This window comes from Ptychodera flava, chromosome 10 (genome assembly GCF_041260155.1).
Source record: "Ptychodera flava strain L36383 chromosome 10, AS_Pfla_20210202, whole genome shotgun sequence".
Lineage (NCBI taxonomy): Eukaryota > Metazoa > Hemichordata > Enteropneusta > Ptychoderidae > Ptychodera > Ptychodera flava.
This window is the reverse complement of record NC_091937.1, coordinates 13,206,502-13,350,680: the sequence shown is the minus strand read 5'-3', so window position 1 is coordinate 13,350,680 and position 144,179 is coordinate 13,206,502. Positions and strand designations below refer to the sequence as shown.

Below are 144,179 nucleotides of genomic sequence, written 5' to 3'. Positions count from 1 at the left end.
TCCGCATTCAGGTGATGCATACGTCATATGGTGTTATTTAAATGTTTACCTTTTGGCAATATTTCATTTCTCGTTGGTGTCTCTAATAGGACTTAAAAAAATGATTCGCAGTTGTTGGAGTGATATATTTCACTAGACAGACTCTGTCTGGCCTTGCAGTACCGCAATAACTTCTGACGCTTAAACGCAGCGCGTCTAATTCTATGTACAAGTCCGAGAGGAGTGATATACATCTACGATTGTAAAAACCCTAGCCATGATGAGATCATTTTCCACCAATTCTGTAGCTTGTAACTGATAGGGCAATGACACAGTGGATGTAAACAAGCTGGAGAAGCTTCCTGATGAGCGTGTTAACAACTCATGCGCCCTCGACGCGTGTATATCAACACTCGCTTCTAATTAGTCTTGCCTTTTGCAACCCATGAGGTGATACGGCATACAGGGCTCCACGCGACTGTTTGTTTTTCTCGTTACTCGTCTAAAAATAGCCCAAAGATCATCAAATTTTACTCAACACCTATAGATGTATAACCTTTAGCATGCAGACACAGACATACAGTCATACTCGTGGATAACAAGCAAAATAATGATGATTATATGTGGTAGGTGCCTATAAGCTATTACTGCTTTCGGCTTCTGCGTGAGGCGTTGATTATCGCATAGTCGTCACTGCATGTTGCAAGTATTCTAGAATCAATGTCATTATCCGGGCCCGTCCAACGTCTCCAGTTTGTAGTATGATACTGTCGCTAGGCAACTGTCGTGAAGTTTACTAATCGTGGATGGTCGCTGTCAAGTACGCATCTCTTCTCTTCACCGAGTGTTCCTAATGTGCTCCAATGACACAGACGTTGCAGAAATACGATAACCCCTGATGCATTACCGAGATGCGATTGAGACATCCAGATTCTGAAGTCATTTACGACCTCCTGTCTATATAGTATTTCGGAAAGATCTTTTCTCTAGGCCATGATAGGTGGAAATACTCGTTTTCACACACTCCAATTTTCTACATTGTCTCATTTCCGTGCTAATTTTAATAGGTCTCCAGACCTTCAAGGTGAGCAAGTTGCAAGCAGCACAACTACAAGGAATTTTATGTAACAATGTTTTGATATGATCCTTTGCAAAATGTAAGAAGTAACGGCTTTCTGGGGAGAGTTTTCGAATGACTTGGGTGTGGCGATTGCACATATATTCCCCGTTAGGCTCGCCATGCAAAGATAAGCTTCAAGTTGCAATCAGTGCATGTTCCAGTTGAATGGAATACCTCTTGGACTGCCAAGAGTGCGTCTCTATATTTAAAGCATTTGGAATGTCTTGAGATTCAAATTCGCCATTCATTTTTCAGAATCTCTTCGACGTCGAGTTGTATAGTTTCACCAAGACACAAAAAGCAAGGTATTGCGTCGGTCATTTCGAGCCGTTCCAACATGAATGCAAACGTATAGGACAATAAATCGATTTCGTCGCCATACGACGCAATCAAAGCCTTATGTTGTCGCAAGCCACAGCAATTTCATCCACCGGGTTTCATCAACCCGGAACAGGTGTCCGCTAACACTTCCCGTCATTTACAATTCGTTAACTCACCGTAGTGCCGGAAGATCTCGTTTCCGTGATTACAAGGAACTGATTTTCATCCGCAGTTCATGCGCCCATATAATACCACTGAGCGCTTTTTTCATCATATGATCTGAAGCCATCTAAATCTCCAAGAAATCATATAGAATGAACCAATGGTAGTATTTGTCTCTCACTGCAGTAATCGTAAAGTAACATTCGAGAGAAGAACGAGGTCAACCATATAACCATGCAGAGAATGAAGGGAGGGGAAAGCAAATATTGACCTCCATAAACGGAACTGGAAATTCATTGACAGGAATATTGAGCAACACCTGCCATCGACTTAATCTACAGACTGACGCGCTGAAGTGTACTATGTCCGCGCTAAAGCTGAATTTAGATTGAGAATTGCCACCTACACACATGAGTCGCCCCCACGGATTTGAGATTGCGAATTGCGATGTAGGTGCCCATATGTACGGTGTCGCTCCTCAAATTTGACAGTGATGTATGATGCCATCACCGCTAATGCCCTGTGAACGACAACGTCTTATGACTCGAAAAATCATAAAATAGCCATTAACTGTCAGACACGAAGTGGTTTCAGTCAATCAGCCCATTGGTTTACTGTGTAAATGGTAACTGCAAAGACAGACTATTTTTTGCTTTGTTTATCTTAAATATATATTATTTTCTTTTAGTTATGAATTGCTGGAGAGATCTTTGGTATTGCAACGCATTTTGAATTCCGCTGTATTTTGGAATTAGATTTACTTTAACGGTCGCTATATATTGCGACCAGACTACATGCTGTAAAAATCTCTTTTTTGGCGGGAACACTGTGCTCTGCGATAAAAAAAAAATTATTAGCCCGCGTTCGCTCATCGTCCCCTCTGAGTTTGAAATATCCGCTATTCTGATGTCACGTTAATAACACACTTATTTTTTCTCATAATTCCATGGCAGACATTCCGTACATCTATCTAATCATAAGATAGGCTAATATTAGTGAACAAATTGTTGCAATATTGTATAAAAATCGGCAAAAAAATATAGCCAAAATCAGTGGTTGTTGCGGCCGCGCGCGCGTGGGACTAAAACCGTTACTCATAACTTGCACCTATGTCGCATGACGTAAAAGAAGTCGCTAGCCGTTGCTAAAATTTGAAGGGATCATGTTTTCGCCAGAGAGATAATGACAATAAAATTAAGAAGACATCAGGAAAAAAAGTCAATTTACGCAGGCAATACTCTTTTTCGGAGATAAACGGAGTAGAATATATTGTGTTACTAAGGTTGTCAGCTGTGATAAAAGACACCCACCGGAGCATGCAAACGCATGTGACACCAATGATGGAGTTTTATAGAATGATGTTAATCGTAACCAATTTAAGGAGCCATTTTCCTGTGTGATGGGGTTTAGACTAAGACTTATGTATAATGCGTGTTTTCAATAACTGAGCAGATGCAGACGCCCAGACAGTTGTGTGTTTTCAGAAAGAAATATGTCGGAACGAATAGCAGGATTGGCGGCCGGTAAATGACTGCGTTTATATTGTACAGCGCAATGAATTACAATTGTTGCATGGCTGTGAAGTACATTACAATGTGTATGAAAGAAGCCGTGCAATGGTTCTGTTGAAACACTACGGCTTGCATTAGTGAGAGCATATTATACACAATAATGCGGAATCGCTATAATGCAAATTGAATAAACAGTATCTTTCCAGGCCAATAGAAACAACCTGTCGAGTCTCCTTTTTACACCACTAAGGACATTCTACAGAGTGCTTCTAAAAATACACAGCGTGGAGGACGATCTGTACCCAACAAATGTGTGTCACGTTTGTCGGTCTGTCTATCTTTCTGTCTCTGTCTCTCTCCTTCTCTCTCTCTCTCTCTCTCTCTCTCTCTCTCTCTCTCTCTCTCTCTCTCTCTCTCTCTCTCTCTCTCTCGCGTGACATCAGTCATTTTTCTGTTCCTCGAAAACAACTAAAGTAATCTTAAGCCTCAGAACATTTGCGGGTCGGTTTATGGGCACCATTAAAGCTGAGCTACACACTCCTTATGGTAGTATACCAGCGCTTGTTTGAGGTTCCTTTGGTAATGAGTTGATGCGACCACACCCCTTTTAGTACAAATGATTTAATACAAATGATGGGCCCAGTACTTCCAATCTGGCCATTTTACAATATAAATCCATTTTCCCTATTTCTGCATGCTCTGGTTATTGCATTTAAACAAACTCCATATCAAACCTGATAGTTATTAGTCCCATTCATTGTATTTTTTATTGTGATGCACTGCATCAACCGAATCGAAATGTGATAGTGTGATCTTATCTCACGTTATCATCGCCTGCTTGGTCGTATTGCCGCGAGTGAGAGTGCGGGCCGTATCACAGAAGCGAAGACGTGTGACGTGGACTGCATCCTCACCAGTATACGTTCCAACCAAGCGGCGATACCATGAGATAGGCTATTTATCACATGTGAATGACCGTACCTTAATGAAGCTTATCCAAAGTTAAAATAAACTTTGATTTTGTCCAAAATTTGATTGGACTATGTTTTGCATACTCTTACGCTACGCTGGGCGCATTAATTAAGTGATGTTTACAATAGCTGATCGCAGTCATTCAGCGTTTGTGTGACCGTACCAAGATATGTCCATGCGTCCACAAGTGTTTCATAATAATAATGATAATAACAATTTTTTATTGCCATATGCATTAAAATGCAATGGAAATTGATTTTTCACTTTAGCATATAATGAAAGAATAAAAAATATCATAAAAATCTAATAAAAAATCAAAAGCATAACGTTTAAATACAAAGACTAAAAATAGGAAATGAGAAACAAACAAATTGCATTTGATTTAAAATACGAACTGATGATGGATAAAAGACTCTTGCGTAAGCATTCAGATTTTGTTGAAATGCATCGATAACGCCGCCCAGAAGGTAAATGTTCACAATATTTATGGGCTGGATGATTGCCTTCATTAATGATAGATTTGGTTTTCTGAATAATCCTGGAACGAGAAATTGGTGGTAATGAAGGTAGATCTGACACAATGCTTTTATGTGCAGAGCTAACCACTTTTACTAGTGAACGCAACTCGGCAGTGGTGATATTTCTAAACCAGACTGTTATAGTATATGTTGAAATACTCTCAATAACCGTACTGCAAACGCTAATCAAAATGACACGACTCATGCCAAATTTCTTCAGGCGTCTAAGAAAGTACAGAGGTGTTGAGCTTTCTTAATCAAAGACTCTGCATTTGTCTGCCAAGACATGGTATTAGAGAGTTGCATTCCCCGATATTTAAAAAACACAAACTTCAACATCGCTTTGAATAACAATATTTAATAGGAATAATTGGCTGACTAACTTTCCTAAAACCGATGAGTTCTTTTGTTTTACTTACATTGAGTTCAAGATCATTTATATCACACCATTCCACTAAGTCAACGCCACGACATTTAGTGAAGTTTAGTTCTTCGATCATGAGGAGATTGGCCGGCACAAACCATGTAGGTAGACTAATCCCCTGAGAGCAGAAAAATTCCGCATTACCGAATTAACGGCTTATGACTCCCCAGAGAGTAAATAAACTACCGATCAAGCAGAACAAAAGATCACAATGTTTATGAATATGACATCGCCCGTGATATTTGTAGAGCAATCATCGATTGACAGTCAGTTCACACCTCAAGTAAGGTATCTTTTCATATGGAAATGATTTCGAACCTACAGCGTTTGTGCCGGGTAATCTTGGCATGATGGAATCAGTTAACCCTTCTGGTGGTCAACGTCACCGAGTTCAAGAATACTATAATTGTAAGTCTTGAAATAATTATGTTGAACTCATGCCACAATAAGAGTCAATGTGACTATACAGGGGAAAGTACATTGCAAAAGTTTGGATCGCCATTGGCATAATCTGATAACTTTCGCAAGTTGTACTCCAGGCTCAAAAAGTGATGTCTCTCTAGTGTTAAGCGTGTATTAAATCAATATTGTTTTGTATTTTTCTTTGGCTAGGAAATAAAGTGACATTTAAATCGTGTTTACGTTTCAACGTACTCAATACAAAGAAACCAATTTGATCGTCAACGATCTGCAGAGCTCAGATAAAGGGGCTCCCGCTCCTCGTGCAACCTGGCCGGTGACTGGCTATCGGCAGTATCGTACTGGTACAGAGCTCAAAATAAAGTTTGTGTCTGCAACAAAATAAAATATTAGCTTATGTCTGGAATACCAGCCCCGATTTTCCCGGAACTTCAAAATATCCAGCTTGGATTCAGATATAGTTAACTCAGCAGGGAATTCTTTGTTCTGTTGTGAAACTTGGCCACCCTCTTGAAATGAGTTCGGGTACACAAAAGAGTTAATGACGAGAACAGGCTGAGAAGATAATTCATGTTCTTACGTCAGAGGAGACACTGATACGGTCACGAACACGCAATAAATGTGTAATAAATTAACGATGTAACTTGCATCACAGCCGTATTAGAAGACAATAGTCAAACTTTACCCCACTCGACACCTCTCTAATCAGGACACCTCTTTATTATTAAGGACAGATTTATCAAGCCTAAAGTTACTTTGAATAGAATTTCACCTGTCTATTAAGGACACCACTATAGTAAGGACATTTTTCCATTCCTGAAGGTGTCCTTAATGGACAGGTTTCACTGTATATATATATATATATATATATATATATATATATATATATATATATATATATATATATATATATATTATATGTATATGTATTGTATATGTATATATTATATGTATATGTATGTGTGTGTATATATATGTACATACATATATATATATTAGATAGATAGATATAGATATAGATATAGATATATAGATATATATATATATATATAGAGACAAAGACGAAGAAACAAGACAGACGGATAGGCAGAAGACAGACAGCGGTAGACATTGACACAGAGAGAGGCAGACGACACACAGACAGAAAGAGACAGCAAGACAGAGACAGACAGACATATATAGACAGAGCACGAGAGAGACGAAGAGATGAGCTTTAAGGAGGACGGTTAGTTGGAAAGACAGACACACCGTATAGGTAATGGCAGAGATATAAAGAGAGCACGATGTTGAAAGTTTGGAGATTCAGCAGAGAGAACTTAAAGACAAACCCAAGAGGCAAGACTGAAAACCACTGGACAAATATGAACATGCAGTGCAATTATATGACAGAACTCCTGGCCGGTGAGTGCAAGCGCGCCGTACTCGTGGTATTTGCACGAGTGCTGAGGTGTATTCGGCGGCAGTCCTTCCACGAGCGAAGTCGGCGAGTGAAAGGACAGCCGAATACACCGCAGCACGAGTGCAAATACAGCTCTTATCATATACCTACATTCACGTGCCTGTGTAAAGCTATGGGAGGAAGCGCCCTCAGATCCGTGCATTTTTTTTAGGTATCACGGCCCGGTGCCCAAATATGGGCAATCGCGTGCAGTTCTGAACTACCTCGATTCTGGTTACTACGCGCGTTGCTATCCGCAAACGTTCCATTCGTATACAAAGCCAGCGCGAGATTAGGAAAACGTCTGCTCGCTCAGATCGTAGCTTTGCGCGTGGAGACAGTGAAGCCGCGCAGGTGACATCGGCTTTTATTTCTTAAAATTCTAGTGAAATACTGTGTATACTAAGTGCGTGCCTGTTTAGTATAAATTGCAAGAAACTGACATCTCGCTTTTGTCCTTCTTACACCTCGATTTCAACCTGGATCTCTGTCGGTCACGTACGGATGTTGCTTTGCGCGTTCTAGAATTCTGCATGTAAACAAATGACGTCATTATGTATGTCAGTCTGCGACGGGAAGCGGCCATCGTATTTATGAAAAACTGACACAAAGGCGATGAAGTTTTGATATCACACGCATTTTTATCTCCTAAACAATGTTGAATATTATGTAAACTACATATTTATCATTGCATAAGGTATATGATAAAACCTTTACGGCCCTGATACGGCTTTTGCGGCCCTTGGTTGTACGGCGTAAGGGCCCTCGCACGCTCGGGCCCTTCCGCCGTACGACCTCGGGCCGCAAAAGCCGTATCAGGGCCGTAAAGATTAGTACGGCGTGCGCACACTCACAGGCCATGGAGTTCTGTTATTATTACATATGTTCTGTTATTTATTTCCATCATTTATCGAGAGAATCGACGATTAGTCGAGCGTACTACTTGTCTGTCAAAGCTTCAGGCCGACCCTGCGGAGTTATATAACATTCACATCACTGTAATGAGGCATCGAATCAGCTTTCACTTTTCATTGGTCAACGCCGCCACACCCTCTATTTTGATTGGCTAAACTATTGTTTACTTGTTTATCACGGATGACGTAAGAGGAACGTCGAAGGGCTCGAACTCTGCTTGCGATCATTCACACGTACACATACGTAGCAACAGAAATTTTGACAAGTTCAATATACCATCAATATACTTGTTTGATATAATCTACAATATCATTGGCTTGCCTTTCACTTCATTTAGAAAATGATCGTAACATGATTTATTTTTACCTCAATGACTTACATATCCTGTACTTCGAATAGATGTGCTGTAGTTGACTACACTTTTTGTTCCTCAACGTTGGAAAGCCATCCTGTCTTTTATGTACGATCATTGGTTCTGCGTGAGTGAAATGCATTTCAAGAGATATGCTGATATACCAACACCGTTATACATTATATTTTGAAGAGGATAGAAATCGAGTGCCACATGATTATTTTCTTTGTTTTCATTATAATTAACGGAGGGGACTTGGACACGTCCGAACAAAAAACAAATAAACAGATAAACAGAGACAGACGAACAAAGACAGGGACGAATGGGACTGTTTTAGAAGCTCAGTAGCCCGCATAATAATTTGTTATCCTTATTTCCTTTAAATATGGTGATCGGGCTAGTGCAGTTTTAGACGCATTAAGGTCATAACTTTCAAGTTCATTGAAATCATCACGCGATGCCGTCATTGTTTCTAAAAGTACACCAGTTAACACCAGACTATATTGAACCAATGTTGTGCTACAGAATATTTGATTATGATTGTGTGCAAATAACATGCAAATTGATTCAGCAAGTGAGAATATTAGTGATGAATAATACGGTGTTCATAAAAAAGCAACCCGGACACCTGTGCATCTATCAGCTGGTACACAGGACATTTTATGGTGTTTTAAGTAACATGCAGTGCGTTCAGATAGCAACGATACATTATTTCAAGAGAAGGCAATATCGTAAACCCTAAAAATACACGTGATTGTTCATATTGTGTCATAAAACGGTGACATTATTTGCCTATGTTTACACACCATTGCTGTGGACAATTATGATAAATAAGTGGCACGGACATCTATTTCGGATGATGTCACAAGTAGAGGATAAAGTATCAAGAAGGAGTAAATAACCAGTATTTACCCGTACCACCCGTGCCCGTGATTTTATGGTTCACAACAGTATGTAGCAGGCATGTGTCCTTTTTCAATCGGTATTTCTACCTAAGTTCCGGTAGCCATTGCTATCAATCCACAATTTGCAATTCATCAGTGACGATAAAGATGTCCACGAAACGTGCGCATGCCCGCTTCTTTAGCGCAATGGTCAGCATTGGGTTATTATAATACTGCCACGTGTTTTACACACATTTCAAAATAACTTCTCAATGCCACCTATTGTATAGAATTGTCTATCTCTGACAATAAGTCACGCAACTCTGCCCAACATGTCATCCCAACTTCATCCCAGTTTTTAACGAGTAACGAACTGTTATTTTGCATATTAATTAATCTAACCTTCCTAAATACAGAACATAGAGACAAAATTTTTGGAACCTTACGTTTTAACCACAGTTTAATATTTTAATTAGATGTTACATTTTGCTAAGTGACACCCATTATAAATTCTACATTACCAAATTGGCAGAATGTATAATTGCATAACACTATCGTACGTGCGGTCCTGAATATTGCAGTGTACTTTTAGCTAGTTTCATTACGATGTACCCTGACCCATTCAAGGGTAAATTTCTGTATATTTTTATCTGCTCAAAATATCAAAATATTTATCAATTGATATTGAGCAAAAATTCCAATTTGCCAGATGCTATTTGCTGTTATAAGTATCTCATCCGAACCAAGGGCACAACACCACACGGTTCATTTATTGCGATAACAAGTGTACAGAAAAGAAGACAGCTTGAAGATCCATATATTTCAAGCAAGTTTCAACTGCCTATAATGTCGTAAAGGTGCGTTCTTCTTTCACGACAACTTGGTTGCAAGTGCTTACGAGAGCACTGGTACTTAACGAGACTTGATAAAAACCGCTTCGTACACAGGGCGTTGAAGCGTGACACCTATTATGGATAAGAGTCAGAGATGTTGCAAATATTGAGGGGGTACTCGTAGTGACACAGATTGCATCAAATAAGTTTATTAAGAGGGTATTCGAAGAGGTAAAGATGGTCTAGCGTCGTACAGCAACATACAACCCGAAAAACATTCTGCCTGAAAAGGTGTTATGAAATAGACATCTGGACATTAGTGAAGTTACAGTATCCGCATCGTCAATGCGTACCTGTCAATCAACACAAATTGAGCCAAAATCGCGCCTACGATCGCATTTAACACATGACACAGGATGACAAATATAGAACTAGAGAGCAGGTACAGTCGAAATGAGGTAATTTACAATGCTATCCTAAACCAGATAACCCATTGTGTCGTTTATTTGAATGTAAGATCAAAATGTCAGAAGGTATCGAAGGAGGGAGCAGATTCCTTGAAAACAAACTCAACTGACGAAGATTGATAGTCAGTGAATTACCTCAATTTGCATTTTGCACACTTCACTTGCTGTCTGGTCGTTCATACCTACTTAGTCGTCTTAAGTTGACTCTGATACACTTTCTCCAGAAGTGAGATAAGAGTAAGGTCGAGCGCAGATATGTGCATAATCATGGAGGTAGTAGTCTCTACTACCTCCATGGCATAATTCTTACAGGATGATACCTCAACCGCAAGGTCTGGGAAATGGAAAATAAGACATCGATATACTGTTCTAAGCATTGGTACCTTTTAAATCTCTTTGCAAGACCAATGAACCACTCAAGTAATATTTGACATATTACTAGCCGTACTAGCACGGGTTTAAAGGTCAGCAATAGATGATGCTAAACTTCGTGAATACAGTCATCATGGTATTAAAAAGGTCTGAAAGATTTGCATTATGCAGGCTAATGAACTTTTCACAGCGGTAATGTCTTTGGATGGTCGATGCTAATGAACCCTGACGACAATTTTTTTGTATGGATTCGGAAAACAATCTACCGACTGCGCCTGGGATAAGATAGTATAACCTGTATTCATTGAATTACGAGCTGAATTATCGGTTATTTCGAGAAAAGCGCAACGTATTTTCTGATTTAATATTTCCCTTCAAGCAATACCAACACAAGAGATATTGATAAAAATCGCACTATAAAATGTTTTGTAAAACGCGTATTAATACATCTCACGTCATAGCTTACGCTGGAGCAATAGACCATGTTCCGAACAGCGCGAGACATTCCGAGATATCGCGAGAATATGTGGTTCGCAGTGGACGTGTTCTCGCAACACAGGACAAACTGCGTAAAACAGGACAAGTCGCTAATTACGTTAAACACTGCATAAAATATATGAAGTTGCAATCTTTGCTCAGTTCTGCACTTTTCTAGTTCCATACAAAGTTTGACTTGTATTACTAAGCTGGAATCCTGTTTCTACGGGCATGTATTAAAGTCTCGCGAGATCTCGCAATCAGCGGAAAATCGTCTATTAAACTCAACTATGACTGAGATCTCGAGATCAACTAGTTACTCAACAATTTTAGCTAGCTTTGAAAACGATGACGTCAGTTAAGTTTTCGATTTTATACATCCTCAAGTGCAAGAAAACGTAATGGTTAAATCCACAGAACGAGGTGTCCAACGATGCACACAGGTTAACGTAAACGTCGGACACATCAATGCAGATACACGTATTTCTCCGACGTAGTGGAGAAAAATAAGATCCGGCTACCAGTTCCATCGGACTTGGTAACCAAAGATAAAGGGTAGTATAAGGCTGACAAAACAAACTGATTGCCTGGTTTTATCGGTTCCGTTCAAATCATCCCAAGTTGACTATTTGTCCAATAATAATTCAAGAAACAGGTGCCCTGTTCTAATTCAGAGCATGGCCCCTCTAACACATTGAGGCAATATGCTGAGAGATAAGGCTATTTTTGAAGGCGTTCAAAAGAAGAAGAAGAAAAATCCTCACGAAATAAAAGGAAATACAAAGGAAATTAAATTAAACTCATTGCAATAAAGTAAGCACAACAATTAACTGGCATTTTTGTGAGTCACATTACTTTGGGTTACAACAATTGATCTCTAATTTGTTGCCTGCGTTTGATAAAGGCATTATGTCATATCCGTACAAAGCTCTAAGAAACGACCTTTAGCTATTGTAACTTGAGATCCTCGAGCAATTCAAACTAAAAAAACCCCATCAGTTTGAATTTAATGTTCAGATAACTCAAAGCATATGCATTGCTATCATTAATGCCGTCATTTATATAAATGTTCAAATGCGACCAGCGATATTCCGGACTGACCTCATCTTGACTATACCGACGCGTTTGCAAACTCAGCCGTGCGCGACATTTTATGGCGATATTACGACAACACGGCATGAACAAAAGCGATAGCACATTGTGTGTAAATTGAAATACATTGTACATTGCTGCGCACAAATTCGCAGGCACCTCGGGTATCCGTTATGCGACAGTGACTTGTTCTATGATAAAGTTTAATTATCGTGCAGTCAGTGTAACGCTCGGTAGATTTTCTAGTATCGATTTCTCATCGGCACGAGTGTCTTGTTTCTGTCCTAAGGGCATAACATAAGTCTCAATATCCAACATGTAAAGATACAGCCTCCATCGATGCATTAAGCGCATAATCTTGTGGGAAGGGGTCGAAGGTATAGGCAAACTTGTCGGAGTTTTAACAATAAACGCGATGTTAATGACATTCTCTTGATCAAGTATCATTGCGACATTCATTAGTGGGACCATATCAAACCCTGAGACTCAGAATGCTCATGACCACAGCAACTTATCAAGCTTTCTATTGTACCTGTATCACCCCTTAATAAGTTGATAGAACGTACATATCACAGGTAACTCTATCTAAGCAAAGTCAGTGTTACAGCATGTCGTCTGTTCATCCGTGGATCAAAACTGGTCAATGAGAGCATGATATCTCATCGATAAAATGTTTACAGAAGCTGAGTACATTACATTATACTTCTTATCATTGCTGATTTCCAACCTTAAGACCTAAAGATAAGTAACTAATGCAGCCCAGTTGTCAATCTACGGGCTGTTTCATGCGCTAAGCAATCGTATTACCGCCCTGCAGAAATGCATTGAACAATATACTTTATCTGCATAGACAAGCAAATCGCTTTTCATATATATATATATATATATATATATATATATATATAATATATATATATATATATATATATATATATATATATATATATACCTGTGCCCTATAGAGGCAGATAGATAACACTGTTCCTTTATAAGGATCATTCACTATAGAGATAGCGTCTCTATTCTCTTCGATATATTGTTCATAATGTGCCGTGCTCTAGGCTCTCCCTTCCAGCTCGCAAGCAGCGGAGTTCATATCCTGAGTACATGGCTATTAAACTGCCCTAGCCCCAAGTGGGAAACAGAAAATGTCTATTTCAACATTGCCACCTGGCGGTTCATCATGTTGTTTGTGGCCGGAGGCAGTTTTAGAAGATACGCTAGTTATATCTGATCAGGGCCCTATGGGTACTGGCAAACATGTGAAGAATTGTACCCAATTGACTATGACCGTTACAACAGGATGAACAGGTACTATTTTTCCGACTACGCCACCAAGTTTGTATTTCAGTCAAAGAAGTTAAATCGCTACTGACAGATACAAACATACCCAGAAATAATTAACCATTTATGCTTTTGTATATCACCCCTGATGGAGGTCACATCCCCGACAAGCCAGACTTATTCATCACGTAAACTGGTTTTACATGGGAGCATTTTGACGGCCGTATCATCCGGCGGTTCAATGTAACCTAAATTTTCTGTTTTTGTTGATTGCACGACATGCACACACTACAATGAATACATTCCCTGACGTTTTCAAAAGGATCGTTACATTTAGTCCCTTGGTCTCATTGTTATCTCATTGTTATAATTCGGAATTTTTTGCTATATTGTATCTTTAAGTTTTGGCTGTCTCAAGAGAGATGTGACGTTGTTTTATAGGTTATATTTTTCTTAATGTCTATACTATATCAAGGGTGACAATACACTAAGTTTTAATAATGTGTCGACAAATCAGAGAGACTCTTACTCAGTTATGTCCCAATGATCAGCATTTCTTATGCCAGAAAGTGAAGTTTTGTCCCAGTAAATGTAAGCTTGGAATAGTAATTTTAAGAGAGCAACTGTGCAGCGATTTCGCTCACAAGGAATATTATGTTCAGCCATGCAAATATTGATTCGATTGATCATAAAATTTAACCGATAAAAATCTAAAACTCTAACTGTAATGATAAGTGCCGTAAGAAAGTGTACACATCTGTTACATATCCTGGAGCCAATAATTGATTGAACGATATAACATTTATCAAAAACTTGACAGCCTGGCTTCCTCTTTAAAGTCGTTCTATATAAGAGAGACGAGGAATGGAGAGGGCGCTCTATATAATTGAGTGTTGAAGTTGTATAATGATGCAGATTAAAAGGTACAACCTTTTCTTTCACGTAAGGGCTCTTGGGACGAGGAACGTCATGAATTTTATCAACTGTTAGGGGATCGCTGCTCACCCAGTAATAGTTTCATCCAAACGATTGTGATATTTCAGTTTCAGTACGTGCAAGAACGCCTAAATCACGATGAGCTGCAAGTATATGATATTTGTGACCTGAAAGTATCTTGAAAAATTTTATTTTTATTTAGATATTTTTAATCTTTCAAATTTTAATGATAGCGTTAGAACAGACAAGAAATGAAACAAAAAATTACATACTTTTCAGTTCATTTAAATTTACCGGCATTTTTAAAAACTTGACATATTACTAAGAAAACTGAGAAAACCATGTCACGGTGGAGGAAATTTAGTTCTACATGTTCAAGTTAATGACACCATATTGTGTCACTATGTGAAGATTCAAGTAGGTATACGCTCCAATTGCACCATCTGATCTCATGATGGTGGCAATATTTTGGTGTGGCATCCGTTTATTCTATTTACACTCAAACATGAACTCCCATCGAGTCGTGTATACCACTTGCATACACATCATCCAGTAATTATAAATGTAAAACATTGTTCTTGTCATAAAGTTATTTCATGGACAATAATGCTCATTGGCCTTTAGAGACCAAAATTTCATATCCAAGCAACCTTACCCGCAAACTGTCAATGCATCATTGCTCAAACGATTATTAGTACTATCTTTCACATGATGCAGCTCATATATTTAGACGAATGGTGGGTAAAGTAACATTTTGATATGACAACAACACTAAAATAGCGAGTTACAAAATATTGAACATATGACTTGGTCTGCTAGTCGCTGATAGAGTATACACTACAAAAATGTCGAAAGCTAGCAGTCACTTAGTTGTGTGTAATATTGACACAAAGTTTGTACCAAAATAACAGTACAGTAATCGTTAATACCAATGTTTCGCTACCATAGCATCAATTACAAAGAATCGAAGCATGAAACAGTGAATTAGATGCTAACATTGAGGAACATTCCTCTGAAAAGATTCAAGCTGGCAGGCTATTTGGCGAATGACATCTTTGCTCTATCAGGCTGCACAGCAAAGAGACATCCTATGGCATGCACCTGCCAAGAAAATATGGCACAGCAAGTACCTCAACGATCCGATGTGAGGAAATATATCCTGTAGGTTTTTTGTTCACCGTGACCTGTATAGACAAGCTGGAGACACACAATTATGCTTTGTACGTATACGTAGGGCAAAGGTTGCAGTGAAATATTGTGCTTAATAATAAATGTTTGTTGGAGCTGTATGTGGTAAGTAGAAACACCACTTCCCGTTAGGGGTGAATGATTTGATATTTTCTTAACGATGGTGTCCAGGGCACTCATACATCACTCTGGCATGTGACGTTTACGATTCTGTAATTGTTTGCCTGTGTTTATCGCAGCTGTATCTATAAAGGAGCCATTCTCAGTGCATTATTACGGTCTGGAACGAGTTTTTCACATCGTAAGTACCTGGGATCTCAGAGACAACTTACGAGGAAAGAGAGTGTTTTGCGAAGTAAAAGCGCAATGATCTAGTACCACATTGCACAGCAGAAAGGAATTGCTTCATTACATAATAAATATTCTCTTTTCAATTCCTGATCACAACAATATTTTGCAGCGCGTAGAGTTCACGCATTATCGACCCCCAACACTCTAAATGTAAGTTTCCTGAATACTACGCAAGTTTTTCAGTTGAAAAAGAAACACTAGTACAAAAATGATAATGGAACATTAACACCGAGATATTGTTTTAATAAGAATTGACCATATGCCTCAAGACAAACTCTCCTATACTATGTTGCTATGATCAATTTCGTCCACCTGTGCGACCCCTAATGGATAATCACTGTACATGGAACACAAACATGGGAAATGACGACTCGTTTCATTGCAATATAAAATGGTACAAAATCTGTAAACACTGTCTTTAGTCGACTATAAAAACTTTAATTGCCCCTCGTTTCAGTTTTGGACATAAATGCTGGTAGGGCCAAATTGATTGTCTAATGATAAAAATATAAGATAACAATCCGTTAAAGAGCCCCATTTTGTAGCCAATTTGTGTAGCTTTTTTGTGTAAATCGTTCACGAAACCACAAATTGCTATAAAAATGTGCATTTTCTCTTTAATCTCGGAACATAAAACTAAATCGATAAAATCATAAAAAAATAAATAAACGAAAGTAACCTTCGCACATCTCAGTGTGTCTGTTCATACGACGTTGTTTCTCCGGTCTTATTTGATGCGCCTAATTCTATATTCTATCAAATTTCTAGGCATGATCTGTATCACATTGTAGTGAACACTCTTCAGCAGACTGCACATGATTTTACATTGGAAAAGCGTCCTATTTTCATAAGGTTCAAAACGACACTTTGCATCGATGATGGAACACGAAACCTTATTAAGCTACCCATTATCCAGATGTTACACTCTTGATGAGTATTTGATTGCTCTTAAAGTTGTTACTGCAGCTTATCTGTACTGGACTAGAAACGAAAAGAAATGACAATGTTGCCCTTAAAGTCCCTTTATCTGTAATTTTAATGCGTTCTCCGTCGCTTTTGTTCTCTTCGTAAAAACAGTTTCTTGTTCTACTTGACACATCATGTCGAAATGTCTAGTATTTGCACCACAGCCTGCAAGCGTGGGATGACCCATGCAATTGGTGACAATCGAATTTTAGCCTTGTCTGGCATCACTTCATAACAGAAGCCGCTTTGAGATTTGTTCGGGTACGACAAAAAGTGAATTCCCCAGCGATAGACCTTATATTGCTATCCACCCTAGGTACATTTCTCCACACCCAGTTGTCCTTTGCTGTAGTTAAAAAGGTCACGCAAAACGTAAACGCTGAGAACTGGGATGCAGAAAATCCTTTAAAGGACCAGTCTGTCTTGTAGTTTTATATAATCCAGGAGTATTTGCATTAATGCTATTTCGTCACATACAAACCCATATCTGGTAGTTTGTGATGGCACGTTTTCACTTTTCCAACTTCACAGAAAACACCACTTTCATGCCGAGGTCTCTGTATGCGACAAATATGTTAAAAAGTAGTAGAACTGTACATTCTAGAATTCTACATGCAACACGTGGTATATTTTAATTCTTCATAGATATATTTTATATAAATGGGCCAGAATATGCAAAGCGTGTATGCGTATTCCTCCGGTGATTTTACTGTTTATGTTAGAGATTAATCAGAAAAGCAAGATGTTCGGTAAAATATTTGATGCTATTACTCCAATGTACAAGAGTCCTGTAAAATGTTGAAGCATACTTTGCCTCCCTTCCAACAATAATGTTTAACTCATTTCTTTCTATGTCATCAATATGGTGAAATCTGCTCAAAGATCAGTTGGAATTTATCGATACATTAATGTAGGCGGCTGACACAATCATATTAACGCTAAGTGTAATATTATTAGTCGGGCGCTACAACATAACCGTACATTTTATTCTGGAGAGAGGAAACCAATAATAGTGTGTGTAGTTCGGAAAAAAGAATGCATCAAGTTGTTAGTGATCAGAACGATGCATTTCAGTAGTTTCTGACAGGGTGGAATATGTAACTTGGTAAACAAATTGTACTTTGGGCTGGGAAGAAAGAGTCCCAAGTGAACTGAGAGCGACGTCATTATTTCGCTAACACTGATGTGATTTTGAAGGCACCTCCTTCAGCTGCCACCACTCAAGGTGAGAAAGTTGGCCTAAAATGCGCACGAGAATGATTTTCTATTGAAGAGATAATAGCTCCCCTCCCTGGCGTATTGCTGTAGACAGGCCAAAAAAACGCATTCCTCGTTATAAGCATTGAAGTCCATGTGCAAAAGGCAGCTGTACAGCTTAGGTTCGAGTTCGAACTACTGGTGTACATCTCCGTCTAGAGCAAGATATTTATCATTTCACCCAGCGACTTCAGATAACGTTGAAAAGGTTCAGGGTTATCTTGTTAGAAACATTGATATTAAAAGCATACACATAGCCTTTTATCTTTTGGCCTTTAAAATGAAAATCTAATATAATAGAAGGGAAGTAATTTTTGCGATACTGCAACGGAAATAAATGCAACGCGAAACAATAAATTATTTACGATGGTATCTTCTGATTAAGGCCATCATACTGACAGGCAAACTCGTTCATTATTGAAAGCTTGATTTTGAATCGAATTCACGATTGCAGTGTTAGCGTACAGTTCGACTAATGTTTATTGACATGCATCTAAGTTTCCGAAGAAGATGGGCGCGTTTCAGTGCCCGCATAACGTTTAATCAAGAGTATGTGCTCATTACTATGATTGTGTTAACTTTCGAACATGCTTTTGAAAACTACGAGTATCATGTTATTCGTTTCGTTGACTCAGACATACTTTTACAACATTGCTCTATCAGCTCCAGCAGTGCCCTTCTTACTCTGACGCCCCAGCGTAGCATCTATTTTTCATACGCATTTCGAAGGATATAATTTGCCTCTTGGATTGTAAGAGTTCTTGCCATAATGGTTTCAGTATCGAGAGTTTTTTGTAGCTTCAAATTGGCACATGTGAGCTGCAGTAGCCCAACGACAGTCGTGCCCAGAGGAGTCAACCAGAGACAGTATACACGAGACGCTTCTATATGCCTCCATGCGTATATATCAACATTAACTATCTTTTAATTACGTCTTGCCCCTTGCAACCATGGGACGATACGACACACAGACCTTCACTCACCTACAATTTACACAACGTCTATATATCAAAAAACTTTTAGCATGCAGACATTGACATAAAAGTAAACTCATGGATAACACTTTAAGCAAAATGACGACCATTTGATGTCGTCAGGTGCCAACAAGATATTATCCGTTTTATGATTCTATGGTTCTTGTCGTATGTTCGTCCTAAGGTGTTCATCATTGCATGTTCGCCTCAACGTGTTGCAAATATCATGGAATCCTTGTCAGTACCCGGGTCCGTTAAAACGTCTCCACCGTGCAATAGGACGTTGTCGCTAAGCAACTGTCGCGAAGTCAAGGGATATTACGATCAAAGGAACCCAGGATGGTCGAGTTTACTATATCTCTTGTCTTTACCGATAATGTCTAATGTCTTCCCGTGACATAAATATTGTAGAAATGCGATAACCGCGGGTGCATTACTGAGATACGATTGAGACATCCGGATTCTGAAGGTTTTTACGTCTGTGCCTCCAGAGTATTTTGAAAAAGCCTCATTTTTATCTCATGTACATTTTTTCTGTGTCTTATTTCCAGTGGAATGGGTGTCTCCATACCTTTTCCGCGTAAGCAATTTGCAAGTGGGACGAATAGAAAAAGATTTTACTGAAGAATGCCTTTATATGATCGTGGGGTACAGTTGTTGCATATGCAGATTGTCATATTGCCTGTGAAAGTGGACGCTTTATCCAGATAAGCCTCATGTTGCAGCCTTAGTTTAAATGGACGTTCCAGTTGCATGGGGTATACCATATTGCCCGGTAAAAGCACCTTCAATAGAGCATATTTGAATGACAAGAAAATAATATTTTCTGTTCTGTCAAAATCCCATCGAGCTGTAACGTTCCAAGCAGGCATAAAAATCAGGGGTCTGGTAACTCATGTCGCTGTTTCCTAGGAAACAGAAAATATCATCAAGTGATTTCGATCGTCATTTGGTGCAATCAAAGGGCGGTCGTTGTCGCAAGCCGAAGCAATTTCATCTCCCAGGTTTCAACAATTCGGACCGGGTGTCCGCTTATGCGTCCCATCATGTTTAATTGGTTACTCACCGTAAGCAAAAACGTCGCGTTTGCCGGGTTAAAATAACTAATTTTCGTTTTCAATTTCGTCGCTAATGTAATTTATACGTACGTTTTCTCATTGTATCATCTGAAGCCATCTAAATGTAGTAGAAGTATAGTATGAATCAAGGGTCTCGTTTGTCTCTTACTGTCTGATCCAGCTGCTTTACTCGTAAACTCGTAAACTAACATCACGCTATGGTTCGGCAAATCACGTGCAGGGGAGGCAAGGGTAAAGAAAACATTGATCTCCATAAACGGAACTACAATTCCTTGACAGGAGTATTGAACAAAACCCGTCGTTGAATTTATCTGAGTAATCTCGCGTTGCAGTTCATTAGGTCCGCGAAAGTTGAATTTAGATTAAAAATTGACACCTACATACACACATAAGTCGTCCTTACGGACAAACCTTTTCAGATATCGTTTGCCTATTGCAATGTAGGTGACGATATGCACGGTGTTGCTCTCCAAACTTGACAGTGGCGTAGAATGTCACCCCCATCGCCACTAATGCCTTGTAAACGACAACCTGTTGTGACTCGGAAATTCTAGAATAGCCGTGAAACACGAAATGGATGGCAATCAATAAGCTATTTTTTACATTGTAAGGAATAAGTACTAATTAAGATAGACTAAGGTTATTGACGGTTAAATATTAAGTTTGCTTTGTTTCTCCTAAAGTAATAGATAATTATAATTTTGAATTCCACTAAATTAGACATTTTTTCTGGACATGATCTTTAAATTGTGACCAAATTGTACAAAATATTGTAACACTTGGGGGAACACTGTTCTATGCGATAAACATTTTACAAGCCTGTGTTCGCACATAGCAACCTCCCAGCTGTTTAAGGTAACAACGGGCTGCAATGCCGCGTTAGTAACAAGCGCTATTTTTCTGCCCATGTCATGGCCGGCATAACATGCAAGCCTTTGATCAATCGACTCACAAGACAATATTACTGAACAAATTATTTCAAAATTGCACGAAAAATGGGACGAAGGTAAAGACAATATCATCAAATTAATGCCTGTTGCTGTCGCTATTGAAAATGTTCCTCAAAATTTGCTCCTATGTGTTCTCATGACTTCAAAACAGTCGCTCACTGTTGCTAAGATTGAAAGGGACCATAACTGTTTTCGCCAGAGAGATAATAAAAATAAAATTAAGAAGACATCAGGAAAAATCAATTTACGCAGGCCATAATGGCTAATATTGTGTTGCGAAGGTTGCTGACTGTCATAAAAGACACTCACCGAAGCATACAAATGTATGTGACACCAACGGTAAGGCCGTATTGAACGTTGTTTGTCAACTTTAGGGTTCGTTTCTTGTGTAATGTATTTTAGCCTGAAATATGGGTCAACTCACAAGCGTGTTTCCAATAATAACAAAGATGCAGACATGTATTCAGAAAGAAATGTATCCTAACAAAAGCAGCATCGGGGACCATTAAATGTGTGTCTTATAAAGCGCATTAAATCACAATTATTACAAGGCTGTGAAGTACATTATGACATGAGGCTCTCACAAAATATAAAAGAAGCTGTTTGCTGACAATGTTTTGGTTGAAATACTGGAGATTACGACAATGTTCAAATTAATATATAGTGTCCTTTACAATCAATAGATACGACAACTTAGGGATATTCTATAATACGCTTCTCAAAATGAACAGCGTCGAAGATGATTTAAACTAAACAAATGTCTATCATGTTCTCTCTCTCTCTCTCTCTCTCTCTCTCTCTCTCTCTCTCTCTCTCTCTCTCTCTCTCTCTCTCTCTCTCTCAATATCTGGGGATATTATATGAAAGGAAGGGATTCCTGGAAAAATAAAATTGATGGGGATTGATGGTCTACAATCAACATAATTTTTCGCGCAACTTGCTTGATATGCATTTTGCATACCTTTGCTGCCTGGTCATTCATGTCTACTTCTCCATCTTTCGTTCACATGGAAAGTTAATACTGACTGACTCATTTTATCCAAAATGAGACAAAAGCCAGTTCAAGCATTCATATGTGCATTATATATATAGGATGAAATTTAAACCACTTTGTCTTGGAAATGGCAAATAAGGCCTCGGTGACCTACACTCATTATTAGTGCCAGTCATATTCTCTTTGCAAGACCAATGTATCGTTGCATCATTCGCACTGACCCTTGGTAATCATATGAAGAACATTCTGCACATTGCCCAAACACCCGCGAAACCAGTTATGGTTCCATGTTTACTAGACAAAGTGTGTTTACGTCCTTCTTATAACTTCAATCCCATTACTTGCCTATTTGGTACTTGTTTTTGACATTGCGAAAGCAACAGAGAGACTTGCAAAGTAACCGGTCCGGGAATATTTGGCACGGTATTGACGTACTAACAAGGGATATGGGGTCAGCAACGGGAAGTGGGCACACCACTTCATGTATAGAGATATTGTGGATTACTAGAAAGCTGCCAGTAGGTTATTTCCGGTCTACTTAAAAACTTTCATTTGAATTTAATATTCAGACAATTCTGAGTATATGAATTGCTTCATATATAAACTGTTCGTCATCAATCTAAATGTTAAAACGTGATAAGCAGCTGGGCGATTTTCCAGGTCGATCTCACCATCTCATTTGAACTTTATTAATCCGTTTGCAAATTCACCCATGCACAGCATTTCTGGGGGATGTTACGAGTAGATGAACAAAAGCGATTGTACTTGTGTGTAAAACGAAATACATTGTCGCATACAAATTCATGGTCGCGTGGCAGTTAGGCGACCGTGGCTTGTACAATAAGAAAGTTTAATTAACGACATGAAGCTAGTGTAACGCCCGATGGATTTTCAAGCTACAGTATCTGTCTTTTAATCTAGACAAGTTACCTGTTTCTGTCCTTGAATTTTTTCACCATAATAATAACGTTAACGACGTTCTCTCGATCAAACATCAGTGCTATATGCAAGGGACGGACTGTATATTAAAGAGGGTGTCTTTAAGGACCTCTTGATTAAGTATCTCTTTATTTAAGAATATATTTGTAAACAAGGTCAACACTTATATTATCTCCTCTGTTCATCGGTATATCAAATTGGGTTAATGCAAGTATGTTATGTTGCTGATAAAATGTTTACAGAAGCTAAGTGCGTTGTACTTTGCTACTAATACGTAGTGATATACTATTTGTTATTAAGGCAATAATGCAGTTTTCGTCCATGAAGGAAAAAAAGACATGCAATTTTGTTATTTCAGAAAAACGGACCCAACAAACATGTATCAATCTTTGCGCTTATTTGTTTGTGTGTGTGTGTCTGAGAGAGAAAAAGAGAGCGAGAGCGAGCGAGCGAGCGAGAGAGAGAGAGAGAGAGAGAGAGAGAGAGAGAGAGAGAGAGAGAAAGAGATCCGTATTGAGGATTATTAATCATGAGAGAAGTAGACAGCCTCATACTTTATATATTTTTCACAACGTAAAGTGCTGTCTTGTAAAAGGGCACTTTCCTTGCAGTTTGTATGCAGTGAAGCGCATATCCTGAGCAAATGACAATTAACTTGCCATAGCCTCGAGTAGTAAACAGTAAATGTCCATTTAAATGTTGCCATCTGGAAGTTTAACACTTTGTTTTTTCGGCCAGGGGCAGTTTTAGAAGACAGGCGAGTTATCTGATCAGGAGACTCATGGGTACAGCATTACAAAGGGAGAAGTATACCTAGAGGAGCATGACAGTTATAACTGAATGACAACTTGAAAGCACTTTTCTTCGCCACTAAGTATGTACTGTTCTAGACTATTTAGAAGTTTCGTCGTCCCTGACAGATATAAACGTTACTAGGAACGATTAACTATTCATGTGTTTGTCGATCAACTCTGATGAAGGTCACTTCGCCGACAAGCTAAATTCATTTATCATTTACAATGGTTCTGCATGGGAGCGTTTTGACGGTCGTATCATTGGACGGTTCAATGTACCCTACGTGTTTTGTTTTTGCACTGCGTTGAAGAACGACACAAGCACGTAAGCTCGCATTCACTAGCCCTTTCTAAACGAGAATTTATAATGCGGATATTTGATTAATTATAACTGTTTTGAAAGAGATATCATAACTATTTTTAATGAGGGAGGTTTTTCTTTAAGCTTCTATAATATCAAGGGTAACCTTTTACTAGTTATAAAAATGTGACAATTCATAAAATAAGATGCGTTGTGTAAACTTTCATAGGTTAGCTTTTGTCCTGGTAAATGTACGACGTGAATGGACGTTTTCAGGAAGGAACAGTGTTGTGATTTTGCTGGCGATGATAATTGTATAGTCGTGCAAGTACCTGTTATTCTTGATCATAAAAGTTAACCGACCGTACACATGTCTAGAACTAACGGTAATGATAAAGACTGTAGGAGAATGTACACATCTGTTAAATATCCAGGGATCAATAAAAGAACGATATGACATTTATCAAAAACTTGACAACCTGTCTTCCACTTCAAAAAGCCGCCCAATATAAGAGAGACTATAGGTATGAAGAGGGCGCTCTCTCTTTAATTGAGAGCTTTCACTTAATTGCCTATGTTGCATATGTAGGGTAAAATGCGTGATCGTTATTTATATAGGCAATTGGGACGATGAACTCCATGACTATTGTCCATGTACATGTTAAATGTCATTTATTTTCACAATAGCGGAGAGCTGGGCGGGATCTAAGTAATACTTTTTATCGAACAGTTGTAATTGAACGATCTGAGCCAAACTCTCTTGAATTTTTATGACATGAAAATCTTAATTTTTTACAGATAATCTTTCAATCGCAGTCCCATTCAGTTTTGCAAGATTTCTGTGTCAGAAAAATAGTACCAAATCATAATGTACAGAACAGTTATAAGTTCCACAGTGACAAACTCGATATAAAAACGACAAACAGCAAAGCATAGATAGACAGCAAACAAGTACCGGTACACTCAATTAAGTCAAAGCTGCAGAGAAAAAATATATGCACCTCTGGTAAAGACAACCAAAAAGTAATATCAGGTGTTAGGGAAGGAAGTCTTTTGCGCAATAAATTTGCGTTGAGCTATTGCCAGTGGACTATAGAAATAAATTCCATAGCCATATTTCACAATAGTATCAATTCTACATCGGTAGCGCAACGCAACATCGAACCTTCTAAGTGACGCGTTGCCGGCTCGAACCAGTCTTTTTATCGGAAAACCAAACATCAGCATAAAAATACTACAACACTATCAACGAGACATTGTTTCCGTTGAAACTGTATATGTGCAACAAATAATAATATTTTGATAAAATCAATTTTGGTGATCTATCTTACAAAGAACACATTACATAGGTTCTATAATGACATATACACACGAAAAAAACGATATGATCATTTCATTACATTGTAATTAAACGCAGTAATGTACCTCCTCGCGGACCATTGTGGACGAAAAGAAACTTGGCAAAAACATAATGCACGGGGAAAGCCGAGTACAATTATCATGATCGAGTACACAGTTTGCTGTCCATTGTGGTCGCGGAGGTTGTACATTTTTGATATTGTTTTATAGTTTTTGACAATGCCAGAGATTTTTTGTTGTAGAAAACATCTTGGGCCTCAAAACTCGATATTCGGATATGTTATCAGTAATTATGACGCCAGAAAATTATAGATAAGAGTCAAAGATGTTACAAATATCGAGGGGGCGCTCGAAATGGCAAAGATGGCATTGTGTGGTACAGCAACTTATACAAACCGACAAACTTTCTGCCTGAAAAAGTGTTGTGGAGAAGGACTTCTTGATATTTAGTGAAGTTACAGTACCCGTACCGTCAATACATACTGTCCATGTGCAAATTGAGCCAAAATCGCCTACGACTGCAGTTATGAAAACGGCACACGATAACAAATATGGTGCGAGAGAGCAGCTACAGTCGAAATGAGACAATTTAAAATGCTATTCTAAACCGGATAAACCAATCTGTGGTTTATTTTAATGAACGGTGAAAATGTCGGAAGGTATAGGGAGCAGAGTCCTTGAAATAAAACCCTATCGAGGAATATTGATAGTCACGAAACTACCTTAATTTGCATTTTTCACACTTCACTTGTTGTCTGGTCGTTCATACCTACTTAGTCGTCTCATGTTAAGAGTAGAAAGTTCAAATTCATGCACTTTATCAAGAAGTGAGATAAGAGTAAATACGAGCGCACAGATGAGAAAAATGCATACAGGATGAAACCTCAACAATAGAGGCTCGGAAATGGAAAATAAGACATCGATATGCTACTCTAATTATCAGTGCCTTTCAAAAATATTTTTCAAGAACAGTGGACCTTTCCAGAATATTTCGCATATTACTGGCCGTATTAGCATGGGTTTGAAGGTCAGCAACAGAGTGTGCTCTACTTTTTGGATACAGTTATCATGGTGTTAAAAAGGTCTCAAAGATGTACATAATAAATGCTAATTTTTCACTCAGTGTGTTTTGATAGTTGATGCTAATAAGCCTTTGACAACATTTTGTTGTATCAGGTTGCTTAAAGTAGAGAAAGACATTAGAGACATTTCAAACATTAGAGACATTTCAAATCGGCCTCACTGATAACACGTTCAAGACGCGCTACACTAATCACATGAAGTCGTTCCGCAACGAGAGATACAAAAACGACACCAAGTTATCAAAATATGTATGGAACTTAAGAAATAAGGGACAAGACTTTGACATTTCATGGTCAATCATTGATAAAGCATTGAGCTACTCTAACATGAACAAGCGATGTAATCTTTGCATATCAGAAAAGCTGCATATTATCAATGCTGACAAATCTACACTGTTAAACAAACGCTCTGAGTTGGTTTCAAAATGTCGCCACCAAAACAAATATTATTTATCGAATTTTAACACTACCTACAAATAGAATGGTTCGTCCCGATCATATATGTAAGAGTGTCGAGCTAGTAATCCTTTCACTCTATCTGAGGATTGCAAGATGCATGAAACTTAAGTAATAGATTTCATTACTTTGTACTTGAAGTAATCTGTTTAGTTATATTATATATATAAATATATAGTATCAATAGGACGTGAGCAGTTGAGTGTGTATCAATCAAGTTTATATATATATATATATATATATATATATATATATATATATATATATATATATATATATATATATATCATCTGTTTAATAACAGAGGCAGAGATATAACACCTTAGTATGTTTCTTTATAAGAATCATTCACTATAATGACATAGCGTCTCTATTCTATTTGATATATTGTTCATAATGTGGCGTGTTCTAAGGCATTCACTTGCAGCTTGCAAGCGTTGAAGTTCATATCCTGAGTAAATGGCTATTAAACTGACATAGCCCCAAGTAGAAAACAGAAAATGTCTATTTCAATATTGCCACCTGGCGGTTCTTCACGTTGTTTGTGGCCGGGGGCAGTTTTAGAAGATACGCTAGTTATATCTGATGAGGGGCCATCTGGGTACTGGCAAACATGGGGAGAATTGTACCCAAGGGACTATGATGATAACAATAGGATGAACAGGTACTACTTTTCCGACTTTGCCACCAAGTTTGTATTTTAGACGAAGAAGTTAAGTCGTTGCTGACAGATGTAAACATACCCATGAGCTATTAATCATTTATGAGTTTGTCGCTCACCTCTGATGGGGGTCACTTCCCCGACATGCCGAACTCATTCATCGTTTACAATCGTTTTGCATGGGTGCATTTTGACGGCCTTATCATTCGGCGGTTCAATGTAACCGACGTTTTCTGTTTTTGTTGATGAACGACATACACACGCTTCAATTAATGCATTCCCTGACATTTTCAAAGCAAGAGTAACACTTAGTCTCACTGTCCCATTGTTATAATTCGGACATATTGTGCGATATTGTATATTTAAGTTTTGGCTGTCTATAAAAGAGATGTGACGTTGTTACGTAGGTTATATATTATATTATACTAGATCCAGGATGACCACACACTAAGTTTTAATAATATGTCGATAAATCAGAGAGTCTCTTCTCAGGCATATCCCCATGATCGGCATTTTTCGCCAGAATGTGAACGTTTGTCCAAGTTAATGGAAGCCTGGAATAGTCGTTTTAAGGATGCAACCATGTGGCGATTTTGCTCGCAATAAATATTATGTTCAGTCGTGCAAATATTGGTTCGATTGATCATAAAAGTTAACCGATAAAAATCTAGAACTCTAATTGTAAAGATATGGGCGGTGAGAAATTGTACACATCTGTTACATATCCTGGAGCCAATAATTGATTGAACGACATAACATTTATCAAAAACTTGACAGCCAGACTTCGACTTCAAAGTCGTTCTATATGAGAGAGACGAGGAATGGAGAGGGCGCTCTATATTATTGACCGTTGAAGTTGTATAATTATGCACATTGAAAGGTACAACCGTTTGTTGCATGTTAGGGTTCTTGGGACGAGAAACTCCATGATTTTTATCATTTTTTTGACAAAGCAGAGCGCTTAGGGGAATCGCTTGCTCATCCAGTTATATTTTTGTCAGAACGATTGCAAATATGATATTTTTGACCTGATAGTATCTTGAAAATTTTAATTTTAATTTAGATATGTTTTTAATCGTACAAAGTTCAAGTTCATTATGGCATTTTTAAAAACTTGATATATTACGAAGAAAACGGAGTGAAGGAAATTAAGTTTCTCATGTTCAAGTTGATGACACCGTATTGTGTCACTCTGTGAAGATTCAAATAGTTATACGCTCCAAGTGCACTGTCTGATACCATGATTGTGGTAATATTTTGGCGTGGCACCTGTTTATTTTATTTACACTCAAACATGAATTCCCATCGAGTCGTGTATACCACTTACATACTAATCCTCCAGTAAGTACTGCTGTAAATCATTGTTCTTGTCATAAAGTCAATTCATAAAAAATAATGACAAAAGTTGTTGCTCACTGGATTTTAGAGACTAACATTACACATCAAAGCAACCTAACCCACGGACAGTCAATGCATCATTGCTCCAACAATTATTAGTACTATCTGTCACGTGACGCATCTCATATATTTAGACGAATGGTGGGCAAAGTAACGTTTTGACATTACAACCCTACTAAAATAGCGAGTAACAAAATATGGCACACTTGTTAAAAATGACTAGGTCTTTATACACAGTACGCTTTAAAATATTTATACACTATACCCTACAAAAATGTCGAGAGCTAGCAGTCCCTTGGTTGTGTTTAATACTGACACAAAGATTGTACCAAAATAACAGCAAGGTAATTGTTAATACCAATGTTTCGCTATCATAGCATCAATTACAAAGAATCGAAGCAAGCTACAGGGAATCAGATGCCATCATTGAGGAAACTTCCTCCGACAAGATTCAAGCTGGCAGGCTATCTCGAGCATTACACGTTTGCTTTATCAGGTTGCGTAGCAAAGTGAAATCCTATGGTGTACACCTGCCAAGAAAACGTGACACGGCAAATACCTCAACGATCCGATGAGAAAATATGCCGTTTAGATTTTTGTTCACGATATACACAGTGACCTGTATAGATAAGAAGGAGACACCCAATTATAATTTGTACGTATATATACGTATGGCAAGAGTTTCAGTAAAATATTGCTGAATAATAAATGTTTGTTGGAGCTGAAGGTGGTTAGTAGAAACTACACTTCCAGCTGGGGTGAATGATTCAGTATTTCCCTTCACGGTGGTACTCATGGCGCTCATACATCACTATGGCATGTGACGTTTACGATTCTGTAATTGTTTGCTTGTGTTTATCGCAGCTGTATCTATAAATGCGCCAACTTACAGGAAATAGAGTGTTTTGCGAAGTAAAAGCGCAATGATGATCCAGTACCACATTGTACAGCAGAAAGGAATTCCCTCGTTACATTATAAATCCTCTGATCACAACGATATTTTGAAGCGCAGAGAGTTCACACAATATCGATTCCAACACTCTAAATGTAAGTTTCTTGAAGGCTACGAAAGATTTTCCATTTGAAAAAGAAACAGTACAAAAATAATAATGGAAAATTAACACCAATATTGTTTCAATAAGAATTGAGCATATGCCTCAAGACAAACTCTCCTAGAGTATGTGTTGCTATGATCAATTTCGTTGATCTATGCGAACCCCTCATGGACAATCACTTTACATAGAACACAAACAAAGATAATGATGGCTCTTTTCATTGTATTGTAAAATGGTACAAAATACGTAAACACTCAGAGTCTCTTTAGTCGACTATAATCGACTATAAAATTTTTAATTGCCCCTCGTTTTAGTTTTGAATATAAATGCTGGTACGGCCAAATTGATTTTCGAATGATAAAGATATAAGATAACAATCCTATTTTGTAGCCCATTTATCTAGCTTTTTGTGTCAACCTTAAACGAAACCACGGAGTGCTATACAAATGTGCATTTTCTTTTTAATCTCGGAACATAAAACTAAATCGATAGAATCATAAAAAAATGAACGAAAGTAACCTTCGCACATCGAAGTGTGTCTGTTCACACGACGCATTTTCTCCAGGCTTATTTGATGAGCCTAATTCTATCAATTTTCTAGGCATGAGCTCTATCACATTATAGTGAACACTCTTCGGCATACTGCACATGATTCTACATTTGAAAAGCGTCCTACCTTAACAAGGTACCTAGCGACACTTTGCATCGATGATGAAACACAAAACCTTATTACGCTACCTATAATCCTGACGTTACACTAACAGTATTTGATTGCTTCTAAAGTTGTTACTGCAGCTTATCCCTACTGGAATAGAAACGAAGAGAAGTGATAATGTTGCCCTTAAGGCCCCGTTAGCGGTAATTTTAATGCGTTCTCCGTTGCTGTTGTTCTCTTAATAAAACAGTTTTATGTTCTACTAGATACGTCATGTCGAAATGGCTCGTGTTTTCAACACAGCCTACACGCGTGTGATGACCTATGCAATTGGTGACAATTAAATTTTAGCCCTGACCAGCATCACTTCATAGCAGAAGACACTTTTTCATTCAGGTTTAACAAAAATGTGTAGTAAGCAGCGGTAGACCTTTATTGCCATCCGCCGAAGAACATTCTCCACATTCAGTTTTCCTATGCTCTAGTTATAAAGGTCACGCAACAATTTAAACGCCGATAACTAAGATGCAGACAATTCTTTAAAGGATCAGTCCGACTTGTAGTTTTTTATAATCCACAAGTACTTGCTGTAATGCGATTTTGTCACATACCAGTCACTCTCATTGTTTGTGATGGCACGTTTTCGCTTTTCTGTCTCCACTAAAAACAGGGCCTCCATGCCGAGGTCTTTGTATGTGACAAATTTGTTAAAAAGGTATAACTGTAGATTTAAGAATAGTACATGCAACACGTGGTATATTTTAATTGTTCGTTGATATGTTTTACAGAGATGGGCAGGAATATCAAAAATCGTATATGCGTATTCCTTCGGTGATTGAACTGTTAATGATATAGCTTAATCAGAAAAGCAATATATTTGGCAAAATATTGGAGAACTATTTGTATTACAGTTATAGTACACTATGGTCCACCCGTCATAGTACTGCAACGTGCAAGAGTCCTCTATGATGTTGAAGCATACTTTACCTTCCTTCCAATAATGATATTAAGCCCATTTCTGTCATCATTATGGTAAAATCTGCTAAAAGATCGGTTGAAATTTCTAGATACCTTAATGTAGGCGGCCGACGTGATCATATTACCGCGAAATCTAATGTTAGTCGGAAGCGTACAACGTAACCGAACATTTTGTTCTGGAGAGAGGTATAATTGTGTGTGTAGTTCTGACAAAAGAATGCATCAAGTTGCTTGTGAATCAGAATGATGCATAGCTGTATCAGTAGTTTCTGACTGGGTGAAATATGTAACATGATAAAGAAATCGTACTTTGGGCTGGGAACAAAAAGCCTCAAGTGAAGTGAGAGCAACATCATTATACTCGCTAACATTTAATTGGCGTGATTATGAAGGCACCTCCTTCAGCTGTCACAACTCTCCAGGTGATAAAATTGACCTGTGATGCGCTCGAGAATGGTTTTCTATAGAAGAAATAATAGCTCTCCTCCCTGGCGTATTGTTGTGAACACTAAGCCCACAGGCTTGAAAACGTATTACTTGTTATTAGCATTGAAGTCCATGTGCAAAAGCCAGCTGTACAGCTTAGGTTCGAGTTTAAACTACTGGTGTATATCTCGATCTAGAGCAAGCTATTTATCATTTCGTCTAGCGACTTCGGATAATGTTTACAAGATGTAGGGTTATCTTGTTAGAAACATTGATATTAAAAGCATACACATAGCCTATCATCTTTTGGCCTTTAAAATGAAAATCTAATATAGAAGGCAAGTCATTTTTGCGATAGTACAACGGAAATAAATGCAACGCAAAACAATAAATTATTTACGATGGTATCTATCTGATTAAGGTCATCATACTGACAGGCAAACTCGTTCATTATTGAAAGCTTGATTTTGATGCGAATTCATGATTGCAGTGTTAGCATACATTTCGACTAATGTTTATCAATTAATTCTGAGAAGAAGGTGGGCGCGTTTCAGTGCCCGCATAACGTTCACTCAAAATGTGTGCACATCTTCTACGATGTTTGTCGTATGATCGTCGTAAGGTATTCATCGTTGCATATTCGCCTCAACGTGTTGCAAATATCATAAGATCCATGTCATTACCGCGGCCCATCAAACGACTCCACATTGCAATAGGATGTTGTCGCTAGGCAACTGTCGAGGAGTGAGGAGACTCAATATTGCGATCAAAGGAAGTCCGGATGGTCGCTTTTACTATATCTCTTCTCCTCGCCGATGTCTAATGTCGTCCTATGCTATAGACATTGCAGAAATGCGATAACCATTGATGCATTGCTGAGATGCCATTTAGACATCAAGATTGTATAGCCTTTACGTCTGTCTTTCCAGAGTATTATGAAAAACCCTCGCGGTGTTGTGTCATGTTAAGTGAAAACACAGCTCCTGTTTTCTTCAATGTCTTATTTCTTGTACAGGGGGGTCTCGAGACCTTATCTGCGTAAATAAATCGCAAGTGGCACGACTTCAAGATATTTTACTGAACAGTGCTTTGATATGATCGTTAGTAGATGCATTAAATTAAGTAAAGGACTTCCGGGTAGAAGTTTCGGATGACTGTCGTGAGGTATAGTCGTTGCATGTGCAGATTGTCATATTACCTGTGAAAGTCGACGCTCTATCAAGATAAGCTTGATGTTGGAGGGCGAGTTTGAATACATTGTCCGGATGCATAGAGTATACCGCTGAGCATGATAAAAGCACTGTCTATACAGAAGTATTTGAATGACTAGAAAATAATATCTTCTGCATTTTCAGAATATAGTCGAGACTTAAAATTTCACACAGGCCTAAAAAGCAGGGGTCTGGTAACTCACGTCCCTGTTTCAATGGAAACGGAAACTACATCGGTTGCGAAATTGATTTCAGTCATCAGTAATTCAATCAAAGCAAGCCACAGCAATTTCAACTCCCAGGTTTAAACAATTCGGACCAGGTATCGGCTTATATCCTTACCATCAGGTTCAATTGGTTTCTTACGGTAACCGAAAAAGTCGTGTTTCCCTGGCTAAAAGAAGAAATTTTCGCCCGCAATTATGTCGCTAATATAATTTCAACGTTCAAGCGTTTTTCTCATCATATCATCTGAAGCCATCTAAATCTCCTAGAAATATAGTATGGATCAAGGGTCGTGTTTGTCTATGACTGTCTGATCTAGCTGCTGTACTCGTAGACTAACGTTACGCTCTGCCGGAGAAAAGAGCGGTTCACTATATAAGGTGCATGGGAGGAAGGGAAAAGCAAATATTGGCTTCCATAAACGGAACTACCGTTTCTTGACAGGAGTATTAAGAAACAACACCTGTCATTGAATTTATCTAAGGATCTCGCGTTGCAGTTCATTAGCCCCGCGAAAGCTGAATTTGGATTGAATATTGACACCTACACATGAGTCGTCCTAACGGACAAATATTTTTAGATTATGAATTGCAATGTAAGTGTCGATATGCAAGCTGTTGCTCCCCAAACTTGACAGTGTCATAGAATGTCATCCCCATCGCCCTCAGTGTAATGTAAACGACACTCTGCTCTCACTAGAAATTCCTAAGATAGATGTGAGACACGAAATGGATGGCAGTCTATGAGCCCATTTTAACTGTATAGATAGCTAAGGTTATTGACGGTTATTTATTAATTTTGCTTTATTTCTCTCAAAGTAATATATATTAAAATTTTGAATTCGTCTAAATTAGGATAAAGTTTTTTGGGACACGATCTATAAATTGTGACCAAATTGTACAAAATATGGTAACTTTTGGAGGAAAACACTGTTCTATGCGATAACATTTTACAAGCCTGCGTTTGCACAGCGCAACCTTCCCTTGGCTTGAGGTATCAACGGGTTGAAATGCCGCATTAGTAACAAATGCTTTTTTTCTCACCATATCATGACGGCATAATATGAATGCGTTTGATCAATCGACTCATAAGACAATATTACTGAACAAATTATTTCAAAATTTTACGTAGCGACAAAGGAAAAATTGTCAAATTAATGCCTGTTACAGTCGCGTGTGAAAAAGTTTCTCAATTGAAATTGGCTAATATGTCTTCATGACGTCAAAAATGTCGCTCACCGTTGCTAAAATTGAAAGGGATCATTAATGTTTCCGCCAGAGAGATAATGAAAATACAACGAAGAAGACATCATGAAAAATCGATTTACGCAGGCCATAATTGGTAATATTGTGTTACGAAGATTGGCAACTGTTATAAAACACACTCAATGAAGCATACAAATGTGTGTGTTATCAATGGTAAGGCCTTATTGAACGTTGATAATCGCCACCAACGTAAGGGTTCGTTTCTTGTGTAATTGCTTTTACCCTGAAATGTGAGTCTAATGAAAAGCGTGATTCTTATGATAACAAAGACACAGACATTTGTGTGTTTTCAGAAATAAATTTGTCCTAACAAACCAGGATGGGCGACCAGCAAATTTGTGTATTATAAAGCGCATTAAATCACAATTATTACAAGACTGTGAAGTACGTTATGACATGAGGCTCTCACATGATATAAAAGAAGCCGTTCGCTGACAATGTATTTATTGAAATACTGAAGATTACGACAATGCCCAAATTAATAGATAGTTTCCTTTACAATCAAAAGAAACGACAACTGAGGGATATGCTATAACACGCTTCTCAAAATGAACAGCATGGAAGATGATTTAAACTAAACAAATATCTGTGATGTTCTCTCTTTGTCTCTCTGTCTATATCTCTCTGTCTCTCTCTGTCTCTCTCGCAAAATAAGGTACCTTTTGTGAGCAATCAAAGTGTCATTTCTTAATCTTATGAATGTTGCACATACTGCAATACCTGTAATATTATATTATAAATTGGCATCAAAAACAATATATAATGATATGGGAGGAAGATGTGGCATCTCAATGGTTTACACATTTATGATGATATTTTAGACGAACTCTTATATGTAATAACAGAGGCTAGCATTCTCCTTGATTTCATGAAATAATCGTCATATGATTCATTTTTACAAATTTAAGTGCTGCTATGGACTAATCCCATTGTTTGAATCAAAGCGATACGTTTACAGGTTTACCATACTGTAGTTGTAAATACACAGAGTCTTTAATTTCAACGTCGCTCTGACGCCCTCATATTTTGCGAGGTAAAATTGATGATGATTTTGTGCGAAAAGTATGCAATTTATTCAGCAGTTGAGAGCAGTGCCCCTGAAATTTGGCGTCCATAAAACCTGATCGGACACTTGAGCATTTTATCAGCTGTTTGGCAAAGACCTATGGTGTTTGTTTGCATAGGTTATGTGCATTGGGTTAAGATGGAAATGATATGTTGAAAAAGGGCAATTTCAAGAACTTTAAAAATACATGAGATTGTTCAGATTGCGCCACCAAATCGTTATATTATTTGCCTATAATGTTTATGCACCATAGCTATAGATGATTATGAGAAATAAGTGGTATGAACATTTCTGGATAAGCAGGGGATAAAACGTCAAGTGGGAGTTAAATGGCGAGTAGTTCCCGAGCCACTGGTGTCACAGCAGACTGCAGGAGGCATTGTTTCGTACGATCGATATTTGTACCTGAGTTTCGGATGCTATTACTATTAACATTTGCAATTAATCAGTGTCGAGAAAGGTGTCTTTCACACGTGCCTGGCATTTAAAAGCAAATAAAACGTGTCAGCTTCTATTAGAGCATCAGACAATATTAGTTTATTATTATACTGCCATTTGTTACACACAAGTAAAAATAACTATTCAATAGCACTTATTGTACAGAAATGTCTATCGCATAACAACATGTCACGTAACTCGGCTTAATATACTGTTCAAATCTAACAAAAGCATTCTACACCTTGTATTTTAAGGTTGCAAGACAAGAAATTGACCATTTTAAACTAACAATTCTCAAGTGTTCAATAAGCTCGGAACCCTCGTAATTGTATATTTTCAGAGAGCCTAGATATAGGGGAACATTTTGGTTACCATAGTGTCACCATTATTTACATAATTAACACGTGACAGGTAATTTGCATAACCTTCCAAAAATCGTTTTCCCTATGTTTTGTTTCAATGCTTTGAGATATGTGGCTGAAATTTTTGTGAGTTCAAGCTGTCCTACGGGTCTTTAAAAGCGTGTCTCAGAATTTTTTTAAACCTTCTTAAACAGTTGTTATGCCTGAAAAACTTCCAGAGCAGTGAATTTTACCATAGTTGATTTCTTTAAAATTGTGCTCCAAAAAATCTAAGCAAGATATAAAGAATCTGAGACACACTTTAGAAGGGTGTTGTGACAGCTTGCATTCCAGCAAGTTTGAGTCAGATATTTTGAAGTATTGAGACAAAACATAGGAAAAACCGATTTTTGAAAGGTTATGCAAATTACCTTGTCACGTAATAGTTATGAAAATAATGGTAACACTATGGTTACCAAAATGTTCCCGTGTATCTAGGCTTTCAGAAAATGTATATATTACGGGGGTTCTGAGCTTAGATTAAAAAGGTCACATTTCTTGTCTTGGAACCTTAACACGTTTTGCTATTTTCATCACATTACACCGTTTTTATATCGTATATCATAACGTTATGTCGATTACGCCCTGTTATATTTTTAAAATATGATCGGTATTAGGGTGTACACTGACCAAACCAATAGTAAGTTTCTGTAATATTTATAGAGGAAATACATGGTAGCTCTTGATATTGAGCAAAAGCCAATATATTAGATGATATTCGCTTTTATAATTCGATATATTCATGTACGTACAAGAACATAGAACCAACGGCTCAACATTTCAGGGTTCATTCTATTGCGGTACCTAGTCTACAGACTAGAATGTGTAAGATCTATTACCATCAAGCATTTCAACTCCCTCTAACGTCGCAAAACTTTTCTTCGCCTTTCATGACTACTTGAATGCAAGTGCCTCACAACACAGTGCGCGTGTTACGAAAGCACTTGACACTTGAAAAATGCCCGTCAAAAGATGACACTTATCGATAAGAATAAAAGATGTAGCAAATATGAAGGGAACCATTCAACTCCTCGAAGTGATAAAGATGACATCGAGTCGTACAGGAATATGCAATTCAACAAACTTCCTGCCTGGACATGTGTTGTGAAAAGGACTCCTAGATATTTAGTGACGTTACATTATCTGTACCGTCAATCTGTAGATGCCACTCAACACTACGCGGCCGCAATTATTGATTTAGGCACATGATAATAAATATCCAAAGAGAGGACTCTAACAGTAAAAAAGCGGCAATTTACGATGTGATTTTAAACCAGATAATCCATTTCATCTTTTTTCCTGTGTAAATCTAAAATATCTCTAGGTATTATATTTAAGGAAATAGGAATTCGTAGAAAATAAACAACACTGGTGGTCAAAACGTCAACATAAATTTTTGCTTAACTCCCTTTTTTTGTATTTTGCATACCTCACTTGCTGCCTGGTCATTCATGCCTTCATCTCAGTCTTTTGTCCAGATAGCAAGTTTATAGTGACACATTTTATCCAAATTGAGACAAAAGATTATTCAAGAATTCATATGTACATATGTAGGATGAAATCTAAACCACTTGGTCTTGGAAATGGCAAATAAGGCCTCGGTACCCTTCACTCATTATTAGTGCCAGTAACATTCTCTTTGCAAACCAATGTATCGTTGCATCATTCGCACTGGCCCCTGGTAATCATATGGAGAACACTTTGCACATTGCCCTAACACCCCCTCCCCCGAGACCAGTTATGGTTTAATTTTTCCTATGTTTGCAGCCTTCTAATAAATTTACACTATTACTTGCTCATGTGGCTTTTGTTCGGGACTTTGCGAGAGCAACGGAGAATATTTGGCACACGTACCAGCAAAGGATTGAGTGTCAGCAACGGGGAGGGGGGCACACTACTTCGTGTATAGAAATATTGTGGGTTACTAGATCACTACCGGTTGGTTGTTGTTTCCGGTCTATGCTGTGGTACAAAAATGATATAATAATGCCAGAAATTTGTTGTGTAGGCATTTACCTTAAACTTGTTGTGACTACGTAAGAAATATTCACACAATGTCATGCTAATGAACATTTCAGTACCTTTTTGTGTCAGGCCTGAAAACAATCTACAAGACAAGTTATGCACCAGATATTATGCCATATTGTCACATCGTGTAATAGAAAGATAGGAGATTTAATGATAGACATCGTAATAGTAAAACCCGAATTGATATATCTCACGGCCGACGAAGAAGAAATGGAATGCATCGATGACTTACATCTCGAGACTGACTAGAAACTTTACACGTAATATAAATAAAGGTTGTTACTGGAAACGATGTTGCCAGGTAGGCTGAGGAGTTTACACAACCTCAATTGCAAGCAATCGTGATGGCAAAATTATCTGAACATGGCGTCAAATAATGCATTCTGGTCGAAAAAATTGTTCGCAAACACGGGAAATGTAAAGAGTATTTTGTCCGACGCATTGCAGAGAAATTAGTTCAGGTTATTGGTTTCCTTGGACGAGGTAACATGGGTAAAGGACTATATACGACAGACAAATTCCCCAACTGCTCCTGTTCCATTCAATGGCTGACTTGGTGTCCAGATCGAGTCATGTGATAAGTAAAGAAATAGCTGTCGACTGACAGGTACAATGGCATTGCGCTTTGGGGACAGATATTCAAACTCAATTTTTTACAATTTTTTCTAATCTGCCACATGATGGGGCTCATTTTTAAATCTCTTTTAAAGCGTCTTAGTTTTTTTAGACTCGAAAATTGTATTTTCCGGAGAGAGTTAACACAGGGATGGCGACCATTTTGGATCATTTCAAAAATCGGGAAATGCCTGGTAATTTGTTACTCTAGTCCCAAACTGAACGATGTCCCTGATTTGTATTCTTTATTTGGTAAGAGCGCGATTGGAAGTTTCATTGAGGAAAACATTAGCAAATATTTAAGTCTTTCCCTCTCGAGGCGAGCACTACCTTGAAAGCACGGTCCCTACATCGTTTTGCGGGATATTACTTAGTTTACTTAGGTTAGGTTTACTTAGGTTAGGTACTGGGCGCAGGCCTCTCGGCCTCTATGTCCAGATCCGGTTGGTAGTACATAAGTCCTGGTGCTCCAACTGTATGAAGTTTTTCCTTGTAATTGTACTTAATTCCCTGAGTAGTCCAGAACTTGTCCAGGCGCTGTTCAAACGAGTTGACAGATGGTGCAGTTACAACATAATCTGGTAGAGAATTCCATATGGTAACAATCCGGTTTGTGAAGGAAAATTTTCTGATGTCAAGTCGGCAAAAATGCTTTTGTAGTTTCTGAGAGTGTCCTCTTGTTCTAACCTGTCTATCTCTTATCAGGAAATTTGATACAGCTTCATCATAATGTCCATTCAGAATTTTGAAGGTTTCAATCATGTCACCTCTATCTCTCCTATAGGCAAGAGTTGGTAAGCCAATTTTAGCAAGCCTTTCACTATATGTGAGTCCTTTCAAGGCTGGTATTTGCCGAGTTGCTCTCCGCTGTACATTTTCAATTACATCAATGTCTTTCTCTTTATAGGGATGCCACACAGAGCTGCAATATTCCAGATGTGGACGAACTAAAGCTTTGTATAGAAATAAAAAGTTCTCAGTGTCTAGATACACATAGGTCCTTCGGATAATTCCCATAATCTTGTTGGCTTTGTTAATTTTCTCTTGAATATGTTTTTCAAAGGATAAATCTGAGTCAATAAAAACGCCAATGTCTTTTTCACTTTCTACATTTTCAAGTACTCCCACTGTGAAAGACTTCCATTCACTATTACTCTCTGAGTTCTATTCTGTAGAAATGATCTGATCCATTGCAATGTATGATCTGGCACTCCATAACTTTGTATTTTTCCCAGCAGTCTCTGGTGTGGCACCTTGTCAAATGCCTTTGCAAAATCCATGTAAATTACGTCAACATAACCTCCGTCATCTAGTATTTTTGTCCAGTTGTCAAGAACTTTAAGCAGCTGAAGTGAAGTTGAGCGGCCACTGATAAAACCAAACTGCTTGTTGGAGAACAACTGATTGCATTTGAAGTAATCCATTAAGTTGTCTCTGATAATTGATTCCATTAATTTACATATTATACTTGTTAGGCTGACTGGTCTATAGTTCCCTGGTTTACTTTTCTTCCCTTTCTTGAAAATAGCTGTCACATTTGCTTGTTTCCATTGGCTGGGTAACTGACCTGTCCTGAGTGATGTCTGAAAAATCATAGCAAGTGGTACACAGATAATATCAGCCAGTTCATACAAAACCTTTGGGTGAAGCATATCTGGTCCAGGTGATTTTGATGTGTTCAAATTCTTCACCTTCTTGGCAATCAGGTTAGATGTAATAATAATGCTCTCGTGTGGAGTTATCGTGGCAACTGGTGGTATCCTAGGCATAGCATCATCAGTTTCAGTAGTAAAGACACTGGAGAAAAATTTTGACAAGACTTCAGCCTTTTCATTGTCCGACTTAGTAAGCTCTATGTGGTCTGCATCAGTGTGCATCTCGAGGTCTGGTATACCTTGCTTTATCTTAGTTTTACTGTTCACATACTTCCAGAATTTTTTTGGATTTGATTTTGCTTGCCGCGCTATATCCTTTTCCATGTCTCTGCGTAGCCTTCTTGTCCTACTTCTCACTTGATTCCTTACTCTAGTGTATTCTAGATACTTATTTTCATCTCTTGTTTCCATGTACCTCTGCCAACATCTATGTTTTTTTCTGACTAATGCAGCGGTATTCTTGTCAATATCAGAATTATGCTTATTACTTGAGCTCTTGGGTTTCCATACTGGTATAAACTTTTCAGTAGACTCTTGTATTTTGTTGCAAAATTTTGTCCATTGCATTTCAACATCTTGGGAACAATTTTGGAATTCAACCTCCCAGTTAATATTAATATCATTTTTCATAGCTTCATAATTTCCTTTTTTGTAGTTGTACCGAGTGTTCTTTTTCTTCCCTATATCAATGTAATTGTTCAGTGTAAATTTCAGCACAGCATGATCACTTTTACCCAGTGGTGACTGCACATCAATGTCTCCGATCATGTCTTCATCATTAGTTAAAACAAGATCAAGAATGTGTGGTGTACATCCAAGGCGGGTACGCGTCGCTTGGGTTACATGCTGATATAAAAAACCATCTCGGATAGATTCGATAAATGCATTTGATTGTGAGCAGACGGAAGTGCCAGTTGTCCAGTTGATAGCAGGATAATTAAAGTCTCCCATGATGAGAATATGGCTATGGTTACAGTCATTTATACTTCTTAGAAGATTATGCAATAACATATTGTTTTCAGATGAGCTGTTTGGACTTCTGTAAATGCATCCTATGAGTAGCTTGTCCTCTCCCGTGAGGCGGATTTCTACCCATGTAGATTCTTGAAAATCTTTTGTAGATATGCTGTGTGATAATACATTTGGAAGGAAGCGTTTTAAAGAAGGAAGAAAATGGTGCTGAATTACTTAAATATGAAACGGAAATTGATTAAACTCACTACAATAAAGTAAGTTCAACAATTGACTGGCTGTTTTCTAATCCCATTACTGCACTTAAGGGTACAACACAACGATTGATCAATAATTTGTTGTCTGTGTTGGGTAAAGATATGATTTAATATCCATAAAAAACTTAAAACATTCATTTGAATTTCATATTCAGATAATTCTGAGTATATGAATTGCTTCATATATAAACTTTTCGTCATCAATCTCAATGTTCAAACGCGATAAGCAGCTGGGCGATTTTCCAGGTCGATCTCATCTGAGCTTTATTGAAGCGTTTGCAAACTCACCCATGCACAGCATTTCTGGGGATGTTACGAGAAGATGCACAAGAGCAATTGCACTTGTGTATAGAGTGAAATACATTGTCGCATACAAATTCATGGTCGCCAGGTATGGCGGTTAGGCGACCTTGGCTCGTACAATAAGAAAGTTTAATTAACGACATGATGCCAGTGTAACGCTTGATGTATTTTCAAGCTAAAATTTCTGTCTGCTCATTTACATAAGTTACCTGTTTCTGTCCTACGGGCACAACAGAGGTCTCAATGTAAACATAGTTTGCATCGATGTATTAAGGACATAGTCTACTGGAAATGCGTCGAGCTTACAAGCAAACTTGTTGAATTCTTAACCATTATAATAACGTAACGACATTTTGTTGATCAGTGCTACATGCAAGATATATCTGTATTGAGGATTATTAATCATGAGAGAAATAGATCGCGTCCGAACTTAATATATTTTTCACAACATGAAGTGCTGTCAAACATGTATGCATGTGTGTGTTTGTGTGTGTGTGTGTGTGTGTGAGAGAGAGAGAGAGAGAGAGAGAGAGAGAGAGAGAGAGAGAGAGAGAGAGAGAGAGAGAGAGAGAGAGAGAGAGATGCGTACAGAGGATTATTGATCCCGAGAGAAGTCTTTAGCGTCCAACTTTATATATTCTTCACAGCGTCACAACGTGAAGTGCTGGCTGATAAAAAGGGAACTTTCCTCGCTATTTGTATGCAGTGAAGCTCATATCCTGAGCAAATGACAATTAACTTGCCATAGCCCCGAGTGGTAGACAGTAAATGCCCGTTTCAATATTACCATCTGGTAGTTTATCACTTTGCTTTTGGCCAGGGGCAGTAGAAGGAGATAGGCGAGTTATCTGATCAGGAGACCCATGGGTTCAGTATTACAAGGGAGGAAGTATACCCAGAGGAGCATGACAGTTATAACTGAATGAAAAGGCACTTTTCTTCTACTTCGCCACTAAGTTTACACTGTTCTGGACGAATTCGATGTTTCATTGTCCCTGACAAATATAAGGAACAATTAAATATTCATGCATTTGTCGATCACCTCTGATGAAGGTCACTTCACCAGCAAGCCGAACTCATTCATCATTTACAATGGTTTTGCATGGGAGCATTTTGATGGCCGTGTCATTCGACGGTTCAATGTACCCTTCGTGTTCTATTTTTGTTGATGCACCTGCGTTGAAGGACGACACACGCACGTAAGCACGCACTCATTATCCCCTTCAAACAAGCTTTTATAATGCGGATATTTTGATAACTTTTAAATGTTTTAAAATGGATATTATAACTGTATTAAAATGGTATGTGTTTCCGTTAAGCTTATATAATATCAAGAGTAAGCATGTACTAATCATGAAAGATGCGATAATTCATGAAATGGAATGCGTATTCTTTCACAGGTTTGCTTTTGTCCTGATAAATGTACGACGTCAAAGGACGTTTTAAAGAAGCAACACTTTGGTGATTTCGCTCGCAACGATAACTATATAGTCGTGCAAGTATCATTGCTGATTTCCAACCTTAACACCTTACGATAAGTAACTAATACAGCCTAGTTGTCACACACCAGACTGTTTCATGCGCTAAGCAATCATATTACCGCCATGCAGAAATGCATTGAGCTCTATACTTTATCTGCATAGAGAAGTCAATGTTACATGCTGTAAGCCCCTCCCTTCCAGCTAACAAGCAGTGGAGTTCATATCCTGAGTAAATGGCTATTAAAATGGCATAGCCCCAAGGGGGAAACAGAAAATGTCTATATCAATATTGCCACCTGGCGGTTCATCATCTTGTTTGTGGTCGGGGTAGTTTTAGAAGATATTCTATATATTCTATATATTCTATATTCTATATATTCTATATCTGATCAGGGGCCTTGTGGGTACTGGCAACACAGAGGCAGAATTGTACCCAGGGGACCATGACGGTCACAAGAGGATGAAAAGGTACCATTTTTCCAACTCAGCCACCAAGTCTAGACGAAGAAGTGTTGTTGTTGTCAACATATATAAACATACACAGGAACTATTAATCATTTATGATTTTGTAGATCACCTCTGGTGGAGGTAATTTCCCCGACACGCCAGACTCATTCATCATTTACACCTGTTTTGCATGGGAGCATTTTGACGGCAGTATCATTCGGCGGTTCAATGTGACCCAAATGTTCTGTTTTTATTGATGAACGGCATGCACACGCTACAATTAATGCATTCACTGACGTTTAGAAAACGATCATTAAACTTAGTTCCACGGTCCGATTGTTATAATTTGGAATTTGTTGCTATATTGTATATTTAATTTTTGACTTTCTTAACAGAGATGTTACGTTTTTCTTTAGGTTATATTTTTCTTCATGTCTATACTACATCAAGGGGATCATACACTTAGTTTTAATAATGTGTCGATAAATCAGAGTGGTTTATACCCAGGTATGTCACCATGATCAGCATTTGTATTTCAGAATGTGAACTTTTGTCCCAGTAAATGTAGTTTTAAGGAAGCAACCGTGTGGCTTCTTTGGTCGCAACGAATATTATGTTCAGTCGTGCAAATATTGGTTCGATTGATCATAAAAGTTAACCGATCAAATCTAGAACTCTAACTATAATGATAAGGGCGGTAAGAAAGTTTGCACATCTGTTATATATCCTGGAGCCAATAATTGATTGAACGATGTACATTTATCAAAACCTTGACAGCCTGGCTTCCTCTTTAAAGTCGTTCTATATAAGAGAGATGGGGAATGGAGAGGGAACGCTATATAATTGAGAGTTGAAGTTGTATAATTATGCACATTAAAAGGAGCAACCGTTTCTTTCATGTTGGGGCTCTTGGGACGAGGAACTTCAGGATTTTTATAATTTTTTCATCTAGCAGAGCGCTTAGATGGTTCGCCGGTCATACAGTTATACTTTCGTCCGAATAATTGTTATAATTCAGTTTGAGATCACGTGCAAGAACGCCGAAAGGGCAATGAGCTGCAAGTATATGATATTTTTTACCTGAAAATATCCTGGAAAATTCAATTTTCATTTCTATATTATTTTTAATCGTACAAATTTAATGATATTGCATTTTAATGATACTGATAAAATAGACAAAAAATGAAACAAGAAATTACATATTTTTCAGTTCATTCAAAGTTACCGGTATTTTCAAGAACTTGACATATCACAAAGAAAACTAAGAATACAAATGTCCAAGTGGAGAAAATTTACTTCTACATGTTGATAACACCATATTGTGTCACTTTATGGAGATTCAAATACGTATACGCACCAAGTGAACTGTCTGATCTCATGATGGTGGCAGTATTTTGGTGTAGCACCCGTTTATTCTGTTTACACTCAAACATGCATTCCCATCGAGTCGTGTATATCACTTGCATACACATCCTCCAGTAAGTACAGCTATAAAGTATTGTTCTGGTCATAAAGTCAATTCATGGAAAATAATGCCAAAATAATGCTTATTGGCCTTTAGAGACCAACATGATCACATCCAATCAACTAATTACCCTCAGACTGTCAATGCATCATTGCTCCAACGATTATTAGTACTATCTTTCACATGATGCAGTTCATATATTTAGACGAATGGTGGGCAAAGTAACATTTTGATATTACAACAACACTAAAATAGCGAGTAACAAAATATTGAACACTTGTTAAATATTACGTTGTCTGCTAGTCGCTGATAGAGTATACACTACAAAAATGTCGAAAGCTAGCAGTCACTTAGTTGTGTGTAATATTGACACAAAGTTTGTACCGAAATAACAGCACAGTATTAAACCATAAATACAAATGTGTCGCTACCATAGCATCAATTACAAAGAATCTAAGCAAGCTACAGTACATCAGATGCCATCATTGAGGAAACTTCCTCCGACAAGATTCAGGCTGGCAGGCTATCTGGAGAATGACAAGTTTGCTTTATCAGGTTGCGTTACAAAGTGACATTCTATGGCATGCACCTGCCAAGAAAACGATCCGATGAGAAAAGAGGTTTTTGTTCACAATATACTCTGTGACCTATATAGACAAGGAGACACAGAATTATAATTAGTACGTATACTTATGACAAAGGTTTAGTGAAATATTGTGCTTAATAATAAATGTTTGTTGGAGCTGTAGGTGGTTAGTAGAAACTGCACTGCCAGCTAGGCTGAATGATTCAGTACTTCCCTTCACGGTGGTATCCATGGCGCTCATACATCACTCTTGCTTGTGTCGTTTACGATGATGCAATTGTTTGCTCGTGTTTATCGCAGCTGTATCTATAACAGCGCCATTAGCAGTGCACTATTACCGCCTGGAATGGAGCATGTCACATCATAAGTACCTGGGATCTCACAGCCAATTTACGAGGAAAGAGAGTATTTTGCGAAGTAAAAGCACAATGATGATCTAGTACCACATTGTACAGCAGAAAGAAATTCCCTCAGTACTTTATAAATCTCCTCTTTACAATTCATGATCACAACAATATTTTGCAGTGTAGAGAGTTCACGCAATATCGACTCCCAACACTCTAAAAGTTAGTTTCCGGGATGGTACGAAAGATTTTTCATTTGAAAAAGAAGCATTAGTACAAAAATAATAATGGAATATTAGCATCAAGATATTGTTTCAAAAAGATTTGAGCATATACCTCAAGACAAACTCTCCTAGAGTGTATGGTGATATGATCAATTCGTTGACCTATGCGACCCCTCACGGATATTCATTGTATATGGAACACAAATAAGGGAAATGATGGCTCGTTCCATTGAATTGTAAAATGGTATGGTATCTGTCAACACTCTTAAAAATTCTAATTGCCTCTCGTTTAATTTTTTGCATGCAATTGCCGGTACGGCGAGATTGATTGTCGAAAGATATAAATATATGATAACAAACCGTTAAAGAGCCCAATTTTGTAGCCAATTTGTGAAGCTTTTTTGTGTAAACCGAAACCGTAGAGAGCTAAAGAGAGCTAGAATCATAAAAAAAATAAATGAAAAAATTAACCTTCGCGCATCGCAGTGTGTCTGTTCACACGACATATTTTCTCTGGGCTTATTTGATGAGCCTTATTTCATATTCTATCAAATTTCTAGGCATGAGCTCTATCACATTATAGTGAACACTCTTCAGTAGAATGCACATGATTCTACTTTTGAAAAACGTTCTACTTTTACAAGGTACCAAGTGATACTTTGCATCGATGATGAAACACGAAACCTTATTAAGTTACCTATTATCCTGATGTTACACTCTTTACGAGTATTTGATTGCTCCTAAAGTTGTTACTGCAGCTTATCTCCACTGGATTAGAAATGAAGAGAAGTGATAATGTTGCCCTTAAAGCCCCTTTATCTGTAATTTTAACGCGTCCTCCCTTGTTGTTGTACTATTAAAAACAGTTTCATGTTGTACTGGACACATCATGTCGAAATATCTAGTTTTTCAACATAGCCTGCGCGCGTGTGATGACCTATGCAATTGGTGACGATTGAATTTTAGCTATGATCAACATCACTTCATAGACGAAGACGCTTTTTCCTTCAGGTTTGACAAAAAAGTGTAGTAAGTAGCGGTAGACCTTTATTGCCGTCCGCCCTAAGAACATTCTTCACACCCAGTTGTCCTATGCTCTAGTTATAAAGGTCACGCAACAACTTAAACGCCGATAACTAAGATGCAGAAAATCCTTTAAAGGATCGGTCTGTCTCGTAGTTTTCTATAATCCACAAGTATTTGCTGTAAAGCGATTTTGTCGCATACAATCCGATATCAGATTGTTTGTGATGGCACGTCTTCGCTTTTCCGACTTCACTTAGAACACGAGGTCTTTGTATGTGACGAATATGTTTAAAAGGTAGAACTGTAGTTTTAAGAATAGTACATGTAACACGTGGTACATTTTAATTGTTCGTCGATATATTTTACATATCCAAAAGCATGTATGCGTATTACTTCGGTGATTTACTGTTAATGATCGAGATTAAATCAGAAAAGCATTATGTTTGGCAAAATATTAGAGACTTCCGAACTATTTGTATTACAATAATACACTTGTCAACCCGTCATTGTACTGCAACGTAAAAGAGATATGTAATGTTGAAGCATACTTTACCTTCCTTCCAAAAATAATGTTCAGTCCATTTCTTTCTATGTTATCATTATGGTGAAATCTGCTAAAAGACAATTTGAAATTTATAGTAGACGGCCGACACGATCATATTACCGCGAAATCTAATGTTAGTCGGGGCCATACAACATAACCGTACATTTTGTTCCAGAGAGAGGAAACCAATAATGCATCATGTTGTTAGTGAATCATAACGATGCATAGCAGTGTCAGTAGTTTCTGACTTGGTGAAATATGTAACTGGGTAACGAAATCGTACTTTGGGCTAGAAACAAAAAGTCTCAAGTTAACTGAAAGCAACAACATTATACTCGCTAACACTTAATTGGTGTGCTTTTGAAGGCACCTCCTTCAGCTGCCACCACTCTCCAGGTGAGAAAGTTGATCAATGTTGCGCGCGAGAATGATTTTCTATAGAAAAGATAATAGCTCTCCTCCCTGGCGTATTGTTGCAAACACTGAGCCCACAGGCTGAAAAACGCATTACTTGTTATCAGCATTGAAGTCCATGTGCAAATAAAGGCATCTGTACTGATTAAGTTCGAGTTCAAACTACTGGTACACATCTCCACCTAGAGCAAACTATTTCGTATTTTATCCAGCGACTTCAGATAAATTGAAAAGATATAGGGTTACCTTATTAGAAACATTGATATTAAAAGCATAAACACAGCCTTTCATCTTTTGGCCTTTAAAATGAAAACCTAATATACAAGACAAATAATTTTTGCGATAATATAACGGAAATAAATGCAACGCGAAACAATAAATTATTTACGATGGTATCTGTCTGATTAAGGTCATCATACAGACAGGCAAACTCGTTCATTATTGAAAGCTTGATTTTGGTGGGAATTCACGATGCAGTGTTAGCGTACACTTCAACTAATGTTTACTGGCATGCACCTGAGTTTCAGAAGAAGATGGTCACATTTCAGTGCCCACAAAACGTTCAATCAAGAGTATGTATGTGCTCATTATTACAGTTTTATTAATTTGTGAACATGGTCTTGAACAATAACGTGTATCATGTTGTTCGTTCCATTTAATCATACATACTTTATCTTACTGTGCAGCCTTGGAGCGGGTAAACACAATGTGTTGGTTAGGTACAAGTATATTGGTTTCAGTGGTAAAACGTCCCTACGCAACCAAAGTCAAGTATTTATGGCACTTTTACATTTTTTGAATCTAGTTTACACGACCATGGTGAGTATGTGATTCTCTGTGTAATTGACAGAATTTATACTTCATCCTGAACAGTGAACTGGAGATGCAAATCGAGATATGCTTCTGGTTGTCTTATTTAATGGTTTTTGGCTTCAGTGACATATCTAGTTTTCCGACAAATAGGGTCCTTTAACACCAGTACCAACATTAAAGTACATATGATTATAAGAACAAGACTTAGTCAAAGTCCACAAAAGTAGTGCTGCGGCGTAAAACAAAGAAACCAAGTATCTTTTGGTACATAAATAAATAAACAAACAAATAAACAGACAAACAAAATAAATAAATAAATAAATAAATAAATAAAACAATAGTAGTATATTTTTATCAATTTCAAGGTCCTATTTAATATTTATTGCGTCATTTGGTAGGATTAATCAATGACGTGTCACATCACTTTTCTTGCTGCGTTCACTTTTTCACTAATACTGCTGTCATGTGATATACGTCAGACTGTGTCCTTTCAGTGTTTACCATGTGGCTTCATTTCACTTCTAGTTGTCGTTCCTGAAAAGGGAAAAACAATATAACGATAAACTGTAAGTGGCATCTTTCACAAGATTGCCCTATTGGCTCCCGCAGTGCCCTTCTTACTCTGACGCTCCAACGTAGCATATATTTTATACGCATTTCGAAGGAAATAATTTACCTCTTAGTATGTAAGAGTCCTTGCCATAATGCTTTCAATATTGACACGTTTTTGTCGCTTATAATTGGCAGATGTGAGCTGCAGTAGCCCAACGGTAGTCGTGCCCACAGTAGTCAACCATAGACAGTATACACGAGATGCTTCTATACGCCTCCACGCGTATATATCAACATTAATTCTCTTTTAATTACGTCTTGCTCTTGCAACCCATGGGGCGATACGGCATACAGACCTTCACTCACCTACAATTTACACGTCTATATATCAAAAATCGTTAAGCATGCAGACATTGACATACAAGTATACTCGTGGATAACACTCTAGGCAAAATGACGATCATTTGATGTCGTAAGGTGTCAACAAGATATCATCCGTTTTAGACTTCAATGGTTCTTGTCGTATGTTCGTCCTAAGGTGGTCATCATTGCATATTCACCTCAACATGTTGCATATATCATGGAATCCATGTCATTACCCGGGTCCGTTAAAACGTCTCCACCCTGCAGTTGTCGCTAAGCAACTGTCGCGTAGTCAAAAGACTCAATATTACGATCAAAGGAACCCAGGATGGTTGAGTTTACTATATCTCTTGTCTTCACCGATAATGTCTAATGTCTTCTTTTGACATAAATATTGTAGAAATGCGATAACCGTGGGTGCATTACTGAGATGCGATTGAGAAATCCAGATTCTGAAGTCTTTTACGTCTGTCCCTCATGAGTATTTTGAAAAACCCTCGTTTTTTTTCTCATGTCCATTTTTTTCTGTCTTATTTCCAGTGGAATGGGTGTCTTTATACCTTTTCTGCGTAAGCAATTTGCAAGTGGCACGAATACAAATACAATTTACTGAACAATGCCTTTATATTATCATTTGTAGATGTAAAAATAAGTAACGGTCTTTCGAGTACAGTTTTGGAATGACTGTCGTTGGATACAGTTGTTGCATATGCAGATGGTCATATTGCCTATGAAAGGCGACGCTTTATCCAGATAAGCTTCATGTTACAGCCTGAGTTTAAATGGACGTTCCAGTTGCATGGGGTATACCACAGTGCCTGGTAAAAGCACCTTCTATACAGCATATTTGACAAGAAAATAATATTTTCTGTATTGTCAAAATCCCATTGAGCTGTAACGTTCCACGCAGGCATAAACATCAGGGGTCTGGTAACTCATGTCGCTGTTTCCTAGGAAACAGAAAATACCATCAATTGATTTCGATCGTCATTTGGTGCAATCAAAGGGCGGTCGTTGTCGCCAGCCACAGCAATTTCATTTCCCAGATTTCAACAATTCGGACCGGGTGTCCGCTTATGCGTCCCATCATGTTTAATTGGTTACTCACCGTAAACTAAAAAGTCGCGTTTGCCTGGTTAAAATAACTAATCTTCGTCCTCAATTTCGTTGCTGATGTAATTCCTACGCGCGTTTTCTCATTGTATCATTTGAAGCAATCTTAATCTCCTAGAAATATAGTAAGGATTAAGGGTCGTGTTTGTCTCTTACTGTCTGATCTAGCTGCTTTACTCGTAAACTTACATTACGCTATGGTGGAGAAAAAAGCGGTTCAGCAAATCACGTGCAGGGGAGGAAGGGTAAAGCAAATATTGATCTCCATAAACGAAACTACAAATTCCTTGACAGGAGTATTAAACAACACATGTTGTTGAATTTATCTTAGGTCCCCGAAAGTGGAATTTAGATTAAAAATTGACACACATACACACATAAGTCGTCCTAACAGACAAACCTTTTCACATTGCCAATTGCAATGTACTTGACGATATGCACGGTGTCGCTCTCCAAACATGACAGTGTCATATAATGTCATCCCTATCACCACCAATGTCATGTAAACAACCACCTGTTGTGACTCGGATATCCTAGAATAGCCGTGAAACACGAAGTGGATGACAATCAATAAGCCAAGTTATACATTGCAAAGGGATAAGTATTAATTAAGATAGACTAAGGTTATTGACGGTTATATATTAATTTTGCTTTGTTTCTCCTGAAGTAACTATATAGCTAATATAATTTTGAATTCCACTAAATTATAATTAAGTTTTGGGACATGATCTATTAATTGTGTCCAAGTTGTACAAAATATTGTAACACTTGGCGGGAAGCCTGTTCTATGCCTGTGTTCGCACAGCGCAACCTCCCCGCTGTTCCAGGTATCAACAGGCGGCAATGCCGCGTTAGTAACAAACGCTATTTTTCTCACATGTCATGGCCGGCATAATATGCATGCCTTTGATTAATCGACTCATAAGACAATATTACTGAACAAATTATTTCAAATTGCACGAAATAGCGACGAAGGAAAAAAGGCAAATAGTCGCGCGTGAAAATGTTTCTCAAAATTTGCTCCTATGCTCTCATGACTCCAAAAAAGTCGCCCACCGTTGCTAATATTGAAAGGGATCAAAAATGTTTTGGCCAGAGAGATAATGTAAAAAAATGAAGAAGACATTATGAAAAATCGATTTACGCAGGCCATAATGAGTAATATTGTGCTACGAAGGTTGACGACTGTCATAAAAGACACCCACCGAAGAATACAAATGTATGTGAAACCAATGCTAAGGCCTTATTGAACGTTGTTTGCAAACTTAAGGGTTCGTTTCTTGTGTAATGGCTTTTAGCCTTAAAATGTGGATTCAGTGACAAGCGTGTTTCCAATGATAACAAAGATACAGATAATTGTGTGATTTTAGAAAGAAATGTGTCCTAACAAAAGCTGGATGGGCGACCTGTAAATGTGTGTCCTATAAAGTGCATTAATCACAATTATTACAAGGCTGTGAAGAACATTATGACATGAGGCTCTCAGAAGATATGAAAGAAGCCGTTCGCTTACAATGTTTTGTTGAAATACTGAAGAATACGAAAATGCGCAAATTAATATATAGGTTCCTTTCAAATCAAGAAATGACAACTGAGGTATTTTCTGCAACACGCTTCTCAAAATGAACAGTGTGGAAGATGATTTTAACTAAACAAATGTCTGTCATATCCCCACTCTCCCCCCCCTCTCTCTCTCTCTCTCTCCTCCCTCTCTCTCCTCTCTCTCTCTCTCTCTCTCTCTCTCTCTCTCTCTCTCTCTCCCCCCTCTCTCTCTCTCTCTCAAAATGAGGTACCTTTTATATTGCAAGTGTTGACTTTTTGAGCCAATGGAAGAGCCATAACTTAATCTTATCAATGTTGCACATACCGTAATAATGTGATAGATTGACATCGAATAACAGTATATCATGATGTTGGAGAAAGATTTAGTATCTATAAATGGTAGGGAGTGGAGATTTACCCGAGCGGTTCTCTCTGTGGCCTCTCCGCTAGGCGACTGATGCCGTATGTTGTGGGTTCGAACCCGAAAACTAGCCGTATATTCATGACGATATTTTAGACGAACTATAATATCTAATAACAGAGGCTTGCATTCTCCTTGATTTCCTGAAATAATCGTCATATGATTTATTTGTACTAATCTATGTGCTGTGAAGGACAAATCCCACAGTTTTAATCAAAATGAAACGTTTACAGGGTTACCATACTGTAGTTTTAGATACATAGTCTTAAATTTCAACTTCGCTCTGACGCCCTCATAGTGCAAGTAGTACAACATTACAGAAGATTGAATCAATATATTGCGAGGAAAAATTGATGATGATTTTATGCAAAAATTATGCAAATTTATTCAGCAGTTGAGAGCAGTCCCGGTAAAATCTGGCGTCCATGAAAAGCAGATCTGACACGCTAGCATTTTATCAGTTGTTACACAAACACATTATGGTGTTTGTTAAGAAAGGTAATTGCATTAGGTTTAGATGGGAACGATATGTTCAAAAAAGGCAATTTCGAAAACTTTAAAAATACATGAGATTGTTAAGATTGCGCCACCAAATCGTTACATTATTTGCCTATGATTTTTACGCACCATTGCTAGACATAATTATGATAACTAACAGGTGAACATTTTTGGAGATTAAGCGTCAAGTGGGAGTAGATGGCGAGTTCTTCCCGAGTCACCGGTGTCACAGCAGATTGCAGGAGGCATGTGTTTCGTACGATCGATATTTGTACCTGAGTTTCGAAGGCCATTACTATTAACGCGCCATTTGCAATTCATCAGTGTCGAGAAAGGTGTCTTTCACACGTGCCTGGCATTTCAGAGCAATTCAACAAAACGTGTCACCCTTTTTTAGAGCAATAGACACTATAAGGTTATTATTATACTGCCATTTGTTACACAATTTAAAATAACTATTCAATGGCACTTATTGTGCAGAAATGTCTATCGTGTAAGAATTGGTCACGCAACTCGGCTTAGCATATTGCTCAAACTTAACAAAAAACATTCTACACCTTGTATTTTAACACGTTTTGCTATTTTCACCTCATTACACCTTTTTTATATAGCATATTATGACATTATGTCCAGTAAGGCCTGAATGTTCCATGGTGTATGTTTTTAAACTAAAATCGGTATTAGGGTGTACATTGACCGAACCAATGGTAAGTCCCTCTAACATTTAAAGGAAATATATAGTACCTCTTGATATTGAGTAGAAAGCCAATTTACTAGATGATATTCGCATTTATAATTCAATCTTTTCATGTACGTTCAAAAACATAGAACCAACGGCTCAACATTACAGGGTTCATTCTATTGCCGTACCTAGTCTGCAGACTAGAAGGTATAAGATCTGTTACCATCAAGCATTTCAACTGCCTTTAACGTCGCAAAACTGTTCTTCGTCCTTTATTACGATTGTTTGAATTCAAGTGCCTGAAAACACAGCGCGTGTGTTACGAGAGCACTCGGCGACACTTGACAAAATAACCGTCAGAAGATGACACTTACAGATAAGAGTAAAAGATGTAGCAAATATATAGGGAATCGTTCAACTCCTTTCCATCGCTATTGGAAGTGATAAAGATGACATCGAGTCGTATAGGAATATGCTATTCAACAAACTTCCTGCCTGAAAATATGTTGTGAAAAAGGACTCCTAGATATTCAGTGAAATTGCAGTATCGGATTCCGAACTTTCGGTGGCACATGATAATAAATGTCGAAAGAAAGAACTCTAACAGTCAAATAGAGGCAATTTACAATGTTATCTTGAGCCAGTTAATCCATTCCACCTTTTATTCTGTGTAAAGTTAACATATCTTGATGTATTATATTAAAGGAGGGAGGAATTCGTAGAAAATAAACAAAATTCATGTTCATTAAACAAGTTGTGTTTGTAATCTTCTAATAAATTTACTCTATTACTTGCCCGTGTGGTTTTTGTTTGGGACATTGCGAGAGCAACAGAGATCAACATAGACTTATTGCAAAGAAACCGCTCAGGGAATATTTGGCAAGGTATTGTCGTACTAACAAGAGATCGAGGGTCAGCAACGGGAAGAGGGCACACTAATTCATGTATAGAAATATTGTGGGTTACTAGAAAACGGCCAGTAAGTTTTTCCTGTCTACTAAAAACCATTCATTTGAATCTTATATTCAGATAATTTTGAGTATATGAATTGCTTCATATATAAACTTTTCGTCATTAATCTAAATGTTCAAACGCGATAAGCAGCTGGGCGATTTTCCAGGTCGATCTCACCATCTCATCTGAGCTTTATTGATGCGTTTGCAAACTCACCCATGCACAGCATTTCTGGGAATGTTACGAGTAGATGAACAAAAGCGATTGCACTTGTCGCATACAGATTCATGGTCGCTTCGTGTGGCGGTTAGGCGACCGTGGCTTGTACAATAAGAAAGTTTAATTAACGACATGAAGCTAGTGTAACGCCTGATTGATTTTCAAGTTACAGAATCTGTCTTTTAATCTAGACAAGTTACCTGCTTCTGTCCTTGAATTGTTAACCATAATAATAACATTAACGACGTTTTCTCGATCAAACACAAGTGCTATATGCAAGGGAGACACTGTATATTAAACAGGGCGTCTTTAAGGACCTTTTTGTAAACAAGATCAACACTTATATAAACTCCTCTTTTCATCGATGTATAATATTGTGTTACTTTACTACTAATACGTACTGATATACTATCTTTTGATAAGGAACTAATGCAGTTTTCGTCCATGAACACAAAACGACATGCAATTTTGTTGATTAATTTCGACAAACGGACCAAACAAACATGTGAGAATCTTTGTGCTTGTTTGTGTGTGTGTGTGTGTATGTGTCTGAGAGAGAGAGAGAGAGAGAGAGAGAGAGAGAGAGAGAGAGAGAGAGAGAGAGAGAGAGAGAGAGAGAGAGAGAGAGAGATCCGTATTGAGGATGATTAATCATGAAAGAAGTAGATAGCGTCCGAACTTTATATATATTTCACAACGTGAAGTGCTGTCTTGTAAAAGGGCACTTTCCTTGCAATTTGTATGCAGTGAAGCGCATATCCTGAGCAAATGACAATTAACTTGCCATAGCCTCGAGTAGTAAACAGTAAATGTCCCTTTCAATGTTGCCATCTGGTAGTTTATCACTTTGTTTTTTTTTTGCCAGGGGCAGTTTTAGAAGACAGGCGAGTTATCTGATCAGGAGACGCATGGGTACAGCATTACAAAGGGAGAAGTATACCTAGAGGAGCATGACAGTTATAACTGAATGACAAAGCACTTTTCTTTGACTTCGCCACTGAGAATGTACTGCTCTAGACTATTTAGAAGTTTCATCGTCCCTGACAGATATAAACGTTACTAGGAACGATTAACTATTCATGTGTTTGTCGATCAACTCTGATGAAGGTCACTTCGCGCCGACAAGCTAAATTCATTTATAATTTACAATGGTTCTGCATGGGAGCGTTTTGACGGTCGTATCATTTGACGGTTCAATGTACCCTACGTTTTTTTTTCCATTGCGTTGAAGAACGACACAAGGACGTAAGCTCTCATTCTGGCATTCACTAGCTCCTTATGAACGAGAATTTATAATGCGAATGTGGATTATTTATAACTGGTTTGAAAGATATACCATAACTCTTTTTAAAGAGGTAGATTTTTCTTCAAGCTTCTATAATATCAAGGATAAACTTGTACTAGTTTTAAAAATGTGACAATTCATGAAATAAGATGCGTTGTGTACACTTTCACAGGTTAGCTTTTGTCCTGGTGAATGTACGACGTGAATGGACGTTTTCAGGAAGGAACAGTGTTGTGATTTTGCTGGCGATGATAATTGTATAGTCGTGCAAGTACCTGTTATTCTTGATCATAAAAGTTAACCGACCGTACACATGTCTAGAACTAACGGTAATGATAAAGACTGTAGGAGAATGTACACATCTGTTAAATATCCAGGGATCAATAAAAGAACGATATGACATTTATCAAAAACTTGACAACCTGTCTTCCACTTCAAAAAGCTGCCCAATACAAGAGAGACTATAGGTATGAAGAGGGCGCTCTCTCTATAAGTGAGAGCTTTCTCTTAATTGCCTATGTTGCAAATGTAGCGTAAAATGTGCAATCGTTAATTTTATATATAAGGCTCTGTGGACGACGAAATCCATGATTATTGTCCATGTTGAACTGTTAAATGTCATTTATTTTCACATAGCAAATGGCCAGGTGGGGTGGCTGATCCTGATAATACTTTCGTCCGAACAGTAGTGATAGTGCAATCTGAGGCCCATCTCTCTTGAATTTTTCTGACCTAAAAATCCTAATTTTTTACAGATAGTCTTTCAATCGCAATCCCATTCAGATTTGCAAGACAATAGTACCGAGTCACAATCTACAAAACAGTTATGAGTTCCACAGTTAACATGATTGGAACTACTTTGGTATAATTGGATCTTCATATTTTTCAAATTTCTCAAAAATGTTAGGTGCCCTAACAATATTACAAATTACTTATACAAACAAATGTGTAACATAAAAAGAAAAGCAGATGATTTACATTTGTAGATGAAATTGACATAACTTCACAATCCAATTATCCCAAATTAGTTCTTATTGTGTTAGTGACAAACTCGATATAATAAACACGAGCAGCAAAGTACAGCTAGACAACAGACAAGTATCGGTACACTCAATGAAGTCAAAGCCGTAGAGGAAAAATGTATGCACCTCCGGTAAAAACAACCGAGAAGTAGTGACAGGTGTTTTGACAATAATTAGCGCATTCTGCCTTTCATGTATATATTTACTTCCTTCGGTACCTAAATACATTTTTTTCATGAAGCAATTGTTTCAAAAACCATTTCACGTCCAAGGTACTCGACCAAAAGGCACTCACTGCCCTATATTCCTCAGAGGATCGTTATTATTAATAGTGTGTTGCATGATGCTGGTCATATTTTTGACAAGGGTTAGTTACTTGATGTTTCAAGATATGGCTAGACTGATTTCAGGTGAATTATCCAATGCTTGCAGTTGTTCGGTTGTTAGTAACATAAACTTAATGAAGTGTAGACGTATAAGCAAGGAAACGTTCATAAACAGATTTAAAGTATGCCATAGTGAAATGGATGCTAAATTGGTGGAATCTCCCTTTAAGTAAGAGTCAGACCTTTCGGATAACAGGCAAACATCATGTTCGTTTAATGTGTCAAAATATATATGACAAAGTGTTATCCCATGACAACTGTAAAAAATATTGCACAGCAAGCGCCTCAATGATCTGATGAGAAGAAAGATAAAAATTATTGCGTGTCGTCGGAAAACACCTTTTTGTTCACATTATAGATAGTCTGTGACCTGCATAGACAAGTAGACTGTATTTCATGTTTTGTACGTAAACCAACGAGGAAAGTAACGTTGAAATATTAAGCTGACTTAAAACAAGTGTTTTGGGAACTGTAGATAGTTAGTAAAAACTGCATTTCAAGCCATGATTGGATAATTTGATATTTCCCCGGCCAATGGTATCCATGATACACACCCGTCACTGAAACACGTATTTGCAGATTCAATTATTTTATGTATGGGCTTATCGCCGCTAATTCTATATGTGCGCTTTTCGCGATGAATCAGCGTCGACATCATAATCCGTCATGTGATGACGTACTGTACCTTTGATCTCAGAGTTAGCTTTCTTGTGAAGGGAGGGTCTTTTTACGCAATACGTTTGTGTTGAACTATTGCCAGAGGACTACAGAAATAAATTTCATAGCCACATTTGGAATAGTATCAATTATACATCGGTAGCGCAACGCAACATCGGACCTTCTAAGTGACGAGTTGCCGGCTAGAACCAGTCTTTTTTATCGGAAAACAAAACATCAGCATAAAAGATACTTCAACACTATCAAGGAGACATTGTTTCATTGAAACTGTACATTTTCAACAAGTAATGGCATTTTGCTATAATCAATTTTGGTGATCTACCTTACTAAGAAGACATTATACAAGATTCTATTAATGACATACACACACGGAAAAGCGATATCGATATGATCATAACATTACATCGTATTTTAACGCAGTAATGTACCTCCTCCCGGACCATTGTGGACGAAAAGAAACTTGGCAAAAACATAATGCACGAGGAAAAGCCGATTACATTATCATGATCGAGTGCAAAGTTTGCTGACCATTTTGGTCGGGGAGGTTGTACATTTGTTTTGGCAATGACAGAATGTTTAGTTGTAAGAGATACCTTAGGCCTCAAAACTCGATATTCGGATATGTTATCAGTTATAATGACGTCAAGAAATTATAGATACGAGCCAAAGACATTACAAATATTGAGGCGGTACTTGAAATGGCAAAGATAGCATTACGTCATACAGTAACTTATACAATCCGACAAACTTTCTGCCTGAAAAAAGTGTTGTGGAGAAGGAGTTCTAGATGTTTAGTGAAGTTACAGTATCCGTACCGTCAATGCATACTGTCTATCTGCAAAATACGCCAAAATCGCCTATGAATGCAATTATTACAAAGGCACGCGATAACAAATATGGAACGAGAGAGCATGTACAGTCGAAATGAGGCAATTTAAACTGCTATCTATCGCTACCTAGGATCATTCACTATAAGTAAAGGAGATAGCGTCTCTGTTCTATTTGATATATTGTTCATAATGTTACATGCTGTAAGGCGCTCCCTTCCGACATGCAAGCAGTGAAGTTCCTGCGTAAATGACTATTAAACTGCCATAGCCCCAAGTGGGGAACAGAACATGTCTATTTCAATATTGCCACCTGGCGGTTTATCATGTTGTGTATAGCCGGTGGCAGGTTTAGAAGATACGCTAGTTATAGCCGATCAGGGGCCTCGTGGGTACTGTCAACACAGAGGCAGAATTGTACCCAAGGGACTATTACTGTTATAACAGGATGAAAAAGAACTATTTTTCCGACTACTCCATCTAGTCTGTATTTTAGACGAAGAAGTTTCGTCGTTGCTGACTGATATAAACATAACCAGGAACAATTAATCATTTACGCTTTTGTCGATCACCTCTGATGGAAGTCACTTCCCCGACAAGCCAGACTCATTCATCATTTACACTGGTTTGGCATGGGAGCATTTTGACGGCAGTATCATTCGGCGGTTCAATGTAACCCACATTTTCTTTTTTTGTTGATTGAACGACATGCACATACTACAATGAATGCATTCACTGACGTTTTCAAAAAGAGCGTAACACTTATTCTCACTGTTCCGTTTTTATAATTCGGATGTTTTTTGCTATATTGTATATTTAAGTTTTGGCCGTCTTAAAAGAGATGTGACGTTGCTATATAGGTTATATTTTTTCTTCTTGTCTGTACTATATCAAGGGTGACCAAACACTTAGTTTTAATAATGTGTCGATAAATCAGAGAGATTCGTAGTCAGATATGTCCCGATGATCAGCATTTCTTATGCCAGAATGTGAGCTTTTGTCCCAGTAAATGCAAGCCTGGAATAGTCGTATTAAGGAAGAAACCGTGTGGCAATTTCGCTCGAAAGAAATATTATGTCCAGTCGTGCAAATATTGGTTCGATTGATCATAAACTTTAACCGATAAAAATCTAGAACTCTAACTGCAATGATAAGGGCGGTAAGAAAGTGTACACATATGTTATATATCCTGGAGCCAATAACTGATTGAACGAGATAACATTTATCAAAAACTTGACAGCCAGGCTTCCTCTTCAAAGTCGTTCTATATAAGAGAGACGAGGAATGGAGAGGGCGCTCTATATAATTGAGAGTTGAAGTTGTGTAATTATGTACATTAAAAGAAACAACCGTTTCTTTCACGTAAGGGCTCTTGGGACGAGGTGCATCATGATTTTTATCATTTTTTTCCCTTGTCAGAGCGCTTAGCGGGATTGGCCCTCCTCCAGTTAAACTTTCGTTCGACAAATTGTGATATTTCAGTTTTCAGCACGTGCAAGAAAGCCGAAAGGGCAATGAGCTGCCAGTATATGATATTTATGACCTGAAAATATCCTGAAAGTTTCAATTTTCATCTCGATATTCTTTTTAATCGTTCAAATTTAATGATATTGAATTTTAATGATAGTGATAGAATAGACAAGAAATTAAACAAGAAATTACACAATGTTTTCAATTCATTCAAATTTACCGGCATTTTCAAAAACTTGACATATCACAAAGAAAACTGAGAATACAATATCCTAGTGGAGGAAATTTAGTTCTACCTGTTCAAGTTGATGACACCATATTGTGTCACTCTAGTATTGAAATACGTATTCGTACCAAGCTAACTGTCTGATCTCATGATGGTGGCAATATTTTGGTGTGGCACCCGTTTATTCTATTCACACTCAAACATGCATTCCCATCGAGTCGTGTATACCACTTGCATACACAACGTTACCCACGGACAGTCAATGCATCATTGCTCCAAAGATTATTTGTACTATCTGTCACATGATGCAGCTCATATATTTAGACGAATGGTGGGCAAAGTAACGTTTTGATATTACAATCACACTAAAAAAGCGAGTAACAAAATATTGATTGAATATAACTAGGTCTGCTAGTCTCTGATACACTACAACAATGACGAGAGCTAGCAGTCACTTAGTTGTGTGCGATATTGACACAAAGTTTGTACGGAAATAACAGCACGGCAACCGTTAAACCAATGTTTCGATATCATAACATCAATTACAAAGAATCTAAGCATGAAACAGTGAATTAGATGCTAACATTGAGGAAAATTCCTCCACCGAGATCCAGGCTGGCAGGCTATCTGGCGAATGCCATGTTTGCCTTATCAGGCTGAACAGCAAAGTGACATCCTATGGCATGCACCTGCCAAGAAAATATGGCACAGCAAATACCTCAATGATCCGATGTAAGAAAAGATATCATTTAGGTTTTTATTCACAATATACACCGTGACCTGTACAGACAAGAAGGAGACACACAATTATGCTTTGTACGTAAACGTAGGGAAAGGTTTCAGTGAAATATTACGCTTAATATATGTTTGTTGGAGCTGTAGGTGGTTAGTAGAAATTACACTTCCAGCTTGGGTGAATAATTCAGTATTTCCCTTCACGGTGGTGTCCACGGCACTCATACATCACTCTGGCGTGTGACGTTTACGATTCTGTTATTGTTTGCTTGTTTTTATCGCAGCTGTATCTATAAATGCGCCATTTGCAGTGCATTATTGCCGTCTGGAACGAGTCTGTCATATCGTAAGTACATGGGAGCTCAGCGTCAGCTTACGAGGAAAGAGAGTGCTTTGCGAAGTAGCACATTACCCAGCTGAAAGAAATTCCCTCTTAGAATTATAAATCTCCCCTTTACAATTCATGGTCACAACAACATTTTGTAGTATGAAGTACACGCAATATCGACCCCAACACTGTAAATGTAAGTTTCCTGAATGGTAAAAAAGTTTTCATTTGTAAAAGAAACATTACTAAAAAAATAATAATGGAACATTAACACCGAGATATTGTTTCAATAAGAATTGAGCATATGCCTCAAGACAAACTCTCCTAGAGTGTGTGTTGCTATGATGAATTTCGTTTACCTGTGCGACCCCTAACGGATAATCACTGTACATGGAACACAAACATGGGAAATGATGGCTCGTTTCATTGCATTATAAAATGGTACAGAAACTGTAAACACTCTCTTCAGTTGACTATAAAAATTTTGATTGCCTCTCGTTTCATTTTTTGCATACAAATGCTGTTACGGCCAGATTGATTGTCGAATGATATAAATATACGATAACAATCCGTTCAAGAGCGCAATTTTGTAGCCAATTTGTGTAGCTTTTTTGTGTAAAACGGAACAGCAGAGTGCTGTAAAAATGTGCATTTTATTTTTAATCTAGGAACATAGAATTAATCGATAGAATCATAAAAAATAAATGAAAGAAAGTAACCTTCGCACATCTCAGTGTGTCTGTTCGCACGACGCATTTTCTCCGGGCTTATTTGATGGGCCTAATTCTATATTCTATCAAATATCTAGGCATGATCAAGGCTGTATCATATTATAAAAAAGTCCTATTTTTACCAGGTACGAATGTCGCTTTACACCAAACCTTATTAAGCTACCTACTATCCTGACGTTACTATCTTTACGAGTATTTGATTGTTCCTAAAGTTGTTACTGCAGCTTATCTCTACTAGACTAGAAACGAAGACAATTGATAATGTTGCCCTTAAAGCCCTTTAAGCGGTAATGTTAATGCATTCTCCGTTACTGTTGTTCTCTTCGTAAAAACCGTTTCTTTTTCTACTCAACGCATCATGTCGAGATGTCTACTATTTTCAACATAGCCTGTATGCATGTGATGACCTATGCAATTGGTGACAATTAAATTTTAGCCCTGACTAGCATCACTTTATAGCAGAAGACGCTTTAAGATTCGTTTGACAAAAAGAGTAGTAAGCAGTGGTAGACCGTTATTACCATCCACGCTGACGACATTTCTCCACACCCAGTTGTCCTATGCGCTAGTTAAAATCACATGCAAAAAACTTCGATAACTAGGATACAAAAGTCCTTTAAAGCATGCGTCTGTCTTGCAGTTTTATATAATCCACAAGTATTTGCATCAATGCAATTTAAAAATTAGAGCATTACTGTAGATTTAAGAATAGCACATGCAACACGTGTTATATTTGAATTGTTTATCGATGTATATTTTAGACTAAAATATGCAAAGCGTGCAAGCGTATTCATTTTACTGTTAACGTTAGAATTTAAATCATAAAACCAATGTGTGTGGCAAAATATTTGAGGCTTCCGAACTATTTGTATGACATTAATACGCTTGTCCACCCGTCATATTACTCCAACGTACTAGATCTCTGTAGTGTGTAATGTTGAAGCATACTTTACCTTCCTTCCAACAATAATGTTCAGCCCATTCCTTTCTTTGTCGTCATTATTGTGAAATCTGCTAAAAGATCAGTTGAAATATACAGATACAGTAATGTAGGTGGCTGACACGATCATATTAACGCCAAATCTAATATTAGTCGGGGGCGTACAACATAGCCGTAGGTTTTGGTCTGGAGAGAGGAAACCAATAATGGTGTGTGTAGTTCGGAAAAAAAGAAAGCATCAAGTTGTTAGTGATTCAGAACGATGCACTGCACAGTGCCAGTAGTATCTGACTGGGTGAAAATATGTAACTTGGTAAAGAAATCGTACTTTGGGCTTGGAACAAGTCTTAAGTGAACTGAAAGCAACATCATTATTGTCGCTAATACTAAATTGATGTGATTTTGAAGGCACCTCCTTCAGCTGCCACCACTCTCCAGGTGAGAAAGTTGACCTATGATGCGCGCGAGAATGATTTTCTATAGAAGGGATAATAGCTTCCCTCCCTGGCGTATTGTTGTAGACACTAAGCCCACAGGCTGAAAAACGCATTACTCGTTATTAGCATTGAAGTCCATGTGCAAAAGGCAGCTGTACAGCTTAGGTTCGAGTTCGAACTACTGGTGAACATCTCCACCTAGGGCAAGCTATTTATCATTTCATCTAGCGACTTCAGATAACGTTTAAAAGATTTATCCTGTTAGAAACATAGACATCAAAAACACACACAGCGCTTTTCATACTTTGGCATTTAAAATGAAAACCTTATATAAAAGGCATGTCATTTTTGCGAAAGCATAACGGAAATAAATGCAAGGCGAAACAATAAATTATTTAAAATGGTATCTGTCTGATTAAGGTCATCATACTGACAGGCAAATTCTGTCATTATTGAAAGCTTGATTTTGATGCGAATTCATGATTGCAGTGTTAGCGTACACTTCGACTAACGTTTATTGGCATGCATCTGAGTTTCAGAAGAACTTGGGCACGTTTCAGTGCCCGCATAACGTTTATTCAAGAGTATGTGCTAATTGTTTTAATTGTATTAACTTTCGAACATTCTTTTGAAAACAACGTGTATCAGCTCATGTTATTCGTTTCGTTTACGCAGACATACTTTATCTTTACTGTGCAGCCTTGGAACGGGTAAACACGATGTGTTCGTTCGGTACAAGAAACTTGGTTTAAATCGTAAAATTTTGTCAAGCAGCCAAAGTCAAGTACATTTTTTTCTAATCTACTTCACACGACCATATAAGTATATGTGATTTTATGTGTAATTTACAGGATAAATACTTCATTGAGCACCCCCAGAACTGTGAACTTGAGATGCAAATCCAGATATACTACCTACTAGGCCTGTCATTTACTTAACGGCTTTTGACTCCAGTGACATATTAGTTTTCCGACAAATAGGGTCATTCTTCATCACCAACAACACATAATTGCAAGACTCAAAGTCACACAAACAACTGCTGCAGCATAAAAGAAATAAAGGACACTACATAAATAAATAGATAAACAAGTATATAAATAAAGAAGGGAAGAAAGAGAAATAAAGAAAAGAAAGTAAGAAGGAAGGAAGAAAGAAAGAAAGAAGCAATAGCGAGATGTATTTTTCAAGTTCAAGATCCTATTGGATATCTTCTTTCGTTATTTGGCAGAAATAATCAATAACATGTTTCACTTTTGTTGCTGCTTTCACTTTTCTAATACTTTCATGTGTTATACGTCGGACCGTATGCTTTCAACGTTTACCTTTTGGCTTCATTTCACTTCTAGTTGTCTTTCCTCAAAAAGCTAAAAACAATGATAAAAAAATCTGCCACTATCATTTTTCACAACATCGCTTTATCAGCTCTGAGTACCCTTCTTACTGTGGCGCTCCAACGTTGCATATATCATTTTTCATACGCATTCTGAAGCAAACAAGCTAACCCTAAGATTGTAAAACTCTTTTGACATAGTAATTTCAATTTCGACCAGCTTTTATAGCTTGAAATTGGCCGACGTGAGCTGAAATAGCCGCCCAAAGGCAGTCTGGCCCAGGGGAGTCAACGATAAACTTTCAGATGCCATCGAATATAGACAGTAAACGCGTGACGCTTCTACTTTCTCTGTCTCGACGCGTATATTTCAACACAAACGCCCTATTAATTACGTCTTGACTCTTGCAACTTCGCTAATCTCCATTTTACACAGCATATATTAATTAATAGCGTTTAGCATACAGACATATAAGCATACTCGTGGATAACACTTTAAGCAAAATGACGATGATTTGATGTCGTCAAGTGCCAACAAGCTATTGTCTGATTTAGTCTTCTATGGTTATTGTCGTATGTTCGTCTTAAGGTGTTCATCGTTGCACAACATTCGCCTCAGCGTGTTGCAAATATCATAGATTCCGTGTCATTACCCGGGCCCGTAAAAAACGTCTCTACTCTGCAGTCTTATGTTGTCGCTAGGCAACTGTCGCGTAGTCAAGAGACTCTGAATATTAGATCAAAGGAACACGGATTGTAGCGCTTACTATATGACTTCCCCTCACCGATGTCTTATGTCTTCTCGCGACGTACATTGCAGAAATACGATAACAGTTGATGCATTACTGAAATGCGATTGAGACATCCAGATTCGAAAGCCTTTACGTCTGTCCCTCCAGAGTATTTTTAAAAACCCTTTCTAGTGGAATGGGTGTCTCCATACCTTTCTTGTATAAGCAATTTGCAAGTGGCAATACTACAGACACATTTTACTGAACAATGTTTTGATATGATTATTTGTAGATATAAAAAATAAGTAAAGGACTTCCGGACACAGTTTTCGAATGACTGTCGTGAGGTACAGTCGTTGCATATGCAGATTATGATATTGCCTGTGAAAGCCGACGCTTTATCATGAAAAAGGTTCATGTCGCAGCCTGGGTTTAAATGAACATTCCATTTGCACAGGGTGTACCGCAGTGCTTGATAAAAGCACTGTCTACACAGCAGTGTTTGAATGACCAGAAAACTATACTTTCTGCGTTGTCAAAATTCCCCGAGCTTTAACGTTTCACACAGGCATAAAAAGCAGGGGTCTGATAACTCGCGTCGCTGTTTCCACGAATGGAAAGTAGGCTTCAATCGTCATTCGACGCAATCAAAGTACGGTAGTTGTCGCAAGCCACAGCAATTTCATCTCCCAGGTTTCAACAATTCTGACCAGGTGTCTGCTTACGCTTCCCGTCATGTCCAATTGGTTACTCACGACGAGCAAAAAATCGCGTTTCTTGGTTTAAAAGAATACATTTGCGTCCGCAATTTCGTCGCCAATGTAATTTCAACGTACGTTTTCTCATCGTATTATCTGAAGCCATCTAAGTCTCCTAGAAATATAGTATGGATCAAGGGTCGTATCTGTCTATGACTGTCTGATCAAGCTGCTATACTAGTAAAGTAACATTATGTTATGGTGGAGAGAAAAATGATTCAACCATATCACGTGCAGGGGAGTGAGGTGAAAGCATACATTGGTCGCCATAAACGGAATTGGAAATTCCTTCTATTAAACAACACCCGCCATAGAGTTTATCTAAGGAATCTCGCTTTGCAGTTCATTAGGTCCGCCAAATTTGAATTTAGATTGAATATGACACCTACACATGAGTTGTCTTAACAGACAAACGTTTTGAGATTTCGAAAAGCAACGCACGTGCCGATATGCACGGTGTCGCTCCAAAGACTTGACAGTGTCGTAGAATGTCATCCCATCGCCGCCAATGCCTTGTAAACGACAGCCTGTTGTGACTCGGAAATCTTAAAATAGCTGTGAGACACAAAATAGATGGCAGTCAATGAGCCCATTTTTACTGTGTAAAGAGATAACTGCTTATTAAGATACACTAAGGTTATCGACGCAGATATTATAATTTGAATTCCACTAAATTAGAATTTTTTGGAACATGATCTATAAATTGTGAACAAATTGTACGAAATATGGTATTTTTTTGCGGGAACACTGTTCTATGCGATACAATTTTACAAGCCTGCGTTCGCGCAGCGCAACTTCCCCTCTGTTTGAGGAATCAACTGGCTGCAATGCCGCGTTAGTAACAAATGTTATTATTCTTACCATCATGCCATGGTCGGTTTAAGATGCACGCCTTTGATCAATTGAATCGTAAGACGATATTACTTAACACATTATTTTAAATTGCCCGAAATAGTGACGAAGGAAATAAAACACTATCGTCATATTTAAGCCTTCTGCCGTCTCGTGTGAAAATGATTATCAAAATGATATGTTTTCTTGACGTCAAAAAAGTCTCCCACCGTTGCTAACATTGAAAGGGATCACAAATGTTTTCGCCAGAGAGATAATGAAAATAAAATTAAGAAGACATCAGGAAAAATCGATTTACGCAGGCTATAGTGGGTAATATTGTGTTACGCAGGTTGTCGACTGTCATAAAAGACACTCACCGAAGCACACAAATGTATGTGACAGCAATGATAAGGTCTTATTGAACGTTGTTAATCGCCACCAACGTATGATATCGTTTCTTGTGTACGGGTTTCAGCCTGAAATGCGGGTCTTGTGAGAAGCGTGTTTCCAACGATAAAATAGATATTACTGACATTTGTGTGTTTTCAGAAAGAAATGTGCGCCAACAAAAGCAGGATGGGCGATCATAAATGATTGTAAATGTGTATATTATAAAGCGCATTAAATCACAATTATTACGAGGCTGTGAAGTACATTGTGCCATTGGGCTCTCATAAGATATAAAAGAAGTCGTTAGGTGACAGTATAGTTGTTGAAATACACATGATTACGACAATGACCAAATGAATATATTTTTACGTCCAATCAATGGAAACGACAACGAGGGATATTCTACATCATGCTTCTCAAAATGAACTGTGTAGAAGATTATCTGTAGCAAACGAATGTCATTCATTCTCTCTCTCTCTCTCTCTCTCTCTCTCTCTCTCTCTCTTCTCTCTCTCTCTCTCTTCTCTCTCTCTCTCTCTCTCTCTCTCTCTCTCTCTCTCTCTCTCTCTCTCCCAATTTTGCTATTTTAATCATATTACAACGTATTTGTCATATCATATTATACTAATATGTCGGCCACGGCCTGAATATTCCATGGAGTATGTTTTTTTAAATATTACGGTGTGCACTGACCGAACCGATGGTAAGTTTCTGTAACAGTTTGCGGTACATGGTATCTCTTGATATTGAGCAGCAAGCCAGTTTACCTGATGATATTCGCTTTTATGATTCGATCTTTTAATGTACGTTTAGCAACAAAAAACACGCGACCCGACATTACACGGTTCATTCTATTGTGGTATCTAGTCTACAGACTGGAGGGTATAAGATCTATAAGCATCAGAGCATTTCATCTCCCTCTAACGTCGCAAAACTGTTTTTCTTCTTCTACGGCAACTTGACAGCAAGTGCCTCGCAACACTCAACGACAAAGAAAACCAGCTCCGTGCGATGCGCGTTGAAGGATGACACTTATAGACAAGAGTCAAAGATGTAGCGAATATTTGGGGAACCATTCAACTCCTTTCCGTCGCTACTTGAAGTGACAGAGATGACATAGGGTCGTACGGGAATGTACAATCTAGCAAACTTTCTGTCTTAAAAGGTGTTGGAGGACTTCCAGACATTGCAGTTACAGTATCCATCGTTATCGGCAAAGTAAAGGTGTCCTCAACACAAATTGAGCCAAAATCGCCTGCGACCGCAATCATTGAATTAAGGCACTTAGTAATAAATATCGAAAGCTTACAATCGAAAAGAGGCAATTTATAATGTAATCCTTAACCAGATAACCCATTTCATTATTATTTTTGTACACTTCAGTCAAAATATCCGGAGGTATTATATTAAGGAAGGAGGAGATTCCTGGAAAATAAACAATATTGGTGAGGATTGATCGTCAAAAAGTCAACATAATTTTTCGCTTAACTCCCTTGATTTGCATTTTGCATACCTCACTTGCTGCCTGATCATTCATGCCTACTTCTCCGTCTTTCGTTCGCATAGAAAGTTAACAGTGACTCATTTTATCCAAATTGAGACAAAAATCGGTTCAAGCATACATATGTGCATAATATATGTAGGATGAAATCTAAACCACTTGGTCTTGGAAATGGCAAATAAGGCCTTGGTACCGTACACTATTATTAGTGCCAGTCACATTCTCTTTGCAAAACCAATGTATCGTCGCGTCATTTGCACTGACCCTTGGTTATCATATGAAGAACACTCTGTACATTCCCCACATCACTGAAACCAGTTATGGTTTCATGTTTACTACACAAAGTGTGTTTACAACCTTCTAATAAATTGAATCTCATTAATTGCCTATGTAGTACTTGTTTGGGAAATTTGGAGAGCAATAGAGAGTTACCTTGCAAAGAAACCGTTGCGGGAATATTTGACATGATATGATCATACAAGCAATCATGGTGCCATGGGCACACTACTTCCTGTATAGAGATATTGTCAGTTACTAGAACACTGCTTGGTTTTGTCCAGTCTCTACTGAGGTACAGAAATGACATAATGCCAGAAATTTGTTGTGGAGGGATTATCTCAGCTACTTACCCTTACTATGTTGTGAATTCGTAATATTTGCATAATGTCATGCTAACGAACCTTTCACTACTTTTTGTGTCAGGCCTGAAAGAATCTACAGACTAATAGTCATGGTATATTTTTTTTAGTTTTAGGCCGAGTGTATTTTGAGAAAAAACGTCGACATATTCTTTAGTTCTATATTGTCACATCGTGCGATACAAAAATAGAAGATTTAATGTTAGAAACCGCAATCATTATAGTAAAAAGCGTATAGTAATATATCGCTGCCAGCGCAGAAGCAATGAAGTGCATCCATAACTTGCATCCCGAGGCTGACTAGAAGCTTAATCACATATAAAGGCCGTTTCCATAAACGATGTTGCCAATTAAGCTGACGGGTTTACACTACCTCAAGTGGAAACAATTTGTGGTGGCAAAATTATCGAACATGGAGTCTAATGGTGTATTCCGGTCGGCAAAAATTGTGACAAAACAGTTGAAATATAAAAGGGATATTTCCTCCAATGTTGTAGTGCGGAGAAATTTGTTCCGATTATTGGTTCCCTCGGACTGGGATTAGCGGGCCTTTTCCGAGTCCCATTACTTCACGATACATCACAACAATTGATCTCCCTTATTTGCTGTCTGTTTTGGATAAACGTATTACTCATTTGAATTTATTATTCGGATAATTCTGAGCATACGCATAGCTCGATATCTTAATCTCAATGTTCAAACGCGAAGCAGCTTGGCGATTGTCCAGGTCGATCTCACCTGAGCTATTTGGATCGTTTGCAAACTCACCCAGGCACAATATCTCTGGCGATATTACGAGAAGATGAACTAAAGCGATTGCCGAGTGCGTAAATCGAAATACATTGTAGCATACAAATTCACGGTCGCCTAGTTTATCGGTTAGGCGACCATGGCTCGTACAATTAAAAAGCTTAATTAACAACATGAAGCCAGTGTAACGCCTGATGGATTTTCAAGCTACAGTATCTGTCTTTTAATCTAGACAAGTTACCTGTTTCTGTCCTTAGGGCATGACAAAAGTTTCAATGTAAACACATAGTCTGCATTGATGCATTATGCGCATAATATATTAGGAAGGGATCGGACTTATGGCCAAACTTGTTGAATTTTTAACAATAGTAAAGCGTCATTCTCGTGAGCAAGCATCAATGCTACATGCAAGGGACTGCATATTTAAGACGATCTCTTTATTAGAGGATCTCGTTATTATGGATCTCTTTGTAAAAAGGGCCAAGAGTTATATTAGCTCGTCTGTTCCTTGATGAATCAATTGGGGTTAATACGAGTATGGTATTTCGCTGATAAATTGTTTACTGAAACTAACCGTGTTGTACTTTACTGCTAATAAAGATATACTACCTTTTCATAAGGAACTAATGCATTTTTTGTCAATTACCAAAACAAACATGCAATTTTGCTGATTATTTGGAAGATACCTCCTCAACAAATATCAATATTCCACCTGGTAGTTTATCACTTTGTTTTTTGTTTGTTTTTTTTCTTTGCCAGGGGCAGTTTTAAAAGGTAGGCAAGTTATCTGATCAGAAGACCCATGGGTACAGCATTACAAAGGAAGAAGTATACCCAGAGGAGCTTGACAGTTATAACTTAATGAAAAGGCTCTTTTTTCGACCTCGCCACTAAGTTAATACTGTTCTAGACGAATTCGAAGTTTCATCGTTCCTGACAAATATAAGGAACAATTAACTATTCATGTGTTTGTCGATCACCTCTGATGAAGGTCGCTTCACCGACAAGCTGAACTCATTCATCATTTATACTGGTTTTGCATGGGAGCATTTTGATGGCCGTGTCATTTGATGGTTCAATGTACCCTACGTGTTGATGCACCTGCGTTGAAGGACGATACACACACGTAAGCACGCATTCACGGGCCCTTTAAAACGAGATTTTATAATGCGGATATTTTGACAAATTGTAACGGGTTAAAAAGATATATTATAAGTGTTTTTAGGAGGTAGGTACTTTCTGCAAGCTTACATAACATCAAATTTAAGCGCGTACTGATTATTACAAATGCGATAATTCATGAAATAAGATGCGGTGCGTATACTTCGACATGTTAGCTTTTGTCCTGGTAAACGTACGATGTGAATGGACGTTTTAAGCAAGCAACAGCGTCGTGATTTCGCTTGCAAGGATAATTCTATAGTCGTGCAAGTACTTTTTCGGTATCTAATGTTCTTTTATTGCAGTAATTTCAAATAATGAAGTTTACCATCTCTAGCAAAGTAATAGTACGTTCACAGTAAAATATGCTAGATATGAATTTACATATATTAATGGTTCAAGAAGTTGGAGAATTTCACCCCATTTTTTCCATGTTTTTACATGTTATTCTTGATCATAAAAGTTAATCGACCGTATACATTTCTAGAACGTTAAAGATAATGATAAAGACTACAAGCGAATGTGCACAGCTGTTGAATATCCAGGGGCCAATGATAAAACGAGCGATATGACATTTATCAAAAATTCCACAGCCTGTCTTCAAATTCAAAAAAAGCCAATACAAGAGCGACTATAGGTACGAAGAGGGCGCTCTCCATAATTGATAGCTTTCTCTTAATGGCCCATGTTGCATATGTTGGATAAAAGGCACAATCATTAGTTTTATATATAGGTGCTAGGGACGGTGAACTTAATAACTATTGTCCATGATGAACTGTTAACTGTCATTTATTTTCACATAACAGAGCGCTAAGCGGGAGGGTTGCTCTTGTTCGTAGGTCTACTTTCGTCCGAAAATTTGTGATAGTGTGATCTTAGCCTTATTCTTTAGAATTTTTAACCTAAAATATCCTCACAATTTTGAAGGTAGTACAATTTTGTAGGATACTACAGTACAATTCTGTAAGATACTTGTACGTATACTTCCTCCAGTGACTAAACCAATTTTCTAATAAAGTAAAGTCATTTGAACAATGCTAAAGCTGCAGATCGTGGGCCATAAAGACCAGAATTTCACGGCTTAAGTATTTAACCTACGTACGTGGCCACTTTACAGTCGATTGTTGATTTTTGTAACTGCATTGAAAGCAAAGTATTCCCACGAGGATTGTTAATACTATGTGTCACATGATGCGGCTCATACTTTTAACCAAGGGTTTGTAACTCGGCGTTTCAAGAGTAGCATGAATGGCCTTGCATCAAATAGCACGAAATCAATTTATCACACAACACTAAAAGAAACGACATTTGTTCGCACGGGAAATATGACAAAGTCTGCGAGTCACTTATCGAGTCCACAAGACTTATTTCAGATGAATTTTCCAAAAACTTGCATTTGTTTAACTTTTGGCAATATTAACCTTAAGTGAAGAAATATCCGGCCTTAAAATGGCCTTTAAAAAAAAGGTTAAAAGTATGCCAAGGTTAAATTATGCACATTGATGGAATCTCCTTTATCGGAGTCAGGTATTTCGGGTAACTGGCGAATATCATGTTCGTTCTATCAAAATGTATATGCCAAAGTGAAATCCTATGACAACTTTAAAGAAAATATAGCACAGCAAGCGCTTCAATGATCTGATGAGAAGAAAGATAATTTTTCTGCGAGTCATAGGAAAACGCCTCTTTGTTCACATAATACTCTGTGACCTGCATAGACAAATAGGCTACATTTCATCATGTTTTGTACATATACAAATGAGTAATTTCGAAAGTATCATTGAAATATTGAGCTGGATTATGACAAACGTTTGTTGGAGCTGTAGGTTGTTAGTAGAAACTACATTACCAACCGTGTGTGGATAATTTGATATTCCTCACGCTGATGGTATCCACGGTGCACATCCGTCACGCCAATATGTTATTTTCACGATTTGATTAATGTATCCCCGGGCTTATTGCAACAAATTCTATATGTGCACTTTTCGCAATGAATCAGCGTCGAGATAATAATGTGACACGCCATATCGTAATGTACCTTTGATCTCAGAGTTAGCTTGAAAGGACAGATAGTATTTTGCACAATAAGTGTGCGTTGAGCTGTTGCCATGGTGGATGATATAAATAAATTCCATCGCCGCATTCCACAATGGTATCAATTCTACATCGGTAGTGTGATGCAACATGTGACCTTGTGAGTGAAGGTGTGCCGACTAGAACCAGTGTTTTTCATCAGAAAACCAAACACCAGTATACAAAATAATACAACACTATCAGCGAGACATTGTTTCCATTGGAACTGTACATGTTCAACAAACGATACCATTTTACTGTAATCAATTTCTCTGATCTATCATACAAAGAATACATTATACAAGGTTCTGTTAGTGACATATATACGCGGAACAAGAAACGACCGTTTCATTGAACTGCACTACATTTGCGCAGCAACGTACCCCGTCCCGGACTATTATAGACGAAATAAAACTTGGTAAAACATTGCGTACAAGGCAAAGCCGAGCACATTATGGAGTGCAACGTTTGCTGAGTCCGTTATGGGCCGGGAGGGGTACATTATTGCTATTTTTTACAGTTCTGGCAATGCCAGTGAATTTGTATATGTAGAAAACACCTTTGACGTCAACACTCGATAATCGGATATATTATCAGTAATAATCTTGGGGATGACGTCACAAAATTCACTGGTATTGACAAAGCTATAGTAGAATACAAAATAACAAAGAATCACTGAAAACCCACGGTAATCTACTGCATAATATTCTATTTTTACATATGACGCTTTGCATCGATGTTGAAACACGCTAAACCGATCCTTACCATAACTTTATAATGGTTTTACTTTTAAATTGGAATTTTAAACAGCCGCTGTTTCATTGCTCGCAGAGAAGTACACGCTTGTCGCAACTAGACAAGGAGACGATGAGGAGTTATAAAAATGCCCATAAAGGTCAATGAGCCGTACTTTCGTGTATTTCCTTGTGCGTTTCTTCTCTATGTGAATACAGCTTCTTGGTCTACTCCGAAAAAATATTGCATTGCTGAATGTTTAAGAGATTGAATTTTTCAACACTGCCTACATGTGTGTAATGACCTATATATATTGCTGAAAACGGTTTGTCATTGAGTACCAACATCAGTTAATCGCAGTGTAGACGATTTAAATATTTGTTCAACTTTACAAAGAGCTCAGTGTGCAACGGAGCAATAACTTCAATTCAAAAATTATGCCCACAATATCTCCACTAAATTCCTCCACACCCAATCATAAGGGGAAGGCTCACGTGATAACGTCACGCTTAGAAGCGGGTTGCAGATGATTACTCGAAGATGTATTTGTCTGAGAATTGACAAAATCCGCGGATAATCGTTTTAATATTACTTTGTCTCGTATTGCTCACGATGCGTTTTTTTGTGTTGACACTGATATAGCTTTTCCAACCTAAACAAACAACAGTTCTTCTGCACGCAGATGTGAAGAATAGTGATACAGGATTAGTACATTCACCGCGTGATATGTTGGTTATTATCTATGGGCACATTGTATCTGAATTGGCCAGAGTATGTCGAAAAGCCCAGCGTTTAGCTACAAAAAATGGATTAGTGAACACAGTGTGTGTGAGTTCTTCAGGTGAAAATCACATACTATTATCGTAGTATGTACTTCGAAAGTGAAAGACTTGAAACGTTTGCTCAAACTTTCCTCAATGGAACTTACAACCATTATCAAGAGTAAAAATGAAGGGCCTCCTTGCAAAGTTTTGCACTAAAGGAACAAATTACCAAAAATTTACCAATGTTTGTTATTCAAAATGGCCGCCATCCATGTGTAAGGTCAAAGCGGAAAAATTACATTTTCGAAAACCTAAGAAGGTAAAAAGTGCTCTTACTGATATAGCTTTGAAATGAGTATCCACTCGTGCTAGACCAGAAGGAGAGTTGGAATAAACTGAGGGTACGAATGTTTGTCTCCAAGGAGCAAAATATGGTCAAGGGCTAGGGACTTTACTTTTAGACTTAATGCGTTAAGCAAAATATTTTCGACCTCCTCACTGTAGATATGACATCAAGACACTTCTCAATCCGTTGTACTGCAATTACGCCTCTAATAAGATTTTGCAGTGTCATTGACTTAATCTTTTAAAACGTGTTCGACGCGTTTCCGTCCATGCCTATCAGTTTGACTGCAAAAAAGGTGATTATCACAATTCCCGTGGTAACTATTGGTGGCAATAATTCAATCATAATGCCGAGAAATTTGAGATCATTCAGAAGAAAACAACATTACGTATGTTTTATTCTTGATAGAGGTAACCGATAATGGGTGCTTTACAATATTGGGCAAGGACTGCATATCAGGTTGATACGGAGTCAGAACTGTTCCTAGCACAGCACCACATGACTAGTTTCGTGCGAATAAAATATGTCACTGGAGAAAACCGTACCTTGAAGTGGTTTGAGAACAACGTGTCTCAAGAGAATTTAGAACAACATCGATCCTATTTTTTCAAGTGAGAATGAACCCTTTTTGTTAACACTTGAAAGATATGATTTGTAATGCTCAGTAGCCAATGCTCTCAACATATAAAGCAAGTTGACCCACGATGCTTTTAAGAGAGTACTTTGTTACACGAGATAATAAATAGCGCCTCTCACTGATGTACATTTGGGACGAGGAGCCCTCAGGGAAGAAAGCACTTTAGTCGTCGTTAACATTCAAGTCCACGTGTAAATGACAGTTACGCAGCTTAGCCTCCAGTGCGAGCTGTACATGTCTCTTCATGCACTGATACTCAAGGCCGACTGTTCATCATTGGGTCTAATGACCTCGGGATAGTTTCAACAGCAAGATGGGTTATCTTGCTAGCGGAAACGGAGAAATTAAAATTATACACGGAGCCTTTCATCTTTTGGCCATTAAAATGAAAACAACATCTTTTAAGGCCATTCATTTTTGCGATTACCTCATAGGAATGAATGCTACATGAAACAATGAATTATTTATTATCGTATATCGTGTGCATCTGACCTTAATGTCATCACTCTGTCAAGGCAAATTCGTTTATTATTAAAAAGTTTGGTTTTGGATGAGAAACTCCGATAGCGGAGTCCTCATCCAGTGCCAGTGATGCTTTTCTGTATGCATCTAAGATTTTGAATAACGTGGACACGTTCAGCTGCCCTTTAATGGAGAATGTGCTCATTGTTGATTCAATCCTCAAAGAAGGCTTTGTGAGGACATAGAATTGTCTACGTGATTTTATTTCGTTCTTTCTCTTTCTGCAATTCGTTTCACCATGAATCGTTATACGTGCAACTATCTTACTGGTAAACACAGTGGATTCGTTCTGCATACTGTCAATGATATAAACATAACAAAACGTCATGATGTACCCATATTTAAACATGTCGACAATTCTTGTTTTTAATTTCAAGTCAATTCCAAGTCAAAGAGGCATGTGAACGCGGCCTAGCGTGAGTTTGATTCTAATTCAGGTAAGCCTTAATAATAAAAATTACGCATCAATATATCCTAAGTATCCCGGTGGCCGAGAACAGAATAAAATGCAGCTAGTGAGGGGCATCAATGAGTGATGTCGTACTAAACCGGACTACACTTACTACATGCCATAGTTTGTTTAAGCCAAGCAGGGTTGTGTATTCTTGTTGTGTATATCGCCCTATGACTACAGTTTCAGTTTTGGAACGAGGCTAATGATCGAAACACCAAATCAAATTTTACACGCACACTGTCAATCAGTTATTCTGAACTAGGATGAATTGGTGATGAAAAGTTGAAATGTAATTTTGTGCGGTAAATTTACCTTACATTCCAAATACTATACTTTAAGATCATCTTAATACCAATAGCTTTTCATGATTTAATTACTAGAAGTGATAATCAAACTGAATATTACTTCCAGAGGGAGTCAACGACTTACGTGTATGTTTTAACTGTTCTATCATCCCCTCTTCACATGAATGTTTCAACGTTTGATTGCTGGTATATTATAGTGTCTATCACGGAAATTTCGACACCAAGAGGCCATGCTTGACTTACTTTTGTTTGATGATTCTATATCCGAACGTTGTCGCATGGGGGCGCACAAAGATAACTATCACTGTGACACTGCAATACTATTTTTCCTATGGCGCGAATAGTAAGCAAAGTAAAATATATTTGATTCAAGTCGTGTTACCCGTAAGATTATTTTAATTCACAAACCGAACTAATGCCGTGTATCCTAATGAGAAATTTAAATAAAAGGAGTGAATGTGCTGTTGCAAAAAATGCCAACCTTTGGACTGAAAACAAAACACCTTCTCATGTCTTTTCTAGCACAATTGTATCATAATCATCATGTACACAAAGCACAGGTAACCATGAACCATTCAAAAGGTGAGGGTTAATCAATTTAGTGTTTTTATTTTTATCAAATTAAAACATTGCAATTCGCTGTTTTACTTCTACAGCTTTGTTTTAGATTGGTTCTCAAACAGTCCGCGAAAAACGAATCAATGAGAAATCACGCGTCTTCAAAAATCTGCTTTTCGTAGTCCATTGTTGAATACAGAGGAAAATGTCAAGCATCATTGTTTTGCTAAAGAGTTCTTAGGACTTTGCACCGCACCTGAAATAAAATAACATAATAAGAGTTTATAATGTACATGACAACTTAAAAAAGTAAAAATGTAAGTGTCCAACTTTAACAAGATAACTTTCTCTCGACACATTCTACAGTGCACATTTCCAATCACGTTTATAATGTGAAATACCTTTCATCTTGGATATTTCTGAAAGGACCGTGGGTGATGAAGGAATGCTTGCCGTTTTTTATACTTCTCTTCTTTCGGGACAAGTTACAACCCTGCAACAAATTACATTCAAGAAATAAAAGGACTGAATAAATTATTTCAGAGTATAATCTCTACTGTCTTTATGTTTATTTTTACAATAATCACGGTAACTCACTCCATGTGAAGAATTTTTGACAATTATTGCATTTCCCCTTTGGAACTTTTCAATCCGCAAATAATGGTTTGTTTTGTATGACGTTTATCACCACTCACCTGATCACATCTTGTTCCGTCTTGACTCTTCTTGCAAATGACGGCTGCGCAGTGGATATAGAGATCAACATCATCATCCGGACCAACGCCCTCTCTGTTCACGGCATCATAAGCATTCCATGCAAAATGCTTCTCAAGGTCATTCAGAGGCGACACTTCATATTCTGTCATGCTGTCGTCCAGGCAACTGCCAAGAGGAAAAACAACAAACAAAAAACAACAAAAAAAAACATTTCGAATATGCAGACAGTTCATCGTCTTCAACATTATCAGTGTATCGTGCAGTTTTGTAGTTCGAGGATATAACTGTCAAGATATCTATGTAACTAGATCAATAAATATTTGACAGAGATTATTACGTGTGCACTTTCCATTAAATACCAGCTATAAATATTTATACTCACCAGGTTTGCTTCATGAATATGCTTTACGAAAGGCGGTAACTGTTCCTTGATAGGTAATTTTTTAACATTGTGATATCGATCCATCCATCCATCCATCCATCCATCCATCCATCTATCTATCTATCTATCTATCTATCTATCTATCTATCTATCTATCTATCTATCTATCTATCTATCTATCTATCTATCTATCTATCTATCTATCTATCTATCTATCTATGGATCTATCGATCTATCTATCTATCTATCTATCTATCTATCTATCTATCTATCTATCTATCTATCTATCTATCTATCTATCTATCTATCTATCTATCTATCTATCTATCTATCTATCTATCTATCTATCTATCTATCTATGTATCTTTCTATCTATCTATCTATCTATCTATCTATCTATCTATCTATCTATCTATCTATCTATCTATCTATCTATCTATCTATCTATCTATCTATCTATCTATCTATCTATCTATCTATCTAGCTAGCTAGCTAGCTAGCTAGCTAGCTATTATTCATGTATCCGTATCAAACTCGAACTTGGATGACAAATGCACGCAATAATCAATGCAATCTTTAAACACATACTGTTGTGTTCAGTTGTGTCTTCAAATTATTTTAGATGTAAGTTATAGCGAGTTTAGTGAATGCGGTTCAATTTCATAATTACCCATCAGAGATCATCGGATATCGCGTGATCTGAGCATGGGGATCTTGACTTTCTGATGCAAAACAGTCTTCCAGAAATAGTTCCAGAGAATCATCACCACTGACGACAGCTATGCCAAAGTAAATATGAATACCATTGCAGATCTGTATCGGGAAGTCCTTGGCAGGATCCAAGAGTGTGTCGAAGTTGTCATCTTTGTAGAGAGACCCCTCCACACTGAAGGTACCAACCCAGCGAAGGGAATTCTAGGAGAACTTGAAATAAGAATGTTACGGTTAAATTTTCCGATGAAAACAATAAGTTTTAAGGCATAACCTGTTCGCATGAGTTAATAATATCACACCAACAGATAACAATTGACACGCTCTTTATTGATGGTTACATTTAAATATTTTAACTCTATTCATTTGCTAGTTCTCTTAACGGTAATATCTAATTTCTAGCAATTCAGAGAGACAGAGGAAGGCAGACAGACAGACAGACAGACATGCAGGAAGGCATGCAGGTTTGGTTTGGGTAACAGCAACACAGACAGACAGACAGACAGACATGCAAGAAGGCATGCTGGTTTGGTTTGGGTAACGGCAACTCAGCTGGCTCTCATTATCATTTTAGGTCATTTTTTGTTTACACCATAACTACTTAAAACAGTTCTTGACTTCATATCGAGCTATCAAGCGAATTGAAAAGCATTAAAAGCAAAATGAAAAAGCGACGTTTGCGACATCCTCGGGACTGTTTGAAGGGTCTTTTTTAGGATCACAGTCAACACGTTAGGTTAATAAATTTAACAGAATGGTTAGCCATCGAACAAATAAATGAGAATCAAAGATAATGTAAAAAATATACTCACCATGGGTTTGCAACAACATGCATGGGAGCCACATCATATTTAGTTGGATAAGAACATGTCATTTCGAGTACGTCTTGCCCTCGGTCCGAGTAAACAACATTGTCGTACACTATGGTCTTATTATCTGGGCGATCCTAAGAGTTGAAAAAATATTTACAACAGTAAAGTTAGCATAACTGACGTTGTTAAAAGTATTCTGATTTTTCAGCATTAAAGACTGCCACAACTTTCGAGTTAAGGTAGCTACATACCTTATAGACACTTTCAGATTTTTATTTTTTTCTCAGTTATAGAAGTCCCAAACCCAATGAAAACATGTTTTCTAAAAATCCTATACTTGAAAATCTGAACGTACACAGTAAACAATTATTATTTGCATAATAGTCACATGAAAAACGTTTTGCTGAACCTTCCAAAAATCATGTTTACCTCCCTTTAGCAGTCACGCTGCGATTTATTCTCCGAGTCTCCATTCAAACTATATGGCACGATAATTACAATTCCTTGAAAAGCACCTTAACACCTTTAACAGTGCATGACAAAAACATAGGCATATAAAGGAAACCCCATACACGGATTTGAAGGTTATTACTAAGGCTTGTCAATGCACAAATATCAACTTGAAATCGTGCAGCGTGTTCGCTAAAGGGAGGAAAATCTGATTTTTGGACGGTTCAGCTAAACGCTTGGGATGTGACATTTATGCAAATGTAATGACTGTGTACTGTGCATGGTCGGATGTCACAATATCATGGCTTTGAGAAAATATATAGTTTATGGGTTTTGGAACTTCCATAACTGAGAAAAAAATGAAAATCTGAAAGTGTCTACGAGGTATCTAGCTATTGTTTAATGGTAGTGGAAAACAATGGATGTTCGGAGGCATTGATGGTTGAGATTGAAAAGCTATGGTTTTCGTGACAACACATTCTCTTTTTCACGATTAATATATCACTTAGAGGTCGCAGCCACCACAATATTCTATCACTTCTATGTATCACATATCTTGGACTTATACGTCTCATCAAAGTCTAGCTATAAGGGTTTTCATCAATTTATAAGACGTGCATCTTTTATAACAAAAATTATACATACCGACGACGACGTACAACATTCATATAAATATGTCTGAAATATAAATACGCCTTCAGGATCCTCTGCGCCAGTACAATTGTCATCTCTCAAGTGGAAGTCCTCAGCCTCGGCGTCTTCAAGATGCAGCAACTCAAGTAGCCATTGTTTTGAAACTGTAAGTTTCATGTGATCTTCTCCACAGTAGATGGCATTTATTTCTATCAAGAAGAATAATGACACTATACTCTCCATTCTTTTCACTGGTAACTATAGCAGCAAAGGTCAATGAATACATCTCACCATAGTTTCTTTTGCTTTCAGAATCATACCTCTAATGCCCATCGGACACTTAACTTTACCCTACAACTGAAATAAACACAACGTTTGGGCTGGAAACATTCAGGGATTCATCCTGGTATGGTTACAGCAACTTTACAGACGTGAAGGGCATTCAGTGTGAGGTATATTGACACAAAATAAAAACAGTATCTTAAGAATTCAAGACAAAAATTGACCTTTTTAAGCTCACAATTCTCTAGTGGTTAATAAGCTCAGAACCCCGTTAATTATATACCTTCGGAAAGCCTAGATATAGCACAGGCGACCCAATAAGTATACTGAGTTTTTCACACTGTTTTCTCTACCATTTTCTCTTTTTTCGTCATGCTCTGAATGATCGGAATAAATAAAATAAATGGTTTATATAACCTAACCTAGCCTCTGTAACTCTTTATCTATTTTAAACTCCATTACAAGGACGTATATCTCTCATACACACATGCTGTAATTAATTAGTCAACACAACTAATTATGCTAATCCGTGGACTTATCAGGGATTTTACGGGTTGGTCAACATCGCGAAAAATAGAAATGGTTACCTTTTTCATTAACATCACTATCTTTCCGATGTTGACCAACCTCTGATAAGTTCCACGGATTAGCATAATTTGTTGTGTTGACTAATTAATTACAGCATGTGTGTATGAGAGATATACGTCCTTGTAATCGAGTGTAAAATAAATAAGAGTCACAGAGGCTAGGTTAGGTTATATAAACCACGTTCCCTCGGTGTATAAACCATTCATTTTATTTATTCCAAACATTCAGAGCATGAAGAAGGAAGAGAAAGTGATAGAGAAAACAGTGTGAAAAACTCAGTAATAGTTAATGGGTCGCCTGTGCATTGGTTGCACCTGTGGTTACCAAAATCTGTCCCTATATCTAGGCTTTCAGAAAATGTATAATGTACGGGGCTTCTGAGCTTATTAACCATCAGAGAATTGTTAGATTGAAGAGGTCAATTTCTTGTCTTTGAATCTTAAGCTGCCTTTGTAACAATTTTATCAGCAGTCACAGATCATTACAATCATTAAATGTCGAAACTTTATGCAGTTCAGCAAGCAAAATTTATATAGTACCATACTTACGAGATCTTATAGAGACTCTAACATAAGGTAAATGTAAAGTAATGTACAAAACGACTGTCACTTACTGAACTGCAAAATAGCATACAACACGATGCTCACTACTGTAATAGCAGAAACTTCATATATTGTCACATTTCCCTCAATATTTATGTGCCATAGTTCACAGCTAATGCTGTCTGAAACGTGTTGAAATACTCATTATCTGACTTGTCAAAACGGTATATCTAGTAAATACTTGACCATTGAGTTAAGTTCGAACAAATAAGAAATAATTCCAACTGATATATTTTCTTTATTGAAGGGAAGAGATAATGACACTGCGGTCGGTATATGAACAAAACGATAGATGGTATCTGAAAATAATGTGATATTTTAATTTCATGGTTTGAAGTTGATTGGACTTCTTGATTAAAGGTAATATTGGCATGGAAACGGAGAGATTTCCAAACATTTGCCAAAGTATTAATGTTGTTTAAGGTAGGAATATGTAAACTTTGTCTAAATCAAGACTGAAAAACAGCAAAGGATAGAATGAGAGATATTCGAAATTGCAATATTTTCAGTTTTAACTTCAGTGAGTAAAAATATATTTACAACTGAAACCCAATACGGTGAAGATTTCATGTATTCCACAGGATTTTAAAGTAGTCCACATGAACAAGATACGTGAATTTCAAGAGTACGAAAAAAGGTCCCTAAGGCGCATTCCATCTTAATGGTTTACATTCGTTGTTGGCATCAATATCATAACTGACCTGAATCGTCACAATCAGCTTCATCGCTCAGATCCCAGCAGTGATAATGTCCGTCACATACCAGATAATTAGGAATGCACTTGCCATTAGTACAGTTGAACTCACAGGCTGTAAAAATGCATGATATAAAGTACTCGTTGACCTATATTGTTGCCGACTACTTGGAGGCATAAAATGTACTTCATCACAGTAACAAACATTTCTATGAGTGAAGAAGATCAACCGATAATTCTTTAAAGGGCTTGAATTCGAGTGCCTTATTTACCGATTGAATAGACCCCTTGATGGTAAAGAAAAAGAGTGATTTTCATTGAGACTCTCGGTTGTTACAGTGAACAGTGTGGCATGGCTAAAGGTAGAACCTGTAATATATACATACACAGGAAGTTGTTACGTAAGTAACTTATTCTAGCATTATCATTATAAATGTTCACACATCTAGCTGCCGTTGATACAAATATTATGAATACAAACGGAATAGATCAATTAAAACTTATCGTTGTGTATTTTCCGAGTTTTGTGCTTTACATTAATGTGCGTGTGTTACGGGATTGTACTCTTTTGCGAGCTTTGTTTAATCTTTAGCTTAATGTGAAGCTGTTTGTAATCCAATATTTGTTTGTGTACCATTTTTAATTTACAAGGCCGCATTACAATTTGCTAACGGCAGTATAAAGTAGAAGGTAATAATTTTGAAAGAACTTCAGGGGATTTGACCTTTTTTGAGCATTGTCAAAGGAATACATGTTATTATCATCTACCATCTAGCAGTTAGACTATGGGGAAAACGCTGCTTGGGAGGGATACGTCAAATTACTACACAACTGTGAGAGGCACAACTCTGGTTACTACGAGCGATGCTATCCACAAACATCCAATTCTCGAAATCGGGTGATACTTATATTGAAATCAAATGTAAGCTATATGTCTGCTATTTTTTGAAAGATGAGAAAGTGAACTGAAATAATGTAAATCAGATCATTGAGGTAGGAAGAGAAATGATCGGATCGAGTGCGATCATGCTATGCTACATGAGTCAAGCCGTCACATGTACCTTGGTCTTAAGGCGTAAAAGCCCTCGCGCGTTCCGACCCTTCCAGTCGTACAACCTTGGTCTACAAAACTGGTATCAGATTTGTAAAGAATTTTCTTTATCATCTAAGAATGTGGACTTTGTGTACGCTATTTGCCCAGGAACCGATGAACAGCCGGTAACAAAATGCAGCAGAGACATATTATTGGATAACTGGTTGATTGGCGGGTAGGTTTGTTGCATACCACTGTAACTGCTCAAATTTAAGACTGTCGCCTACTGATAAAGGTATTATATGGTAAACCTGCCCTTTTGGATTACTCACTTGTATGGCACAACGTTTGCACTTGTTCACAACCTTTATGGACATTGTATTGCTGTAAACGATCAAATTCATACGATCAAATAAATGGATGTGATAACGAGTGATACTTACGGCAATTCAGTTCGTCGCTTGCATCGCCACAATCGTTGAAATCATTGCAGACCAGAGGTCTTGGAATACAGTGATTGTTTGAACACTCGAAGTAGTCGTCATCATTGCAATCTGAGAGAACCATGAGAAAATTTTACTTTCCTACACTGTCTTGTGTTCATCCTCAGATTTCTGTTTCATCAAACTAAAATTATTGGTCGATGATACTCCCTATATTGGCAGGATGTATTGAATCTTGTGTCATCTCGCCAAAGTGGTGACAATCAGAAAGAAAATGAGTACATGGAAATGGACTAATGGAAATGGACAAATCGAAATAAACAAAATTAAGAAATATCTAGAAAACGACCACTAATGCCTTGATTTGAAAAGTGGGCCTCTGTAAAGTTCAACGCAATTAAATATACATTTAAAGCTTCGCATTTGCACGACAAAATGCGAATTTGTGTTATATTGATGCCTCACATGAAGCGGGCGAATGAATTCTTGGATAACTCAGTGTTAGACGTGTCAACCCAGGTATTACTATGCTTTCTATCTAAATGCTGGCACATACCGCAGTCCTCCTCATCAGAATATTCTCCACAATCATTGTAGCCGTCACATTTGTACTGTCTTGGGATGAAATATCCGTTATCACATTCATACAGGTCACCAGCTGAGTCTACAAAATAATCGTTAGTGAAACGAGCTTAAATATGTATTATTGAGAGTTTATTTAAGTGATGACAAGTAGACTTTTGTTGTCATTTAGTAAACTGATATTTCTTTATACCACATTATTTGAATTAATTTCATATCTTGCATGACACAAAGCTTTATGAACGTTTTCTACCTTCTGTACTTTCACATTTCATATGGAACTAGACATCGAATTTAAAATCATTGAATCAAAGTTCACAAACTAATTAACCGACGTCATCGAACCAAATGGGGTAAAATCTCGCAAATAGGGCAAAGTCCCGTTCAGAATATTGTAAACGGTGCCGATTAAAAATAGATAATTGTCTCAGGAATGTAGATATTACCAAACACGACCAATGGTGTCTTTCACAAATGTTGGAGCATACAGGTAACATTAAAATAAAACATAGATACCGCTTTGGCGCTTTGAGTGATAGTGTTGTTCTGCAAATCAAACTTTGCACAAACGGATGTTACGTCACTTACTTGAACAGTTCTTTTCGTCACTTCTATCACGGCAATGTCGATGACCATCACATCGGAAGAATGATGCGATACATTCCCCGTCATCACATTTGAAGAGGGATTCATCGGAACAATCCTCTGATTATATTTGGAGAGATAAAAATGACAATACTGGATCAAAATCAAATAAAAATGGCAAATTAAATGTACACAGCACACAAAACTTGTATTTACGAATCTGCTGGAAGCTAGATTTCGTTATTTCTAAAGAAATTCATCTTTTCTAGAGAAACATCTCTCTCTCTCTCTCTCTCTCTCTCTCTCTCTCTCTCTCTCTCTCTCTCTCTCTCTCTCTCTCCGATTATATCTATTCCTACATGAGACAAATATTTAAAATAACCCAAACTTACCACTCTCACAACCAATCTTGTCACTCAAGTCTTTGCAACCGATATATCTTCCGCACCCATATCTGTAGGCGCAAACACCGTTTTGGCAGAGGAAGAAGCTTAACCTGTCACACTCTTTTAAAAGAGAAAAAAATCACATTTGAAAGTTAAAGGGAATGTTAATATAACTCCCGTGAGGAAATATGATGGGAACGGAAAATAGCTGCGATGATGAACTTTTCTAAAAGACTTTTGGGCCGAATCATGATACAAAAGGAAAGCTGATGTGTACATCTCGGCCAATATAACGCCTAAAATGGCATCGTTTGGGTGAGACCAAATTGCAATGTAATAAACTTAAAGAACCTTTCAACGTTCGTTAGCCTCATTGATGAATAATTACCCGACACCATACAAGGGATAATCATAATAGCGGTGTAACAAATTTTAATCCCAGAGAGTAAAATGTCAAAAGAGTTAAAATGTGGACCTCCTGAGAAGATATTAAAATTGGAGAGGTGACCGATTCAAGGTAACTATACAATCAGGTTCAGGACACTAAAGTTGATATATAAAGTAAAGGAAGGTCACCTATAAGTGACTAGACAAGTGGAAGTACCAAGATGCAGCGTGAGCATGCTTGCGGCCACTTCTTCGGGATACACCGAAAACGTCAAACTTTAGCCATTATAATACATGGAGATATTTTTAGCTATTAATTAATAACCACATCTTATCTTACGCTGCGTTGATGTTCTTCCACTGGTCTGGTCACTTTTAATTGACCTTCCCTTGCTTTATATATCAACTTTAGTGTCCTGAACCTAACAATGTAGTGCCCTTGTGTCGTCTCTAGTCGTTTAATGATTTTTGTTCGAAGAAAGTCAGTGTACACTTTATACTATTCACAAAATGTTTACATGAATGAGAGCACTAAGTCGCTAAAACCTCTTGCTGCTAATGCCTTTGCTTTGTTGCATTGTTTGCAAAATATTCAGTCATTAAAGATAATCGGAGTTGCAGTGATGTCCATTACATGGTTCATAATTTTACCGTTCTGGTTATTACTTCCTTATAACATAGTGCATACTTGCACTTTTTGTCAATGGCCAGGAATAGAAATCAATACTAAACTAGGTTAAGCTCTGTGGAAAGCACAAAGTAAGATAATTATATTTCCAAAGTTATATTCATCACTGATGCAAAAATTACTTTCTAAAGAAGTCAAATATGATAATATTTTTTTTAAATGAGGTAAACCTACTGCATCCTATTTCGTCACTGCTGTCGCGACAATCAGGATAGCCATCACATCTATAGTCACTTCGTATGCATATACCATCACCACATTGAAACTGGGTGGCATTACATGCTGCAACATGTACACAGTTTAAGTCAGCATTAAAAAAACTGCAGTTTTATTTCACTATCGTTCGTAATACCATGTATTCAAAGGATTCCATTACGTTATCGCTTTCCCTCAGACAAAGCCAGCGGCTACATTGAACGACGCTGTCTTCCCTTGCTTTACCAATGCATTGTCAATCATAAGTTACAGAATAAGTCTGTCGCGTGCACCAAACAATGCGTCAAATAAGGGATTGTTGTTACTTGTGATCAGGATGGTATAGGTGTCCAATACCGGTGTTCGGATGAAATAGCTCACTGTTAAATATCTTGCCTCGTGAAACTTACGTAGCTCCATTACACCTCCATAATGTTCATTCACATGCAACTCGCAATTTGTGAAACCCTTTCACAGTTCAGCGCTTCTTGTACATTTAGCTTGTCGTATAAATAATATTTTCACTCCGTTTCAGATATAGACAGAGCTAACATAACGACGGGAAGACATTGGCCAAAAATAATCATAAAATATATACATCTACATAAAGGTACACTCACGTCCGCTGCAGTTACGTTCATCACTTGCATCTCCGCAATGATCATATCCGTCACACAAAGTTTGAAGAGGGCGACAAAATCCGTTGTCACACGCAAAATTATTACCATTGCATTCTGTTATTTAAGGGTGAAAAGAAATTAACAAAAACATTATCATGCACATTAATCAAATGTTAATTTCGTTTCCTTGTGGGAAATAACACCGTTTGCAAATTGACTTTTTGAAGTAAGAACCCGACTTTTGTCACGGTTTTAAGAAACAAGGCTACCACAGGACTATATCAATATTATAAAGCATTATGGTAGAAGTGAAATATTGTCAAGTTTACCACAATATATTGTTAAAACCGTAATCGCAAGCTCAATTGTAAGACGCTCATTATAAATAGAACGTTTCGACCACAAGTTTTACGCAAAGGCAACGCATCGCGAATTCTTGCAGGGACGTCATCGATTTTTGGGACTACTCGAAAAGTAAGAATAAATTCTCACTGTCACAATTTGCGGGTAAAAAGCTGTCTCTACGTAAACTCCACTGTGTCGTCTATACGTGCTCAAATCAACAACGTCACTACAGTAATTTGTTTTGATTCATGTACACAATGATTATCACTTAAAACTTGAAGACGAAATTTTACCATGACAGAGCTAATTCCTCTATGATTGTTTAACTGAAATCAGCAAGTTGTTTTACTCACTCACCACAATCACTTTCGTCGGAATTATCTCCACAGTTATCCTTACCATCGCATACATAATGCTTATTTAGGCAAACGCCATTGCGACATTGGAAACGATAATCGTCTGTACAATCTGTGAACATGAGAGTTTACAGTGACGTGCATGACTGATTTAGTGAACAGTTGGAATATACATAACATCCAACACTTCACTCGGGAAAAAAGTTATCGTCACCACCCTATGGAAATTCAATCATTCAATCAAATTTTGCAACATTAACTCTGTCCTCATTTTTGTTTCATTTACATATTCATCATGTCTTTTTTCCACATTAAAACCATTTCAGTAATATTCATATAATATGAATACATCTGCCTACCTCCACAACCAATTTCATCACTTCCATCGTTACAATCAGGGTAGCCGTTGCACCTGTACCAGACGGACCATATGCATTCGCCACTTTCACATTGATATCCACCGGTACACTCTTCATACACTAAAATATTGGAGGGGGCATTTAATCACATTGGTTAAGGCAAGCACCGTACACGACAGATACATACCATAAAAATATAACATAATTTCGATGTGGAATTGATTTCACATACCACATGTATTTCCACCTTTGGTTTCATCACTCCAGTCACCGCAGTCATCTGTCGTATCACATACTTCAAAGCCGTGGATACAAGCTCCGTTTGAACATTCAAATTCCTGGATTCCATCACAGGCTTCAAAGAAAAATATTGACAACAACATTTATCTTGAGTACGTGACTAAATCTTCGGTTAACCATGATTCATGACGGTGTACGTCTGAGCATAATTTACAAATAATGTCCAATAATAGTAAATTTCTGTTATCAGAATACTCACAGCAATTGCGCCCGCCTCTGGCTTCATCACTCCAGTCGCCACAATCGTTGTTCTTGTTGCAAATATCACCATCTTCAATACAGAGGCCATTGTCACATAGATGGTCATTGAGTCCTTCACAAGCTTCTGCATGTTCGAAACATAATATATTATAGGTGGATCAGTCAGAGATATAACTTCTGTTCTATTGAAAGCAAATCACACATTACAAATGTGTGGGACAAGAGTATTGGCTATCCATAAATGTTATAGCTATAACTTGTTAAAGAACTAGGCTTGAGTAGGCTAAAGAGGAATGTAGTACTTAAATCTGTACAGCGTGATAAAACAATTTACCACGGAGTTTGGAAATGCCGCTCGAGAAACATTTTCCTGTTGATGTGCACAGTTTCTACTCACCACACCAGTGTTCGTCACTTGTGTCTGTGGCGCCACAATCAACCTTCCCATCACACCGTAGCATCGTTGAAATGCATCTACCATGTTCACACTCAAGAGCTGTGCACTTTTCACCTATTCCACATATATTAATATGTAAACAAATTTTATTACGGCGGTTTTGTTTCTCCTTTAGATTTGTTATGTTATAATTTGGCCGTCTAAGATACTACCTATCAGCGAATTTTACTTTACAAATAGCTGCCATTAACATCTCGATTAAGATTTATATGTCCTCAGAGAGAGAGAGAGAGAGAGAGAGAGAGAGAGAGAGAGAGAGAGAGAGAGAGAGAGAGAGAGAGAGAGAGAGAGAGAGAGAGAGTCTAAGAGAGAGAGAGAGAGAGAGACAGACAGACAGACAGACAGACAGAGACAGACAGACAGACAGACAGACAGACAGACAGACGACAACCAGAAACAGACGGACAGACAGACTTTACACAGACTCTACATTCATCTGTTGAAGACAAGTAGTAATTTTCATCAGTTTATAAAACTATCTAAAGTAATTTCTATTCAGTATAAATACTTCCGCATCTTTCTCCTGAAGCATTCGTGCTTTCAACAGTGGAAGTAAGAATAACATTTTGGAGATTCTTGTTAGGTAAACAGGAGTTGATGTTTCACTCAATCTCGAAGAGAGTCAAAAATTTATGCCTTACCGCAATAAAGTTCATCTTCTGAGTAATAGCACTGATCAATACCATCACACACTAAACTTTCATATAAACATTGACCTCCGCACCAAAACGCTCCCGGCTGGCTACAATCTGAAAATCATGCATTATATACAGAAAAATGCAGAGAAACTAACCCACAAAAGCTTACTTAGAGAATACGTTAAACATCAATGCTGAGTTTTGATGTCGCTCTGTTAGAGGGGAACAATCAGTCACATGGCCGCACACTAAAGGTAGTAAACGTCTACATTTCGGCAGTCCTGAATGCAATAAGCTAACACCATTTGTGATCTCGGATTATACAAAGAAATAAAGTTCCATGCATTAGCTGACGTTTTCAGAATGGATTGCGTATCCTACAACGTTTCTACAGTTCCATCAGGTGTAGGTACAATTTTTTCGCAAGATATCATTCATACTTTTTGTACCAGATTAGTGAAAAGTGGTTACCCCAACTCCCTTGACATTTGGGACTACGCATCGATCGGACGGCAATTGAGTATTAGGCTGTAACTCTTTCATTTTAACAGGAATATCCTATCGTCGACAACCACTTACCACAGTGTTTCTCATCACTGAAATCTTGGCAATCACCATAACGATCGCAAACAGAACCCTTATCGACGCACTCCCCATTGTCGCATATGAAGTGCACGACTGCATTGCAAGCTAGTGAGTAGATGTTGAAAAATTCACAGATTTAAAGTAATATCGTATTTATGTCTCTTAATGTCTTCGTCCGCAAAACATTAATTATGTTAAAGTTATGGCACAACAATAATTGCTGATAACCATGATTATTTGTCATTTCAGTGACTGTTACCCTCCTTTCAAAATTTTGTATAGTGTTTTTTGGCCAGGAATATCTTTATGTTTGACGTGTAAAAGGCGCGACACGTGCACTTTTGAAAATCGGAAGAACCTCATTTTATGTAACTTGCTTAGATATGTCAGCGGCTCGCTATAGTCATGTCTTCAACATATATGAAAGTGGACATCTTAATGTGCACATCCAAGATTGCCATGATAATGTGAAGTTAAAAAAAAGACATGTTCTCATGATGATAAAATACTTAATAACGAATCAGGTGTACATACGGCAACCGATTTCATCACTGTTGTCGCCACAATCATCTTCGCCATCGCATTGGTAATCCAAGGGTACAAAATATCCATTTGAACATCCGAATAATTTCTCCCCTGATTCTTCAAAAATAAGCGAAGATAAAATCAGCACAACATGTTCTCACGAACATATGTATTTTGAAACAAATAAAATGGGTATCGTAATTAACTCAAAACTATCACTGGCAGGAGTACCTGAACAATTCTTCTCATCACTTCTATCTGGGCAATGTCTGTGTCCATCACATCGAAAAATGGCTGCAATGCATTCTCCGTCGTCACACAGGAAAAGGGATTCGTCGTTGCAATCTGGGAAAAACAAATTTCAAATCTTTAATAATAGCAATTGTTTTACTTTACTTTTACTAAGAATTGATAAACTAAAGCACAAAAGAAAAGACGCCTACAAAAACAGAACCACTAAATACTACAAATGATATCACAAAACAGCAGAATAAAATCATATATGCCATACAATGGCAAACCATGCCAAGCAATTAAACACAATATATAACAATACAGCAGAGTACAGTATTGTGACCCAACCTATCGCAGAGGGAAGCAGTGTAATCTAATGTACTGTACTGCTACACTATGTAATGTTATGCAACACAGCACAATATATCAAAATTTAGCACAAGCAAAAGCAATGCAATGCATTGAGATAACATATACGGACACTAAATCACAAAAATAATAGCATACATTGACTAAAGTAACAGCATGATTTCAGCCACCGAATATAATATATAACCAGAACTAAGAATTAAAATTACTGGTTAAGGTGTATGTCATTATTAATTCACATGCATGGAAATAGTATAAGTCCTTTAACACATGTCCAGTTATAGGGAAGTTCATCTTAACAAGTTCTAGGAAAACTTGCCTAACTTACCACTATTACAACCAATCTTGTCGCTTGCGTCAGAACATCCATCACCAGGATAGATATAACTATCACAACGATCGTACACGGTACTGCAAACACCATTGTCGCAAAGGAACTGATTTTCTCCAGCGCACTCTATGCAAATATAATAAATCATTATTTGCCCTCTAATATTTTTTCGTGATTGCGTTATTTGTTTGTTTTTTCCTTACACTATATTTATCATAGAACTTTGGTGCGATTATAATCATGTTGCTTGCACGATCAAATGGTGACAATCTAAGAGAACAGGAATACAATAGGAAGAACCAAGTGGAACTCATTTGTGCACATTAGCATACTCCTGGAATAAAAAAAATATATATAATATTGTGTACAGCTCTTGTAAATATGTTTACATATCATTAAATGTGGCAATTTTGTAAGACTTTGATAATGCCTGTTACACTGTAAAACTTCATAAAGAGCAAGTTAAACCTCTGTACCATTCTGTCGTCACCTAATGCTACAAATTAACAAAGTCTACATCCTTTATGAAGTGTTGAAGGAACATGAATCTTAAAATGTCGATTTGAAAAGTTAAAAGATATATTTCAGAAAAATATAAAAACATCAATTGGTATTGAATATAAATAATGCAGGCATTGATCCGGTACCTCGGTCCTATAGCAGTACACCAATATTAAGTAAACAAGTGTTGTTAAAAGGTTATGACACTGATTAATACATCTCGTCATACCTCAGGGTGTTTGATCAGCAGGAAAACGTATACAACAAGGGAAATATCATAGTAAGCAGACTTACACAACTCCAAAGGGGATGTCTTCTCTTAAGACATTCCACAAACCTGCCAAAGTCCTTTTCAAGAGATTCTGAATCTGAGTTCTTGTAATTGCCACTATGTGGTTGCAAACGTAGAATGAAATAATCCTTTTTGCAGAATTTGACTGAAAGTTGAACGCGTATTATGCAATGAGCCTCTCTTCCGGGCTGATACTTATATGTTCAATGAGCTCGCCGTTGGCTAAATGCCTGAATACCTCTGCTTACAACTTACAACTACTGAATACGGTGACCATTACGTTCCATAACTCATACTTACTGCAGCCTATTTCATCGCTATGATCGGTGCAGTCTGTGAAACCATCACATCGATATTCATTGAAAACGCACCTGCCATTATTACATCTGAACTCATCGGGATTGCAGGCTATATAAATAAAATTCCGAGTTATTGTGGTCATGTGATTTGTCATACAGAACGCTTCACTGTTCATCTTAAAGAGTCACGTGTTTACAACAGAAATGCTCCACTCTGACTACCTGTAGCATTTACTTATAATGGAAATTTTCATAGTTACTCATGTAGACGGTTCATTTTGAAACGCTTTACAAAGAGAGCACACATATATAAACACCTGATTGACAATATCTAAAGTCTCTTAATTGTGTCTAAAATCACTTCAGCGCTCTTAAGCACCTGTCCCTTTAAGCATTGCTCATCATGTTTTTGTGGGTTAACGGTATCTTATGGCAAAGTTCCCCTTTTAATCCCACGTGACAGCATTAAGTGGAAGTGTTAAAGCTTTGTCGATATTTTCTCTCCATTGAAAGCTCGAATGTTGTGTTAAATAAATAACGACTCTTAAATTATGATATGATCATGGGTATCAATGGGCGCAACAGCATATAGCATACAGCAAAGAGTAAGTATGTGCTTCAATACATGTGTCATTCAGAATTGTGATATTAACAAAATGGCCTCGACTGCAAATATCCATGAATGAATTATTTAGATATTATTAACGGGAGCGTACGAAAGCCGACTTAGACTTGATGCGATTTAACAACAAAGACCATGCCAAAGTACATCTTCAATAATGCGCATAATCAGATATTAAGAATTATACCAACATCTTAAACATCGATTATATAGAAGTAGACGAAAGTTCAATTATTAGGAAGAGCTGTTGAAACAAGTGCTCCAATCTCTGTGAAATCTAGGTGGCATAACTCACATCCACAATTATTTTCGTCACTTGCATCACCACAGTGATCGTAACCATCACACACCACTTGGTTAGGAACACAAAATCCATTATCACAAACGAAATTGCTTCCTGTGCATTCTGTAAAATAATGAATTTGAAAAGCGTTCAGACTTCGAATACCTTATTTATTATGCATTTCCCTAACTGCAACAACATGCACTCTATATATAATACAGTTAACAGAATAACGATTTCTAGTATTAAGACCTATTAGGATTTGTGGTAATCATACATCCCAAAGTACTTGTGTTATGCGTTACGAACACCAATTGCTCATTAGTTTTGTTGTCACAAACCTATCAGCAATGCTATAATTTTAACGGTTGGAATTTACTTCTTCTAGCATGAGTAACTCCTTTTTTCATTTTCCTATACACAAACAAACCAGGCAATATATTATTTTATCCTGATTCAATTAAGAATCCTGAGATTACATAAGCGAGACTTTTCGAGAAGGTAAAATGCCGAAATACCTTTAATTTTTGGGTGATATGTTGATAGAATTTGTTGTTCTTATTAATCTTTTCCTCTGAATTATATTTTGTTTTGAGCTATTAATGAAACGATGTTTCTATCTCCTAATTTTTACCATAAACTTCAAAAGAACTTACTACAATTTATTTCGTCTGAGGCATCGCCACAATTATCGTTACCGTCGCATACGTTATGTCTGTATATGCAGACACCATTACCACATCGAAATTGAGAGGGGTAGCAGTCTGAAAAGTAATGATATCACAAATAAATGTATGTATGTATGTATGTATGTATGTATGTATGTATGTATGTATGTATGTATGTATGTATGTATGTATGTATGTATTTGTGTATGTATGTATGTATGTATGTATGTATGTATGTATGTATGTATGTATGTATGTATGTATGTATGTATGTATGTATGTATGTATGTATGTATGTATGTATGTATGTATGTATGTATGTATGTATGTATGTATGTATTTGTGTATGTATGTGTGTGTGTGTATGTATGTATGTATGTATGTATGTATGTATGTATGTATGTATGTATGTATGTATGTATGTATGTATGATTATATATGTATGTATGTATGTATGTATGTATGTATGTATGTATGTATGTATGTATGTATGTATGTATGTATGTATGTATGTATGTATGTATGTATGTATGTATGTATGTATGTATGTATGTATGTATGTATGTATGTATGTATGTATGTATGTATGTATGTATGTATGTATGTATGTATGTATGTATGTATGTATGTATGTATGTATGTATGTATGTATGTATGTATGTGTGTATGTATTGTATGTATGTATGTATGTATGTATGTGTGTGTGTGTTTGTATGTATGTATGTATGTATGTATGTATGTATGATTATATGTATGTATGTATGTATGTATGTATGTATGTATGTATGTATGTATGTATGTATGTATGTATGTATGTATGTATGTATGTATGTATGTATGTATGTATGTATGTATGTATGTATGTATGTATGTATGTATGTATGTATGTATGTATGTATGTATCTATCTATCTATCTATCTATCTATCTATCTATCTATCTATCTATCTATCTATCTATCTATCTATCTACCTATCTATCTATCTATCTATCTATCTATCTATCTATCTATCTATCTATGTAACTATGTATGTATCTATCTATGGATGTATCTATGTGTATCCATGTAACTCATATGTGCATATATATGTATCTATGCATATATTTATGTTGTTACGTGTGAGAAAAAGAACGAAATGCGAAGTAAGTAATTTGCTTTTAGAAGGAATTTATTACGAAAACAAAACTGATCGCTAAGTTCAGGGATTAAATAGAAACTGTAAAAGTGTACGGGCTTCTTATCTTATCTGGGATGGCACAAAACTCCAGTCTCAGAGTTGTTTCGGTCAGTTGGATGAATAAACAATCATTTGGTTTGCAGGCTTGAAGTTGCACAAAGTTCACAGTATAAATCCAGCGTGACATTGAAGGTCTTGAAAGGTCTTATGATTAATACTACTAGAGTTTCCAAAGTCTTGAAGTAACACGCAAGAGACACGATCCAGAATGTCTGGCAGAAAAGCTAGGCGGTCGCTTTTTTATACTTAAATGGTTATGTAAGAGAATATAAGACAATCTAGGACTTCTATTGATATGCTAATTACTGCTCTAAAAATATCTTCACTTTCACGACCAAATGAGTTTCTAGAAGGTTCCAAACATGACTTATTGAAATCAAGGTAGTGAGGTCGCGAAGGACAGTGACCTTGAGAATGTTCTTGACTAATAAATCTCAGGTCATGAGTGTGGGGAAAATGACGTACATAACAATGTATGTAGGTAGGTAGGTTGGTTGGTAGATATGTATTTAGGTAGGTTGGTTGGTAGGTAGGTAGGTAGGTAGGTAGGTAGGTAGGTAGGTAGGTATCTGCTTATTCATCTTTTTATGTTAGTATATATGTGTTGATGTATGTATCACATTTTGTGAATATTATTATAAAAATATAGAGAAACAGGAACAACAATAGTGAATGTTTGTTATCCTGAAAAAGTCGTTAAACTCCACGCAGAAACGCATGAAACCTGACTTAAAGACACCTTTGGCGATCACTGGGATCGCGTTTGTTCTAGTACGTAAGAGGATTATGGAGGTGTGATAGCCTTTTATTTTCCATTGAAATTGTAATCTAGTAAATTAATTTTCTCTTGAGACAATGCAGCGCCAACACAGGCCTTTAAGACCCTTTACTTACTCAGTACCCTTCGTAATTTTTCAAAAAGCAAGGGAAAGACTATAGTTTAATTATCCTCCCTACTCCCTTTCTCATTTAGATAGCAGAAAGGTTGAAAACTACCTTCGCTGGTTGTTTATGTAAAGAATTGAATGTTTCTTTTGACATATATCGATTTTGAAACGTTATGGGCATTGCTTACCGCAGTTTTCTTCATCCGAAATGTCGCCGTCCCCGCAATCAAAATAACTATTGCATAAATACCGATCATGTAAACAAACGCCGTTGTTGCATTGGAATTTCTCATTAGATTCCATACAGTCTTTCAGTATGAAGGGAGAAGGAAAACGAAAGGACCATAGGTTAGCAAGTGACATGGAATAGGTAAGACTACCTTGATAAATAAATGACACGGAAAGTAAATTTTTCATACTAATAATCAATAGAGTTATATCATTTAAAAACTTCTAAGGTAGACACGTCTGTTTCTCAAATGATCAGTGACAGCATTCGCAAAGGTAATTCGGTATGGATTTGCAGGATTACATGAAATCTGTCACTTTTGTTCAATCTAAATTGGTGTAGCATACCAACAGGTAAAACCTTCCCATTCCGGACACCTGGTACCAGCACGGATTAATGCTTAAAGATGACCATGTTGTTGCTATCATTTTTTATTCGTTTCCTTGACCCGGGAAATCATATTATTAGTCTTGAATCATACTTATCATCGAAGGAGAATCGATGTCTTAACGACTCCGATCAAAATAAAATTCCTGAGTGAACGCAGTTTATGCTCGGATACAAACTTCACATATGTAGCTGACGAAAACTCACTGTACCTTTGTGCTCTATAATAAGTGACAGTGTAATCGCCACATAATGGTTTGGCCATACATAATGAAATTGATAGGTATAAAAGATATATTTACTGATATAAAAATAACTGACTAATATCATTATACATGATGTTATGAACAAGTTAAATTCGATTTTATGAATGACTACAAAACCTTACTTTCACATCCTATTTCATCACTCCTGTCATGACATTCTGGGTGGCCATCACATCGAGATCCATACCACCATAAGCACTCTCCACTGTCGCACTGAAATCCATCCCAACAGTCTTCGTAATCTAATGCACATAAATATTTTCAAAAACCACGACGAAAAGACAAAAATCAAAAATTAAGGGTAATGCCATTTTATACACCATTGAGTACTAAGTAGTTTGTGTATTCAGAAAGAAAGAAGAGTTTTCTTCTTCCAAACTTTCTTAGAGACATTGCTTTGGGAAATATCAAGCTTCCGTGTTACACCCGTGGCCACTTTAGTGTTGATCAAGCCTGTCTGGTACAAGCAGAAATTCTGTCTGCAGAAGGGTGATAAAACGGTTACTTTACCCTGTATCAGTGGTGATAATGATCCTACTATCGGTACCCCATGGACACGCCGATTAGCCTGAAATTAGGGAGTGATTGTAAAATACACTGTATACAAATGATGTTGACCACAGCATTTGCCCTATCAGTACTCAGTATCTGCTAAAATTAATGTGTTTCAAATGTAGTCAGTGTTAGAGAACATCACACATTTTGTGTCGATTTCAATATTGCAGTGAATGAATACCAACGATACTATAGCGTGTATCGCAAGTGTCGTGTTCAGACTTTGTTCAGACACGGGAATTGAGAAAATGCCACTTTGAAATTGTTAGCGATTAAATTACAGACATCGCCCGTCTTGAATGCAACACTTTCGAAATAAACATTCACTTGCACTAAGCTATGTTTCTTTCCTAAAAACCGTGAATAAAACTCCAATTTCACTTGGTACGAGAGAAAAGGTAAGAGTAAAGTACAGTCGGTGTAGTGTTTTACATGTAAATGTATTCACATGTGTGTAACCATGAACGACACTTTTCTCATCCCGGTTGAAGGGAACTTGTCCTGATACATGTACATCTCTTCCAAACTTTTCTGGCTCCCTCCACGCTTATCTTAAAACGCTTGCTTGTTTCTTTGTAAGCTCCTCATGGTACCTCGCTAGGTGCCGGATTGCCACCACAATCTCTTATATTTTGAACAATCAAGCTTGCTACGTCCTCACTGAAGGATTTGCCCCTATGATATTCGCGACCGTTGTTATTGATGTTCATTGTCGGAGTGCAGACTTACAGCGTGTCTGCTACAGTGCAGTGTTGTGATCGATTTGAATTGGGCAGGCGAGACATTTTAGTAGAACGTTATCTCAATCCTAACAGTGGGGTGCCGATAGTGAACCTTACATTTATTACACCGATCACCACTTTGTTTCGTTTATACAAACAGAATTTCTGCTTGTACCAGACAGGCTTAATCAACACTAAAGTGGCCACGGGTGTACATACGTTAATGTGTATCGACAAGGCGAGACCCGCAAGAAGTAAATTATTTATTTAGACTGAAGCATCATCATTTTTTATTGCAAGGTGGATAATATCATGGAAATTAGAAACAAACACGCCTGTACATGACTTTGAAACGGCGCCTTCCCAAGTTAAAAGTACCAGCTTAGCTTACCGTAAAAATCGACCTACCTCTGCTCTATCGTCAGCAAGCTAACCAAAAATTGTACTTACCTTAATCTATCGAGCAAATACATCAAATCTTACAAGTTGTAGGACCTATCTCTTATACTGTCGCTTACATCCCTGCCTCTAGGTGCTTATTTCTTTCAATATTCTCAGCGTATGAAGTACAAATGTTTTCTGACCAATTCTCCTTACTTACGCAGTAACAAAGGGAACAAGCTTCAAATTTTTACCTGACTGCCGAATCACTGCAAAATTCGCAACGGACTGACATATGCTTATTAAGGGTTAAAGTAATACGCACTTTGACCATATCTTGAAATCTGGTATGTGACGTTAAAGTTTATATGATAGGATAATCTCTTACCTTATAAAAGTCGTTCGTATGGTTAAAGACAATAACGTTGACGCAACAATAATAGTTTACGCTCTGCTTTAAAAGAATTAACAGACAAAATTTGCTTGTCTTACACCGGACTAGCCCACCAGTCGCTAAGCGTATTTTGTTTTCAACGTTTGAATAAACTTTAGATTTGTTTAACTTATTTAGTCATTCCCTGTCTCCTACTCATCTGTTTCTGTACGTTCCGAATATAGTTCTAGCCAGATAACGTGATCGATTGACTTAGTGTAGATTTGTGCTCACCACGCGATCACGAGGCCATTTCGTACGCTGTCACACCACTAACGTAAAATGAAATAAAGGCAAATTTTGCTGAAAATAATGTATCCATTTAATTACGACATAATTAAGCCTACATACGTGGAGCAAGAGTTACACGGTTACCTATAATGAGTTCATAGATTCTCAGAAAAGCTACTTTTTCAAATCTTTTTACTATGACAAGAAGTTTGTAACCATTTAGTTCAAGGTGTTGAAATTAAAGAAATACATTCACTCACTGCATGTATTGCCACCTTTGCCTTCATCACTCCAATCACCGCAATCATTAAAAGTGTCACAGACGTAGTCATCCTGGATGCAAGCTCCATTTGCACAGAGGAATTCATAATCTCCGCTACAGGCTATGTAGGGAAAAAGAAGTGAAATGTTGGTTGATGTACTGTGCTGTCAGAATTCATAATCACCTATCATTTTACGATAAACCAAGTAACAGGAAACTATCCTCTATATATACTTTACTATCTCGTGAAATGCAGTGAAACTTACGATAAAATCATAGAAACCGTTTTGTTCACAAGCAGTGTTTTTTAACGACGTGCTGAGGACTATAAAAAGATACTTTATGTATTCGGATCACTTACATATGCGAATGTGGCTACATCGAAAATCAATGCTTCTTCTGAATATAGTCTAATGAAATGATGATGAATCATGCAAACAGTACTAGCTGCAGTATTGGTAGAATCTTGTAACTCACAGCAATTATTTCCTCCCCGTGATTCATCACTCCAGTCTCCACACTCGTTATAAGTGTTGCACTCATAATAGTGTGGAATGCATACGCCATTATCGCAGAGAAATTCGCTGCCAGAGTTACAAGAACCTTAAAAGTTGAAAAGCAAACATTAATTGATGTTGAGTAAATAAGTGATGGTTGGCAAAGTTATAAAATTACACACATCCCAACAATATGGAACACTATTATCGTCTATGGATAATATTTACATTTTAGACGGGCAGCAGAAAAGTAAAAATGCAATGAATGGATTACTTGTTATTTAATATTTTATGTCAATGACAATATAATGCGTTTGAAACTTTAGAAAGAGTGAACAAGCATGCACAGTCTACGATTTAATTTTGCATCATCGTTCAAAGAATGAGGTAAAGACTTTTAGCTTACCACACCATTGTTCATCACTTGGATCGTCATTATAACAGTCAAAGTTGCCATTGCAATGCAGATCTGACGTAATACATCTCCCCGTGTGGCATTCAAAGCCTTTGCATTTGTCGCCTTAAATGGAACAATTAATAAATCATGGGAAATCAATATTTGCCTGTGAAATTACAGATATTAAATTTATTTAGATCGTTCAACAAAACAAACTTGGCATTTGCTTTCTATTTGTTTATCGTAAAGAGAAACTAGAGATGTATTAGTCTCCTTGTTACATTCAAACAAATTATGTTAATCAAGACAGACATGTACATTAATGAAGTCACAATAGACAAAACGAATTTGTATAAAAGATGGCGATATGTTTGACCAGAAAATCACAATATATGTACGGAACATACATCTGCATGATAGTTGTCAGTAAATATTACAAACTCACCACAATGGAATTCATCTCTGTAGCAATGAGAGATACCATCACAGAGAAGATTTTCAGGAACACACTCAGAGCCACACCAATAGCTACCTGGTAGGCTGCAATCTGAGTGAAACACGAATTAGTTTTACAGTGGTTATGATGTATCATTTGATGGTATGTATGTATGTATGTATGTATGTATGTATGTATGTATGTATGTATGTATGTATGTATGTATGTATGTATGTATGTATGTATCTCTGTATGTATCTCTATGTAAGTATGTATGTATGTAGGTATGTATGTATGTATGTATGTATGTATGTATGTATGTATGTATGTATGTATGCATGTATGCATGCATGCATGCATGCATGCATGCATGCATGCATGCGTGTGTGTGTGTGTGTGTGTGTGTGTGTGTGTGTGTGTGTGTGTGTGTGTGTGTGTGTGTGTGTGTGTGTGTATGTATGTATTATGTATGGATGGATGTATGTATGTATGTATGTATGTATGTATGTATGTATGTATGTATGTATGTATGTATGTATGTATGTATCTCTGTATGTATCTCTATGTAAGTATCTACGTATGTAGGTAGGCAGGCAGGCACGCAGATAGGTATTTTTATCTTCTATCTATCCATATATTTATATATCTGTAATATATGTATCCAATCGTGTGTATATGTATTTATGCGTGTATGTTTATGTGCATGCGTGCATGTAAATTGTTCATATATCAGTATGTATCAGATTTCAATGGTGACCTGACGCTTTCAAATGTATTCTGAAGGGTAAGAATATTTTGATCAAAGGTGGTAATTATACTTACCACAATAAATTTCATCACTCCAATCGCCGCAGTTATTATAACCGTTACAGGCTAAATATCGATAAATGCACAAACTATTGTCACACCTGTACATAGCTTCACTACAGCCTGAAAAACACAGAGATTACTTATTTATAAGAATGCAAAGGATTATAAGCCGATGTGAACCCGCACACATATGTCTATGTACATATTACAGTGAAGAGACTATCTGATGTAGTTGCATGATTTATTTCCTTTACTTAATACACACATATAGCTTTAGAATCGAGCACTGTAATATCCTACAAGGACATGTGAAAATATATAATATATATTATATATATTTATCACATGAACTGGCCCGAATTCCCACCTGTGTGACGTAGAACAGGACGGATAAGAAATCCGAATTACCCCTGTTGTACGTCATCAACCGGAACTTTTTCTTTCATGGTACCGTTCATACATGCAGGCGTCGCGACACAAACAGATTGTTGTGATCAATGACGTGCTAGCTCGCACGTTATTTTTACAAAAAGGTGACCCGATAAATCCAGACATGGAAATATAGAAGGCATATTTGTCCAACGAAATTTCAAGTCGCTAAAACAATAGCTTTTTTCCGAGAATCGAATGGAGATACCGACGATCGTTATTTTAATGGCTCAGTATTATAACGTCTCGGCTTCAGTCGAGTCGTGTGGACGTCGTACCTTGCGATCCCGGTTGGCGATAAAACCGAAACCTACACCTCAAACTGAATAAATGAGTATAGTATAATCTTCGGGAAAGCGACATAGGAGGCACAAGCCTAAAGTCATTCGACTAACAACGATCAATTTCCTTCATCACACAAAAAGTCCGTAAATTCTCGCTCGGAATCAAACTTGCAGCGCGGCATAAGCTTAAGTATGATAAGGCTGTAGCGAAGATATAAGCTGTCGAGCTGTGTGCAGCGCTGTGGAATCCCATGTACTTCGAAAGTTGACTCAGACAACACTCAAAACAGAGTTTCCGTCAAGTAACAAAATTAGGATGTATCCATAGGCGAGATATGTGTCAATGCAAACATTAAAGTTCGTAAGACAAAAACATTGATGACCGAGATCGGGATTGACGAGTTGACACCGGCACGGCAGAGACCGGCGCGGTGACGGCAACGTTGTGGGCACCGGGGTGGGCACCTACATGCAACGAGTGTGTCATCGAACGGAATCTTTCGCGCTCGCAAAGGTCGTAAACTTGTGTGATATTTTGAAAGCCACGGCATCTCTGAGAATGAGAATTACTGTTTCGATCGTGTCGTCCATTTACTTCATAAATATAATTGTAAATATTCTAAGTAACTCTGAATACTATGGTTATCCGTCGCTAGCACGGTGAAAGCTATGTCCGCCGATGGCCAACTTGCCTTGGCATCGATACAGCGCGAGACAATGATTGACACGTTCACGTGACCGAATCCGTACGTCTGGCTGGTGGAGATACCCTGTAATGTAGCAAATTTCAGCTTGATGGGATTTATGAATGAAAATATCTCCTGGGTGACGGGCCGCTTTACTCTTTAAATGAAAGTAATCCGCGTAAGTAAAACACAAATCGCGACGAAATTCATGCAATTTGTTACGATAATTTTGATCCATCTACGTCAAAAGAAAAATAAGAAGACTGTTCATGTGATAAATATATAATCCCATGGTATTTTTCTCTGTTTGACGTCATCGTGTACGAGTGTTTTTCGCGGAGCCGTACAACTTCGAGCCGAATAATATATATATATATATATATATATATATATATATATATATATATATATATATATATATATATATATAAGCAATTCTGCAAGTATATGATCATGTCCTGAAATGCTTACTTCTTAAGTTAATACTCACTGCAATTTAACTCATCACTCAAATCTTCACAGTCAATGTAGCCATCACATCGACGCCAACCGTCTACGCACTGACCGTTGTCACACAAGAAGTCATATTCATCACAGGCTGCAATACATTGAGAAATACGCTGCTTTCTCGTCACTTTCACTATGTCGCATCGGAGCAAAGTTATTCCTTTAACAATTATATTTGCTCATGACCCTCAGTGAACTGATATCAAATTTCACTGCATCAAAAGGCAATAATAAAGGTGAACTCACACTGATTCTTTTGCCTGTATCACAGAATAATTCACGTGAATTCACATAAGTTTAAATGAATACAAGCTTGCTGAATACAAGCAATGGATTCTTGTCTGTATTCATATGTATATACACTATTCAGCTACAATACAGGCAATAATCCATGGTAATACTATAAGTATGATAGTAGGAAACAGAAAAAATGTCTATTTTCTGTAATATCATTCCAGCCCCGCGCCAACAAAAAAAAAAGAATCCAGTCTGGGATTACGGTCCGTCAACTAATTCTATTGTTCCCGATGTTTGACCTCAAACGTGGGATTAGTCCCATATACTTGACACCTTTCGGGAAACTTATACCTGGTTGGTCTAAATGACTCTTCCGATAATTTTGTACCGACCCTTCTGCCTGTGAGGTGTTAAAACTTTCTTTTGCCACATTTAGCCGATTAGTTTGATTTCTTCAACATGCATAGTGTTTGTGTACATAGAGAAAACTTCAAGAGTGACGAAAATTGTGTTTTCAGAACTCTGAAAGTTTCTATTTTTTGTATAAAGTCCGATGAATCTCGTATGTATGTTTTTTGCGACGATCGGTTTTATGTAGCAGTCTATGAATTCAGAGATGTTGTGTTATGTTGTGTTGTGTGTGTGAACAACCGCTAATGATTGGCCTTCCTACACATGTTGCAAATGGGGAGTTTTATGTACTTTAGGTAATAGATAAAAGGAAAGTGGCTACACACATTAACTACTTGATTGTGTTTAGATTATAGTGTGCTTTTTGTTTGTTATTGAGTGTTTTGCGTGTATTTTTTCTGTACCATTTTTAGCTCACGTGTGTAAACACGTGGGCTATTGTCATAGCGATGTCTGTCAGTCTGTCCGTGTGTGTGTGTGTGTTAGTGTGTGTGTGTGTGTCTGTCTGTCTGTCTGTTTACACGATAACTCAAAAACGCTTGAACGGATTCAAGTCAGATTTGGTACACAGGTACCATATGCTACTTGCAAGAACTGATTAGATTTTGGTTAGTGTGGCTTGCATATTAATGAAGTTATGCAATATCGTTTTTTTCCGTACAATGGTTTCCCTATGGAGACGGTAATGACAGTGTAGACATATATCAAGAAATACTGCACAAAATTTCATGAAACTTTTCACAGATGACAATCTCAGAACATTATGATGATACTGTGAGTGTCATGTCCATTGCCTTCTCATTTGCATATTTAATGAACTTTTGTTATTAGTGAGATAACTCTGAAATTCCAGCACCAAACTTGATGATACTTGCAACAAATATTGATCTGATATATATCTAATTATACTTAGAAGCATTGGACAGTGTCAAGTTAATAAATAGGTCATTTGCATATTTTATGAAGTTTGTAATTAGTGATATAACTCCAAAATAACTGCACCAAATGTGATGAAATCTGCTGCAGATACTGATCCGACAGATATCTAATTGTGATGTAGAGCATTTACTTGTGTGAAGTTAATTAAGGGTTTATTTGCATATTTAATGAACTTTGTAATTAGTGATATTACTCCAAAATTACAGCGTTAAATTTGATGAAACTTGCTACAGATGTTGATCTGATAAATATCCAATTGTACTGAGAAGCATTGAGCAGTGTCAAGTTAATAATTAGCTCATTTGCATATTTCATGAAGTCTTATAATTAGTCATATAACTCCGAAATAACTGCATCAAATGTGATGAAAACTGCAGCACATACTGATACGACAGATATCTAACTGTGTTGTAAAGCATTTAGTAGTGTAAAGGTAATTAGAGATTCATTTGCATATTTAATAAACTTTGTAATTAGATATATAACTCTGAAATTTCGGCACCAAACTTTTGTGAAACGTGCTACAGATATTGATTTGATAAATATTTAATTGTGCTATGAATCATTGAACAGTGTCAAGTTAATTTAGGGTTTATTTGCATATTTAATGAACTTTATAATTAGTGACATTACTCTAAAATTACAGCATTAAATTAAATAAAACGTGCTACAAATGTTGATCTGATGGATATCTAATTGTCCCATGAAGCATTGAGCAGTGTCAAGTTAATGAACAGCTCATTTGCATATTAAATAAAGTTTTGTAATTAGTGATTAAACTCTGAGAGTACTGTGCGAAGTTGAAAAAACCTGCTTCATATAGTGCTAGCATCTTATTGTTCTGTGAAGCGTACTACTATTGATGAACCTGTTCTAAACCACGTGAGCATTATTCAGTTCATATCTGGTTTCATGTTGATATTGTTTGTTTGTGTTCTATGTTCGATTGTATATAGTGTTTTGGTAGTTAATAAAAGGAGTGTACCATGGCGAGACGAAGCCGGATCGGATATGTATGAGACGCTTTTTTCGGAACCCTGAGATGTTCCTTCATCAGTCGCTAGAGTTTATGTGTTTTATGGTTCATGTTTGATCGCTGTACATTTCTAACGGAACGTCTTTGTTTCAAATTGTTGTCGCTTGTGTTGAAGACGCTGACATTGCGTCCTCGGTGTTAGTCTTTTGTTTGTGAAGTCTTGCCTTCTTTTTAGCTCACGTGTGTAAACACGTGGGCTATTGTCATAGCGATGTCTGTCTGTCTGTCCGTGTGTGTGTGTGTGTTAGTGTGTGTGTGTGTGTGTCTGTCTGTCTGTCTGTCTGTTTACACGATAACTCAAAAACGCTTGAACGGATTCAAGTCAGATTTGGTACACAGGTACCATATGCTACTTGCAAGAACTGATTAGATTTTGGTTAGTGTGGCTTGCATATTAATGAAGTTATGCAATATCGTTTTTTTCCGTACAATGGTTTCCCCATGGAGACGGTAATGACAGTGTAGACATATATCAAGAAATACTGCACAAAATTTCATGAAACTTTTCACAGATGACAATCTCAGAACATTATGATGATACTGTGAGTGTCATGTCCATTGCCTTCTCATTTGCATATTTAATGAACTTTTGTTATTAGTGAGATAACTCTGAAATTCCTGCACCAAACTTGATGATACTTGCAACAAATATTGATCTGATATATATCTAATTATACTTAGAAGCATTGGACAGTGTCAAGTTAATAAATAGGTCATTTGCATATTTTATGAAGTTTTGTAATTAGTCATATAACTTCGATATAACTTCACCAAATGTGATGAAATCTGCTGCAGATACTGATCCGACTGATATCTAACTGTAGTGTAAAGCATTCAGTAGTGTGAAATTAATTAAGGGTTCATTTGCATATTTAATGAACTTTGTAATTAGGTATATAACTCTGAAATGACGGCATCCAAGTCTTTTAAATTGGGTACAGATATTGTTTGATAAATATCTAATTGCACTGAGAAGCATTTGGCAGTGTCAAGTTAACAGATAGGTCATTTGCATATTTTATGAAGTTTTGTAATTAGTGATATAACTCCAAAATAACTGCACCAAATGTGATGAAATCTGCTGCAGATACTGATCCGACAGATATCTAATTGTGTTGTAGAGCATTTAGTTGTGTGAAGTTAATTAAGGGTTCATTTGCATATTTAATGAACTTTGTAATTAGTGATATTACTCCAAAATTACAGCGTTAAATTTGATGAAACGTGCTACAGATGTTGATCTGATAAATATCCAATTGTACTGAGAAGCATTGAACAGTGTCAAGTTAATAATAAGCTCATTTGCATTTTTCATGAAGTTTTATAAGTAGTTATATAACTCCTAAATAACGGCATTAAATTAAATAAAACGTGCTACAAATGTTGATCTGATGGATATCTAATTGTCCCATGAAGCATTGAGCAGTGTCAAGTTAATGAACAGCTCATTTGCATATTAAATAAAGTTTGTAATTAGTGATTAAACTCTGAGAGTACTATGCGAAGTTGAAAAAAAACCTGCTACATATAGTGATAACATATATCTCATTGTTCTGTGAAGCGCACTACTATTAATGAACCTGTTTTAAAACACGTGAGCATATTCAGTTCATATCTGGTTATGTTGTTGTTTCTTCTCATTGATTGAGTTTTGTTATCTCAGAATTCGTGTTTTTTGATCAGCTGATGTTTACCATCAGTCACCTGACTTTATGTGGTCCTTGGTTCATATTGTTGTTAGAATGTTTAAAGTGTGTTAAAGACGCTGTCACTGCGTTATTGTTGTGGTGTTGTCTACGGGTTTCACCTTGTGTGGAAGACGCTCTTAAAGAGTCGTCTCTGTTAGGTTGTTTGTCAAGTATTGCCCTTACTTATGGGTTTTGTTTCTTTGTTTCTTGGCGCTGTCCGTAATTTCTAGTTGGGTGAAAACAGTATAATTGGAACAGCCGATCGTTTGCTGAGACGATCAAAAGGTGCCAAGCTAACCTTCCATTAATGTAGTAAAGTAAACTATGCATAACAAATAGACGGGTTTCAGAACGTTAGGCCAAATCGACGGTTGCCACCCCATAAAGTTCTATGGGGGCACAGGGCTGTCACGTGACATTTAACTAGTCCAATAACACGTTTAAAATAACATATTGTGAGATAATGTAGTTATTAACGTCTAGGAGTTTCAAGTCGTGAATTGTAAGGAAAGACCCACAAAAAGAAACTTACGGCATCCGATTTCATCAGTGTAGTCGTCACACTCTACGTATCCATTACAAACCCAGTAATCGGGAATGCATCTACTGGTATCACAGAGAAACTCGTTTTCCTCGCAAGCTATGGAAAATAATACAAAATACATACCAAGTACAATTCAACTTCATGAACATTTTCAGGAAACGCGAAATAAATGTCACAAAAAACTTTTTTCAATTATAGTTTCCCATTATTTCTTTCAAAAATTCTGATCGAATTCTATCAAACCATGATAATGTATTGACATGAACCGCTCATCATAAATGATCTCTGCCGAGCATACAACAGAAACGCATTGAAAGATGAACTCACTGCAGTTCTTCTCATCACTTGCGTCCCCACAATCATCATAACCATCACAGACGTACCAGTTGTTGAGACAGAGGCCGTTGTCACATTCAAACTCGTATTCATCACATGCTGAAAGGAAAGAGAATAACAAATATCAACAGTACCATTATTTGCATAAATGTGCTTAAACAGGAACTTCCCCATATGAAAGCCGGCGTATCGTAAATCTATGCAAATGTCAAAAAGCCACACTACTGTTCGGACGTACCATGTTTGGTCCAAGAATCCCATAATTTTGTCAGGTTTCAGGCTTTCATCGTCTTTGAATCTTGCATATGATGTCCATGAATATATAGCGACTAAACGTGTGTCGATAAAGAACTAAAGAATGTTCCGCTTTTGTCAGAAAACGCATATGCTTCAAAATGTGTTTCCTGTTCGACCACTTGACCGCTATTTGCATATGTCAGGAAAGTACCCATTACGATTATTCAAATTTATTTATCATACGGAGAAAGCAATGTTACATTAGAATTCAAAACTCCCGCCCGGTGTATGCAAATGGCTGTGTCATTAGTAATCCCCCATTGTGGGACCACGTCATGTAACTTCCCATTCAAATCAAAGATTTGTGCTCGGCTAATAGCTGGACGCCTGTCGTTCGGCACAGTAGGTATCTGCAAATTGCAGACCAAGTGCATTATATTACCACAGTTTAGCACAGAATTATCATCTTAAGGTAGAATGAACCCCGGCGACAGATATTTGGACTCTCAAACTTCAACAATTCTTTTCTGATCTACCACTTGTGGGGACTCATTTTAAAGCTCTATGTAAGAAACACTTTCGACTTCTAAGTTTATTTGTCTTCATGCAATAAAACACATACCACAAAACACAGAGGTATGACTTGCGGAAATCAAATGCTCCGCAGCGATACCATCAATACCAAAAGCCTTTCGCTTGTCTAACTTAATTAAACACTCTTTGATCTCATTTTCATTGTGAAAATTGATCTTATCTAACGAAGAAAGCAAGGATGCTTTTATCAAACCTTGGTAAAGAAGTTAGTAGATACTCATAGTGATTTTTCCACATATTGGCGATATACTCATGCCCACTATGGCTGCCATTCACACTAAAGGAAGAGGAGGGAAACGGCCGATGTGAGCCTCCCTGTGTCAAGTTGTACACCCTAGCCTCTGCTCTGGCTCTAACCTCGTCTTTTTGCACGCCAGCAACACTTATTTAAATTTGGCGCACGAAATTTAGGCGAGATTTATGGCTAGATTTACCGATACTTGAAATTCAAAATGACCGCCACCCCTGTGTTTACAGGAATAAGGGAAAAAGTCACATTTTCAATCCCAAAATAGTTACCATGGCAACTCGAAACATTAAAATAAATCTGGTTTTTGTGTTCTCTGACCCGAACGCTCCCACCAGTTAATTTTCATATCAATCAAAGTAACTTTTCATGGGATATTAGAAAAACTGAAATTTTCAACCCCTGAAATGGTTACCATGGAAACTTAAGGCAGTGAAATCGATATCATATTTGGTCTTTTCGATCCAAAATACCCTTATGGTGAAATTTTCACGGAAATTGAACCTATTATTATTCGCGTTATTATTCCTATATAATACTTGTATTAATTATTATTATTTATTATTATTTATTATTGTTAAGACCACACAAACGATATAATATCATTCATAAAACTACATGAAGATATATAAAGAAATCTAGAAAGGTGGATAAAAACCTAGTAGAGGATACTCTGTCTGTGTTTACTCTGTCTGTGTACACAGTTGTAAATAACAGTATTTTTGCAGCTAACAGACTTGGAAATTGCAAAGAACATCCTACGATGCGAAGATGTAAAATTAAAAATATTTCAAATGGCAAAATTATGGCTGATACTCACATCACGTGCATGACAGCTTTTCCCCCACAGATTAAGGCATCGCGGGTATTGCCTATTTGGGCTAAATGGGCCATACCCACCACGTCTATTAAAATTAATGAGTTACTTCGGGGGGATTGCTATTACATCAGGTTGACAACACCCAACAGTAGGCAGCGAATTCAGATTACTCTTTGCATTGAGCTAGCTCCATGCTCTTTCTCTAATTTCCCTACAATTACAACACTAACGTTCATGTAATGACCAAGATATTCCACAATGCTTGCCGTATAGCATGGAGGTACTAGCTTCGCTCCTGGCTCCATGACTAACCATGGACGTAGAAGAGAACTTTTCACCTACCTGGACTGACGCGTGGCCTAAAAATAAAGTCAAGGAGGTTACTAATAAAGTAATTTTCTGTCACGCTATCAACCGATGCACGATGGTAAGCTATTAGCCCTCGACCGATATGAGTCAAGAGTGCTCGGCTATGACTACGTCGTTGCCGTATTATAGCCCTGCCACGCAGAGCGGAGTAGCACCTGTGTAGACGCCAAAGAAGTCGTCTGGGCCCTTCTTTTATTGTACCTATGGTGCATCAGAAAAACATGAGTGATTTTTTTCTCTTTAGAGAGGGATTGAATGCATACAATTAGCACCTAGTTAAAGCTTGTGGGAATTTTTTAGAGAACGCAAACTGACCTTGAATCATTTCCTCTAGTATTAACACTCCATATAGGCACAGGCCTTGTCAGGACATCATAGTTTTTTACTCGATAGATCTACTATGTGGATTGGTGGGACACCATGAATTTAGTTTTCTTTTTAGGCCCAACCACGTGTTTTACAAATTTGATTGTATTTGATCTAACATTTGAAGATAAACATCGAGAACAATAGTATTAAGCATGTGTTAATATCCCTTGCAGCCCTGTTTCTGTGTCGGGAAAAGTTGGAATGTGTAAGATCAAAAAATAACCGCGTCGTATTATTAGACCACCTTTAATGTTGACATTTGTTAAGCAATATATTTACACAAAAATTTTAAACAGTAAACACCAGATAAAAACTTTTAAAAAGAGTGCACCTCACTTTCTGAGAACATCTGCCAAAATTACGGCCAATAAAGTTGGCTCTGACGTACAAACACCGGAGTGACCGTTGCATATCCACATCATCGTCACAACAGGAAGACATGACTTATCCTCGGTACTTTTTGCTGTTTACAAAATTAAAAGTTTATCTTGCAAAAACATATACAATGAATTCCATAGTTCAAGGACATTGGGAAAATTGCCATACACCTGTTTTTGCAATGTGAAAAAGAATATCATTTTTATCTTCATAATGCTCACAAATTTTTATCATATTCTGTATTGCTTTGGTTGAAGGACATGTTAGGACTTAATAATTTGATAGTATAATAATAAGTGCTTAAAAAAGTTTGCCAAGCAGCATCCAACCCCAGTCAGCTGAGGCTTCCGACGTAATTCGTCAACTTTAACAGTAAACAAATTTGGTTAAAGAACCCTACCTTGGCACACACCATTGATGACATTCTAAAAGGTTTTGTCTTGGCTGATGCGAAAGGAACAAAGAATAATTGTCGATTAAGGATTGTAAGATTCAAATCATGAAAAGAATATTATTCCTAATCAATTTTACAAACAGGGTCCAGTGGTCCTTGGTAGCATACATTGAACACAGAAACACCGTATTCTGTATTCTGTCCTTTGTGAAAGTCAATAATTTTCTTCTACACAAAAAAACAGATATAAGTAGAATGATTACTTTTGAAGCCAAACTGGAGATCACTCGTATTAAACGAGGTTTCGATCCGAGATAAAATACATAATTCGAACACTTGCAATAGATCTATAATTATATTACTATGCCCTGCCCGTCGCATTTTGATTGGTCTAGCTGAACCACGTGACTGACCACAAATACACAGTAATGGTTTGTTTACATGCCCGTGAATATGAATAATAAGATTAACAACTCAAAGTATCGTAACTTTACAGCTCAAACATAAATCATAATCAATCACAAAATAAAATGGAGCACTTGTAGGTCAAGTTGAGATACTTTTTTCTGAAAACATCTCCGGATTTGCCAATTTTTTACAGCGCGCGTGACAGTTCGTCGCGTATTGCTCAGTTTCTTGGGCCCAGTTGTCGTTCGCTCCTGAAATTTTTCGGAATTTTGACGGTTTTCTTGGATTCGCTGATAATATAATGGAAATAACAGACTTCGCTCTGACCATTAACGTTTATTTGTGGGCGCGGGCTCGAGGAAAGCCAAATTAACGGGCTCGGCAAGCCTCGCCCGTTAATTTTTGGCTTTCCTCTCGCCCTTGCCCACAAATAACGTTAATGGTCAGCGCGTCGCCCGTTATTCATTACGGGAAGGCTCCATTAACTAGGAATACCCTACTTTCCAAGAGGATCAATTTCACAGACCTGCCTCTCCTACAATGGCACTACAATAGCACCAGCTGGATTAGATAAACATAACAATGGAACATTCACACCTTGGGATTAAAAGTCTTTTGTTTGTCACCCGAGTTGCTCAGGCAATGACTCGGGTTACAGGTGCCATGCAAGTTAATGCAGTAGTCCCCTTATGTTCTATGTTATCTACTGATGTCATGTCATTAGATTTGTCATTCATAATGGGACAGATAGTCGAGTATATGAGGATTTCGGGCAGATAACCATGAATAAAAAGCTAGTTAAAGAACTATTGATTGATGTAAATAATTGATAATAAGGGTTTTTCTGGTTAGCAAACCAAAAAATCATACTCATTTTAATGTGAGATGTTTCGATGGCAACCATTCAGGAGTAAAAATTACTAGTTTTCAAAGATTCCACCTAAAATCCAGTAATCAACAGAATGTGTTATATCAAAGGGATATTTTGGGTTAGAAAGGCCAAATATCCAGTGTAAAGATCCAGTAATCAACAGAAATATTATACCAAAGTTAGATAGTTTGGGGTAGACAGACAAAATATGATATACTTTTTTACTGCCCTGTGTTTCCATAGTAACCTATTTGCATTTTAAATTTCAATTTGTTCCCAAATTCCAATAAAAGTAATCCCAGTTACTATTCAAAAGTTCTCCTAAGTGTATTTATCATAGCATGAACTCCATGTTCATTTTTTATGTTGACATGGTAACCATTTTGGTTACCACAGTTTTGTTGTATTTAATACCATAGACCCTTGAGAGGATCTATTTTAAAACATAATTTACTGTTTTTTATTTATTTTATGGATTTCTAAGTAACAACTTTTAACATTTGTTCTATAATAATAATAATTGTAATTTCTTTGCCTTCATTCAGGGAAGAATAATAAAGGTAATGTATATTGGGGCCATTCTGGTCAAAAAAGTTTTCCATTGATTTTAGTGTGTTGAATTAATGTTATGTAGACCAGAAATAATTTTTCAAGCATTTTTAATTTTGTTTCATGCAGTCATCCCAAATAAGTGTTATATAGTATGGTACTAAATTATTATGCATTCCTCGAATTAAGTTTATGCCTTCAAATTAATTTTATGTGCTGAAATTGATTCTACTAGTATCCGAACCCAACTCCCCTTATCACCCAATGTACCATTATTTATCACAAGCAGGAACAGTAGCGCACAGTTTTTTTGATTTATTTAACCCTTTCAGGCCTGACTTTGTGGTAACTTACCAGAACTACCCCTATATATAGGGGTTTAGGCCTGAAAGGGTTAAAACATAATTCACGGGTACTTATTTATTTTATGGATTATAATTAACGACGTATTAATGTTCATTTTATTATGATTTATTTTGATTTCTTTGCCTCATTCCAGGAAGAATAATGAAGACAAATTATTTCTGATTGTTTAACTAAAGTAAAATTATGGCAATGTAATGGTACATTACTTTTTGTGTGACCTGGCGTGACCCCATAAACTCTATGATTTGCTAGATCTCCCCTTTCCATGGTAGCAATGGCTAAATTTGAATATGGTCCCTGTATACCTTTAAACATTTTTTAAAACCCAGCAGGCCAAGACAAGGGGGAAATATTACAAGTTAAATGTTTCATGTTTAATACTGCCCAGGGCTCAAAATTAACTTATTTTCCCTGGTAGTCCACTTGGGCTACCATTTTCTGAAGTTGGTAGCCCAGTGGCTGGTAGTCCATGCATATTTTAGATCAGGGGTATCTTTTTTCGTTAACCAGACAAGAGAGGGCTATTTTACAAGATTCTGCCCATGAAGTGAATTTTCTAGTCTTTTGATGTGTATACTTGCACACCTTTATACCCAAGGAAACAGGTATAATGGACGACAGTGGGAGTTTTGTGACCTATGAACACGTTTCACTCTCAGAGTTGTATGCAAATTTTAAAAGTCGCCATGACAACACACAAAATGGCCTTTTAATCAGCACTAAGACATACTGTAGCAGGGCTAAAAATAGACCATGGCCCTTCTGTTGGGAGGAGGCATAATTCCCGTGGCTCGTGATTGATACATTATTATCGAAATGCAACGAGAATGCGTTTTTATTGGCCATCGTTTCCTGTGCCTGTCATTCAAGTACGTCATTTAGATATTGAAAATTTGTTGCAAAGTTCCACCGCACGGCCGGTCGTCTCCAGAACAAAGTCATACTATGGCAAATTTCTATGCCCAGCTTGGTTTGACTGCATTTATCTAGCTCGTCCCAAAGTGACGGACGCATCTTTCCACCTTTCAGCTTGGTGAAAAACGCATTTATTGGTTTCGCCAAAGGCCTGTGGACTCGCTTATTTTTTGCACAAGTGCTACATGGATATAGGGAAAAGTTGTTGAATACTCACTGTTTCAGTGAATCCGACACGATGAGAGTTCTCAAATCAAAAACTGTTGCCGTGCTCCAATACAAATGTCTTCTCATTAAATTACGTCATTGTTATACAAGAGTTAGCATTCCAAAGTCTGTCACCCTAATTTTTTCAAAGTTTGGAGAAGGCCGGCATTTCCATCTGAATGATTGAACGACGTGAAACGCAAAATTCCATCGCATATTATCTGGCAATATTTACAGTAGAAATACCGTATACCGTCGCTCCGGTCCAGGTTCGTATAAGCTTATACTCCACAAAATGGCCACAGGCGGCGTGAACTTTCTGAAAGGATTTCCTAAACGTCCTACTTGTTACCTTAGGGACTCACTTGTGATCTCCTGAAAAGTATTCTCTGCAGTAATTCCAGTTTCTGTCAACATGCAAAGCTCAACGACAAGAGTATAGCACGAGACGTGGTGTACAGACGACACATTCACGCGCATAAGTGCGCATATTGGCAGACTACACTGGCAAACGAGTGCGCATGCGTGAAGTTATATTTGCAGCACAGATTTCGCGGAAAAACTCATGCTTTTGCTCTATTTCCGTCCCCAAACTTCCTCGATCGCTCATAGTAAATGCACATGAACAAAATAAAACCCAACAACATCAGCACAGGGAGAGGGTTTATGGTTTTCGCCACAACTACAAATGCCACGCTGAAGATACATTTAACATTCCATTGGCATAGACTCTCCACAGTCGCTGTGCCTTTTTTGTGGGTTTCCACGACTGCCACGATGGGCCTGCGATCAAAGGCTACGCTGTGCAGCTCAGCAGCTGTGAGCGCGCGCTGCCAGAGACAACGACTGTTGGTTTTTGCAAGTATATGAATATTCATAAGGGTAGTGATGTCAAAAGAAACACCTATCTAACTGAGCCGAGAGAATATACGTACGACAATTAGAAGTCACCCCTATTGACAAAATTAAAATAAACAACACCTTTTTCCTTTTTTTCAGAATTCCCACAGCTTCAATGAATTGTTATTAGATTTCTATATAATACTTATAGCCCCTAAACTTGTAATAATAATAATAATAATAACAAGGCAGTATTGCTGAAGGCAATGAGTACTTGGGCCGTGATAGAGTAATTTTGAGGACAATATATACTACTATTCAAATATGGTCTTGAATTTCCTCCTGTCAATTAGGCATTTGATTAACTGGTTATTAAACGAAGCAATGGCATGACAACGGCAAAATATGTCTAGCAACTTTTGTGGAGTTTAAGGCAGGGTTCTTTATTTATAGTGGAAATTGCTTAAACTCCTTAAATATTAAAATTACAGCAAATTTCTTTTGTTCTCGATGGTAGATGTCTAATATTTAGATGGGCATATTTAGATTTCTACCCTATAGTTATCCCTATATACCAAAAATCGGACATCCAGCTCTATTGGCTTGCTCAGAATTAGATATGCGCATAATTAATGAGGTACAATATGTGGTGTCATAAGGTGTCCCATCATACCAAATATGAAGGGTGTAGCACTTGTGGTTACTGAGTTGTGGAAAAATATATATATTTGAGGTCAAAGGTCATTGAGGTCACGTGACATTTTGTCAAAATAATTGTATTGCTAAGTTATTCCTATATACCAAAAATCAGACCTCTAGCTCTATTGGCTCGCTCAAAATTAGATATGTGCATAATTAATGAGGTACAATATGTGGTGTCATAAGGTGTCTTATCATATATGAAGGATGTAGCACTTGTGGTTACTGAGTTGTGGACAAATATATATATTTGAGGTCAAAGGTCATTGAGGTCACGTCACATTTTGTCATAATAATTGTATTGCTAAGTTATTCCTATATACCAAAAATCAGACCTCTAGCTCTATTGGCTTGCTCAAAATAAGATATGTGCATAATTAATGAGGTACAATATATGGTGTCATAAGGTGTCCTATCATACCAAATATGAAGGGTGTAGCACTTGTGGTTACTGAGTTGTGGACAAATATTATATTGAGGTCAAAGGTCATTGAGGTCACGTGACGTTTTGTCAAACAAATTATATTGTTAACTTATCCCTATATACCAAAAATCAGACCTCTAGCTCTATTGGCTCGCTCAAAATTAGATATGCGCATAATTAATGGGGTACAATATGTGGCGTCATAAGGTGTCCCATCATACCAAATATGAAAGGTTTAGCACTTGTGGTTACTGAGTTATGGACAATAATGTATATTTGAGGTCAAAGGTCACCAAGGTCACATGATATTTTGTCAAAATGTCTGAGATATCTGCGTGAACCGATGGACTCACTCATGGACTCGTCGGACGGATATGACCCAATCTATAAGCCCCCTGGACTTTATCCGTGGGGACAAAAAACTGTGTCACTGCATCCTTTAGGCAATATGAATACGATGAGAAACTAAATTTTTATTTTTCTTGGCCTTATACATGGGAGTCTATGGAGAACTGCCTTATACATGGGAGTCTATGGAAGTGTAAACTAAAAAATCCTCTAACACGGCCAAATTCGATCGCATTGTGAAACAAATCGACGTGCATCTGTATGAGGTAGGGTACTATTCTTGTGCAAAGTTTGAAAGAAATTGACCAGGGCATGTCTGAGATATCTGCGTGAACGGACGGACGGACGGACTGACATGACCAAACCTATAACTCCCCCAGGACTTCGTCCGTGGGCACTAAAAACAACGCAACAGTTACTACAGCTACACCGGCGGTAGGTTCATATCCAGAGCCCCGTACGGTCTGCCGCCGTCGCTTGAAAACAATTTCATAAACCTGGCCATGTGGGCAACTGTGTATGGGCAGCTGGATGCTTGACTCCCCCGGAGAAGGCGAGCTGTCAAGTTCAAGCTCAGATTATTTGTCGATCAAATTTCAGTAAATTTACCTTACCTAGATGAAATTTTGTCTATAGGCTGAAATTTCGCCGAAGTTTGACAAAATTGCATCGATTTTTCAGGTTCATATCCGACATTTTTGAGTTTCAGTGCAGACAGAATAAGTTTTGAGGCAACATGGCTGCGACCCCATGTTGACCCCTAGCCCCGCGTACGATGCTATGTGCTACAGCTAACACACAGCATCGTACGCAGGGCTGGCGAGAGAGTTGCCGACATCGACGGTTATTTACGAGAAGTGAATAAAAGACTGTCATTTTTGGAAGCGATCGAGTAGCTGAGGTAGGCTGGGATACGACTTGGGCCCAAGAACGCTGAATTTCGGCAGTAATTTGGCTTTTTACGTCAAGTCCCAAAATGGATTTGAAGTCACCGACCCTACGTACGGGTCTTTGCAGGGCTGTGGTGAGCGGGGCGATTAGCTGTAGCGGAACACACAGCATCGTACGTCGCAGGGCTAGTTGAACCCAAGTGAAAATGTGTTCGCGATCAAATCTTCCTATATTTTTTTCAGAATTTTCGACAAAATCATTGCTTCTTAAATCTTTTGTAAAATATAAAATACCAAAATAAAAATGCAATGTGCCATGTCTCCAGATTTCTAAAATATCGTTCGTTGACCGTTCGACGGAATACTCATTTCGCAAACTTGTGACGCAGTTGAAATTCAATACTGACCGCCAAATAATATTAATAATGAGACGAGATCATTCTAGACATCCTCCAAATTATCCAACCATTCGCGTTAGAGTTCAGCTCGCTTAGAGTATCATAACATTCTTCGGTCTTCGTTTAGATCGACCCTAATCTCTCCCATTTAGGAAATAAATACACAAGCTACCTTGACAAAACTTCGTGCACCATCCAGGACCAAACGCACTACAAATCTGTCTTGACGTCATCATCTCCTTACATGGTAATCGGCATACCGTATTTTTTAGCAAAGGAGACACAGAATACGTCGGAGTATTCAGTTTCAAAACGTATTACATTGTGTGATGTTGTCAAAAAAGGTAATGTTACTGCAGTGGTATAAATTACAAAACACAAAAGTTCAAATCAGTTTATTTTGGACTGGCTTTACCCAACATTTCATATTGTTCTTATGCCAGATTTGACCACGTGCTTACTGGCGACCCCTTTACATGCAAATTTTGTGTCAAATGGTGTGTTCTCCTGGAAAAACAAACGTACGATTTCTATATGAAGGAGGCGAAATTTGCCCTCAAAACTCGAAACCACCCTTTATGGGGTGTACCTAGCTATTTTGAACGAGCTTCTCGAATCTGCAGCTCTATTTCGAAATGATGGTCTTGTTTTCTCAGCTCAAGGATAAGTGTTCGCCATCGCTGTGGGCATTACTATTCTCAACTGGGGGTACAGTTTCCACTCGTAATGTTTTTCAGTGTGTCCGGGATATAAAACCTTCCTTTTAAAATTTTACTCTGATTAACACTAGTCCACATCTTGTCAGCGATTAAACATGTTTCAAGTTTAAATGTTAAATTCTGGTCTCGAGCCCTCTTGTTCGACCAAACTGAAATTACCCCTCCCACTTTGGCTCGTCCAGTGGGTGTAGCAACGTCGTGCCATCGCCTAGAAAACGGAGGGTGCATTAATTGTTGCATTTCGATGCACATTTTGATTATATTCAGAAGATTTTGTGGCAAAAACTCAGATAGAGAAGCATTAATATTCACATCTCACTTATTCAAGACTGGCTGAGAGCAGCACTTCCATTCAGTTAACACCATTACGCCATTTATTATGCCAAGAAAGATGAAGCCAAGACATTTTGCCCTCCCTGGTCTCAGCCAGAAATGGTTACAGAGTTTTTTCCCACGGAATGAAAACAAATGTACTTGGGCTGAGGCCCAAGGACAATAATAATAATTAATACAAGTATTATATAGAAATAATAACGCGAATAATAATAGGTTCAATTTCCATGAAATTTCACCATAAGTATTTTGGGTCGCAAAGACCAAATATGATATCGATTTCACTGCCCATGTTTTCATGGTAACCATTCTAGGGGTTGAAAAATTCAGTTTTCTAATATCTCATGAAAAGTTACTTTGGTTGATATGAAAATTATTTAGTGGGGGAGTTCGGGTAAGAGAACACAAAAAACAGACTTATTTTAATGTTTCAAGTTGCCATGGTAACAATTTTGGGATTGAAAATGTGACTCAAAGAACTATTGATTTATGTAAACAATTGATCATAAGGGTTTTTCTGATTAGCTCACCAAAACAAATCACACGATTTAATTTTGTGAGATGTTTCCATGGCAACCATTCAGGAGTAAAAATTACAGTTTTTCAAATATTCCACCTAAAATCAAGTAATCAACAGAATTTGTTATATAGAAGGGATATTTTGGGTTAGAAAGACCAAATATCCGGAGTAAAAATCCAGTTATCAACAGAAATATTATACCAAAGGGTTTTTTTGTTAAGAAAGACATAATATGATATCCATTTTTACTGCCCTGTATTTCCATAGTATCCTATTTAGGTTTTAAAAATTCATTTTTTTTCCAAATTCCATTAAATGTTATCCCAGTTACTATGCAAATGCTCTCCTACGTGTATTTATCACAGCATGAACTCCATCTTCATTTTTGTTTATGTTGCCATGGTAACAATTTTTGTAATTTCAAACACAATTCACTGTTTTTTATTTATTTTATTGATTTCTAAGTATCAACTTTTAACATTTGTTCTATAATAATAATTGTAATTCTTTGCTTTCACCTAGAAAGAATAATAAAGATAATGTATACTGGGGTCATTCTGGTCAAAATTTAATTTTCGTTAATTCTAGTGTGTTAGAATTAATTTTATATAGACCAGAATTATTTTTTTTTTCATACAGTCATCCCAAATAAGTGTTATTTAGTATAGTACTAACTTATTATGTATTCATCAAATTAAGTTTATGCCTTCAAATTAATTTTATGCACTAAAATTAATTCTACTAGTATCTCAAATTAATTTTATGAACCCGTTTCCCCTTAGCACCCAATGTATCATTATTTAACACAAGCAGTAACAGCGCACAGTTTTTTATATTTAAAACATGATTCAGTGGTACGTATCTAGTTTATGGAGTCATAATTAACGACGTATTAATATTCATTTTAAAATTGATTTCTTTGCCTCATTCCAGGAAGAATAATGAAGACAAATTATTTCTGATTGTTTAACTAAAGTAAAATTATGACCATGTAGTGGTGCATTATTTTTTGTGTGACCTGGCGTGACCCCATAAACTCTATGATTAGCTAGATCTCCCCTTTCCATGGTAGCAACGGCTAAATTTGAACATAGTGCCTGTATACCTTTAAACACTTTTTTAAACCCAGCAGGCCAAGACAAGGGGGAAATATTACAAGTTAAATGTTTCGTGTTTAATACTGCCCTAGTTGTAAATAAAATTAAACTAACACCAACTCTCAATGAATTTTGCCCTATTTCTCACTTGTGCGAACGTCGTAGGAAACACTTATTGCAACAATTTACCCTAATATAAAGAATCGGCTGTCAATTAAACTGCGGTTGCTAACCAACCGGAGGTAAACAGTGAGACTAAACATGCCCAGCAGAAATACGAGCGCGATAGACTAATCGTTTTGGCGTGTGCAAACTCACTTAAAACCGCAAAAACTAGTCGTTTTTACGTGTGCCGGCTAATCGGCTAACAAAAAACAAGAAACTGCAAAACCGCAAAAGTGATAAAGAAATGTAAATAGCTATGGAATAATTTCTATAAAAATCTCTACACAACAATGAAATAGCAAGTATTATTGTAAAAGGCGATAGTCATATCAAACAATTGACATGCGGCAAAAATAATTAATCTTTCCACCTTTCAGTTGGTTAAAAACGCACTTATTGATTCGCCAAAGGCCTGTGGATTCGCTTATTTTTGCACAAGTGCTACATGGACATGAGAAAAAGTTCGACTCACCCTAGCCTCTCGATTGTTGAATACACCAAGGTCAATTACGAGAGTTCTCAAATCAAAAACTGTAGCCGTGCTCGAATACAAATGTCTTCTCATTAAATTACGACATTGTTATACAAGAGTTAGGATTCAAAAGTCTGTCACCCTGTTTTCTTCAAAGTTTGGAGAAGGGTGGCGTTTCCATCTGAATGATTGAACGACATGAAACGCAAAATCCATCGCATATTATCCGGCAAGATGTACAGTAGAAATACTGTAAACGCTGCAGGTACGTGTATACGGTATAAGCTTATACTCCACAAAATGGCCACAGGCGGCGTTAACTTCTGGAAGGATTTCCTAAACGTACTGCTTGTTACCTTAGAGACTCACATGTGTTGCTGAAAAGTATTTGCTGCAGAAATTCCAGTTTCTGTCAACTTGCACAACATTTTAAAGCTCAACGACTCGCTCGAAACGAAGAAGTTCCAGACTGCACGTTCACGCGCACTTACGTAGACTCAATTGTGCATGCCCATACAGTCGCTAGCGCTGCGCTGTGCCTTGTTTTGTGCGCGCCCACGGCGGGCCACGTGCTGCCAGACACAGCGACTGTCGGCTTTTGCAAGTATATGGCTATTCAAAAGGGTATTGACGTCAAAGGAAACACCTATCTAACTGGGCAGAGAGAATATATACTTGCTGGTAGACCTATAGTATACGCGGTATGTTTTTATTTGTCATTTGAATTTATTTGGCAATGGTACTTGTCATTTTTTTATTCAGATGTGGAGTTCCATAAAGTATCCGGGTCAGGCTGAAATCCGACCAGTCGCTTGCAAGAACGTCAAGACCCTGGGATCGCGTCGCGATTCGCGTCGCGTCAACACCTGCTGGTATCGCTGCTTAGTGTCACTTTTCCGACAAGCATTACCCCTTGGCTTAATGATATTCCCCTCTCTCCGTACAGTATGATGCATAATTCTGCGCTGCACGTACGACAATTAGAAGTCACCCCTATTGACAAAATTAAAATAAACAACACCTCTTTTTCAGAACTTTCACAGCTTCAATGAACTGTTATTAGATTTCTATACAATACTTATAGCCCCTAAATGTGTAATAATAATATCATCATCATCATCATCATCATAATAATCATAAATATAATTTGTTTCTCTGGTACAAAATTTGCACGGTGACCCCCGATATTTGTTCTTGATTTTAAAATAGAATTTTTGAAAGCTTCTTTTAGGAAATTCTGAGCAAACGTTAAAGTCTTTCACTTTTGAGAAGCACACTACCTTAAGACATATCTTTCTTCGACTCAAGAACGATTTCATCGCATCAGCATTAGCTTTAATGTGAAAGCACAAACTTACTGCAATTCTTTTCATCACTGACGTCTCCGCAATCATCGTAACCATCACAGACATACCATGACGGGATACAGCGTCCGTTATCACACTGGAATTCATATTCCTCACAGGCTGCAAGACAATGTATTGTATTTGTTAATCAAGTAATTTTTTGGTATTTATTTCTGAATTATTATAAAGCTACGCGCTCAATACCTTCTAACAACAGGTTAAGTATATCTCTCAGATGCTAAAGCTTATAAATACTGTCAAAGTCTGAAACCACTTTATTGTGCAAAAGCATAAGTTTGATATTTTTAATATTATCATAATTCTCTTAACACCATCATTTAAGGTCAGGGACTTAATTACATGCATTGGCGTTAACTGAAGTGTAAAGAAATTAATAAAGAGGTGAACTGATTGAATAGATAGCAAAAAACTTTGGTATACCTACACACTAACACAAGAGCAGGCTTGATCCGCCCTAACATAATCGTGACATATAGTGCATTAAGGCAAACCTTAAAATACAATTCTTTCATTGTTTAGTCTACGTTCATGACAATGGAATGTAAAACGAAATACGACGCCCAAGTTTTCCCTCAACAATATTTAAGAAGAGTGAGTACAGAAATGTGTGAACGTCACTCCAACTACAATCAATGACCCTGGTTATGTGGAAAGGGCATTGTGCGATATGCACTGAAAAGAAACGATTTAAGGTCAACTTACTGCAGTTCCTTTCATCACTTGAATCTCCACAGTCATCATAGCCATCGCATACATAGAAGGAGTCAATACATTGCCCGTTGTCGCACTCGAACTGGTAAGTCTCACAACCTGTAATGAAATGTCAATCCTCGAGTCTCGATTTGCTTCAGTTATCAATTTGTGAGCATTTGCCTGCGTGTGTGCACTACCATTACATATGTACGTGAAAGTACACAAGGCTAAGTCAGTATATGTCAAATTATGTTGCTTTTGAAAAATAAAAACTATGACTTATTAAATTTAGGAGATTGTTGAACAGTGTAAAATTGGACGCCTTTGGCTTTTATATGCTTACTGATGACAGCGAGAAGAGATTTATAGGCGTAGATGAAGAGATGGCCTACCGCAGAATCGTTCGTCTTCACCATCAAAACAGTCCCAATAACCATTGCACCTCAAAATATCGACAATACATTTGCCATCAGAACAGATGAAGACATCTTCTCCTTGACAATCTGTTAATAATGCGACATCATGCAAAAACAAAAAGTCATACATTTTTTTGCTGATATGGTTGCAAGAGACGATATCTTTACTTGAACGTTTAAGAAATACAGTACAATACTACCAGCTTTTCTTAAAATAAAAACTCATGAACAAATACAAGAGAAATCAGATGAAAAAAAAATGTTTGTTATCCACTCGTTTAGAAATTTTCTGAGTTACACCGTTCTGAATGATTCATTAAATAGAGATACACTTGTTATATCATTTGACATGACCCCTCCTTCACAACGATTACAGAGCATAAACGGACGTAAATCGAAAACTGTGCATTCTAAATTAAATTCTAGACGAAAATAATGATAGCACATGAAGTGTGTTTAAAAAATAACTGGTTAATAGCCCTTCTGAAAGGTAATTAAAAGACTAGTTAGGATGACAATATGTCAAAAAGCAATGGTCGGATTACACAGCCTTGCTTAAAATTTCGGAGAACTGAAATTTGAAAAATGTTGACGTTATGAACAAAGAAAGCCAGAGTAATGAAAAGGTGATCGCGGTTCGACCGTTCTTCAAACTGAGATTTTCATTTAATATCCTAGACCTTGACTTAGTGTCTGGAGTCTACATACGTGTGCAAACTACATGCAAAACACCATTGACAGTAATTTGTTCCTGAGTGAAATATATTTCAATGGGCAAGTTGATTCTTACCACACTGTATTTCATCGCTCCAATCAGAGCAGTCATTATAACCATTGCATACCAAGTAGGATTCCAGACAAAACCCATTGTCACACTGGAACTGAGATCTTTCGGAACAATCTGTAAGTGTTGTTATTTTGAATAACAATTAAACGGCATCTCCAGTTCTATCAGGCACAATAGCAGGCAAGAACAGAAAAGAACGGTTGGGCAAACTTTATCAGAAACAAATGTTATGGGTGCCTTCAAAAACTTCGTTTGCCATCGCTGGAACTGATTTTTTGAAGCGTATTTATTTCCTAATGAACGTTTATTTGCATTTAAAAGTAAGATATTCGTCACTGATCAGATGCGATAAATCCTGCTACGGATATAAATAAAACAAACGTGTTATAATTTTCAAGTTCATGTTGTATGATTTCAATCATATTATGAAATGCATATTTAAGAAAGGGCTGGAAGTTGATGAAATATGCCACATTAATTGACGTTACAGTTATATAACTTTAGCGTATAGACAATCAGCACTTCCACTTTCGCTTAATCTATACTTTCCATATTTATTTCCTTTACACGGTAAATTCAAGTGGTGACACATATGACTTTATGAAAGTCAGTACATTTATATCAGTTTTTGATTTCACTTTAAACACGACTTAGTGACTAGTATAAAATTTATATCTCGTCATTTCTCCATATTTCTGAGATATTCTCTAAAAAGCGAGTTTATGGTATATGCCAGAAAATGGCTATGTTGCCAGGGCAATAAAGATAAAGAAGTACATCTCTATCGAAAATTGTCGGAGATATTTATGACACTGCAATTTTTAACGAAATGTCTAATGAAAGAAATACCAGTATCGATTTATCCTGAATATCAAGCTTTCGGTTCATTTGAAACATGGTTTCTCTTTGTGTCAAAATCACAACAGAATATACGACTACTTTTTCGTACATATGTGGTAATCGATGGAATTAATTTATGCCAACCCAGTCATAATTAAGTCATAATAAGTGTAAATTTTAGGCCAATGTGCAGCATCTTGGGAGCTGTTATCCAAATAGTTGGATAACGTTATTATTGAATTATACACAATAGACTGCTTAAGTTGCTGTGAATAGCAACAATAGACCAGTCAGATATAACCTTCCGAGCCAGCTGCACATCAGCATGAAATTTGGTCGCTAAAACGCAAAGGATCGGCAAGCGCGCGAACATGGAAATTTTAGATAACGAATTAGTGTGTAACATTACTTACTGCAGTTCATCTCATCCGATGCGTCCAGACAGTCTGGATAACCATTACATCTCCAGTAATTGGGAATACACTGTCCGTTGTCACACTCAAACTGGTAGGGAGAGCATCCTGCGGAAGGAAATGAAGAGCTGCCGTTAATAACTGCAACTTCCACAGATAATTCTATCAGATGGGAATGAACCATCATCTCTTACCGATGTTGACTGCCTGGAAACACGTAACGTTTGAATGGCAAGTAAACAGTGAAAAGTCAAGAACTCGAACTTAAGTATCGAGAAATACAAAATAAGTTGTAAAGCTTTTATTTTGTCGTTTATCAAGTGTTTCAATGTTATGGTCTTCCTGGCGTTCAAAGACAAATGTTACAATTCACAATCTTCCATTTATCTTGTCAGGGCATTTCCAAGATAAGTGATGCTGGTCAACATAACCTCACTATCCGGACACGAACATGACAGAGAAATGAATGTCAAAGATAAGATATAAGAGAAATCTTACTGCTTGAATTACTGTTGGAAACCTCGATGACCACTGCATCCTGAACACAACAAGATTTGATGTAAGTGACCTCTTTGCCGAGAAGCAAGACTAGAGTCAGTTTGTTGTTGCTACATGTACCATCGATAATAACTTAACAATGTGACTCCAATATTATAATCATTAAGCAGACGATATGTTGATATGTACTTCCGTAATTGTTGCATGATGCATTTTTTATTTCTGTTTCACTAATAAATGTGTTGCGGGGTATGTAGATGCGAGAAAGCGCAACAATAATAATGATGTACAGGCAATCGCTAGTATCGCCAATAAGCAATACTTGTCCGATTACTGCATTGATTGCACACTTTAGATATCAGGTATCGCATATATCAAAGTCACTATATATCTATAGAAAAAAGAATGACATGCCTCATTTATATTGTTTGGAAAAACATATCTTCTTGTATCATAATCACTAAGATTTTCTTGTTTATCCTTGTGTCTTCTACCATCACCATACGACTTATTAGTCTGAATCACGGGAAAATGTGAAATGCGCGCAAGTTAGATATTGCATAAACACCGAAGCCAAAATCTACAAAGTAGTTATGATTTCAGTAGGACGATTAGAAGTCGCCTTTGATACGTATACATTTCAACTTTAACAGATTTAAATATTATTCTTCAAAATTTTAATCTAATTAATACACAGACCTGTCGTCTCCTTCCTTCCAATTCACGCTCAAAGGCACTTTCCCGGATGTGTTTTCCATATCTGGGAGTGTTCGGTAGAATATCCCTCTGTGAAATTATTTGAAAAGCAGTACTGTAACGTAGTATTCAAACTTGAGTAATGGTATTACATAGGACAAGAATAAGTGACACTTAACGGAAATGAGTCAGGCCCCAAACAGTTTTAAAAACCTTCATGAATAATTGTTGTAACGATGACACGCAAACTGCATATTCAAACAGAACTCTTTTATGTGCTCTGAGTACTTATGTTACGTTTAAAATCCCCGTTTCTCATTCTAATCCAAATATCATGTCGTCTTTTTTACCTGTCGACACGGTATCCAAAAATGTGTCATGTCCAATATTGTGGCTAAAACCAGTGGTTTCCAGACTTAGTCCGGAACGAACAATGACCTAAGCAACAATGATATGCGCTGTTCAGAGCAAAGCCAACACTTAGCATTTCGACATATTTTACGGCTCCGAGGAAAATGTAAATAGGAGCTTGATTTTTGTACAAAAATAATGACTGTCACCACTTCAAATTCATCAGAAGTTATCATTGTTACTTTAATAAGAAAATTGCTTTCGTCTACAAAGGAGAGACCATCGCTCGATGCATAAGATTAAGTTAATTTAAGTATTCAACTTTGCACTGAGAAAATGACACTTCCAGTAACGTTCTAGTAGAGTTTCACGTTGACAGTTTTAGGGGAAAATTACCATCTGTATTATGCTTAATACAAGTCACGATAAAATTGCTAGATGCGTGTGTTCCAAATGATTCCTAAGTATGTTAAATATTGCTGAAACTTGAACGGATATTTTCTTTGATGTAAACATACATACAAACCATAAATAGGAATATCCAAAATTAATGTATGGTGCGTACCTCTTTCCCATATCGATAGTGCTTAGTTCTATCCGTCCCATCATTGCCAGAGGTCCCTCTCGTGTGAGAGTGACGATCGAATCGGCTGTCAGAATGAACAACGCCGCCATCCTGTGATATCCGAAAAGGTGAAGCACTTATTAGCGTCTCACCTAGTGTCTCAAAAATAATTCACATTTGTTCAATACGGGGATATTCTTTCATATTAAAAGTCGATCAGTTATGTAAACCAGCGTAGCAGACCTAATACGCTTCAGAACATTTTTATCATTAAACCTTAAACGTTTTCCGAGAACAGCTTTTCCCCACACATATTTAGACATGGTGGCTATTCGGGCTAAATCGGCCATACCCACCACGTCTATTAAAAATCGTGAGTTTACTTTTCTTGTTTACGCACACACTTTATCGATGGAAATCTGGGGAATGGCTATTACATCAGGTTGACAACCCCCACATGTGGGCAGCGAATTCAGATTACTCTTTGCATGGAGCTAGCTCCATGCTCTTTGTAAGACAGTTGCGATTCCGAATAATGTTGGTTTCACTAATTTCCCTACAATTACAATACTAACGTTCCTCAAACAGGGAAAACTATGCAGACCTAGCAAAACCATGAGTAATGACATTCGAAACACAAGGAGCATGCAATGACCAAGATATTTCTCAATGCTTGCCGTATAGCATGGAGGTACCAGCTCCGCTCCTGGCTCCATGACTAACCATGGAGGTAGAAGAGAACTTTTTGCCTCCTAGGACTGACGTACGCGTGACCTAAATATAAAGTCAAGGATGTTACTATTAAAGTAATTTTCTGCCACGGTATCAACAGATGTGCGATGGTCAGCTATTAGCCCCATGGCCGGTATGAGTCAAGAGTGCACGGCTATGACTACGCCGTAGCCGTATTACAGCCCTGCCACGCAGTGTGTAGACGCCAAAGAAGTAGCCGAGGTCCTTACATGTGGTCTTTGGTATTTGCAAACTTTACAGCCACCTAAGTCTGTGTATTGTGATTTGTGTTCGTCCCCAGTGTTTTCATGCCAGAAAATGCCAAGACGATTTGACCGGTTGACCTCGCTGTTAATTTTATGCAGGAAATTACAATAACAATGCTTGGTCGAATGACGTAGTGCCTTGAGGGCCGGATCGCCAGTGGTATAGGGGGAGGAGTACCTTCCCGATGGTGATAAGTGGTGCGGATTACCGTCGCCTAGGTGACTGGCGTATACGCGTGCCAAAAGACACCGTCCCCGTCTCGGGGCTGTTCTCGGAGCGGGACCGTTTTCTCTGGTTTTCCGTCAATGTTTTCCACCATGGAAAAATGGTAACAACACTGAACAAAAACCTAAATTATCTGCTTGTCAACCCAGTTTGTGTCAGTGCCGCCGGTCACGCGCACCACCAAAAAGTTTGACCGTCACTGAATATCGAACAGTATTCAAAGAAACGGTCTTACTAATTACTGCCGTCCCTGCCCGTCATTCTTCTAGCACTGCCCGTCACGAAATTGGCCTTTTCAATACAGTAATAGGTCGATATCTTAATATTCCACAACATTTACTTGTGATATAAACTTATAAAATCATAGTCCAGGGCCCCCAAACCGCCGATCGATTTACGACCCGATAGTTATGCCGCTGACGCTGATATTCACCGGTGGTTGCCTGTGTGTGCGTACATGGACAGTCTGCATAGCCCTTGAATGTGGTCTCGGTTTTGATCAAACTTACAATTGATGAGTATATATCAAAACTGATAAATGGGTTCACAAAAAGTTTCGGCCCGGTGTTCATTTTTGGCCCTGGAATTCCATCTACCCACCCTTGCAGAGTAGTAAGCTTATGGGGCAAGTAAACATGGATGCGCCGGTGCGATTCAACGATCAAGTTTATATAAAAAGTATAAGGCGCAGGGTATTATATATTGACTGATTACTGTAGCTATGATGGGCTACATTCAGGACGGGCAGCTACGGGCAGTAATTAGTAGGCAAAACAGGTGGTTTTCACCGTGGGCAGAACTCGGTGCAATGATACTGAACATTAATAGTAAGCCTGTCACCTTGAAGGTAATGCTGTAGGTGAAACAAGGACTTCAAACGCACGATGGTACAAACAACACCACAAGTGAAACGTACACATAGAAATACACGCGTTCCTACGTTGTGCCCACCCGGGCCACGCGATTAAAATATGACTGATACTGCTGGATAGTGTTAATTGGGTCCGTAAACAGTCAATTAATAGTTTAATTGACTACCTCGGTGATTGGCAGGTCCTGTCCAACGACGCATATGCAAAGCAGGCCAAAAGACAAAAGCCCCAAAGATTTTGACAGCTGGCCAGGGGTCACCATGAATACGTAATGACAAGCCCTCTTAACCGGTCAAATCCTCTTGGCATTTTCCCTCATGTCCCTCTATTGTGGTGCAGGGTAACATAGTCAACGGAACATGTACACAAAGGCCCTCACAGCATCGTACCTATGGTGCATCAGAAAAACATTAAGACCTTGGCCGTGATGTAGGAGCATCATAGTTTTTTTTTTCTCTCCATGGATCCACGATGTGGATTGGTGGGACACCATTGAATTTAGTTTTCTTTTTACGGCCCAACCACATGTGTTGCAACTTTTAAACTGATATGACCGTCACCAACTTGAACAATTTGATGTCGATTTGTTGCAGTTTTAGCAGCCCGACATCCACGACAGCTTCTTTACATGTATATTCTCGTCGCGAAACATCCGGGTTTTAGCATTGCGATGGAGTCATTTGTAGCAGATCTACCTCCATGTTTGTTGAGTCATGTCATGGTGAAAACATAAGAATGCAATATATTCAACGTTTCAATGTAGATGAATGTTCAGTACTAATGTATGTCTCACAATTTCTTTATCGTTTGCTGTCCTGTAGCGTCTGATCTAAATCTACCCCTATGTTAGAACCCACTGAGAATGAACTCGCATGTCGTCTCAAACGCAACTTTTTAGTAGTGTAACAGATTTTTGTAGTTTAGTTCAGAACATAGACAGCAGAGGGGGACTTCACCCTCTACTGTCTCGAGGCTCTATGTTTAGAACCACTATTCTATAGGCAACATGATGTCTGACCAGTGCATAGACCTAGGGGTAATTACAAATGCTCAAAACAGCCATTTTATCCAATCACTACGCGTTTCGTGAAAGGTGTCAAAATATTGGGCTGATCTAACATTTGTAGATAAACATCGAGAACAATAGTATTATGCATGTGTTATAATCCCAAGCTGGCCAGTTTCTGTGTGGGGGAAAAGTTGGAATGGCCGAATAACGGGATTTTCCAGCATCAAACCTCCCTTGCTGCACTGAGCCACTCTTTAAAACGTTATTTAGAGAGGACAATAAGGTTTATATGTTATCATCATAATGAAAATGATTATCTCACTCTGAAATAGATTCATTTATCCTCTCATTTAGATTCTTTCAATATTTAGATATTTCCTAAATGCAACAAAGGAGAGTTATTGTACATGGCGGATGACCTGTTCGCTTCAGGCGTAGGAGACGTAAATTAAAAACCAGCGACATATCTGTTGTTCAGATCGTGATTCTGTTACATATGACTGACTGTCCGAATATCAGAACTCAAAATACATAATTTCATTCTAAGTTAGTGTTTGCTAGTAATATACGCATTACCTGTCCACGATAAAAATATCTTGGTAGGTCATCAATCCTTTTATCTCCATTTTTACCATACGGACTAAAGTCCCGCATACCATTTACATGTATCGAATGGTCATGCCCTCTAGGAAGGTTTCTCTGTCGTTCCTACAAATTAAGAACAATTTAATGTAGCAGAATCAATCAAGCTCTATCTATCTAATTCATATGAGTGGACAAAAATTACGGTGGGGGGGGGGGAGCTGGCCGGGGTATTTTGGGATTGGGTCGCTAATTTTTGCGCAAGCATTTTTGAAGAGTCATGGAATATCACGAACGCCTTTGGGAGGGTCATCATTATTCGCACAACTATCGCAACTATAAGAAGGCAAGATGGGGTCGACATTGTGCTTCTCCCGAAGATATCAAATCAAAATACTTTTGAATCTATTGGGCAAACTATTAACAATATTTCTCACAAAACAAGCTATATCTGTACATCTATATGTGTTTTATAATTCACGTAAATGTACTTTGCTTGAAGTGACGGGTAAAAAGTGCATGCGATTACGAAATTTGATTTTTGGATTCCATCAAAAATGTGGATTCACTATACATTGTAGAGTATGTCGATTTTGAGTTCTTCATCAAATATTGCTCTCTCATTTCATAGTTTCGATATCAATCATTTGTTTGTGATCTGGGCCGTAAAAGGTATTATTCTGGCGACCACATAATTAATCCATGGCATTTTAGGCCAACCGTATTTCAATGTGGAAATCACAGAAAGACATGATAAAGTATGTCTAAATTGCGTTTTGTTACGGATTTCAGACCTAAGGCAATGACGTTTTCAAGCAATTTTTACATAAATCGCTGCGAATTTGTGAACGAATTCGAAAATATAAATTGCTCGAGGTGCGCTATATATTTTGCGGCCAGGCATTCTTCTAGTTTTGAAAGAGAAAAACATTTGTGTGGAATCGGCTTTAAATTTATGTTTACCACTGCCAGTGTCGACTTCCAGTATTGCGCATGATGTAGTTGCTCTTGTATGACGTGTTCTGTCTTATGCGAGCAACAAAATCGAGTATTGCAATTTGATACACAGCCACATATTTCGGAATGCGATGTTTGATACTGTTTTGACCCTAACATGTTTATATTTTTAGTGATGATCCCGTCTCACTCAGAGTGATACAATTTAGACAAAACATCCGCCGCGCTTATACTGTTGACGGTTTCCTTAATAACAGACGCCTAAAAGGGGCAGTTCTTCCTGCCGTTGTGATACTTTCTGATGAAACGGTAGTGTTTATGCTGAGACGCTGTTTACTCAGCCTGAGGCTGATCTGAAAGTCTGACACAAGGGCAGCTATAGATCAAGAACAGCTGTTGTTCGATGATAGTTACATGAAGGCACTTCTTGACCGCAAGGAAAGTGAAAAACGAAAGTAAGAACAGACATTAAGCCGTAGAGAACTGTAAATCGATTACGTGTTCATCAACCACATCAATTAATTATTTTATTCTGAATAAGGACGCATCTAGCCGAAAAGAAGGTACCCTAAAACCCTAAACTGTAATGTAATGCCAAGTATTTAGCATATCAACACAACCTATATGACTATAATCTCCATTGTTTTGTTGAAAATTATATTCAAGTCCGGATTAGAATTCATTTGTAAACAATAAACATTGGTCACTATGCACATAAAAGCTGTGTCGACAAAAAGAATACTCGAAATTTCAGCATGACAAACGGATTAGGGTCAGACGGGGTAGTTGATATACAGGAGCAGAGTACTTAAAAACTTGCCACGAGTCACAGCTTATGTTCCTTTAATAATAAGCTCTATGAAACTTAGTTCCCTGATTTAGGGTTACCTCTATAGGTCAACATCGTCAAAATACCACTATTTTCTTTGGGTTACGATGGCTTGTCATATCCCTATCACTTGTATTCCGAGAAAACCGTTATATTGACTAAAGGAAGTATTTTACCCGATATAGGCAACCAAAAAAAACCTGTGCGTTTATGGTCATATCATCTGGAAATCAACCATGCCACTGTAAGTATGTGGTCGCCAGATTGTTGATACTTTTCACTGCCCAGATTACAAACAAATGCTTGAGATCAAAACTATGAAATGAGAAAGCAAACTTTGATGAAGAACTCAAAATAGTTATGAAAAACAAGCCATCATAAATATCCGACCAAGATGGCCCCTGTCAAGCCTCGTTTTCAAATATTGAATTTTGCATTTTGAATTTTGCACTTTGCATTTTGAATTATGAAGAACTCTGTCGGCCATTGTAGTAAACACTGTAACTTAGTGGTTGTTCCTTCACCATTGACAATATACACATGTCGTAGATATGCAAAACGCTCAATAGGTAAAGAGGCACATCAAATTATCAAAGTATTTGTTTTCCTTCGAGTGCACGTTTGCTTGCGACGGTATGACTTGGCGTGAGATAACTGAAATCTATGGCTAAAAATACAGCTGATGTGAGACGATATGTCATATTCACCTGATACGTTACGATATACCGCTAAGGCGAAAGGCCAGTGTAACTCTATTTGCTTGGGTTTGGTACGCTGTCGAACTTCACAAATATAAAATCGTCTTTGTCTTACCTGGCGACGACAGTCAATCACTTCAATCGATGAAGCCACCAAAATGAGGATATATACAAATCTCACCACTAAGGAATTTTCTGTGTTAGAAGTCATCTGAGAAACGTAAAATCGAAGTGTATCGCTCATGCTTAGACCATATTGATTAGCTGTCCATATGTTTTACCGAATCCGTGTTGCTACTTGAGTAATAACATAATGTAGTCTTATATTGTCCGCTTTATGCCAATTTACTTAATCAGATAAATTAATTCCAGAGATGGTCAATTATCTCATGTTATTCTTGATGAAAAGCAAGCCTATTTTCTGTATCGTTCTAATGAGAGAAGGGCGATTTTTGGGCGATGTCGTCACAAAACAGTCGGCTGTCATATCTTGTTAAATTTGAACTTGCCAACATTTGAATGAGTAAGTTACAAGAACTGTAAACCTGAATTGTGAAATATGGAAAAAACATGCTACCTACCTTTACACGCTCCTCTCCCAATCAGTGACGAAAATGTAATGCTGCATTGCGCAGTAAATTGTCATGTGTACCACTTCTCAAACTTCTTTAAATATTTATTCAGTTCATTTTTCGTATCTTTTTCTGTCATGTTATCTAAATTATTGCTCAACAGATGAAAGGCTTTCCATGGCTCGGGAACAACATTTTATACACAATTTGGCAAAGTACGCATGCGTCAACATGACATTATATCATCTCAACACTTGCTAACTTCTGTGATAACACATATGATTGTAGCACACAGCGAGGTGTAGAAAATAGGCTGTAGCATGTAGAGAGGTGCAGAGGTAAGGAACCGCCTCCTCCACGAATCATTCCATTATCGGCCACGTGTTTTATAATCGCCTGTCACGTCAATGTTCTCCGCTATCAGTACAGACTTCGCAATACTGGCTGGTGAAACATTTTTCCACATGCTGAAGGGATGAAAATGAAACTTGAGCCTGACTGTATGTTTTAAGAAAGTTAGTGCTGTTTGCGCTCTGCGTATCATAATGCGTCCAATAATGCCCCCTGCGATGTGCAGACTTTACAATGTCATCGATGTTCAAAGGGAAAGGGATGGGTAATAAGGAAAGTAGGAAAGAGAAATTGGAGTAAACAATTACGGAATTGCGGGATTTTGTGTTCCCTGGGTATTGTAAATGCAAACTGTTTTTGTTATTACATTCAGGCTTCACATGGAGGTTCAACAGTACGCCCATGGACTACCTTTGAGACAAAACGTACGTTCAACGCCGTTTTATCGACATCGCACAGCAGAACTCTGTCAAGCATCATTCCGTATAGACCCTGAATACGAAAGCAGGCACTGGTACATTTAAGTTCACTTGCCTATTTAAAACAGTAACTGCGTCTTATATATATATATATATATATATATATATATATATATATATATATATATATATATATATTATATATATATATACTCATTTATTTGTTTATTTATTTGTATATATATTATCTAATTATTTATTTATTTATTTATTTATTTATTTATTTATTGAGAAAGCCTACAGGATCTAGCACCATTTACGGGTTCAAAAATAAATCCAAAACTCAAAAATGCAATTACAGAAGAAATTGCATAGAAAAAGGGAGATATATACAAAAAGAGAAGCTAAAGTAAAACACAAAAAATTAAAATAGGTAAACTACCAACAATGAAATGTCTAATGTCAATTGTTTAAGTAAGCATGATTACTCAAAGATCAATATTTGGATGGGAAAGAAACAATTCGTTAAAACTACTCATGCACCTGTTGATAGATGAGTATTTAGAAATATTGATACGGCTACGAGGTGGTCTAAAGGTTGGACAGGTGCGCAGACGTTTGCTCAGAACATTAAAACAAAGCATGATAAGGACATCCGGCAAGTTACAAATACCAGTTGCACATTTATGTAAAAACATCATGGCGAGATAAAAACGCCGTTGTTGTAACGTTGAAACTTTAAAAACAGAGCAAAGGGCCTCATACTGATCTGTATGCTATAAGGTATGAGTCTTAAAACACAGGCATTTTACCAATTTTCTTTGCTTATATACAGAACATTGCTGTGCCTGGCCAAACAAATTGTCGTTGGGAAAGTTGATAGAAATCTCATCATGGGGCAGGTGGTTTCTACGTACCAATATTTACGATAAGATGCATTATATCTTTTTGACAGCACTTTATTTACGCTCCACGATATTATGGCGTTTCGCTATCGCTGTAAAGAGGCCAGCAGTTTAGAAAAGGGGACATTACTGTAAACAGCAACCAGTGACTGCCGAGCTGTAAAATATTCGACGGAGTATAGCTATTCACGAGATCATTTACCCACACCATTTCTGCGCAGACTAAACGGTTTGAGAAAACATATTAATGTTACATGTTAATATTATGAGCCCGGAAGTGATTGCAGGTGGAGGTGAAGGTCTCTCAACACCCACCGGTAACAATTCTCATACTACACCTGTATTGTCATTCAATGAACAACCTTCAGGCCATATATTTACATTAAATCTTAGAAATCCCTAAATACCTAAACATATTATATTACATAACTTTATCTTGTTATGTTAGAAAATTTTAATTTTCATTTATTGCCTTATTTGTGACGTAAATCGGATTATAAGATCGCAAAACCTTGCTTACTGAACGAATTAAACCTAATTTCCTTCACCACAATCACATCATCATATGTTTCGATAAAATATGAGGCTTCAGTGTAGCTTTACATGCCATCGTTTAATGCTTTGCTCATGTTTATTTACTTTATATGTTATTTTATTCTTGTCAACAACGCCAGCCACTTACAGACAATTCAAAATATCAAATCTATTAAAAGACAAAACTACACACAAGAAACAAATGACAGAAAGATTAAAATCGCATAGACATAATCACAAATATGTTTGCTTTGTGAAAGTTGCATTGAATTGGCAAAGATATTAATATTACTAGTACTGTTAATTGAACATGTAAATGATGAATATTGTGAAAAATGAAGAGTAGTCATAGTCACAATTACACCATACACTGCTGTCTTTATGAAAGCCATGTTTGACATGTAAAAACCGGAGAAAGTGTTTTGGATTGATTCGCTCATTGCTCATTGCTTGGAATTTAAAATAACCGTGTTGTATTCTACAATCGGACGAATAAATTGTTATGAACAAACGATGAAGAGCAGGGGTATTGTCAATAAGACTGAAATTACGCAAACCAACAATTCGATTTTCCTTGGCAACGATATGGTCTACATGTTTGTTAAAAGAAAGTTTTGTGTCAAGTACGATGCCAAGGTCTTTCTGATGATTAAACATGGCAAGAGTTTTGTTACCGATATGACAGTCGTACACAATGCAATTCTTTTTCAAAGAAATCGTCATTATGCCACATTTGTCAATATTTAGGGGTAATTTCCAAGTATTTGACCACTGTACAAGTTTGTCTAATGATGACTGCAAATTGAAACAGTCTTCAAAATTATAAATTTCACTATAGAGTTTGATATCATCTGCAAAGAACATAGAATTGTTCTGTAGAGTAAGGGGTAAATCGTTGACGTATAAAACAAACAAAAGAGGACCTAAGATGGATCCTCGTGGTACACCAGACGTTATGTCACGCCACGAAGACGAGGTACCATTAACAAGTACCCTTTGCCTTCGGTTACTTAAGTAACTCCGTAAACACATTTAAAGATCCTTATGAAAACTGAAATATTGTAACTTATGGGGCAAGAGAGTGTGATTTACTTTGTCAAACGCTTTGCTGAAATCAGTGCAAATGACATCTAATTGTGCTCTATTGTCAATGACATCTAATTGTGCTCTATTGTCAATGGCATCGTATGCACTTTTGATGAAAACAATAAGATTGAAATGGTTGATCTCTGCTTAACAAAACCATGGTGCTCATAAACAATGACTTATGATTTCAAGTTTCAAAACGAGATCCAGTTTAATAGGGCAATACTTACGACCCCTGTTAGAAGCAATCTTTTAAAAGTTCCCCTCCAATCCTCATGTTAATATAACTTTTTTCAGGGTGGAAAACTTAATATAAAACCATTGGTTTGCTTGTATGACAGATATTATCTTAAAGCTACAAGCGCAAATACTAACTAGATAAAATCATTTATGTCGTATTTCAATTTCGGAAATGAATGACGAAGACGTTTTGTTTTGATATTATAGTACTGTGGTCAGGCCACTGGTGGGACTGTTACAGAATACAATTACGTCTCAGTTATACTATAAGACATGAGCCGTAAACTTTAGGATTTCTCGTCGAAATAATGCATTTTTCGTTGACACATATAGCTTGCGCGCTAACACCATGGGGAAAACAAAATATGTGGCATTTGGAAAATTAGAACGGTGAAGACTTTTCATTCACGAAAATAGCTTGCCCGCTAACACCACGGGGAAAATAAATGTGTGATATTTGAAAAACTAGGACGGTGAAGACTTTTCTTACATCGAGAGCTTCAAAATGAGCCAAGGGAATGGCACATCAAAACATAATTGTTATAATTTGGGAGTCCGAATGTCTGTCCCCGAGGAGTATTCTGCAGAAATTATTTTATTTTACATTCTTACTTATCAAAATGAATGATAATATTTGATTAAAAGCTT

General features: G+C 37.4%; 2 protein-coding genes across 2 annotated transcripts; both read right to left on the bottom strand.

Annotated features, from left to right (window-relative positions):
- Positions 1-80,041: 80,041 nt before the first annotated feature.
- On the bottom strand, positions 80,042-139,668 carry LOC139143019 (low-density lipoprotein receptor-related protein 2-like). Its single transcript, XM_070713210.1, has 31 exons — positions 139,540-139,668; positions 133,254-133,364; positions 132,341-132,427; positions 131,642-131,681; positions 131,144-131,251; positions 129,894-130,004; positions 129,080-129,190; positions 128,697-128,804; positions 127,986-128,093; positions 112,990-113,097; positions 112,651-112,758; positions 94,042-94,152; positions 93,466-93,573; positions 92,765-92,878; positions 92,366-92,491; positions 92,099-92,221; positions 91,867-91,986; positions 91,509-91,619; positions 90,807-90,920; positions 90,166-90,273; positions 88,923-89,036; positions 88,534-88,650; positions 87,920-88,027; positions 87,364-87,474; positions 85,895-86,002; positions 83,734-83,930; positions 82,639-82,772; positions 81,786-82,039; positions 80,712-80,898; positions 80,418-80,509; positions 80,042-80,272 (listed from the first exon to the last, which is right to left on the bottom strand). Exons 1-28 carry the CDS (start codon positions 139,666-139,668, stop codon positions 81,895-81,897), a joined length of 3,198 nt encoding a protein of 1,065 aa, XP_070569311.1. The 3' UTR covers positions 80,042-80,272; positions 80,418-80,509; positions 80,712-80,898; positions 81,786-81,894.
- LOC139142930 (sortilin-related receptor-like) lies at positions 94,219-106,347 on the bottom strand. The gene is made up of 13 exons (XM_070713126.1): positions 106,310-106,347; positions 105,101-105,195; positions 104,665-104,778; positions 104,239-104,364; positions 103,760-103,882; positions 101,300-101,419; positions 100,484-100,603; positions 98,160-98,267; positions 97,516-97,626; positions 96,600-96,707; positions 95,504-95,632; positions 94,804-94,917; positions 94,219-94,689 (listed from the first exon to the last, which is right to left on the bottom strand). The coding sequence occupies exons 1-13, from the start codon at positions 106,345-106,347 to the stop codon at positions 94,568-94,570; spliced, it is 1,428 nt and encodes a 475-aa protein (XP_070569227.1). The 3' UTR covers positions 94,219-94,567.
- Positions 139,669-144,179: the final 4,511 nt, after the last annotated feature.

Bases quoted from the DNA above. Each gene is read 5' to 3' on its own strand.
- LOC139142930 (XM_070713126.1), bottom strand. From the start codon at position 106,347: ATGAAAGAAAAAGTTCCGGTTGATGACGTACAACAGGG. The intron at 94,918-95,503 runs GTAAGTTAGGCA...TGTTTTTCCCAG, and splicing joins CAAGATTGGTTGTAATAGTG to ATTGCAACGACGAATCCCTT. The intron at 94,690-94,803 runs GTACTCCTGCCA...TTATTTTTGAAG, and splicing joins TGATGAGAAGAATTGTTCAG to AATCAGGGGAGAAATTATTC.
- LOC139143019 (XM_070713210.1), bottom strand. From the start codon at position 139,668: ATGAGCGATACACTTCGATTTTACGTTTCTCAGATGACTTCTAACACA. The intron at 92,492-92,764 runs GTGAGTAGAAAC...TCGAACATGCAG, and splicing joins AAGTGACGAACACTGGTGTG to AAGCTTGTGAAGGACTCAAT. The intron at 82,040-82,638 runs GTGAGTATATTT...TCTTATTTCAAG, and splicing joins CATGTTGTTGCAAACCCATG to TTCTCCTAGAATTCCCTTCG.